General features: G+C 43.9%; 1 protein-coding gene across 1 annotated transcript; it reads right to left on the bottom strand.

Annotated features, from left to right (window-relative positions):
• Positions 1 to 26735: 26735 nt before the first annotated feature.
• LOC126212754 (low choriolytic enzyme-like) lies at positions 26736 to 106803 on the bottom strand. Its single transcript, XM_049940162.1, has 6 exons — positions 106661 to 106803; positions 86470 to 86609; positions 77177 to 77353; positions 47083 to 47388; positions 32309 to 32442; positions 26736 to 26902 (listed from the first exon to the last, which is right to left on the bottom strand). Exons 1-6 carry the CDS (start codon positions 106801 to 106803, stop codon positions 26819 to 26821), a joined length of 984 nt encoding a protein of 327 aa, XP_049796119.1. The 3' UTR covers positions 26736 to 26818.
• Between the last annotated feature and the right edge of the window lie 37376 nt (positions 106804 to 144179).

Raw genomic sequence — 144179 nt, 5'->3', positions numbered from 1 at the left:
ATTAGTTTAACAAAAATTAGTTAGCTAGAAGTAAATGGTTTGTATAAGTTTACTGAATGTGAATATTTCAGTACTAGATATCGAGAAAAAATTGGTATGGAGGTTAATAATGATATTAAGTATCTTGTACCAGACAGATATTTGAATTTAATAATCATTTGGGAGTTGCAATTTTTTGAATATGGACACATTAAATTGAGATACTATGGATTGAAGGAGATGAAAAATAACAGTAATGAATGTCATGATTTGGAATTTTTAGTTTACTTGAAATTTTACCTTCAGTTTTTAAGATCATTGCTGTTACTCACCATTACACTGGTACCTTTTTGTTTTCTCCTCCCACAGGCGTTCAGTGTACACAATTACTATTAATAAAATATAAAAAACTATAATTAAGGCAAAATAATATATATTATATCTAAAATGTGTCATTTTTCTGCTCGTTTACTTACTTGTTTCTCTTAAGAATGATGTGAATGAGTTGAAACAGAGTAGGATAGTAGATAATTTCTGCAGGTTCTGGGTTATTTCCCTACAGAAATACGATGTAAATCATAAAATTTTGAGGGATTTTGTGATTTATTCGGATTTTGTTCTTAGAAACAAGTTATCTACTACCAAGAGATCTGTGGGCTACATGTACAATATTGCAGACTAACAGTGTCTCTTTGTGCTTGACATCTTCCTCGATGGTGATGACATCTGTCACAAGTCAAGAATCGTGCTGCAGTAGGTTGTGGGTGAATTCATGCTGATGCCGATGTCTTTGTCGCCAAATTCGCCTGATATGGATCCAGTGTGACACATCTCTGATACTATTGGTTCCCAGTATGTAAACCAATGACCAGTAATTTACAGGAATATTGTGACATGAGCATAGATATCTGACGCCATGTACCTTCATAAATTACAAATGATTTGTTGAATGCACACCATGCAAAATCGCCATTGTGTTAGCTTCCAAAGGTGCACCAACTTGCTATTGAGCATGTTGTTGTAATGGTTTGGCTAATACTGGATATTCCTCAGCTGATGCAATGTATAAAGCAATATAGTATGTATGAAATAACTATGTTAACAATTCCCAAACTAGTATTCTGAATTAGAGAGGAAACTAATATAACTGTGAAGATCTAAATCCACATAATAAATGACATATCACAAAACAAAATCTCAGAAGCTAACTCATGATATTTCATCTGATCATGTATGCTGTAGTATAAAAGAATTTTAATTTATACCTTTTAGCTTATCTAAAGAAAAAAGAGTTTCCTACACAGGTACAAAGACTTCGCAAATGCTGTACAATCAGATCTCACAACGCTAATGCTTCAACTTCATCCATGATGCTAGCAGTAGTGCAATGGGGGTGTCAGCATGTTTTATTAGTGCAGGTTGCTTACATCAGGCATAAGCATACATCCAGTGGCAAACTTGATTAATTTATGACCTCCTCCCCTCCCCTTAACCTATGTTCTGTTAACTGATTTATGACTCTCTGGGGATAATCTGAGAAAACTCCCAGCCCTCCCCCTTTCTCACCATTCCCTAAACCCTCTGGAGACCACCTTTCCAATGCCAATAAACTGTTTATATCAAAGTAACTGATTAATTAATTAATTCGATAAGTTAATTATCTCATCCTCTCTGGGAAATCACACAACTCCCATCCCCTACCCCACCTGAAAATTGGTTGGAAAAAGACTCATGCTGTGCTGAAGAGGAGGGATCTCATGATAGGAAAATTGAAGTCAATACCAATCACATAGCAGAGGATACAATGTTTATTTCTAAAATTCAGTTTTCAGGCGTTGGATCCCTTTATTTAGCACGAGAAGATCACATCCAGCAGCTACATGTCCCAATTATGTAATTACACTGCTACAGACTGGAGGTCATGTCTTGTTGGAAAACGTTCATATCTACGTGCTCACCTCGACATGCAGGGATCGACTGAGCTAGTGGACAATGCCACTGCCAGAAGATGTCCTACGTACCAGCCCTTGGCCCTTCGCTCCCCACCCCTCCCAGAAAAAAATGCCTGGAAGAAGACCCAGTCTGCGCTGGAGAGGATGGATCTCACGACACGAACTTCAAGTCAATGTCAATAATATATTGTGCGCATTCTTTATTTAATCAGTTTGTGGGAGGCAGGGCTCCCCCACTTGGGTAGAACTCACAGCTGTAAGCAGTGAGGAATGGAATGAAGTGCAGACGTTTGGGGTGTGTGTCTGTTGTCCAGGAATTGCCACGGAGGTCAAAAACCACCCAATGTCCTAATCAAAGATCACAGTACTAAATACCACCGACCATGGACCAGATGTCGGCCTACTTTGATCTCACCACCCCAAACGGAACAACAAGTGAAGACATTCTGTTGAGAGGGAAATTCGGGATTCGCTTCCTGTTGCTGTCTCTCTCAATTGGCTACTTCCTGTTTGTTTGTGCAAGTTTTCATCTCTCCTCAGAATACTGAGTTCCTATTGGGTAATGCTGGGGACAAAGGGAGAACTGCCGCAATTATGATATGAAAAATAGAGAGATATACTCCATTTTCACTGTTGTTGTTGTTGTGGCCTTCAGTCCAGAGGCTGGCCTGATGCATCTCTCCATGCCACTCTGTCCTGTGCAAGCTTCTTCATCTCCAAGTAACTACTGCAACCTACACCGTTCTCAATCTGCTTAGTGTATTCATGAATCGGTCTCCCTCAACGATTTTTACCTTCCGCTCTTCCCTGCAATACTAAATTAATGACCCCATGATGTCTCACAATGTGTCCTACCAACAGATCCCTTCTTCAAGTCAAGTTGTGCCACAAATTCCTCTTCTCCCCATTTCTCTTCGGTACCTCCTCATTAGTTGCGTGATCTACCCATTTAATATTCAGCATTCTTCTGCAGCATCACATTTCGAAAGCTTCTATTCTCTTCCTGGCTAAACTATTTATCATCCATGTTTCACTTCCATACATGGCTACACTCCATACAAATACTTTCAGAAAAGACACTTAAATCTATACTCGATTTTAACAAATTTGTCTTCTTCAGAAGCACTTTCCTTGTAATTGTCAGTCTACATTTTAAATCCTCTCTAATTTGACTATCATCGGTTGTTTTTCTCCCAAATACTAAAACTCACCAGTACTTTAAGTGCCTCTTTTCCTAATCTATTTTGCTCAGCATCATTTGACTTAATTCGACTACATTCCCAACCTTAGAGTTGATGACAGCTTCCACTCCCGCAGGCATATGGTCAATCAGGTGCTGGAAGGTTTCTTGGGAACTGGCAGCCCGTTCTTCACAGAGTGCTGCGCAGAGGAGAGGTATAGATATCGGTCGGTGAGACGTGGCAAGAAGTCGGCATTCCAAAGGATTCAGGTCAGGACTATGCGCAGTACAGTCCATTACAGAGATGTTATTGTCGTGTAACCAATTCGCCACAGTCCGTGCTTTATGAACAGGTGCTCGATCGCGTTGAAAGATGCAATAGCCGTCCTTGAATTTCTCTTCGAACGTGGGAAGTAAGAAGGTGCTTAAAACATCAATGTTGGCCTGTGCTGTGATAGTGCCCCGCAAAACAGCAAGGGGTGCCAGCCTACTCCATGAAAAATACGACTACACCATAACACCACCGCCTCCGAATTTTACTGTTGGCACTACACACGCTTTCAGATTACGTTCACCGGGTATTCACCATACCCACACCCTGCCATCGGATCGCCACATTGTGTACCGTGATTCGTCACTCCACACAACGTTTTTCCACTGTTCACGCGCCGAGTGTTTACGCTGCTTACACCAAGCGAGGCGTCGTTTGGCATTTACTGGCGTGATGTGTGGCTTATGAGCAGCCGCTCGACCCAGAAATCCAAGTTTTCCCAGCTCCCACTTAACTGTCGTAGTACTTGCAGTGGATCCTGATGCGCTGGCTGGTGTGGCCGAACTGTTCTAGGCGCTTCAGTCTGAAACCGTGCGACCCCTGCGGTCGCAGGTGCGAATCCTGCCTCGGGCATGGATGTGTGTGATGTCCTTAGGTTAGTTAGGTTTAAGTAGTTCTAAGTTCTAGGGGACTGATGACCACAGATGTTAAGTCCCATAGAGCTCAAAGCCATTTGAACTGTTTGATCCTGATGCAGTTTGGAATTCCTGTGTGATGGTCTGGATAGATGTCTGCCTGTTACACATTGCGAGCCTCTTCAACTGTCGGCGGTCTCTGTGAGTCAACACATGAGGTCGGTCTGTACGGTTTTCTGCTGTAAGTGTCCCTTCACGTTTCCACTTCACTATCACATCGGGAACAGTGGACCTAGGGATGTTTAGGAGTGTGGAAAACTCGCGTACAGACGTATGACTCAAGTGACACTCAATCACCTGACCACGTTCGGAGTCTTTGAGTTGCTAGGAGCGCTCCGTTCTGCTCTCTCTCGATGTCTAATGACTACTGAGGTCGCTGATATGGAGTACCTGGCAGTAGGTGGCAGCACAGTGCAGCTAATGTGAAAAACGTTTGTTTTTGGGGGCGTCCGGATACTTTTCAACACGGTTTTTATTACGACGGTCATCCCTCACTGTGTAGGGGGAGATTTAAACTTCACCAAAAGATCTCGCGACAACGACAAATACGTCTGATTGCTGCTCCAGCTCCCGAATCATATCTGTGGTACCCTAGCCGCCACTTTCACCTAACAGGCAGCACGTCATTGATATCAAATTAACAGGATAATTAATTAAACTTACCATGGCGAGTAATTTTATTTTCCAGCTGTCGGATTACACTCGGCAGATAGCTCAAACGGGAATCACTGGAGGAAAGACGACATTCTTTTCGATGAACACTATTAAGAACCGAAATTTGAAGTTGACGACAGAAGGATTCTACCGCCACCAGCATACTTTCCGCCGAAGGACGGCGAAGACAAGATTACCGAAATTAGCACTCATAGGGAGGCATGTAGGCAGTCTCTTTCCCTCGATCTACCTGCGACTGGAGTAGAAAAGGAAATGAGCAGTAGTAGTTCAGGGTACCTCTACCACACACCGTACAATGCTTTGCCAAGTAAGCATACAGATGTAAAAGTAAATTTAGTCCACCTACTGAGATGTCACTCCATCCATTTACAGGCACACAAAACTCACGGAAGAATTTTGTCTCTTATTTATCCAGAAAACAAAAGTCGAAACTTCTGCTGTTGATTCTCTCTCAGTAATAATCTTCGTAATAGCTCGTAACTTTCTCACTGCAGTCACTTTGTGAGACTAATGTGAGAGGTTGTAATAAGTTTGCCCACAACACTTAGGAAAAGCGGCATCCAGCTCACCTCTCAACACCCCTCTCGTCCTACCCGTATTCTCACGAATTTTTCATTCTTCGATATGTAGCATTTGAATCCACGTGATTTCCACAAGGAAGAGATGTCCCCCGCCAAGTTACACATTCCTGCTAATTCTCTCGAAATCCCATCACGTTCCGACAGCACAGTTCCATTAGGTAGAAGGCTGTCTTCTTCTTCACCCATCACTGACTGGGTAGATGACTATCACAACGAGAAAAACAGCAGGCAAATGACAGGAGAAAATTCACAATCATGCAGAGTATAAGCGGACTGCACAGAGAAATTCAAAAGCGTAACACCCATAATTCAACGATATCGAATGATGGTCTGTAACTGTCACCCTCTACATGTTCTCGTCTCCTTTGCCTTATTCCTATGCAACTGTGGTCTAGGGGTGGCGTCTTTGATTAGTAATCAAAATTTTTATTAATAATCAGCATAAGAAGTCACTCTCATTCTGCTAACGGCTATGCCAAAGATGGCGAAGTAGTGGACAGAGGTTCAGGGCACTCTCCTGTCCCTGGGGTGGAAACTGCACTTAAAGGCGGAAGAATCAGCAATGATCAACGGCATGAGGATGCAGACGGTAATGGAAATGACTGCATTAAAGACACATAACGTGTACCTACAGGACATGTGGCCTGTAATTGAAAAAATTTCACGACGAAAATCTAATAGTCATGGGGGACTGGAATATAGTGGTGGGGGAAAGGGTAGAAGAAAAAGTTACGAGAGAATATGGGCTTTGGATAAGGAATGAGAAAGATTAATTGAGTTCTGTTACAAGTTTCAGCTAGTAATAGCGAATACTCTGTTTAAGAATCACAAGAAGACGAGGTATACTTGGAAAAGACTAGCTGATATGGAAAGATTTGAGTTAGATTACATTGTGGTCAAGTAGAGACTGCGAAATCAGATACTGGATTATAAGGCGTACCCAGGAGCAGATATAGACTCAGATCGCAATGTAGTAGATATGAAGAGTAGGCTGAAGTTTAAGACATTTCTCAGGAAGAATCAATAGACAAAGAAGTGGGATACAGAAGTACTACGAAATGATGAGATACGGTTAAAGTTCGTTAAGGCTATAGATACAGCAATAATGAATAGCTCAGTAAGCTGTACAGCTGAAAAGAAATGGACATCTCTAAAAAGGGCCATCACAGAAATTTGAAAGAAAAACATACGTACAAAGAAGTTTACTGCGAAGAAACCATGGGTAACAGAAGAAATAGTTCAGTTGATCGATGAAAGCAGGAAGTACAAAAATGTTCAGGGACATTCAGGAATACAGAAATACAAGTCGCTGAGGAATGAAATAAATAGTAAGCATGAAAAATGTGAAGAAATCGAAAAAGAAATGATTGTCAGAAGGACTGACTCAGCATACAGGAAAGTCAAAACAACGTTTGGTGACACAAAAAGCAATTGCAGAGAGTTGCACAAAACGTGTACCCACAGGACATGCAACGAGAGTGAAACCAGAATTCCACTGTTAAACACAGAGGAGAAAGCAGATAGGTGAAAAGAGTACATTGAAGGCCTCTATGAGGAGGAAGATTTGTCAAATGTGATACAAGAAGAAACAGGAGTCAACTTAGGAGAGACATGGGAACCCAGTATTGGAATCAGAATTTAAGAGAACTTTGGAAGTCTTAAGATCAAATATGGCAGAAGGAATAGATAACATTCCATCAGAATTTCTAGAATTATTGGGAGACATGAGAGAATTATCGCACAAGCAGCTTAACAGCTCATGCATCCAAGTTGCTGACAAGAATAATATACAGAAGGATGGAAAAGAAAATTCAGGATGTGCTAGATGACGATCAGTTCGGTTTCAGAAAAGGTAAAGGCACCAGAGAGGCAATACCAGTTGGTAATGGAAACAAGACAAAAGAAAAATCAAGACAATGGTGCAAGATGTTCGAAATTCTGAGAAAAATAGGGGTAAGCTATAGGGAGAGACGTGTAATATACAAGATGTACAAGGGCCAAGAGGGAGTAATAAGAGTGGACGACCAGGAATGAAGTGTTTGGATTAAAAAGGGTGTAAGACAGGGATGTAGTCTTTCGCCCCTAGTGTTCAATCTGTACATCGAAGAAGCAATGATGGAAATAAAAGAAAGCCTCAGGTGTGGAATTTAAATTCAAGGTGAAAGGATATCAAACGATTCACTGATGTCATTGCTATCCTGAGTGAAAGTGAAGAATTACATGATATTCTGAATGGAATGAACAGTCTTATAAGTACAGAACATGGATTGAGAGTAAATCGAAGGAAGACGAAAGTAATGAGAAGTAGTAGATATGAGAACAGTGAGAATCTTAGCATCACGATTGATGGTCATGAAGTAGACAAAGGAATTCTGCTAGCTGGGCAGCAAAATAACCAATGACAGATGGGGCAAGGAGAACATCAAAAGCAGACTAGCACTGACAAAAAGGGGATTTGTGGCCAAGAGAAGTCTACTACTATCAAACATAGGCACTAATTTGAGGAAGAAATTTCTGGGAATGTACATCTGGAGCAGAGCATTGTATGGTAGTTAAATATGAACTGTGGGGAAACCGGAACAGAAGAGAATCGTAGCATTTGAGATGGGGTGCTACAGGCAAATGTTGAAAATTAGATTGACTGATAAGGTAAGGAAGGAGGTGGTTCTGTGCAGAATCAGAGAGGAGAGGAATATATGGAAAACACTGACAAGGACAATGGACAAGATGATAGGACATCTGTTAAGACATCAGGTAATGACTTCCATGGTACTAGAAGGAGCTGTAGATGGCAAAAACTGTAGAGGAAGACAGAGATTGAAGTACAACGAGCAAATAATTGAGGATGTTGGTTGCAAGTGCTACTCTGAGATGAAGAGGTTGACACAAGAGATGAATTCGTGGTGGGGCGCATCAAACCAGTCAGAAGACTGATGAGCCACAAAAAAAAAAAAAAAAAAAAAAAAAAAATACTACATTAGAAATACAACAGTGTAATGCTGCCACAGACTTTGCTGACAATGTGCTCTCTCTCTCTCTCCACCCTCGTTATTTTGACAACATCCAGCGGAGTAAAACTATGAACTATAATAACTTTACTAACGTCACCTGGTAGAGAACTTGACAAGATATTACCGTGTCTCTCTCATCCAATATATCAAAATATATACCATTTATGCTTTGACATTGAGCAAATTAAATATACATGTATTGGTCCACTGGAGCAGGTGGCCAGTGATCGAATTCACTTGCACACACCTGTGTAAAGTTTTGTCAGATGTACTGTTGGAGAACCATACCCAACAGATTGATGATGAGGTCCCATAGTCCAAGGAGCGTAGGGGACGATTCGGATCACCCACACCACCGACTACGCAAGGTCCTAGGTGGTTTGCCATTGGCTTCCTCCGATCATATTGGGGATGAATGATGACGATGAAGACGACACAACATCCACTAATGTCGAGGCAGGAAAAAATCCCTGACCCCTCCGGGAATCGAACCCGGGACCTCATGCTCGGGAAGCGAGAATACTACCGCAAGACTATGAGCTGTGGACACCCAACAGATTATCAATCACAATCTACAAGAGAGGATTCCTGTGTTGTTCTTTCATAATCAGTTTGATACAGTGTTTTTCTGCTGTAACACATCCAAGCAGTATATGACTACACCACGATACATTTTGTTTTTCTACCATGACTCTGAGGTCTGTGTCAAGTGCTCAACTGGCTTAACACGTTTCGAGCCATCAGCTCTCACAGAAACCAGACATCGCATGGTGTAAGTTGAGCTGCTGCCACAATGCACAGGATGGTTGAAATAAAAGACTTCAAGTGGAAAAAATGTGGAAGACAGCTTGATGTATGGAAACTGGAAGAGTTATTTAATCTCATCTTCCACAGTGATGGGATAGCAGATGTCTCGGTGTTCTGTTTTCGATGAGACCCAGAGCACTGATTCCCCATATTGGTCATGCATATTACATCCAGGCATGCAGTCGCTGTTATTCATCCTGACCCCCAAATCTATGCACACTGCATCTTTCATTTTTATGACTTACAATGCATAACAGCGAGGGTGTTCTTCAGGAGTTAAACCCATAGAGCATGGATCGTAGGCACCATCACTTGTCAATCCCACCGGTGGAGGAATGGAGTGCTTTCATATATCCAGGGAAGTATTTAAGTACCCTCATCTCTCCACATTTTTTGTCATATTTTCATCAGTTTTACTTATTTTCCATCAATCTTCGTAATTTTGCCAGGTTTGCCATAATTTCAACTCATTTTACTCGATCACTCGAGGTCCAAAGCACCACTATCGACAAGCTGTCACACAAACAAAATGTCTCATCAATGTCGATCTCATGACGCTGTCAGCCAGTGACATTGCAGCACAGTTCTCAACTTGTGTATTGTTGTTAAACCGTCCTTTCCATTACTTTGCAAAGGTCATATACATGTGGACATGTTGTGAACCCTGTTACACTGCCTACATCACATGACACAAATACTGTTTCTTACAAGGGAACCTCCCCATCGCAACCCCCTCAGATTTAGTTATAAGTTGGCACAGTGGATAGGCCTTGAAAAACTGAACACAGATCAGTCGAGAAAACAGGAACAAGTTGTGTGGAACTATGTAAAAAATAAGCAAAATATACAAACTGAGTAGTCCATGTGCAAGATAGGCAATATCAAGGACAAGATGAGCTAATAAGCGCCGTGGTCCCGTGGTTAGGTTGAGCAGCTGCGGAATGAGAGGTCCTTGGTTCAAGTCTTCCCTCAGGCGAAAAGCTTTCTCTCTTTATTTTTGCAAAGTTATGATTTGTCCGTTCGTTCATTGACGTTTACTGTAATAAGTTTAATGTCTGCGTTTTGCGACCGCACCGCAAAACCGTGCGATTAGTAGACGAAAGGACGTGCCTCTCCAATAGGAACCGAAAACATTTGATCGCAAGGTCATAGGTCAACCGATTCCTCCACAGGAAAACACGTCTGATATATTCCATACGACACTGGTGACGGCATGTGCTCCACATGACAGGAATATGTTGTCGACCCACCTAACTTGTACACTTGGCGAATGGATAAAAAGATTCATCTACCCTGTCCGATTTAGGTTTTCTTGTGGATGTGATAATCACTCCCAAAAAGTGATGAAAATGTAAGAGTTTGTCACATAAACTGCAACAAATGAATGCAACAGTTTCACAGCCGCACAGTTTTCCCTGTGCTCTGTCAAAACATATGTTTTGTTTCGATGTTTGTTTAGGTGTAGCGTCCCCATGGTACGGCGCAGTTACCTCGCATCGGACGGACGGACGGACAGATAATAACTGTCTGAAAATAAAAAATTAAACTTTTCACTCGAGGGAAGACTTGAATCGAGCATCTCTCGTTCCGCAGCTGGTCGCGCTAACCACGAGACCACGGCGCTCCTGAGCTAGTGTTAACCTTGATGTTACCTATCTTGCTTATGGACTACACAGTTTGTATATTTCGCTTATTTTTTTCATAGTTACACACAACTTCTTCCTGTTTTCTCGATTGATCTGTGTTCAGTTTTTCAAGGCCTATCGACTATGTCCACTTCTAACTAAATCTGAGGGGGTGCGATGGGGAGGTTGCCTTGTTAGTATAGGAAATAGCCATCAGCAGAGAGGAGGTGCAGAACGATGTTCCTTAGCCGAAACACTTTCTTAAAGTCTGTATGATTTTATTACGATTTCCCTCTCCGCTAGTGTGGATAGGAGGCATAAAGTATTATCACATTCACAGGATGGGATCTATCACTCTGCCCTCCGTTTTGAAGCAAGCTTCCGCTTCGTTGAACCTATTGGATAAGGATCGTGAGGAAAACTCTGGATGGCCTCTCTCTAGGCCCTTCGTACCCCTTCCTCTGTCTTTAACCAACCCGCCCTGCAGTATTGTCTCTGATTTAATTTGGAACTGACCAGAAGTAGGAGGCCACTACTTCCACTACATTAGATCTGCCTCGAAGGAATTGAACGAGCCGAGTTGCACGTAATCAATACATGTCGATTGTTGCTTTTGCAAAGCGTGTAACAGGTGTGCCGAATTTGTACTGACCAACGCTAGTGATATACGAGTAGATCGGTATTCTCATTCCAATACTGGAACTGCCATTTTGCCAAGACTGTTCGTACCACGCCTTACTCACGTCACCCATCAAACTACACACGATCTCTACATGCTTGCATGCTGAGGAATTTAGCACTCCTTTTTGCTGTACAATAAATACGAGCCTTGTGCATTTCAGAGTTTTGAGGTGATATAAGAGACGATTAAGAAGAAGAAGAAACTAAATGATTTTTGTATGGAGCTCTCGACGGAAGGAGTTTGGGACATTTTACATAAATAAATTGTGCTATCAATTCTGTAAATTGTTGTAGTGTTTGCATTCCATACCATGAAGGTACTTGGAAGAGAGAAATGATTGTAGAACATATGCACACACTCCTATGGTTACACAGCTCTGCACTTAAGCATGCTATACTGTAAAGCAGTGTGGTTTCTCATATATATTAGTTGCTTGGAATGAAACGTTGTTAGTATTCCAATGCAGGAAATGTATTTCCAAAGCATGACGTACATTCACTCTGCAAGTTTTCTGTCCCACTCATTTTGGTTAGCCCGCATCTCCTGGTCGTGCGGTAGCGTTCTCGATTCCCACGCCCGGGTTCCCGGGTTCGATTCCCGGCGGGGTCAGGGATTTTCTCTGCCTCGTGATGGCTGGGTGTTGTGTGCTGTCCTTAGGTTAGTTAGGTTTAAGTAGTTCTAAGTTCTAGGGGACTGATGACCATAGATGTTAAGTCCCATAGTGCTCAGAGCCATTTTTTCATCCTGGTTAGAAACTTTAAGATGGTAAAACTACTACCTTCTACACCAAAGAAAAAAAAGAAACAGATCTTTTGTGATCCATGCAGTATGTAGCTTTCCAGAAGTATATAGCACCCACTGTTCACATCCAGTTATGGTTCAGAAATTATGGTATGCACGAATCAGTCCTATAAAACGAGTGTCAGCAACGTAAAATGCATGAAACAAAAAACATCTTATGAGGAAATACACAAACGCATAGCAGCATGTGAAATAAAACGCCATGCTGCCCTAACTTCGTGAACAGAACACAGTCTCTTCCACACACACTATATGTCGACCACATGTAGAAACAGGTATTGCAATAGCCCACAAACCCCTGTCACTAACTTTGAAACACTGCAGCTATGAAGCTGAAAACTCGATTTATGTACAAGATGAGGAGGGGGAATGAAGTGCTTCCCATGTATCTTCATTCATCTAGGGGAGGGGAACGAAATAGTTTTTCCATTGGTTTGATGGAGATCACACGCGTTGTAAGTCCTCTGCTAATTCATTACAACCCCTCCCAACCGATTACTCCGCCTACTTTATATCATCGTTTACCTCAGATCCATGTCAGTTTAGAGGCTGATGGCTCTCTTTTCCAGGAAAGCACCAAAGACAACAGTCGACTTGCATACAACCCTATTACCTCAAAAGAACTACATCATAAATTCGTTAAAAACCATGCAGCAAATGTTCTGTAGGGTATTTGACAGCTGAAACCATATGGTTGTTATTGGTAGAGAGTATGGAGAAGCACACTGTAAAAACAATCTTGCACTGAGTCAAACCTGTAATCCATTCTGTAGTTGTACAATGCTGCCCCAATATGGTAATACAATGATCTTTGCCTATTGTTGTTGTTGTTGTCTTCAGTCCTGAGACTGGTTTGATGCAGCTCTCAATGCTACTCTATCCTGTGCAAGTTTCTTCATCTCCCAGTTCTTATTGCAACCTACATCCTTCTCAATCTGCTTAGTGTATTCATCTCTTGGTCTCCCTCTTCGATTTTTACCCTCCAAGCTGCCCTCCAATGCTAAATTTGTGACTCCTTGATGCCTCAGAACATGTCCTACCAACCGGTCCCTTCTTCTTGTCAAGTTGTGCCACAAACTCCACTTCTCCCCAATTCTATTCAATACTTCCGCATTAGTTATGTGATCTACCCATCTAATCTTCGGCATTCATCTGTAGCACCACATTTCGAAAGCTTCTATTCTCTTCTTGTCCAAACTATTTATCGTCCATGTTTCACTTCCATACATGGCTACACTCCATACAAATACTTTCAGAAACGACTTCCTGACACTTAAATCTATACTCGATGTTAACAAATTTCTCTTCTTCAGAAACGCTTTCCTTACCATTGCCAGTCTACATTTTATATCCTATCTACTTCGACCATCATCAGTTATTTTGCTCCCTAAATAGCAAAACTCCTTTACTACTTTAACTGTCTCATTTCGTAATCTAACTCCCTCAGCATCACCCGAGTTAATTCAACTACATTCCATTATCCTCGTTTTGCTTTTGTTGACACTTAACAAAAATCTATAAGATTGTTGCCGATAAAGTTGAGGTCACATTTGGACTTATGATAAGACAAAAATGAATTTATTACTCTACGTTTGGTGGATATCCATGTTAAATAATCTGTTCCAGCCCTCTCATCGCTATCCACGAGAAATGAGTGTTTCCCTTGTTCCTGTTGCTTCCATGTCAACTTTTTCTCATATTTCTCTTGCTGCCACATACTTGTTCCCATGTACAAGAATTTTCCTGCGCCCAACAGACTCCCTCATTCTCCTTCAGTTTCCCACATTTTGGAGTATTTTCCCTCAGTTTATATGTACGCTACTGGCCATTAAAATTGCTACACCACGAAGATGACGTGCTACAGACGCGAAATTTAACCGACAGGAAGAAGATGCTTAGCTTTTCACAGCATTCACACAAGGTTTACGCTGGTGGCGACACCTACAACGTGCTGCCATGAGGAAAGTTTCCATCCGATTTCTCATACACAAACAGCAGTTGACCAGCCTTGCCTGGTGAAACATTGTTGTGATGCCTCGTGTAAGGAGGAGAAATGCGTACCATCACGTTTCCGACTTTGATAAAGGTCGGATTGTAGCCCACCGCGATTGCGCTTTATCGCATCGCCAGGTTGCTGCTCGCGTTGGCCGAGATCCAATGACTGTTAGTAGAATATGGAATCGGTGTGTTCAGGAGGGTAATACGCAACGCCGTGCTGGATCCCAACGGCCTCATGTCACTAGCAGTCGAGATGACAGGCATCTTATCCGCACGGCTGTAACGGATCGTGCAGTCACGTCTCGATCCCTGAGTCAACAGATGGGGACGTTTGAACGAACAGTTCGACGACGTTCGCAGCAGCATGGACTATCAGCTCGGAGACCGTGGCTGCGGTTACCCTTGACGCTGCATCACAGTCAGGAGCGCCTGCGATGGTGTACTCGACGACGAACCTGGGTGCACGAATGGCAAAACGTCATTTTTTCGGATGAATCCAGGTTGTGTTTACAGCATCATGATGGTCGCATCCGTGTTTGGCGACATCGCAGTGAACGCACATTGGAACCGTGTATTCGTCATCGCCATATTGGCGTATCACCCGGCGTGATGGTATGGGGTGCCATTGGTTACACGTCTCGGTCACCTCTTGTTCGCATTGACGGCACTTTGAACGGTGGACGTTACATTTCAGATGTGTTACGACCCGTGGCTCTACCCTTCATTCGATCCCCGCGAAACCCTACATTTCAGCAGGATAATGCCCGACGGCATGTTGAAGGTCCTGCACGGGCCTCTTTCTGGATACAGAAAATGTTCGATTGTTGCCCCGGCCAGCACATTCTCCAGATCTCTCACCAATTGAAAACGTCTGGTCAATGGTGGTCGAGCAACTGGCTCGTCACAATACGTCAGTCACTACTCTTGATGAACTGTGGTATCGTGTTGAAGCTGCATGGGCAGCTGTACCTGTACACGCCATCCAAGCTCTGACTCAATGACCACGCGTATCAAGTCCGTTATTACGGCCAGAGGTGGTTGTTCTGGGTACTGATTTCTCAGGATCTATGCACCTAAATTGCATGAAAATGTAAAGACATGTCAGTTCTAGTATAATATATTTGTCCAATGAATACCTGTTTATCATCTGCATTTCTTCTTGGTGTAGCAATTTTAATGGCCAGTAGTGTAATATTGCTTGTAAATGTAGTACAGTTGTCACCATCTAGTGCAACTGCGCTATTTTTCTGTAGATTTGTGTGGATGTATGTGTGTGTGTGCGCGCGCGCTTGTGTGTGTGTGTGTGGGTGTGTGTGTGTGTGTGTCTGTGTGTGTGTATCGGTTTCACATGGGGGTTTCACGGACCACGCATCTGCTTGTCTCACAGTCCACTGCAGCCTGCAGCTTGAGTGGGCATGAGGCTTCAGTCAACCAGAAGTCACGTATTAGTTACAAAGAATGTGCCGACCTGCCAGCCGGTGTGGCCGAGCGGTTCTAGGTGCTTCAGTCTGGAACCGCGCGACCTCTATGCTCGCAGGTTCGAATCCTGCCTCAGGCATGAATGTGTGTGATGACCTTAGGTTAGTTAGGTTTAAGTAGTTCTAAGTTATAGGGCAGTGATGACCTCAGATGTTAAGTCCCATAGTGCTCAGAGCCATTTGTGGCGACCTGTCGGTCTTGCTCGCGGCTGCAGGGACAAGTCCGAGTGGTGGCTCTCACAACATCCTCTTCATGACTGACTAGCGAAGTGACCAGTATGCTGGGAGAGTAGCGTCAGGTGCAGATGTGTGTGCTGTGTGAGAAGTTACAATATGATGGGTGTTTCTGGTGGATGATCATTCCCCCCATGTAAATTGATCAGTTGACTTGCATCTTGGCAGTCCCTCCCACCTCTTAGCGTTCGACAGGGCCGGTGTGCGGATGTTGGGTGACTGCGTGCAGCTGCTGACATGACCAATGCATGTGCGGGTCCACCCAAACTGGCCCCCGTATGACGAAATGAAGTGTTTGTGATCAGTAGGATTTTTCAACCAGATACGAGGTGCGGCTAGAAAAAAACCGGACTGATGCTGGAAAAAACATTTATTTACAATTATTTACAATTTCATGTTATCTCTTTCAATGTACTCTCCTCCTCGGTCTCTACACCGCTCCATACGAATGTTCCACTGTTCATAGCAATGCTGCAGATCATTTTCGGTAAGTCCGTACATTACTTCCGTCGCTTTTTCTTTTACTGCTTCAACAGTCTCAAATCTAGTTCCTTTCAAAGCTGACTTGACTTTAGGGAAAAGAAAAAAGTCACAGGGGGCCAAATCAGGTGAGTAGGGTGGATGATCTAAGATGGGAATGTTGTGTTTTGCCAAAAACGTCTTCACTGACAACGCACTGTGAGCTGGGGCATTGTCTCGGTGAAGGATCCGTGACTTTTTTCTCCACAAATCGTTCCGTTTTCTCCGTACTCGCTCACGTAGGGTAGCCAGGACGCTAATGTAGTAATGCTGATTCACTGTTTGTCCCTCTGGTACCCAATCAATGTGCACAATCCCTTTGATGTCAAAAAAAAAACAATCATCATTGCCTCGAATTTCGATTTTGACATTCGTGCTTTTTTTTTTTTTGTCGTGGAGAACCAGGAGTTTTCCAATGCATCGATTGGCGTTTAGTTTCGGGATCGTAAGTAAAAAACCACGATTCATCGCAAGTAATAACATTTTGTAAGAAGGTGGGATCACTTTGAATGTTTTCCAGGATGTCAGAACAAATCATTCTTCGGCGTCCCTTCTGTTCAATTGTGAGACACTTTGGAACCATTTTTGAACACACTTTGTTCATGTTGAAACTTTCATGAAGAATCTGCCTAACACTTTCCTTGTCAACTCCTGTTAACTCAGACACTGCTCTGATTGTTAAACGGCGATCTCGTCGAACAAGTTTACCGATTTTTTCAATGTTTGCATCAGTTTTTGCTAACAATGGTCTGCCAGTGCGAGTGTCATCACTGGTGTCTTCGCGGCCATCTTTAAATCGTTTAAACCACTCAAACACTTGTGTTCGCGATAAACAATCATCGCCGTACACTTGTTGTAACATTACAAACGTTTCACTTGCAGATTTTCCTAGTTTGAAACAAAATTTGACGTTAACACGCTGTTCTTTCTGTACACTCAACATTTTCCGACGCACAGACAAAACGTCAACTACTTAAAACAGACGCCACGGGCAGACTGAGTGCAGGAGGCAGATGAAACTCGAGCAGTAGGCGGAGCGAGAGTCACGTGACAGGCCACGCGACTTTCAGCCTTATTGCATTCGTTTTATTGTTTCACCAGTACTAGTCCGGTTTTTTTCTAGCCACACCTCGTATGTTTAGTGGAAAAGTGGGATGGAGCAGGTGTCTTGTGTTCTCAAACACTGGTGCACACAAGACCTCAAACATATTTAGTGAAACGATCTATTTGTGGCGGAAATTTAACTACTACAAATTGCATAATATTTGCTTGTGGTACTAATAAGCTGAAAATATGTTATTGATATGAAGAAGGATCATTGTAAGGAGGTGGTGGTGTTCATAAGCGATCTGTTTGACTCCTGTAAATTGTTAAACAATTAATTTGATAGGTCAGTGCAAATGGGCTATTTCCCTCTATTTTTATCGAAATTGCGTCAGTTTTCCATTTGTCCTCAGTATTACCCAATAGGAACTCAATATTCTGAGGAGAGACGAAAACCTCCATCTGCGTGCTTGGGCCGGCCGGAGTGGCCGAGCGGTTGTAAGCACTACAGGCTGGAGCCGCGCGACCGCGACAGTCGCAGGTTCGAATCCTTCCTCGGGCATGGATGTGTGTGATGTCCTTAGGTTAGTTAGGTTTAAGTAGTTCTAAGTTCTAGGGGACTTAAGTCCCATAGTGCTCAGAGCCAAATTTTTTGCGTGCTTGGAGATGTTGGTTCCCAGAAACAAACAGGAAGTAGCCAATCGAGAGAGACAGCAGCAGGAAGAGAGTCTGGAATTTCCAAATGAACAGAATGTTGTCACTTGGTGTTTTGTTTGGGATCACGAGATCAAAGTAGGCCGACGTCCGGTCCATGGTCGGTGGTATTTAGTACAGTGATCTGTAATTAGGACATCGGGTGGTTTTTCACCTCTGTGGTCGTACCTGGATGACAACCATACACTCCAAATGTTGGCACTTCATTCCATTCCTCTCTCTTTACAGTTGTTACATCAGGGAAGTGGGCGTGGAGGGGGGTGCAGATGTGAGTTCTACCCAAGTGGGGGAGCCCTGTCTCCCACAAACTGATTAAATAAAGAATATGCATCAATACATTATTGACATTGATTTGAATTTTGTGTCATGAGATCTATCCTCTCCAACACAGACTGAGTCTTCTTTCCTGCCAATTTTTTCTGGCAGGGGTGGGAGGGAGGGGACGAGGGTTGGTAGATGGGATGTCCTCTGGTGGTGGCATTGTGCATTGCTCAGTCACTGTGAGCGCATGTAGAAAAATTTTTCAACAAGATATCAACTTCAGTATCCAGCAGTGTAATTGTGTAATTAGGTGTGTAGTTGCTAGACGTGAACTTTTCCCGCCAAACAAAGAAATCCAACCCCTGAAAATTGAATTTTATAAATAAACAGTATATCCTCTTCTATGCATTTGACATTGGCTTCAATTTCGTATTATGATATCCCTAATCTCCAGCATGACTGAGTCTTTTTCCCACCAATTTCCAGATGGTGGAGGGGTGAGAAGCTGGGTGATTTCCCAGTGGGGAGGGTATAGTTAATTTATCAATGTAATTAATTAGTCAACTAATTTGATGTCAAAGATGTTCTTATATCGGCGAGGGTGTATCTCAGAGGGCTGGGGGAAATGGACAGGAAGAGTTAGGGGTGAGGGGTTTCTCAGAAGGACAGATTATCGCCAGGGAGTCATAAATCAGTAAACAGAACAATATGTTAAGGGGAGAGGAGGGGGTCATAAATCAATAAAGTTTGCCCCTGAATGTATGTTTGCCCCTGATGTAGGAACCCCGCACTAACAAAGTGTACTGACGTCACCATTTCCCTACTACTGACGCTTAGTAGTCAGATAACAAGTACATTAATCTGATCGATAACCATGAGCAAATTGTTGGCATTTCTGACGCCATACTGCAAAAAATGTTCAGATTTACGGACAGTTCGATTCAGCAATTCGAACAAACTCAACATGGTTATGGCCAAGGTTAAGCAGTCAGTTAACGACATTCAGAATCTCCAGACTGAATGAAGGAGTTACTTCAAGGGTTTCACTCACCATTGACAACGATTTTCTGTTAAATTTGAGGTAGATACAACTGTAAGAGAGTCTAAATCAAGGCACTTCACGTGGATGAGAGATGGATGCCTCATCAATGTGATCATTTACTTGACTTTAACATATTCTGCATCTACATCTACATCCATACTCCGCAAGCCACCTGACGGTTTGTGGCGGAGGGTACCTTGAGTACCTCTATCGGTTCTCCCTTCTATTCCAGTCTCGTATTGTTCGTGGAAAGAAAGGTTGTCGGTATGCGTCTGTGTGGGCTCTAATCTCTCTGATTTTATCCTCACGGTCTCTTCGTAAGATATACGTAGGAGGGAGCAATATACTGCTTGATTCCTCGGTGAAGGTATGTTCTCGAAACTTCAACAAAAGCCCGTACCGAACTACTGAGCGTCTCTCTTGCAGAGTATTCCACTGGAATTTACCTATCATCAGATTATCACTGCTAGCATTCAACCGCGATTCTTATACATATTTTAACAACGCGTTTCAAGAGACAGTGCTCTCATCATCAGGTTGTAAAATCTATGTCATGAATTAAACGGACTAAAAAGACCAAATATCATCACCAATAGTGGGGAAGTCCATAGAGTAAAACAGAATTAAAAGTATATTGGACTGTGAGTCCTCGCCTTACATTGAAGTTGTTGACACAAGTCAATGGCCGTCCCATAGCTACCAAATATGCTGTCGACTGCGCCGTCAAGCATACGGCTGTAAACCACGCCACAACACCTAGGCACGTCAGTCCACAACAGCTCCCGAGCCGGCGCAGTCGACAGCATATTTGGTAGCTATGGGACGGCCATTGACTTGTGTCAACAACTTCAATGTAAGACGACGACTCACAGTCCAATATACTTTTAATTCTGTTTTACTCTATGGACTTCCCCACTATTGGTGATGATATTTGGTCTTTTTAGTCCGTTTAATTCATGACATAGATTTTACAACCTGATGATGAGAGCATTGTCTCTTGAAACGCGTTGTTAAAATATGTATAAGAATCGCGGTTGAATGCTAACAGTGATAATCAGTATAACGGCAACTGCTACCTCGACTCCATAATGGATTATATTACCTATCATCTCCGTAACGCTTTCGCGATTACTAAATGATCCTTTAACGAAGCGCACTGCTCTCCGTTGGATCTTCTCTATCTCTTCTATCAACCCTATCTGGTATGGATCCCACACCAGTGAGCAGTATTCGAGCAGCTGGCAAACAAGTGTACTGTAACCTACTTCCTTTGTTTTCGGCCTGAATTTCCTTAGGAGTCTTCCAATGAATCTCAGTCTGGCTTCTGCTTTACCGACGATTAATTTTATATGGTCATTCCATTTTAAATCACTCCTAATGAATAGTCCCAGATAATTTATGAAATTAACTTCTTCCAGTTGCTGACTGGCTATATTGTAGCTAAATGATAAAAGATCTTACTTTCTATGTATTCGCAGCACATTGTACTTGTCTGCAGTGTGATTGAATTGTCATTCCTGTGGTGTCACCGCCAGACACCACACTTGCTAGGTGGTAGCCTTTAAATCGGCCGCGGTCCGGTAGTATACGGCGGACCCGCGTGTCGCCACTGTCAGTGATAGCAGACCGAGCGCCACCACACGGCAGATCTAGAGAGACGTACTAGCACTCGCCCAGTTGTACAGCCGACTTTGCTAGCGACGCCACACTGACAAATACGCTCTCATTTGCCGAGACGATAGTTAGCATAGCCTTCAGCTTAGTCAATTGCTACGACCTGGCAAGGCGCCATCACCAAGTTATATTGAGATGATAATACTGTATCAACAAGACCAATGTTCACCAATTGTGGATTAAAGTTAAGTATTCCAGCAGCTACGTAATTTTCTTTATAGTATTCATTACGTATCCTGTTTCAGACCTCACGCCAGCCTGCGTGAGTTTAAGCGCGTGCCTTTCGGCTTCCTCTCATTGTGTCTAGGCTGTCTTGCCTAGACACAACAATTCCCTGCGCCATGCGTCAATTCATTGCAGATCCTCCTACATTTCAGTACAATTTTTCATTGTTACAACTTGTCGATATACTACAGCATCATCCGCAAAAAGCCTCAGTGAACTTCCGATGTTATCCACAAGGTCATTTATGTATATTGTGAATAGCAACGGTCCTACGACGCTCCCCTGCGGCACACCTGAAATCACTCTTACTTCGGAAGACTTCTCTCCATTGAGACTGACATGCTGCGTTCTGTTATCTAGGAACTCTTCAATCCAATCACACAATTCGTCTGATAGTCCATATGCTCTTACTTTGTTCATTGAACGACTGTGAGGAACTGTATCAAACGCCTTGCGGAAGTCAAGAAACACGGCATCTACCTGGGGACCCGTGTCTATGGCCCTCTGAGTCTTGTGGACGAAAAGCACGAGCTGAGTTTCACACGATCGTGTTTTTCGAAACCTGTGCTGATTCCTACAGGCTCTGTAAAAGTCATTATACTCGAACATAATACGTGTTCCAAAATTCTACAACTGATCTACGTTAGAGATATAGGTCTATAGTTGTGCACATCTGTTCGACGTCCCTTCTTGGAAACGGGGATGACCTGTGCCTTTTTCCAATCCTTTGGAACGCTACGCTCTTCTAGAGGCCTACGGTACACCGCTGCAAGAAGGGGGGAGGGGCAAGTTCCTTCGCGTACTCTGTGTAAAATCGAACTGGCATCCTATCAGGTCCAGCGGCCTTTCCTCTTTTGAGAGATTTTAATTGTTTCTCTTTCCCTCTGTCGTCTATTTCGATATCTACCGTTTTGTCATCTGTGCGACAATCTAGAGAAGGAACTACAGTGCAGTCTTCCTCTGTGAAACAGCTTTGGAAAAAGACATTTAGTATTTCGGCCTTTAGTCTGTCTTCCTCTGTTTCAGTACCATTTTGGTCACAGAGTGTCTGGACATTTTGTTTTGATACACCTACCGCTTTGACATAACACCAAAATTTCTTAGGATTTTCTGCCAAGTCAGTACACAGAAGTTTACTTTCGAATTCATTGAACGCCTCTCGCATAGCCCTCCTTACACTACATTTCGCTTCGCGTAATTTTTGTTTGTCTGCAAGGCTTTGGCTATGTTTATGTTCGCTGTGAAGTTCCCTTTGCTTCCGCAGCAGTTTTATAACTCGGTTGTTGTACCACGGTGGCTCTTTTCCATCTCTTACGATCTTGCTTGGCACATACTCATCTAACACATATTGTACGATGGTTTTGAACTTTGCCCACTGAGCCTCAACACTATCTGTACTTGAGACAAAACTTTGGTGTTGAGCCGTCAGGTACTCTGAAATCTGCTAAGCAGAAAAATCTTCCTACCTCTTTTAATATTTCTATTTAATTCCAATCCCAAAGAAAGCAGGTGTTGACAGATGTGAAAATTACCGAACTATCAGTTTAATAAGTCACAGCTGCAAAATACTAACGCGAATTCTTTACAGACGAATGGAAAAACTGGTAGAAGCGGACCTCGGGGAAGATCAGTTTGGATTCCGTAGAAATGTTGGAACACGTGAGGCAATACTAACCTTACGACTTATCTTAGAAGAAAGATTAAGAAAAGGCAAACCTACGTTTCTAGCATTTGTAGACTTAGAGAAAGCTTTTGACAACGTTAACTGGAATACTCTCTTTCAAATTCTGAAGGTGGCAGGGGTAAAATACAAGGAGCGAAAGCCTATTTACAATTTTTACAGAAACCAGATGGCAGTTATAAGAGTCGAGGGGCATGAAAGGGAAGCAGTGGTTGGGAAAGGAGTGAGACAGGGTTGTAGCCTCTCCCCGATGTTATTCAATCTGTATATTGAGCAAGTAGTAAAGGAAATAAAAGAAAAATTCGGAGTAGGTATTAAAATTCATGGAGAAGAAGTAAAAACTTTGAGGTTCGCCGATGACATTGTAATTCTGTCAGAGACAGCAAAGGACTTGGAAGAGCAGTTGAACGCAATGGACAGTGTCTTGAAAGGAGGATATAAGATGAACATCAACAAAAGCAAAACGAGGATAATGGAATGTAGTCAAATTAAGTCGGGTGATGCTGAGGGGATTAGATTAGGAAATGAGACACTTAAAGTAGTAAAGGAGTTTTGCTATTTAGGGAGTAAAATAACTGATGATGGTCGAAGTAGAGAGGATATAAAATGTAGACTGGCAATGGCAAGGAAAGCGTTTCTGAAGAAGAGAAATTTGTTAACATCGAGTATAGATTTAAGTGTCAGGAAGTCGTTTCTGAAAGTATTTGTATGGAGTGTACCCATGTATGGAAGTGAAACATGGACGATAAATAGTTTGGACAAGAAGAGAATAGAAGCTTTCGAAATGTGGTGCTACAGAAGAATGCTGAAGATTAGATGGGTAGATCACGTAACTAATGAGGGGGTATTGAATAGGATTGGGGAGAAGAGAAGTTCGTGGCACAACTTGACTAGAAGAAGGGATCGGTTGGTAGGACATGTTTTGAGGCATCAAGGGATCACAAATTTAGCATTGGAGGGCAGCGTGGAGGGTAAAAATCGAAGAGGGAGACGAAGAGATGGATACACTAAGCAGATTCAGAATGATGTAGGTTGCAGTAGGTACTGGGAGATGAAGAGGCTTGCACAGGATAGAGTAGCATGGAGAGCTGCATCAAACCAGTCTCAGGACTGAAGACCACAACAACAACAACATTTACAGCTGAAATCAGCGATGCTGTAACCGCTTTCTGCAGACAATTCCTTGTTAGCAGAGGTGAGGAACAGCAGAGACGGTGTACACAACATCGCGCAGCCACCTGTGGCTATGGCGATTGCGTTCTGTTGCTACTATCGTGCAGGGGCCACTCGCGGTTCAGTGTACCGACGTTGTGCATACAGAATACCTGCAGACCATCAACAGGGGACGGCCCCATCTCTGGGAGCAAATCTTTCAAGTGACTACTGTCTGTGGGCCACACCAAGTCTCCCGTGTGTGGACACAAAGATGGCAGTGTTATTAGCACCTGGCTACAGAGTTCACATCCGAGAGAACATGATGAGCCTATAAAGTACAGTTTGGGTCGTCTATATAGGTAGTTTTACAACGCAGCTTACTTCTGTTGTCGAAGCAAATCTATCTTACAGTAATATACAGGGTGTTTCAAAAATGACCGGTATATTTGAAACGGCAATAAAAACTAAACGAGCAGCGATAGAAATACACCGTTTGTTGCAATATGCTTGGGACAACAGTACATTTTCAGGCAGACAAACTTTCGAAATTACAGTAGTTACAATTGTCAACAACAGATGGCGCTGCGGTCTGGGAAACTCTATAGTACGATATTTTCCACATATCCACCATGCGTAGCAATAATATGGCGTAGTCTCTGAATGAAATTACCCGAAACCTTTGACAACGTGTCTGGCGGAATGGCTTCACATGCAGATGAGATGTACTGCTTCAGCTGTTCAATTGTTTCTGGATTCTGGCGGTACACCTGGTCTTTCAAGTGTCCCCACAGAAAGAAGTCACAGGGGTTCATGTCTGGCGAATAGGGAGGCCAATCCACGCCGCCTCATGTATGTTTCGGATAGCCCAAAGCAATCACACGATCATCGAAATATTCATTCAGGAAATTAAAGACGTCGGGCGTGCGATGTGGCCGGGCACCATCTTGCATAAACCACGAGGTGTTCGCAGTGTCGTCTAAGGCAGTTTGTACTGCCACAAATTCACGAAGAATGTCCAGATAGCGTGATGCAGTAATCGTTTCGGATCTGAAAAATGGGCCAATGATTCCTTTGGAAGAAATGGCGGCCCAGACCAGTACTTTTTGAGGATGCAGGGACGATGGGACTGCAACATGGGGCTTTTCGGTTCCCCATATGCGCCAGTTCTGTTTATTGACGAAGCCGTCCAGGTAAAAATAAGCTTCGTCGGTAAACCAAATGCTGCCCACATGCATATCGCCGTCATCAATCCTGTGCACTATATCGTTAGCGAATGTCTCTCGTGCAGCAATGGTAGCGGCGCTGAGGGGTTGCCGCGTTTGAATTTTGTATGGATAGAGGTGTAAACTCTGGCGCATGAGACGATACGTGGACGTTGGCGTCACTTGGACCGCAGCTGCAACACGGCGAACGGAAACCCGAGGCCGCTGTCGGATCACCTGCTGCACTAGCTGCGCGTTGCCCTCTGTGGTTGCCGTACGCGGTCGCCCTACCTTTCCAGCACGTTCATCCGTCACGTTCCCAGTCTGTTGAAATTTTTCAAACAGATCCTTTATTGTATCGCTTTTCGGTCCTTTGGTTACATTAAACCTCCGTTCATCTTGTTGCAACAACACTGTGTTCTAGGCGGTGGAATTCCAACACCAGAAAAATCCTCTGTTCTAAGGAATAAACCATGTTGTCCACAGCACACTTGCGCGTTCTGAACAGCACACGCTTACAGCAGAAAGACGACGTACAGAATGGCGCACCCACAGACTGCGTTGTCTTCTATATCTTTCACATCACTTGCAGCGCCATCTGTTGTTGAAACTTGTAACTACTGTAATTTCGAAAGTTTGTCCGCCTGAAAATGTACTGTTGTCCCAAGCATATTGCAACAAACGGTGTATTTCTATGGCTGCTCGTTTAGTTTTTATTGCCGTTTCAAATATACCGGTCATTTCTGAAACACCCTGTAAAACCCTATTTAAAAAACGTTCATCTGTAAACAGCTTGGAAATCTACTCATTCCACATCATTACAAAGCAGATCAAAGTCAGTAATGTTTTTTTGGCATGAAACGACAGAATAAACAATCGGTTTGCCCACCCTACACCGTACCATTCTTTGCAATCTCTTTTTGTTAATTTTAAGAAATGCATTCATTTTTGCAGGGATAGTCTTTTTACTCTGAATTGACTTTCCAACGAGAAAATTTTCTGCTCATTTTTGTTTTTGCTGTGCAGTATCATCATGTGTTCATTATTTTTATTTGAACAAACGCAGGTATTACATTGGTGACAAACACTGTTAAACAACTTGTAAGTTCCAAACCTTACTGTGCTTGCAATACATTATAGAGTAATTAGAAACGTTGCACAAAAGTAAACTAGTTTAATTACAAAAAAAAGTTGATGAACAAACAATATCTTCATCACACTGAGGTATAACGTGATATCAGGTGTTTTTCTTCAAATTCAAGATGTGACTGGTTCAGAAGATGAGAATTTTGGTTAACCTTCAAAAAGCATTGCTCTGAAAGTTCAGCTGTATCATGCACATTTGTAGTGTCTATTAACTTTAAGTATGTCTGCTTTGCTTAATTTTTGTCGTTGACCGATGACAGCAAATTCATCCTGTAACATGGAAGATTTCACACTGTAATATTGAAAGATACAAAGTTTAAGAAATTTCATACGTAACTTTACACTTCTTTTAAATTAAGTTTTGCATCATTATTTAGAGAATCGATTCAAATATTGGAAGTGCTAAAAACTACCTAACTTGTACGAAACAACAAATGTTAGAACGATACATCAACTCTTCCCTTGTATGTCAAGGAATCAGTAGACATCGGCGATAGTATTCACAGTTCTAATTAACAGGTCTTACATCAGTTGGTATTTGAGAAATGAAAATACCCCATAAGAAATAAAAGTTATGGTGCGATGGAGTAAATTGAAGAACAGTAGAGACATCATAGGAACCGCACACTATCCAGTGTTTTGAGAGGTGGGCTGAAATTGTCATGTATATGAATAGAAAAGTGAAAAGAACATTATTATGTTGAAAATTGGTGTTATCATTGTCTTACAATAATTCTTGCATAAACAGTTGTTGCCAAGTGGATAGAAACACAATAAGTGGGACAGTTCTAATAGGGAGAATCACAAATCCGTTTCACGATCATATAAGTATTTTCTAATCGTCAAACACTTTTGCTATGATTTTTCACCTTTCCTTACATACAGCACGAAAAGTGACCTCTTCACTAACAATTTTTTTTTTTGCAAAGTAGTTTTCTTTAGCTTCACTCATTCCTCGGTTGTAGTGATTTAGAAGCACAATGGTACTCGTTACTCAGCGATAGAGAAAGTTACCGTTCGAAAATGAGCACTGCAATGTTGACACATACGCATGGTACTGTCGTTTATAATTGCATGTTCTTAGTTCGAAGATAATGAGAATTTCCATGGTGATCTTCACTGAAATGAGACATTCTTGCTCGTGATAACGATGCTCATAGTACTGCTTGCAGAATGGGAGCGATCTTTCGAGCATACGCAACGAACTTTGTGTTTGTTGGTTGGAAGGCCCGCAGTCACATGAGGAAGATGACGATGGGCAAAGATAGCAATGACTTTTTCATTTTTTTTTCTTTACTGGAATATGAATTTGATAATGAGGCACTGTGGAGGAATGTTCCTTGCTTTTGGAGGGTATACGGTGCGGCTAATGGAAGTAGGATTATACAAAGTACCTAGATGTACGGAAAGAAACTGTTATTTTAGTTTTTTTTTTCTTTATTGAATTTCAATTCCCCCCGAAGGGGGCGGGCTGGCAGCAGCTGACTACGCCGCTCTGCAGCCTACAGAATTTGTGTTAAAAAGAGGAAGATAATAAAAAATAACAGTTGGCGATAAAATCGGTGACTTAAAGGTAAAATGGCAGAAAATTCTAGAACTTAAAACATAAAACACATGGGTGATGATGCTAAGATAATACACAAGAAGCAGAAAAATAACAGACAGACAGTTAAAAAAACACGGCGACAGTCTGGTTTCTGTTCACAAGATATAAAATGTACACCCAGCGACAGCATGATTTCTGTTCGCAACACTGTGGAAAGACGCACAACACTGAACACTCACTTAAACACGGCACTAAAAAGTTGGCACAAATATGACATACCACAGCCGAGAGCAGGTGGGGGGGAAACTGGACAGATGATGGAGAAAAAAAAAGAGGGGGGGAAGGAGAGGAAAAGTGAAGGGTGGGAGGGGGGAAAGAAGCCAATGGAGAAGACCCATAAGAGGGGTGGGGGGTGCTGAGCAGACGTGCCAGGGAGTGGGGAAGGCAGAGGAGGGGAATGCAAAAGGACTCGGGGGGTGGGGGAGGAGAAGGGACACAGGGGGAGGTTGGGCGGGGAGAAAACACAGGATGGAAGGGGGGAGGAAGAGGGAGCCCAGGGAAAGGTCGGAGGAAAGGAGGGGGGTGAGGATCAGAGTTGATAGGAAGGATAAATGGAGGGAGAGAGGGCATCATCCGGGAGGGGGAGTTGACGGAAGCCACCTTGGGAAAGGAGATGGAGGGTGTAGAGATGGAGGGTAGGAGGGACACAACAGTGAAGACGTGGCAGGGGGCAGGGATGGGAGAGGAGAGGAGCAACCAGGCGGTGAGGGGGTTCAAGACGGCGGAAGGTGTAGAGGATGCGGATATGTTCGAGGAATAGGAGCAGATGGGGGAAAGGAATGAGATCATAGAGCATCCGCATGGGGGACGGGAGGCGGATACGGAAGGCGAGGCGGAGTGCATGACGCTCAAGGATCTGGAGGGACTGATAGAATTTGGGGGGGCAGATATCCAGGCAGGACTGGCATAACAGAGGATGGGACGGATTAAGGATTTGTAGGTGTGGAGGATGGTAGAGGGGTGCAACCCCCATGTCCGGCCAGAGAGGAGTTTGAGGAGTCGGAGGCGGTTGTGGGCTTTGGATTGGATGGAGCGGAGATGAGGTATCCAGGTGAGGTGACGGTCAATGGTGAGGCCAAGGTAGGTGAGGGTGGGGGTGAGGCGGACAGGACGTGCGCAGACAGTAAGGGAGAAATCCAGGAGCCGGAAGGAGCGAGTGGTACGACCTACGATGATTGCCTGGGTCTTGGAAGGATTGAGTTTCAGGAGCCATTGGTTACACCATGCAGCAAAAAGGTCAAGGTGATTCTGGAGAAGGCGTTGGAACCGTTGGAGGGTAGGAGCGAGGGCGAGGAATGCGGTGTCATCAGCATATTGCAAGAGGTGTACTGGAGGGGGGGGGGGGGTTGGGGCATATCGGCCGTGTACAGGAGGTAGAGGAGAGGAGAGAGGACAGAGCCCTGGGGCACACCGGCAGAGGGATAGAAGGTGTGGGAATCGGCATTATGGATGGTAACATAGGAGGGGCGGTGGGAGAGGAAGGAGGCCACCAGACGGATGTAGTTGATAGGAAGGGCGTAGGTTTGGAGTTTAAACAGGAGACCGGGATGCCAGACACGGTCGTAGGCCTTTTCGAGGTCGAGGGAGACAAAAATGGCGGAGCGACGGGAGTTAAGCTGGAGGGAGAGGAGATGAGTGAGGCGGAGGAGTTGGTCATCAGCAGAGAAGGAAGGTCGAAAGCCACATTGGGTGGTTATTTTAGGTACACGTTCGAGGAAATTTAGGTAGAACCAGTCTTATCGATTGAAGTGTCGTTTACAAGAATGGAGGCACTTTTATGTCTCAGAGTCTTGTGATCTTTTTTTATTTAAAAAATTGTTATGATTGCATACAGGGTGGTCCATTTATAGTGACCAGGCCAAATATCTCACGAAATAAGCATCAAACGAAAAAACTACAAAGGACGAAACTCATCTAGCTTGAAGGGGGAAACCAGATGGCGCTATGGTTGGCCCGCTAGATGGCGCTGCCATAGGTCAAACGGATACCAACTGCGTTTTTTTTTTAAATAGGAACCCCCATTTTTTATTACATATTCGTGTAGTACGTAAAGAAATATGAACGTTTCAGTTGGACCACTTTTTTCGCTTTGTGATAGATGGCGCTGTGATAGTCACAAACGTATAAGTACGTGGTATCACGTAACATTCCGCCAGTGCGGACGGTATTTGCTTCGTGATACGTTACCCGTATCAAAATGGACAGTTAACCAACCGCGGAAAAGGTCGATATCGTGTTGATGTATGGCTATTGTGATCAAAATGCCCGACGGGCGTGTGCTATGTATGCTGCTCGGTATCCTGGACGACATCATCCAAGTGTCCGGACCGTTCGCCGGATAGTTACGTTATTTAAGGAAACAGAAAGTGTTCAGCCACGTGTGAAACGTCAACCACGACCTGCAACAAACGATGATGCCCAAGTAGGCGTTTTAGCTGCTGTCGCGGCTAATCCGCACATCAGTAGCAGACAAATTGTGCGAGAATCGGGAATCTCAAAAACGTCGGTGTTGAGAATACTACATCAACATCGATTGCACCCGTACCATATTTCTGTGCACCAGGAATTGCATGGCGACGAATTTGAACGTCGTGTACAGTTCTGCCACTGGGCACAAGAGAAATTACGGGACGATGACAGATTTCTTGGACACGTTCTATTTAGCGACGAAGCGTCATTCACCAACAGCGGTAACGTAAACCGGTATAATATGCACTATTGGGCAACGGAAAATCCACGATGGTTGCGACAAGTGGAACATCCTTAGCAGGTTATGTATTGTGCGGCATTATGGGAGGAAGGATAATTGGCCCCCATTTTATCGATGGCAATCTAAATGGTGCAATGTATGCTGATTTCCTACGTAATGTTCTGCCGACTCAGTACAAGACGTTTCACTGCGTGACAGAATGGGGATGTACTTCCAACATGATAGATGTCCGGCGCATAGCTCGCGTGCGGTTGAAGCGGTACTGAATAGCATATTTCATGACAGGTGGATTGCTCGTCGAAGCACCATACCGTGGCCCGCACGTTCACCGGATCTGACGTCCCCGGATTTACTTCTGTGGGGAAAGTTGAAGGATATTTGCTATCGTGATCCACAGACAACGCCTGATAACATGCGTCAGCGCATTGTCCATGCATGTGCGAACATTACGGAAGGCGAACTACTCGCTGTTGAGAGGAATGTCGTTACACGTATTGCCAAATTCATTGAGGTTGACGGACATCATTTTGAGCATTTATTGAATTAATGTGGTAGTTACAGGTAATTAAAAATGGTTCAAATGGCTCTGAGCACTATGGGACTTAACATCTGTGGTCATCAGTCCCCTAGAACTTAGAAGTACTTAAACCTAACTAACCTAAGGACATCATACACATCCATGCCCGAGGCAGGATTCGAACCTGCGACCGTAGCAGTCTCGCGGTTCCGGACTGAGCGCCTAGAACCGCTAGACCACCGCGGCCGGCTTTACAGGTAATCACGCTGTAACAGCATGCGTTCTCAGAAATGGTAAGTTCACATGGGTACATGTATCACATTGGAACAACCGAAATAAAATGTTCAACGGTAGCTACGTTCTGTATTTTAATTTAAAAAACCTACCTGTTACCAACTGTTCGTCTAAAATTGTGAGCCATACGTTTGTGACTATTACAGCGCCATCTATCACAAAGCGGAAAAAGTGGTCCAACTAAAGCATTCATATTTCTTTACGTACTACACGAATATGTAATAAAAAATGGGGGTTCCTAATTAAAAAGACGCAGTTGATATCCGTTTGACCTATGGCAGCGCCATCTAGCGGGCCAACCATAGCGCCATCTGGTTTCCCCCTTAAAGCTAGACAAGTTTCGTTCCTTGTAGTTTTTTCATTTGACTCTTATTTCGTGAGATATTTGGCCCGGTCACTATCAATGGACCACCTTGTATAATCAAACGAGTGAGTTGACCAATACATTTCTTGGCTAACTTGTTAAAATAAAATCAATACAATAAATCTATTATATAGTAGCGAAATACACTTCGTTGTTTTGTCAGAATATATGTCTAAAATACTCACTATTGTCTCAATTGTACTTCTGTTGTTTTTAGAAAATGCTTTCCTGCTGGCGTGCATAATGCTGTAGTAGTCGTACTCAACTCCATAATCTGTTACGTCTTCCGGTTTTAGCTTTGTAAAATACTGTTTTTGATCTGAAAAAAAACGTATGCGTAGTTCATAACAAATTTCACATTTGATTGGTGTCTTGCTTACGTTATCACCTCCTATATTGCCTGCTTACCCTCACTCTATACTGCCACAGAGGCTTTTAGACCAAAAGGAGGATCCTGCCAGTAGCGTGTCGCCCACCGTCATAGGGGTAAAGATCTTTGCGGTTAGGTCCCGTTAATGGTACACTACTTGCCATTAAAATTGCTACACCAAGAAGAAATGCAGATGATAAACGGGTATTCATTGGACCAATATATTATACTAGAACTGACGTGTGATTACATTTTCACGCAATTTGGGTGCATAATTCCTGAGAAATCAGCACCCAGAACAACCACCTCTGGCCGCAATAACAGCCTTGATACGCCTGGGCATTGAGTCAAACAGAGCTCGGATGACGTGTACTGGTACAGCTGCCCATGCAGCTTCAACACGATACCACAGTTCATCAAGAGTAGTGACTGACGTATTGTGACGAGCCAGTTGCTCGGCCACCATTGATCAGACGTTCTCAATTCGTGAGAGATCTGGAGAATGTGCTGGTCAGGGCAGCAGTCGAACATTTTCTGTATCCAGAAAGGCCCGTACAGGACCTGCAACATGCGGTCGTGCATTCTCCTGCTGAAATGTAGGGTTTCGCAGGGATCGGATAAAGGGTAAAACCGACGGGTCGTAACACGTCTGAAATGTAACGTCCACTGTTCAAAGTGCCGTCAATGCGAGCAAGAGGTGACCGAGACGTGTAACCAACGGCAGCCCGTACCATCTCGCCGGGTGATACGCCAGTATGGCGACGACGAATACACGGTTCAAATGTGCGTTCACCGCGATGTCGCCAAACACGGATGCGACCATCATGATGCTGTATACAGAAACTGGATTCGTCCGAAAAAATGACGTTTTGCCATTCGTGCACCCAGGTTCGTCGTCGAGTACACCATCGCAGACGCTCCTGTCTGTGATGCAGCGTCAAGCGTAACCGCAGCCACGGTCTCCGAGCTGATAGTCCGTGCTGCTGCAAACGTCGTCGAACTGTTCGTACAGATGGTTGTTGTCTTGCAAACGTCCCCATCTGTTGACTCGGGAATCGAGACGTGGCTGCACGATCCGTTACAGCCGTGCGGATAAGATGCCTGTCATCTCGACTGCTAGTGATACGAGGCCGTTGGGATCAAGCACGGTGTTCCGTATTACCCTCCTGAACCCACCGATTCCATACTGCTAACAGTTATTGGATCTCGACCAACGCGAGCGCTGTGAACGAGAAGGTGATGGCTTCCTTGCAAGAATTGTTACTGGGGACGAAACCTGGGTTCACTTCCACCAACCGGAAACGAAGAGAGCGAGCAACGAATGGCGCCACTCCTCATCACCAAAACCAAAGAAGTTTCGAACTTAACCATCAGCAGGGAAGGTTATGCTGACTCTCTTTTGGGACGAAAAAGGCGTCATTTTGGAGCATTACATGCCTAGAGGGACCACTGTCACCAGTGAATCGTACACAGATCTCCTAAAAAATCATCTGCAGCCTACAGTCAAATCAAAGCGATTGATTGCTGTCAGCAGGTGTCCTTTTGCAACATGACAATGCAAGGCCCCACACTGCCCGTACAACAGTTGCAACAATCACAGACTTGCATTTTGAGTGTCTTCCTCGTCCACCATACTGACCAGACCTTGCCCCAAGCGATTTCCGTATGTTTGGACCACTCACACACGTAATGGGAGGAAAGAACTTCCGTTCTGATGAAGAGGTACGCCACGCGGTGCACGGGTGGTTGCGCGGACTATCAAAACAATTTTTTTCTAAGGGAATTTATGCACTTTGTAAGGCGTGGAGGACATGCATTGCGCGTGGGGGAGATTGTGTTGAAAAGTAATACAGCTTTGTACCACCTCTGCACAATAAACAATATTTTAAAAAATATTTAAGGTTTTCATTTGACTCACCCTCGTACATTTTTAGATTATGAGACTAGAGATAAAACTGCCGTAAGAGAGAAATTGGCTGCAAGCATTTTTAAAATTGATACATCATTGGGGAGTTGTGCGAATTTTACTGATCTATAGAACCTAGACTACAAACAGTGATGTTCAAAGTAAATAGCTTGGTAGTATGTAGTGCAGAAAATCTCTGTACACAAAGGGTACACTGTGCACCACCATGATGCACACAACCACACACTCCTGGTGATCTGATGGCTAACAGCTAACACCTATAAGACCATCAACGTTATGCATGCTCCACCAGTTATCGTAAGGGGAAACATAGGCCATTATTATGGAGTGGGAACAGTAAGTTCAGCAACTGCATCGCCCATCCAATGCAAAACTCATTATAAATGTGAATAATCACTCCCAAGATAGATTCTAACATATCAAATAGGACACACGCACTACATGTCATAAATAGAAACTATTGGAAAAGTATCATGGGACACTTCACAGATTTTTAATAATCCTTCATCAAAACATAGTGGAATTAAGTCGGGTGATGCTGAGGGAATTAGATTAGGAAATGAGACACTTAAAGTAGTAAAGGAGTTTCGCTATTTGGGGTGCAAAATAACTGATGATGGTCGAAGTAGAGAGGATATAAAATGTAGACTGGCAATGGCAAGGAAAGCGTTTCTGAAGAAGAGAAATTTGTTAACATCGAGTATAAATTTAAGCGTCAGGAAGTCGTTTCTGAAAGTATTTGTATGGAGTGTAGCCATGTATGGAAGTGAAACATGGACGATAAATAGTTTGGACAAGAAGAGAATAGAAGTTTTCGAAATGTGATGCTACAGAAGAATGCTGAAGATTAGATGGGTAGGTCACGTAACTAATGAGGAGGTATTGAATAGGATTCAGGAGAAGAGGTGTTTGAGGCACAACTTGACAAGAAGAAGGGATCGTTTGGTAGGACATGTTCTGAGGCATCAAGGGATCACCAATTTAGTATTGGAGGGCAGCGTGGAGGGTAAAAATCGTAGAGGGAGGCCAAAAGATGAATACACTAAGCAGATTCAGAAGGATGTAGGTTGCAGCAGGTACTGGGAGATGGAGAAGCTTGCACAGGATAGAGTAGCATGGAGAGCTGCATCAAACCAGTCTCAGGACTGAAGACCACAACAACAACAACAACAAAACATACAAGCAATAAAACAATAAAACACATCAATTTGAAGTTGAGCACCAATCTTTGAAGTGCACAGTAGCTCGTGTCACTGACCACTGGTGTAGAGGTACAGAAACCCAACATATCGTATTATCATTGTGCCAAATGACAGTCTCTTACAGTAGAACTGCTTCAGTGGATGGAGGGTAATGCATTTATGCCAGAGAAGGAACACAGTTTAATTCAAGACGTGACATATGTGCAGTAAGTGAACACAGACACTTTGAAATATCAACTATTGAATTAACAGGGCATAACATTACAGAAAAAGTAACCATTTTGTGTGTGTGTATGTGTGTGTGTGTGTGTGTGTGTGTGTGTGTGTGTGTGTGTGTGTGTGTGTCAATCACCCCGTGACGGTGTGAAGACTTTTTCCAATAAATTAACAGAAGTTCTGGATGAACTCTGAAGAACAAAAGTCAACATAATTTTGTATTGAGGCATAAACATAATCACGAATATGATGAATGAAACTAGAAGCATCCTCAGCAGCATCCTTCATATTTTTGTCATGTCCCTGTAGGCCAATACAGCAACAGGAGTCACTACAATGACAGCATCAGTAATCGACCGCATGGCCCCAAATATGGACAGGCAAAAGTGTGATGTAACTGTAAAAGATCTTGGACTCTTACAAGGGGACACTCCATACTGTAAATCACGGATTTTGATGCGCTTCAAATATGTTGTAGATGCACTTTCCCTGAGCACCTGGCTATCTGGCTATCCGGTTTTTTAGCGACGGGCCTTGGTTTTTGACAAAATCAATTTTGAAGTTCACTGCGCGCTTTGTATACCCGTAACATTACATATATTCCGAGCAAGTCAACGTAGTGCAGCGTTAAAGGTTCACGCCTACCGCGCTGGAAGTACCGTGTTCGAATCCTGCTCCGATATGTTTTTTTATGTATGTTAGAACCGTCCGGAAAATTTGGTCTTAACGTTCAAAAACGAGTAGATGATTTAACTGGGAAATACAGACATGTGGCCGTGTCCTATACGAAGTCCGGGAAGTTCACGAAACTGCTGTACGAAGAATTTTTGCGTTCTGTAATTCTTCCGTGCGTGCAATAGTAAATTTTTTTGTACATTATCGATTCGTGGGGAGGGGAAACCGATTCAACTTTATACGATCATCTATTCACTGATGAAAGGAAAGCGAGCACCTGCAACCTAAAAGTGGTCCCACCAAAGTGCAATCCTTACTGCCAGCCCCGCGATGTTTATTTTTACACACAGGTGAAAATCTTCACGAAAATTATTCAGAATGCTCTCGACTTGATGAAAGACAGTAGGGAGATCGCTTCTAGGGAAGATTCGATAAATTACTTTCGCTAATCCTACATGATTGCAGCGCACCTAATTTTGAAAGCACGGTTAGATAAGCATGGTTCGCATCGAAATTAGTGGATGAAAGAGAAATCTTTATTGAATGCAAAAGAATTGTGTTTCCCGGTATCGTTCATGAGGAAACCGTGCGCCTGCAAGACGGTTGCTTTCATAAAATGCGCGTGGTGCTGCGAAAATTTGTGCTTCGGCTGTTTGTGTGATAAGTATCACTCAGAATATTGTTCTGGCACATCAAGCAATGTGGACGATGAAAAATAAGATTTTGTAATATTGTATGACAGAAAAAATTAATAACTGAATATGTCTTTATAATTCCGCACACCTTACACTGTGTTGATATTCTTTGAAATAAAATCGAAAAATTCTGTCGAATTTGGAAAAAAAAGTACAAGAGCAGGATTCGAACACGTACCTGCAGCGCGGTAACTGTGAACCTTCACCACTGCGGTACGCTAATATACTCGAAATATTTCTGAATTTACGGATATACAAAGCGCTCAATGACCTTCAAAATCGATTTTCTCAGAAACCAAGGCCCATCGCTAAAAAACCGGATAGCCATGTACTCAGGGTAAGTGACTCTACAACATACACTCCTGGAAATTGAAATAAGAACACCGTGAATTCATTGTCCCAGTAAGGGGAAACTTTATTGACACATTCCTGGGGTCAGATACATCACATGATCACACTGACAGAACCACAGGCACATAGACACAGGCAACAGAGCATGCACAATGTCGGCACTAGTACAGTGTATATCCACCTTTCGCAGCAATGCAGGCTGCTATTCTCCCATGGAGACGATCGTAGAGATGCTGGATGTAGTCCTGTGGAACGGCTTGCCATGCCATTTCCACCTGGCGCCTCAGTTGGACCAGCGTTCGTGCTGGACGTGCAGACCGCGTGAAACGACGCTTCATCCAGTCCCAAACATGCTCAATGGAGGACAGATCCGGAGATCTTGCTGGCCAGGGTAGTTCACTTACACCTTCTAGAGCACGTTGGGTGGCACGGGATACATGCGGACGTGCATTGTCCTGTTGGAACAGCAAGTTCCCTTGCCGGTCTAGGAATGGTAGAACGATGGGTTCGATGACGGTTTGAATGTACCGTGCACTATTCAGTGTCCCCTCGACGATCACCAGTGGTGTATGGCCAGTGTAGGAGATCGCTCCCCACACCATGATGCCGGTTGTTGGCCCTGTGTGCCTCGGTCGTATGCAGTCCTGATTGTGGCGCTCACCTGCACGGCGCCAAACACGCATACGACCATCATTGGCACCAAGGCAGAAGCGACTCTCATCGCTGAAGACGACACGTCTCCATTCGTCCCTCCACTCACGCCTGTCGCGACACCACTGGAGGCGGGCTGCACGATGTTGGGGCGTGAGCGGAAGACGGCTTAACGGTGTGCGGGACCGTAGCCCAGCTTCATGGAGACGGTTGCGAATGGTCCTCGCCGATACCCCAGGATCAACAGTGTCCCTAATTTGCTGGGAAGTAGCGGTGCGGTCCCCTACGGCACTGCGTAGGATCCTACGGTCTTGGCGTGCATCCGTGCGTTGCTGCGGTCCGGTCCCAGGTCGACGGGCACGTGCACCTTCCGCCGACCACTGGCGACAACATCGATGTACTGTGGAGACCTCACGCCCCACGTGTTGAGCAATTCGGCGGTACGTCCACCCGGCCTCCCGCATGCCCACTATATGCCCCCACTCAAAGTCCGTCAACTGCACATACGGTTCACGTCCACGCTGTCGCGGCATGCTACCAGTGTTAAAGACTGCGATCGAGCTCCGTATGCCACGGCAAACTGGCTGACACTGACGGCGGCGGTGCACAAATGCTGCGCAGCTAGCGCCATTCGACGGCCAACACCGCGGTTCCTGGTGTGTCCGCTGTGCCGTGCGTGTGATCATTGCTTGTACAGCCCTCTCGCAGTGTCCGGAGCAAGTATGGTGGGTCTGACACACCGGTGTCAATGTGTTCTTTTTTCCATTTCCAGGAGTGTATTTGAAGCGCATCAAAATCCGTGATTTACAGTATGGAGGGTCCCCTTGTTAGGACATTCCTGCCACACAATAGGGAGAAAAATCGGGTATGAAGAAAATCAATAAACTGTAGGCCTGCAAGAGAGTTTTTCAGAAATCGCAATGAAAGATCTTTCAAGAGAGCTAGCCGTCCAAAGATGGAATGAAAAGTATAGAGAAATCGATGGCAACGCGAAATTCTCTAACTTGTCAACACTATTTATACTGATCAGCTAGAACATTATGACCGCCGGCCCACTATCGATATAAACCCGTCCAGGAGATAGCAGCGTCACCCGGCGAGGAAAGACTGCCAGTCAGACACACGCACAGTGCGTAGTATCAGTGAGCGTGCTGTCCGTATGTAGAATGGAGAAGGCACGCGACCTATTGAGAGTGGTAGTGACGTTCAGTCCCAATGGGGCACTGTTAAGTGGGGCGTTCCCCAAGGGTCGGTGCTGGGGCCACTGCTCTTTCTTATTTATGTAAATGATATGCCTTCCAGTATTACAGGTGATTCAAAAATATTTCTGTTTGCTGATGACACCAGCTCGGTAGTGAAGGATCTTGTGCGTAATACTGAAATAGTACCAAATAATGTAGTTCGTGAAACAAGTTCGTGGCTTCTGGAAAATAATTGGATGCTAAATCACAGTAAGACTCAGTTTTTACAGTTTCTAACTCACAGTTCAACAAGAACCGATATTTTGATCAGACAGAATGGGCATATTATAAGCGAGGCGGGACAGTTCAAGTTCCTAGGCGTTCGGATAGATAGTAAGCTGTTGTGGAAAGCCCATGTTCAGGATCTTGTTCAGAAACTAACTGCTGCTTTATTTACCATTGGAACAGTATCTTAAATAAGTGACAGTTCAACACGAAAAGTAGTCTACTTCGCATATTTTCATACGCTTATGTTATATGGTACTATTTTTTGGGGTAATTCTTCTGATTCAAAAAGGGTATTTTTGGCTCAAAAACGGGATGTCCGAGCTATATGTGGTGTAAGTTCGAGAACCTCTTGTCGACCCCTATTCAATAGTCTGCGAATCTGACATTGTCCTCACAGTATATATTTTCTTTAATGGCGTTTCTTGTTAGCAATATTAGCTTATTCCCAAGAGTTAGCAGCTTTCACTCGGTTAATACTAGACAGAAATCAAATCTGCATGTGGAATGCACTTCCTTGTCTCTTGTGCAGAAAAGAGTGCAGTATTCTGCTGCATCCATTTTCAATAAGTTACCACAAAAACTCAAAAATCTTAGCAGTAGCCCAATCACTTTTAAGTCTAAACTGAAGAGTTTCCTCATGGCTCACTCCTATTTTGTCGAGGAGCTCCTGGAAGAGCTGAAAAATTAAGCAAATTTCAGTGTTACATTGTTGATTTTCCTTATTTAAACGTATGACTTGTCGCCTGAATATGTTTCTTACATTTCATTTTCTCTGTTTCTACTATCATGTTATAATTTCATGTATTGACTCCTTCCACGACCATGGAGGCTTCTCCTTAATTTGATCGCACGGAACAATAAATAAATAAATAAAATAAATATCTGAGTTTGATGGAGAGCAGATTGTGGTGGTCCGAAGGCTTGCCATTAGCATTTTGTAAACTGCACGTCTTGTCGGGTGTTCGAGGAGTGCTGTGGTGAGTGTCTTCAACATGTGGCGAAACCAAGGTGGCCGCACATCCAGACGCCGTGGGATTGCGTGGCCACCCCTCATGTCAGTGTGTCGGAACTAACATCAGGCTTCAATGCTGGGCAGGGTACAAGTGTGTCTGAACACAAACTGCACCAAACATTCCTAGTGATGGGTCGCCACATCCGACGACCCGTGCCAATGTTAACACCGTGACATCACCAACTGTAACTGAAATGGGCACGTGACCATTGGCACTGGAAGTTGTCGCAGTGCCAGAGAGTTGCACAGTCTGATGAATCCTGAAATCTTCCTCGTCATGCTCTTGGCAGAGCGCGAATCTGTCATCTTACAGCTGGCCGGGGTGGCCGAGCGGTTCTAGGCGCTACAGTCTGGAACCGCGGGACCGCTACGGTCGCAGGTTCGAATACTGGCTCGGGCATGGATGTGTGTGATGTCCTTAGTTAGGTTTAAGCAGTTCTAAGTTCTAGGGTAAGTTCTAGGGGACTGATGGCGGTTAAGTCCCAAAGTGCTCAGAGCCATTTGAACCATTTTGTCACCTTACAGGGGAACAGGTCCTTGAGACCTGCACTGCATGACAGAGGCAAGCTAGCGGCGGCTCCATTATGCTCTGGGGAACATTCACTTGAGCATCCGTGGATCCAGTGGAGCTCGTGCCAGGTACCACGATGGGCGAGAAGTATCACACACTGGTTGCAGACCACATACATCCATTGATGATGATCATGTTTCCCAATGGCAGTAACATTTTTCAACAAGCTAATTCGCCATGCTACGAGGTGCATTCAAGTTCTAAGTCCTCCGATTTTTTTTCTCCAGACTGGAAAGAGATAGAAACATGTGCATTGTTTTAAAATGAGGCCGCGTTCATTGTCAATGCGTCCCAGAGATGGCAGCACCGGACGGCAGATGGAATTTTACCGCCAGCGGCGAGAATGAGAACTGTTTTAAATACTTAAAATGGCGACGTTTTCCTTACTTGAACAGCGTACAATCATTCGTTTTCTGAATTTGCGTGGTGTGAAACCAATTGAAATTCATCGACAGTTCAAGGAGACATGTGGTGACGGAGTTACGGATGTGTCGAAAGTGCTTTCGTGGGTGCGACAGTTTAATGAAGGCAGAACATCGTGTGACAGCAAACAGAAACAACCTCGGGCTCGCACGAGCCGGTCTGACGACACGATCGAGAAAGTGGAGAGAATTGTTTTGGGGGATCGCCGAATGACTGTTGAACAGATCACCTCCAGAGTTGGCATTTCTGTGGGTTCTGTGCACACAATCCTGCATGACGACCTGAAAATGCGAAAAGTGTCATCCAGGTGGGTGCCACGAATGCTGACGGACGACCACACGGCTGCCCGTGTGGCACGTTGCCGAGCAATGTTGACGCGCAACGACAGCACGAATGGGACTTTCTTTTCGTCGGTTGTGACAATGGATGAGACGTGGATGCCATTTTGCAATCCAGAAACAAAGCGCCAGTCAGCTCAATGGAAGCACACAGATTCACCGCCACGAAAAAAATTTAAGGAAACCGCTAGTGCTGAAAAAATTATGGTGTCCATGTTCTGGGACAGCGAGGGCGTAATCCTTGCCCATTGCGTTCCAAAGGGCACTACGGTAACAGGTGCATCCTACGAAAATGTTTTGAAGAACAAATTCCTTCCTACACTGCAAAAAAAAACGTCCGGGAAGGGCTGCGCGTGTGCTGTTTCACCGAGACAACGCACCCGCACACCGAGCTAACGTTGCGCAACAGTTTCTTCGTGATGACAACTTTGAAGTGATTCCTCGTGCTCCCTACTCACCTGACCTGGCTACTAGTGACTTTTGGCTTTTTGCAACAATGAAAGACACTCTCCGTGGCCGCACATTCACCTGCTGTGCTGCTATTGCCTCAGCGATTTTTCAGTGGTCAAAACAGACTCCTAAAGACGCCTTCGCCGCTGCCGTGGAATCATGGCGTCAGCGTTGTGAAAAATGTGTACGTCTTCAGGGCGATTTGTCGAGAAGTAACGCCAGTTTCATCGATTTCGGGTGAGTAGTTAATTAGAAAAAGAATCGGAGGCCTTAGAACTTGAATGCACCTCGTACACGGTCAGGATTGTGATGGAGTGGTTCGTGACACACAGTGGCGAGTTCCAGTTACGTGCTGACCCCCCAACCCACCAGATCTGAACCCGATCGGACACATCTGCGATGTGATTGAGCGCTGTGTCAGAGTTCATTGCCCCCCTGCTCAGAATTTACGGGAATTTGGTGACCTGTGTGTGCAGATGTGGTACCAACTCAATCCAGCGACCTATCAAGGCCTCATTGCTTCCATGCCACGACGTGTTGCCGCTGTTATCCATGCCATAGGTGGACATACTGGCTATATGTAGGTTGTCAGAATGTTGTGGCTGATCAGAGTATATCGATTTGTAGCAGTTGGCCGCTGAAACTGCTGCCAAAAGGTAACACACTGAAATATAGAAGAGTAACGAACTGCTTTTCATGGAAACGACGTCGTTCTGCTCTACTCACATGAGCCAAAAGGTCTGAAAGGTCAAGGTTGAGAATGGAGGGCGCTCCCCTGGTACGCATACCTTCTCTGCCTAACAAGAAATGTTACCGCAGCACAAAAAATATTCACGCCACACTATTGTGTGTCTTTACACTGCATAGAGGAATCATTAATGACTGTCTGACGTCCTGATCACACGATTCTTCAAGACCAGACTGAACTGAGAGAGCGATGTCGTTTTTGGATACTTGTCAGAGGAGCACATGCCACATTGAGTCTTATACACTTGGGTCTTTTGTTTGAGGGTCCCAGACTTGGCTGTAGTATATCAAAGAACGTCTGGGCCAGGTTGCCAAACCGTTTTAACATTCTGCTTAATGCAGAGATTTAATATTTCATACCAGAACAGTGCTCCGACATGTAGACGGAAAGTTTGTACCTGCTACCTGCTCTTAAATATTTCCTGCTCTTAAATATTTCACTAACGAAATAGAAACAAAAAGAGAGGGGAGGGGGGGGGGAGGAGGGAAAGAGACAGTCTAGGAAAAAAAGCTTCAGATAATTTAACAGTTTCAGCTCTCTGGCTACAATTGTGTACATTAACTTTTACTGTGTATTAGCTGTAAAAGAAATATTTTTTTCCCATTGGAAACCTGAGATACACATTTGTGATAGTGCAACCTTCTCATCATGTGCACATACTGCCAACTGTTGGGCATTAGTGTGAAAATACCAACAAGTTAGTGTAGCGGTGTGCAGCAGTTCGTGACCCCCAGAATACACGGGCGTGAGTGCTTCACCACATCCCACTGTATGATTGAATTTGTTGTTGTTATTCCGCATGGTAATTCTTGAATGATCATTTTACTATTTATTACAATACAGAATATTTCTTAATTAGTTATTTTAGTCCATAAATTGAAGCCAATTGTACCAAATATGTTTTCAAAATAAATACCCACCTCTGTAAAAATATTGCATCTAAAATCATTGAAAAATCACGTAAGAGCATTACCACGTACACAAAAATTTTCTTTCCTCCAGAAATAATTCAGGTCTGGAAGGGTTAAGAGCAGTTCTGAACCAAAAACGGAAACGCCGCCCATAATAACGTTAGGCGAATGATGTTAGCGTCTGACAGTCTGGAATGGAGCTGTTACAGACTTGCAGCAAGGTAACATCGCATTTCCTGGCGCGGTAGGGCGAAATTCCGACTTCCCACCAAAGCACATCACGTATGGTTCCCAAGCGAATAAATATCACCGCCATCAGCCTGGCAGCGGCAAAACGGGAACGTTATTATGGTCCTAGGCCTTTGAGGCTTGAGTATCAGATGCCACCCACAAATCTTCGATGGTTGAATTTGAGTTTGCAAGAGCTGCAGGACTCGAAACCTGTCTGGTCTGTGCTTGTGTGACGGAGGCTGGCGTACTATAGTTGAATTCTTTTATCTTGGCGGTTCGCGCATGCCCGCCCAGACGCGGGAGATTGCTGCGTTGCCAGTTGCACACGACGCACGCGCCAAGAGAAGCAGCGCCATAGTATAGCATAGTTCGCAAGCTTACGTTTAGGGGGGAGCGCGCAGTTTATGAAGTAAAGCCACCACGGCCGCATTAACCCTTTCGCTGCTACAGAGACGTGCTCCCCGCGTTCCGCGCTGTGCGCGATATTGTCACTCCACTGCTCGCCTGTGCTGACACATGGTGTTTCCGACTGCTTTGACACACTTATCATTCGATTCCACAAAAACTATTTGGCCCAAAAATTAGATTTTTACACATCTTCTTGACTGATACCTGCCCCCCACTTCCATTGACTGATTGAAGTGCTTTAAAATAAAGCCAAACGCGCCCGGTGTAAATAAAACTTTTATTACAGTCTCGAAAGACGGAATATTTCTCAATATTACATATGACACTTAAATTAAACGAGATATTTTTATACAGTAAATTTTATATGAAATTTAGGTACCTTGTCCACATTTCATTCTCAACATTGTGGCAACTAAAATCGACCATACGGAAAGTATACGCTATGGACTTTTACCTCTGCAAACTCTTCAAAATTTCGTGCAATGGTTTACTACATTTAATGCTGCACAATAACTGGGTTGAACATCGAAACAAAATTAAGTCATTTATGGGGGGAAGGTATCAGTCCCAAGATGTGTGAAAATCTAATTTTTGGGCCAAATAGTTTTTGTGAAATCGAATGATAAAGTGTGTCAAAGCAGTGGGAACACCGTGTGTCTGCACAGGCGAGCAGTGCAGTGATGACAAAATCGCGCACAGCGCGGAATGCGGGGAGCACATGACTGCAGCAGCGAAAGGGTTAATGAAGAGACAAAGCACTAGAAATTTCAAAAAATTGCAATCAAACGAATAAAATTTGTGAAGTAAGACACTTCGATATTGTTTTTAAAAAAAGAAAATATTTTGCATCGCACAAGGGTTGTACTCTTCACCTTCCGCTCACTAACCCAACACCTTAACCGTTACGCTAGCGCAGCTCGTCCTGCAAAGTCTCTCCATAAGCACTGTAACACCGCACGCAAACTTCTGACAAACACTGTTGGTATGCCTATGAATTACTCGCACTTCGTCGAAGTACAATAGGAAATAAACAATTACCGCTGTTCTTTATTGCGAAAAAGCGGTTCGTGAAATTGATACAAACACCTTTCCTTGCTATCGCCTGAATTAAGAGTCTTATTGCTTGTTTGGTTTAATTAGTTAATAGAAAATGAAGCAATTGGTATAAAGAATGGTTTTTCCAAACTTTCAAAAAACAAAGTCTGCTATCAAGACATTGCTTTTGTTCTATTACTTTATTTATGACTGAACGTTTCTAAAAGACACTTGTCCGTGTTCTGCTCTGCAGTCGAGATCTGGCAACGTCGTTCTCTGTTCATTGGCTGACTGTATTTTTTGACGTCAGATGCGCAGAACGAACCTAAACTCGGCCGCCTTCATAAATGACGCGCACTTTAGTTTCGCGAGAAAATGTCGGCTACTAAGAACTGTGAGAGGAGGAAAGTTGAAAATATTGCTAGATACAACCAGGGATTGCGGATGAATGATATATTTGATAATATCACTGTCTGAAAAGGGAAAAAATCTTAATATTTGTCTTTGGGACACAGATCAACAAAAACAGTAGCACAGAAGCTAGATAAACAAAGGTGATATTGTAGGACTTTTTACAAGCTTTTTGAATGTAGAAAGGGGCCTCTAAGGTTCAGTCAAACCAAAACTTGTAGTATCAGGCAGGTCTGACGGAGCTACTTTTATACCTTTTCTGGTTGCGCGTTGGGTTCACACCCTGACTGTACCAAGGAAAGCAGTGGACTCACTTCTTTCTACTGCAAACAGTGGTGGTGATTGACTCATAAGTTGGATAACTGTAGAACAGTTTTGGACAGTTCTAATGACGCACTTAAGGACGCAGCGACTGGTAATATGAGACACTATTTGAACAGATTACCCAATGAAGCAGACATTTTGTCCAACAGCTGTCTTAAAATAGGGCTCCTACTCATATTTCTGGAAGTATGTTATGCTGGATTGCACAAACAGTAATACATGTTGCCTGTAAACCATTATTCACAGATTTCAAATTTATCAAATCATTGTGGTTCATATTGGAAAAATAAATTACTTGCCTGTTATTCTACTCCAGCATTTCTCCTTGCTACAAAACTGCATTGATCATCATTCAGAACTTACACGCACTGTTCGCTAGGAGGACTACTGTTTCTCGTTACTATGACTACATCATTCTGTTGTACAATGTGTTATTTTGTCCAGGCCTTCATACAGGAAATACGTTAGTGAATATTTATGTGACAAAATGCAAAATTAAAATAATAAGTGCTATAAATTGGAAGCATTCCATTCTTCTTACCGTCTTTGACATTGCTCCAATTAATTCGAATATATTTGTCACGTGTAGGTGCATTATGCTCATGGCCGAAACCTATGGCGTGCATGATTTCGTGGTGTATACAGCCTTTCTTGAAAACACAGACCGGAGGCTCCAAATACAGCAGCTGTTTTCCGCCCACTCTTCCAATCTTTGTGCAGCAACCTTCACTGTGGCCAGTTATCAGAATGTAATCCTTGTCTTTATCCGTGGCAGGACGAAGACGCACACAGGTGAAAGTATTGAACTCTTTGATTGTATCTTTTATTCTCTTCAGTTCATTCTCATCTGAACAGAGAAAGTGCTTCAATCAATTACATATTTGACTAATATACAGGGTGTTATAAAAAGGTATGGCCAAACTTTCAGGAAACATTCCTCACACACAAAGAAAGAAAATATGTTATGTGGACATGTGTCCAGAAACACTTACTTTCCATGTTAGAGCTCATTTTATTACTTCTCTTCAAATCACATTAATCCTGGAATGGAAACACACAGCAACAGAACGTACCAGCGTGACTTCAAACACTTTGTTACAGGAAATGTTCAAAATGTCCTCCGTTAGCGAGGATACGTGCATCCACCCTCCGTCGCATGGAATCCCTGATGGGCTCATGCAACCCTGGAGAATGGCGTATTGTATCACAGCCGTCCACAATACGAGCACGAAGAGTCTCTACATTTGGTACCGGGGTTGCGTAGACGAGAGCTTTCAAATGCCCCCATAAATGAAAATCGAGAGGGTTGAGGTCAGGAGAGCGTGGAGGCCACGGAATTGGTCCGCCTCTACCAATCCGTCGGTCACCGAATCTGTTGTTGAGAAGTGTACGAACACTTCGACTGAAATGTGCAGGAGCTCCATCGTGCATGAACCACATGTTGTGTCGTACTTGTAAAGGCACATGTTCTAGCAGCACAGGTAGAGTATCCCGTATGAAATCGTGATAACGTGCTCCATTGAGCGTAGGTGGAAGAACATGGGGCCCAATCGAGACATCACCAACAATGCCTGCCCAAACGTTCACAGAAAATCTGTGTTGATGACGTGATTGCACAGTTGCGTGCGGATTCTCGTCAGCCCACACATGTTGATTGTGAAAATTTACAATTTGATCACGTTGGAATGAAGCCTCATCCGTAAAGAGAACATTTGCACTGAAATGAGGATTGACACATTGTTCGATGAACCATTCGCAGAACTGTACCCGTGGAGGCCAATCAGCTGCTTATAGTGCCTGCACACACTGTACACGGTACGGAAACAACTGGTTCTCCCGTAGCACTCTCCATACAGTGACGTGGTCAACGTTACCTTGTACAGCAGCAACTTCTCTGACGCTAACATTAGGGTTATCGTCAACTTCACGAAGAATTGCCTCGTCCATTGCAGGTGTGCTGGTCTTTTTAGGTCTTACCCAGTCGCGAGTCATAGGCTGGAATGTTCCATGCTCCCTAAGACGCCGATCAATTGCTTCGAAGGTCTTCCTGTCGGGATACCTCCGTTCTGGAAATCTGTCTCGATACAAACGTACCGCGCCACGGCTATTGCCCCGTGCTAATCCGTACATCAAATGGGCATCTGCCAACTCCGCATTTGCAAACATTGCACTGACTGCAAAACCACGTTCGTGATGAACACTAACCTGTTGACGCTACGTACTGATGTGCTCGATGCTAGTACTGCAGAGCAATGAGTCGCATGTCAACACAAGCACCAAAGTCAACATTACCTTCCTTCAGTTGGGCCAACTGGCGGTGAATCGAGGAAGTACAGTACATACTGACGAAACTAAAATGAGCTCTAACATGGAAATTAAGCGTTTCTGGACACTTGTCCACATAACATCTTTTCTTTATTTGTGTGTGAGGAATCTTTCCTGAAAGTTCGGCCGTACCTTTTTGTAACACCCTGTATTTACTTAACTAAATATACAAATTAAAAACTATTGAAAAATTTAATATTCTAATGTACATAACCTATGTTAACGAGCAAATATTTATGAATTGCAATGCTGGATATTATCTGATTAATAGGGATTGGTTTGTAAACTTTTGTAACAAACACATTGGAATCTCTACCAAAGGAATCTTCATGAGGTAATACCACCATTAACTGCTAATTTCCTTTTCTGTAGTAATTGCTTCTGCACAATTTTCAAGCGACGCTCATCTTCTTGCCATTTCGGAGAGTCCTTCATTTCTCTGAGACCTGTTCCAGTCGCTCAGGTACTAACATATTCCACCAAAAAAATCGAGAGTCAATAAGGATGTGTTTTGTGATGCACTGATGGGGAAAATTATTATGACCGCTGCCCACGCGTTGGTGCCTGCCGACTGGTGACCCTGTGGTCACGTGACGTGGTAAGGAAAGTGTGTGAGCAGAGTGACTGAGGGATCATTCTAGCGGCGACACAGGGCACAAGTGGAGAAACCCATTGACATTAGCGACTTTGACGAAGGGGAGATCGTTATGGCCGAGTGACGGAACGAGCAACTTGAAAACGGCGAAGCTGCACGGCTGTTTGTGTGCTGTTGTGGCAGTGGACGTCCACAGTACGTGGAGGCAGGAGGCTGCCGCGCTGTGTAGATCAGGCTAGGCGACAGCTGTGGCAGATCTGGCCAAAGAGTGCAGTGTTGGTCCCGGCAAGTACTTTTCGGAAGGAGCGCCTCCTTCAGTGCACGCTGTTGAGCGTGAGGCTTCGCAGCAGGCGACTCTAACCTGTTTCCTTACTGACAAGGGGAGGCCGCCAATTGTGAAATTCAGATTAGATTCATACTGCGCATAATAAAAGCTCATGGCCAGAGCTGTAATGTGGCAAAGCACCAAGATGCACTTCTCAGCCGTTGTCGAGAAAATCGACAGTTAAAAGAAACCGTTGCGGTGAAATACTCTCTACGATTAACAATTTTCTACAGTGTCGTGGCGCAGTGGTAAGCGCTGGGGTTTGTAATCCGAAAGTCGCCGGATCGAATCTCGCGCCATGCAATTTTTTTTTTAGTATTTGTTTTTTGTCGTTCAAATGTGTGTATACACACACACACACACACACACACACATATATATATATATATATATATATATATATATATATATATATATATATATATATATATAATTCCCGGCAATCAGTTGCAACAATTATCCATATAATAAGTTGTTGAAAGTCGTTTGTCGTGGAAAAACTTCATTATGTTTTCCGCAAACAAAGTTGTATTTCACAAATGTTATTAATTGTCTTCATAATGTTAACCACGTATAGTTAACGGAAGACGTAGAAACGATATTCCGAAACGAATACGTATAGCGTAAGTCAAACGTTCGAATTAGAATAGAAACCCCACGAACACAAATTTGCTGTGGCAGGTATGAACTATAAACTCCGTTACTCGCTCGTTACACTTGAAGGACAGATGTTGAATGGGCCGAAACGAGCCGCCGCATAACAGCGTAGTTGCCTGCTAACTTCCAATGAAGGTAGATGCGGTCCCTAGCGCAACTTATAACATCGTCGAAAATCAGTGCGGACGTGAGAGCTTTGGTACACCCTGTTAAAAAAACGGAAAAATGGAGGCGGTACAATTGGAGAGTGATCCGCCTTCACCAACATGCATAAGCAATTCATTAATAGTTTATATATATATATATATATATATATATATATATATATATATGAATTACAAAAAACTAATAATAAAAAAATGTTGCATGGCGCGAGATTCGATGCGGCGACCTTCGGATTACGAACCCGAGCGCTTACCGCTGCACCACGACGCTGTAGAAAATCATTAATCGTAGAGAATATTTCACCGCAACGCTTTCTTTTAACTGTCGATTTTCTCGACAACGGCTGAGAAGTGCATCTTGGTGCTTTGCCACATTACACCTCTGGCCATGTCCGCCCAAGTAGCTGAGTGGTCAGCGTGTCGGATTGCCGACCTCTGGGCCCGGGTTCGATTCCCGGCTGGGTCGGAGATTTTCTCCGCTCAGGGACTGGGTGTTGTGTTGTCTTCATCTTCATTTCATCCCCATCCGGCGTGCAGGTCGCCCAATGTGGCGCCGAATGTAATAAGACCTGCGATATGGCGGCCGGACCTGCCCCGCGAGGGGCCTCCCGGCCAATGACGCCAAACGCTCATCATCATCATCACCTCTGGCCATGAGCTTTTATTATGCGAAGTATCAATCTAATCTGAATTTCACAATTGGCGGCCTCCCCTTGTGAGAGAAGGACGTCGCCAGTTGCGATATCAGTAGATACGGCATCGTCGAGACTGAGCGGTGAATCTATAGAAACGTCGTCTGCTCAGATGAACCGTGGTTTTTGTTAAGACAGATTGGTGGTCGTAGTCGAATGTCCAACCACATTCAGAGGCCTGAATAACCACCTTCTGCAGCTTGGACCACTGCAAGACTGTGGAATGGTACTTGAATTACGTAACCATTACGACACCTCAACTCAACCTCTCGATACCAGCAATATTCTACTGCAGGGGCGGGCAGGAATCCCGCACGTGTGCGGTGCACTTGCACGTGTGCAGTTAACAGGTGTTCTGCGTGCACACAGGGGCAAGCTGGCCACCGGCTTACCTCCCCGCCCACCCCCCCCCCCCCCTTACCTTCTGTCCACTCCTTCCTTTGTAATGCGTTTTGTTTTTCTAGCTTGCTTTATTGAATGATGGAATAAGGTTAGTAGGAGTGCTTGAAATAAATCATGGTTTGAAAGAGTACGTATTAACTACGATACGTTTTATTTAATTATCACAGGTGGAGTTTACAATACGTTTAATATCTGGAACAAAATTTCTGCATACACACAAACGCAAACAGTTACGTAAATTTTCATCACTTATGTTTGCTCTTAACCGAGGCTTATTAATTCAGCAAATGGTTTTCCAGCTCTCACTATATTAAGCGCAATTTTACATCTTGCACGTAACGCTGGGCTATTATTGTTGTCGTACTGAAAACTTGAAAACAGTGCTCCATAAAATGTTAAATCAGTTAGATGAGAGACATGACGAGAGAAAGTCGCAGATCTCTAGTGACAACAGCAACTAGGACAGATTCATCTAATATCGTCAGATCGCTTTTCTTAACCTGTCAGTTTCCCCATCCGCTCAGAATCCGACAATAAATTGTACTCGTCCTTGTGAAATTTATTATAATGGCCTTCAATACTAAACTTCCGCTGGCCAGCGAGAATTCTGCCACATATTAAACATTTCGAATTTTCACGTTTTTGCACAGAGAAAAAATGATTCTCCCATTACTTTTTAAAAGATAGCAAATCTCCACTTGTCCGTTTCTTGAAATACAACGTTCACTACATAGTGCTCGCTTCGCATCAACGTCCGCAGCTTAGCCTGGCGCTACACTGCCGCAACCTGCCGGCTGTCGGCTGTCGCCACTGCCATATTCGACGACTGCACGCGAGCAGCACACGTGCAGCGCTGTGCGCTCACGAGCCGCGTGCAGCGTTTGCCCGCCCCTGTTCTACTGCGTTTCTGTAAAGTAGTTGACATATTTCTGAGACAACATTCAGATTTGATTTCATTAATGTAGAGGTATCTTGATACATCGATATGTTTATATTGTAATGATATTATTCTAATATGTATTCTTTCTTTTGTCACTATGACCTTTGACGTGCTTGTAACTCTGATTATTGGGCGCGTAAGCGATTATTAGTTAGTTAGAGTGTCGGACCTTGAAAAATTCAAGTCTTGGACGTCATGTTGGAAAGACGCTAATTGTAGTCAGCTTATAAAATGTGAACTTTAACAGTGACCGTGAGGAAGATGTTTTCAAGTATGTTCTGTATTGTGAAGTGATGTTTTGTGTGTTACGCGATATTGCAACGAAAGTAATAAAAAGAAGTGTAACTTAAATTCGGAGTGCTGATTACTTTTTTTACATCACCATTGTCCCGCAAAAGTCTAATCTTCAAGAATGGTTTGTGAAGCGCATCTATAAAACTTTTGAGTATAGCAGAATAAAACCTAGGCCTTTTTGCATCCGAGCTTGGAATCATCACCACCAACATTTTCGACGATTGAGCCATGATTTTACAACGAGGCCAGCGTGGGAAACACGAAAAGATGAGTGCCTAGTTTATTCATTATTACATGAAATGATTTTATTAACTGTGCTCTAATGACGCCTGCCACATAATAATTTTGTTGTTGCCCGAATACAGTATTTAGCAGCGTGAGCAACACCACAATCGTTATTAAATTTTGACCTTTGTTGTGGTAGGGTTGTTAGAACGGGCAGTGAGGTTCCAAAGGTATTGACAGAGATGTGGAGCCATGCCGACTACAGTACCATGCTCAGCCGCTCTGGGTTTCTCGGTCGAGCATGCACGGTATGCACAGCCCGATCGAGCTCGACCCACAGATTCTCGAGCGGGGAGTTTAGTGGGAGGGGAGTACGGTAAGCCGGTTCTAGGCGCTTCAGTCTGGAACCGAGCGACCGCTACAGTCGCAGGTTCGAATCCTGCCTCGGGCATGGATGTGTGTGATATCCTTAGGTTTAAGTAGTTCTAAGTTCTAGGGAACTGATGACCTCAGATGTTAAGTCCCATAGTGCTCACAGCCATTTGAACCAGTACGGTAAACCCATCATGATGCTCAGATGCACGGACGCACACTTTGAGCTGTGTTACATATTGCACTGTCCTACTGGGAGATGCTATCATGCCAAGGAAAAGTAATCTGCATGTAGGGGTGGACATGGTCCCCAAACACACACAGACATACCTGTGTTGACGCAGTGTGCCTTCCAGATTGACGAGGTCACCCAGGGAATGCCACGATAACATTCTCCAGGTCACAACGCCCTTCGTCTGCCTGTACCTTTCTGACGATTGTTCAAATGGCTCTGAGCACTATGCGACTTAACTTCTGAGGTCATCAGTCGCCTAGAACGTAGAACTAATTAAACCTAACTAACCTAAGGACGTCACACACATCCATGCCCGAGGCAGGATTCGAACCTGCGACCGTAGCGGTCGTTCAGCTCCAGACTGTAGCGCCTAGAACCGCACGGCCACTAGGGCCGGCTCTGACGATTGTTGCAGGCCTGTAGGCGCCAATGACCATCTCTCCAATGTACCATAAAACGTGATTCATCTGAAAACGCCACCTATTGCCAGTCAGTGAACGTCCCATTCGTCGCCGGTTAACAGCAGTCAGCACGGGTGCATGTACCAGACACTTGCTGCAGAGGCCGTACCATAGTTGTGGAGATACAGTCGGTAGCCCCTTTGGTCATTGGGCTGTCAATTGCTCAAAGTTGCATGTACGAGGGTTGTACCAAAAGTAAGGTTCCCTATGAGCTGCCAGCCGGTGTGTGGGTGTGTGTGAAATGGTTCAAATGGCTCTGACCACTATGCGAAGAACTTAGAACTACTTAAACCTAAGGACATCACACACATCCATGCCTGAGGCAGGATTCGAACTTGCAACAGTAGCAGTCGCCCGGTTCCAGACTGTAGCGCCTAGAACCACACGGCTACTCCGGCCGGCTGTGTGTGAAATCTTATGGCAGTCTTATGGACTGCTAAGGTCATCAGTCCCTAAGCTTACACACTAATTAACCTAAATTATACAAAGGACAAACACACACACCCATGCCCGAGGGAGGGCTCGAACCTCCGCCGAGACCAGCCGCACAGTCCGTGACTGCAGCGCCTTAGACCATTCGGCCAGGCAGCTGTGGCCGAGCGGTTCTAGGCGCTTCAGTCTGGAACCACACGACCGCTATGGTAGCATATTCGAATCCTGCCTCTGACATGGATGTGTGTGATGTCCTTAGGCTAGTTAGGTTTAAGTAGTTCTAAGTTCTAGGGGACTGATGACTTCAGATGTTCCATAGTGCTCAGAGCCATTGGAACCCAGCGAGCTACAGTCTCAAGGGAAGGTTCTAGGCTACATCTGACAGCAGTGCCGTGTGCAGTGATTCCCCCACTCTCGAGCCCGCCTGTCCGCGTTTCGCTACGTCGCTCAGTATTGGCTTGGCAGCCGTCAGAGATGGAAGTGTTGATCGCCGCTCCAGGCAAGTGCGAGGTTCGAGCAGTGATCGGGTTTCTCCACGCAAAGAAGTTATCGAACGTGGAGATGCATTTGCAACTGAGGTTTATGGTGAAGAGTGCATGTCCATTCAGCAGGTCCACAAAGGGTGCAGGGCTTTTGCTGAGGGTCGCACGGAAGTTCACGATGCGCCACGGCACAATTGAAAGAGCTTTAACAGAAACGTTGGGTTATCGCAAGGTGTGTGCTCGCTGGGTCCCCAAGATGCTGACTGATGGACACGAGGAGCAGTGCCTTGACGGTGCTCGCAAGTTTCTTCAACAATGTGAGGGGGGAGGCAACAAGGACGCTGGACTCTATCGTCACGGGAGGTGAACTGTGGGTGTTTCATTACACCCCCGAAACAAAACAACGATCTCGTCAGTGGCGCCGCTCTGGTTCACCGGCACCAAAGAAATTCAAACAAATGCAGTCAGCAGGAAAGGTTATGACGACTGTGTTTTGGGATCGGGAGGGAGTACTCCTCGTCGGTTGCAACGACAACAAACTCAGACAGATATTGACCAAACTCCAGCGAGCAATCCAGAATCGCTGGAGAGGACGACTGAAGGAGGGAGTAGTGCTGGATTGAAGAGTTTTTAGCAAACAGAACACAGCATGTTGTTCTCAATGGAGAGACGTCTACAGACGTTAAAGTAACCTCTGGCGTGCCACAGGAGAATGTTATGGGACCATAGCATTTCACAATGCATATAAATGACCTAGTAGATAGTGTCGGAAGTTCCATGCGGCATTTCTCGGATGATGCTGTAGTATACAGAGAAGTTGTAGCATTAGAAAATTGCAGCAAAATCCAGGAAGATCTGCAGCGGATAGGCACTTGGTGCAGGGACTGGCAACTGACCCTTAACATAGACAAATGTAATGTATTGCGAATACATAGAAAGAAGGATCCTTTATTGTACGATTATATGATAGCGGAACGAACACTGGTAGCAGTTACTTCTGTAAAATATCTGGGAGTATGCGTGCGAAACGATTTGAAGTGGAATGATCATATAAAATTAATTGTTGGTAAGGCGGGTGCCAGGTTGAGATTCATTGGAAGAGTCCTTAGAGAATGTAGTCCATCAACAAAGGAGGTGGCTTACAAAACACTCGCACGACCTATACTTGAGTATTGCTCATCAGTGTGTGATCCATACCAGGTCGGGTTGACGGAGGACATAGAGAAGATCCGAAGAAGAGCGGCGCGTTTCGTCACAGGGTTATTTGGTAAGCGTGATAGCGTTACGGAGATGTTTAGCAAACTCAAGTGGCAGACTCTGCAAGAGAGACGCTCTGCATCGCGGTGTAGCTTGCTCGCCAGGTTTCGAGAGGGTGCGTTTCTGGATGAGGTATCGAATACATTGCTTCCCCCTACTTATACCTCCCGAGGAGATCACGAATGTAAAATTAGAGAGATTCGAGCGCGCACGGAGGCTTTCCGGCAGTCGTTCTTCGCGCGTACCGTACATGACTGGAACAGGAAAGGTAGGTAATGACAGTGGCACGTAAAGTGCCCTCCGCCACATACTGTTGGGTGGCTTGCGGAGTATAAATGTAGATGTAGATGTACTGCTTCTTCACGACAACACTCGACGCCACTTCACTCGTCAAACGCAGGAGCTTTTCAATAAATTTAGGTGGAGTATCGCTCGGACTTAGCCCCAAGCGATTATCACCTCTTACCTAAAGAACAGGAACACTTAGGTGGAAAACGCTTCAAGAGCGACAATGAAGTCCGAACAGAGGTCACATGCTTCCTCAGCAGGTTGATGGGAGACTTCTTCGACTTAGGAATACAAAAGCTTGAGCAACGTCTTGAAAAGTGTGTCGGAAAAAATTGAGACTATGTTGAAAATAGACAAAAGTGTAAGCTTTTCTACGAAGTATAAATTAATAACAGTAAACAATGTTTTCTATTTGTAAAAAGTATGGGAACCTTACTTTTGGTACAACCCTCGTATATTCGCCTATACACATGTCCACAACCGTCATTCACTCCTGTTGCCTATGGGCCGGCCGCGGTGGCCGAGCCGTTCTAGGCGCTTCAGTCTGGAACCGCGCGACTGCTACGGTCGCAGGTTCGAATCCTGCCTCGGGCATGGATGTGTGTGATGTCCTTAGGTTAGTTAGGTTTAAGTAGCTCTAAGTTGCAGGGGACTGATGACCTCAGCAGTTAAGTCCCACAGTGCTCAGAGCCACTTTTTTGTTTTCCATAGCCCATGGCACACCACAGTTGCCTCAGCACCATTTTTGCATGTGTGGCATACATTAACAACAGCACCATGCAAACAGTATACAAACTTTTCCATTTCAGAAACGCTTCCACCCTTTGCCCAAAAGCCAATGATCATGCCGTTTTCGACGTCAGATAAATCGCTCCGTTTCAGCATTACGACATTCACAAACCGCCCCCTCTCCAAAAAATTTTACACACTCTCCACTGTTAGTGCTGACATCTGTGACTGGTTACTGCACATTGACACCGAACATTGGCTGTGGTCACATTAATGTGACTGGACTATGTGTATGCTCTGTGGGCAACTATTACTGTTCCTGCCAACGGCATCATACGTGCAACTGATGTTTGCGTCATGTAGAAAGGCGGACCTGTTTTCAGCCGTTCTGCGCATCCCCCACCCGTAACTGCTAGCAGCCAATAAGGTCCATCCTCTCCACGAGCGGCTAGCCGCGAGTTACAAACTAGACTGCGAGAATCTCTCTCAGTCATGCAGCGCAGTTGCCGTATTTCGCAAGAGTGCAGTTCCGTTCACAGAGCGACTGAATTATTCATTCAGATGTCGATGTTACTTTCTTGTAACAGTATAGCTGCGACCCTGTATCTGTGAACGTTTTAGTGTTCCCAAATGAATAAGGCAATAAACGTGAAGTCCCTCACAAGGAACTTTAATTAAATTGAGCGCCTATAGAGTATCGCCTAAGTTGTGCGGCTGGGTGGTTTCCTGTCAGTAAGATCACAGTACGCAGTAATCGATGGAAAATCGTCGAGTAAAACAGAAGTGACAAGTGGAGTTTCCAAGGAAGCGTTGTAAGCCTTCTGCTGTTCCTGATCTCACAAGTGATGTAGGATCCAAGACGCTAGTCCAGCAGTTGACCGGCGTTGCCTGGTGAAACGTTGTTGTGATGCCTCGTGTAAGGAGGAGAAATGCGTACCATCACGTTTCCGACTTTGATAAAGGTCGCACTGTAGCCTATCACGATTACGGTTTATCGCATCGGTTTATCGCATCGCGACATTGCTGCTCGCGTCGGTCGAGATCCAATGACTGTTAGCAGAATATGGAATCGGTGGGTTCAAGAGGGTAATACGGAAGGCCGTGGTCGATCCCAACGGCCTCGTATCACTAGCGGTCGAGATGACAGGCATATCCGCACGGCTGTAACGTATCGTGCAGCCACATCTCGATCCCTGAGTCGGCAGATGGGGACGTTTGCAACACAACAACCATCTGGACGAACAGTTGACGACGTTTGCAGCACCATGGACTATCAGCTCGGAGACCGTGGCTGCGGTTACCCTTGACGCTGCATCACAGACAGGAGCGCCTGCGATGGTGTACTCGACAACGAACCTGGGTGCACGAATGGCAAAACGTCACTTTTTTCGGATGAATCCAGGTTCTGTTTACAGCATCATGACGGTCGCCTCCGTGTTTGGTGACATCGCGGTGAACGCACATTGGAACCGTGTATTCGTCACCGCCATACTGGCGTATCACCCGGCGTGATGGTTCCACGTCTCGGTCTCCTCTTGCTCGCATTGATGGCACTCTGAACAGTGGACGTTACATTTCAGATGTGTTACGACCCGTAGCTCTACCCTTTATTCGATCCCTCCAAAACCCTACATTTCAGCAGGATAATGCACGACCGCATGTTGCAGGTCCTGTACGGGCCTTTCTGGATACAGAAAATGTTCGACTGGCCTGGCCTGCACATTCTCCAGATGTCTCACCAATTGAAAACGTCTGGTCAATGGTAGCCGAGCAACTTGCTCGTGACAGTACGCCAGTCACTACTCTTGATGAACTGTGGTATCGTGTTGAAGCTGCATGGGCAGCTGTACCTGTACACGCCATCCGAACTCTGTTTCACTCAGTGCCCAGGCGTATCAAGTGCGTTATTACGGCCAGAGGTGGTTGTTGTGGGTACTGATTACTCAGGATCTATGCACCCAAATTGCGTGAAAATGTAATCACATGTCAGTTCTAGTATAATATATTTGTTCAATGAATACCCGTTTATCATCTGCATTTCTTCTTGGTGTAGCAATTTTAATGGCCAATAGTGTAATAAGCGCTAAAATGAAGATCTAGCCTTGTCTGACTACCCCCTGAAGCAGATCTTAAGATCTCCTAATTCTATAAATTACAGTCTAAACATAAATGAATTATGAAGGCACTAATCCTACTAAATGATAAACGATGTTCCTGTTTATATATTTATAGTAGATTTAAAAAAAATTATATTACAAAATTTACATTTCCTAAGTAAATTACTGATCAACTGCCCAACTCTGCTCATTATGATTGCGCGGTCTAATATCAATAACGCGAAATGAGTGATATCATCTACGTACGAAACACTAGAAGACACTGTGATTGCAGCTGTGTAGCTTTTATAGCCTTAATAAGCCGAAGCAATTTGCGATATCACCGTATGTACTGCGTCCGGTGCGTCGAAGTGATGGTTCTCGTACTCGTCTGCGACGATGGAAGAGAACTCCAGGCACAAATAAACTGTTTCTAACACTAGGACGGCTGAAAGTGGTCCTCTGAATAATCTAATACTGTCTTGTCCTCTCTGTGTTCTGCAGATGAGGAACGCCAACTCCCAGTCACAGAGTTCGGATAACGTCTCAACGAAATTTTTGGAAGAGGAAGCTCTCAATTACTGAACTCTGTGTACTCAACGACGACTTCCAACCCGGAGGTGAAGTCCAGAATCGTATAGGTTCGCAACAGTACAGTGCCTAACTCTCCTGAGAACAAAGACAGCTTCCCGCGCCCGGGTTCCCGGGTTCGATTCGCGGCGGGGTCAGGGATTTTCTCTGCCTCGTGATGACTGGGTGTTGTGTGATGTCCTTAGGTTAGTTAGGTTTAAGTAGTTCTAAGTTCTAGGGGACTGATGACCATAGATGTTAAGTCCCATAGTGCTCAGAGCCATTTGAACCATTTAGCCAACAAAGACAGCAAGTCCGTCTGTACCAACAAAAGCTGATATCGGGCGACCGCCACACACGGGCGCTCACAACGGAAGGCCTCGTCCCTCCACAGCTGGCCTCCCAGCAAGGCTCGGCTCCCCACCACCGTAATCCCGAAAACGAATCATATTCCCGTAGCCTCGAAATATTGGCCCTCTCTACGGATTCTTCCGAACGCCGACCAACCATATTTTAGTCTTTTGTCGTCCAGCGCGGAAAGTTTGCGAGGAAAAACCTATACTCGTACAATGGTACGCTTCTGAGTAAAAATCCTTGGAAATAACCAAGTCTGCGAGGTTTCTCTGGTGACGCTTCCTCGTTCCCCTCAGCTGCGTCCAAGATTTTCAGGGTTCAGAAGTATTATCCGGTTACCCTTCCAGCCCCTACTACAATAGCGGCCGGCCGTCACCCTATTGTGCTCCAGAGCTCAGGTGCCACGACGTCCTTCTGGCTACTTCCTGTGTTTGAGCAGGACCAACACACCTGTGTGGGCCTTCCACCCAGGGCTTGAGTTCTGCCTGTCGTTTCATCTCCACTGGCGTTCCAACCTCTACTAGTAATCATTCATTTCGCTGTTCTGATAATAAAGACACTCCGTCACCTTTCATGCAATAGGCGTTAACAATTATTTACAACACGTACGTGACAATTTCAGTCTCCTTTATATAATGATATATACAATGTACAACCTGTCAGATGATACCTAACTGTGCTTGTAGATCATGGTAAAGTATGTGGATGAGTTCTTGTAAGGTGCGAAATTATAGCCACCTTACAAGGAGACAATCTGAACTTTCCTCTTAGACTGTTTGCAGATGATGCTGTCATTTATTGTCTCATAAAGTCATCAAATGATTAAAACAACTCACAAAACGATTTAGACAAAATATCTGTGTGGTGAGAAAAGTGGCAATTGACTAAATAATGAAAATTCTAAGTCATCCACATGAGTACTAAAAGGAATACGCTAAATTTCGGTTTACAGGATTTTTTTTTTTTTTTTTTTTGTCACTACAGCTCCCTCTAGTACCATGGAAGTCATTCCCTCATGTCTTAGCGGATGTCCTATCATCCTGTCACTTCTCCTTATCAGTGTTTTCCACATATTCCTTTCCTCTCCGATTCTGCATAGAACCTCCTCATTCCTTACCTTATCAGTCCACCCAATTTTCAACATTCATCTATAGCACCACATCTCAAATGCTTCGATTCTCTTCTGTTCCGGTTTTCCCACAGTCCATGTTTCACTACCATACAATGCTGTACTCCAGACGTACATCCTCAGAAATTTCTTCCTCAAATTAGGGATAAAACACACAAATCTAAAGGCTGTAAATTCAACTGAATACTTAGGGTGTACAATTACAATTGCAACAATCAGGTGGATAACATTGTGTGGAAAGCAAACCAAAGACTGCAGTTCATTGCCAGAACACTTAGAAAATGCAGCGGGTCTACTATATGCTTACACCACGCTTTTCCGCCCTCTTCTGGCGTGTTGCTGCCCAGTGTGGGATCCACAGCAGACAGGACTGATCGAAAAAGTTCAAAGACAGGCAGTTCGTTTTGTGCTGTCGCGGAATAGAGGAGAGACTACCACACCTTATCAGACGCGAGTTGGGGTGGCAGTCATCTAAACAAAGGCGTTTTTCGTTGTGCCAGGATCTTCTCATGGAATTTCAGTCGCCATCTTTTTCTACCGAGTGTGAAAATACTTTGTTTTCGTCCACCTACATAAGGAGGAATGATCATCATAATAAAATAAGAGAAATTAGAGCTCTCACGGGAAGATTAAAGTATTTGTCTTTTCCTCGTGCTGTCCGAGAGTAGAACGGTAAAGAATAGCTTGAAGGTGGTTCGATGAACACTCTGCCAGGCACTTAATTGAGAATTGCAGAGTAGTCATGTAGATGTAGAGCAGTTGCTTCACAAGCAGTCGAGGAGGTTTATGTCCCGCATTTATAACTTTTTTAATATGTGAATCTGAAAGCGAGACTTCTGTTGTTGACAATTTGAAGACTCAAGAACGAACTGCAGAAGCTTGGGTCGGTAAGAGAGCTGTACAGGGAGCTCTAAACAAAAGTGTTGGAGCTGTAGAAACCTCTGGAATTTTTTTTTTTTCGTGTCGCCTGCAATGCACCGAAATTGCAAGAAACCTGTAACACAAATGAATGGATGGTTTTGACTACGATATTTTAAAGCGTTCCATGTTGGAAATGTAAATAAATAGGGAATACCCGACATCAGAAAATTTATTACAACTACGGCTGACCAAACTGATTTCAATGGGTATCGCTTCGTCAATGTAATGAATTTTAAAAGGCATTGATTTCAAATATGTTAGGAAGAGAGCTTTTAAGTGAAAGAAGTTACATAGAAGCAGCACGAAGAACGTCCCTTATGAGAGTCCACGATACAACGAGGGGCGGTAGTTCTACAGTGTATTACACTGTTGAAACGTGGATGAATCATTATCATTCCATGGATGGATCAAAAAATTGTCAAAATGTGTATCAAAAACTTCGCAGTCTATAATAGCTTTTTAAGTTTCTATATGTGCAACACCCTTGCACTTCCCGTGGCTAAGTTCTTTGACCATAACCTACATGTTTCTGTATGAGCAACATCTTTACACCTGCTACGTCTCAGTTCTTTGACCGTAGCCCACATGTTTGTATGTAAACACAGTGTATTTCACGAGTGCAGCTAAACTTTATAAAACTGAAATATGGACGTGAAAATGATAATAAGTGTGCAAATAGGTGGAAAAACTGTCACCACAGCATAACTATAATAATGATGCTTCATCTTTATGTAAGTGCATATATATTTTCGACAAATGCTGTCTTGTCACTTACAATTGTTCCACTTGTATCTGTTTAGTCACCAGCAAATATTTTTTTTTTTGTATTTATAGTGATCTCCAGCAATATAAACATGTACATGAATGTATAAACACCTGAAGATGGGCACAAGCCCGAAACCGGTCGGGTGACAAATAAATAACCTTTTAATAAGTTTCCTTTAATTTACGTCTATTGTCACAAACTTTTTGTTAACAGATTACCGGTTTCGGTCTTTAATGACCACCATCAGATCTGCAGCAAAACTGGGAAAAACATAAATACACTCGCAAACTGTCTACAGCTTAAGAACAATACATAGACCATAATGAAAAGTAGTAGTGACAAAATTTACATATGTGCGCTTTAAATATGAAGAGGCATACCTGTTTCATAAAAACAAAGTCCTAATGCACTGCAGCCATAGTGGCATCGTCAAATGTTAAATGCGGAATCAGTACCAGCATCGTCAAATACATATAAATAACATCACACGCACAAGTCATGTTGTCAGGAGTACTACTGTTCAAAACAAGCTGCCGTACCATAGCCACCAAGATGTTTGTGTTGTAAGTTCACCAGATGTCGTTAATGTGGGCATACACTAGTTTTCAATAATTAATTGAAACAGCGAAAATAAAGGGAGATACAATAGTTGAAATCTGTAATAAGCTAATAACGTATAAAAGGCATTACAGTAATAAAAAGCAATAAAAAGAACACGACAAAAATAATATTGTTTTTTTTTTTCTTCATTCGGTGGGAATTTAAGGAGATGGGACCTGGATAAACTGAAAGAACCAGAGGTTGTACAGAGTTTCAGGGAGAGCATAAGGGAACAATTGACAGGAATGCGGGAAAGAAATACAGTAGAAGAAGAATGGGTAGCTTTGAGGGATGAAGTAGTGAAGGCAGCAGAGGATCAAGTAGGTAAAAAGACGGGGGCTAGTAGAAATCCTTGGGTAACAGAAGAAATATTGAATTTAATTGATGAAAGGAGAAAATATAAAAATGCAGTAAATGAAGCAGGCAAAAAGCAATACAAACGTCTCAAAAATGAGATCGACAGGAAGTGCAAAATGGCTAAGCAGGGATGGCTAGAGGACAAATGTAAGGATGTAGAGGCTTATCTCACTAGGGGTTAGATAGATACTACCTACATGAAAATTAGAGACCTTTGGAGATAAGAGAACCACTTGTATGAACATCAAGAGCTCAGATGGAAACCCAGTTCTAAGCAAAGAAGGGAAAGCAGAAAGGTGGAAGGAGTATATAGAGGGTCTATACAAGGGCGATGTACTTGAGGACAATATTATGGAAATGGAAGAGGATGTAGATGAAGATGAAATGGGAGATACGATACTGCGTTAAGAGTTTGACAGAGCACTGAAAGACCTGAGTCGAAACAAGGCCCCCGGAGTAGACAACATTCCATTGGAACTACTGACGGCCTTGGGAGAGCCAGTCCTGACAAAACTCTACCATCTGGTGAGCAAGATGTATGAAACAGGCGAAATACCCTCAGACTTCAAGAAGAATATAATAATTCCAATCCCAAAGAAAGCAGGTGTTGACAGATGTGAGAATTACCGAACAATCAGTTTAATAAGCCACAGCTGCAAAATACTAACACGAATTCTTTACAGACGAATGGAAAAACTAGTAGAAGCCGACCTCGGGCAAGATCAGTTTGGATTCCGTAGAAATACTGGAACACGTGAGGCAATACTGACCTTACGACTTATCTTAGAAGAAAGATTAAGGAAAGGCAAACCTACGTTTCTAGCATTTGTAGACTTAGAGAAAGCTTTTGACGCTGTTGACTGGAATACTCTCTTTAAAATTGTAAAGGTGGCAGGGGTAAAACGCAGGGAGCGAAAGGCTATTTACAATTTGTACAGAAACCAGATGGCAGTTATAAGAGTCGAGGGACATGAAAGGGAAGCAGTGGTTGGGAAGGGAGTAAGACAGGGTTGTAGCCTCTCCCCGATGTTATTCAATCTGTATATTGAGCAAGCAGTAAAGGAAACAAAAGAAAAATTCGGAGTAGGTATTAAAATCCATGGAGAAGAAATAAAAACTTTGAGGTTCGCCGATGACATTGGAATTCTGTCAGAGACAGCAAAGGACTTGGAAGAGCAGTTGAACGGAATGGATGGTGTCTTGAAGGGAGGATATAAGATGAACATCAACAAAAGCAAAACGAGGATAATGGAATGTAGTCGAATTAAGTCGGGTGATGCTGAGGGTATTAGATTAGGAAATGAGGCACATAAAGTAGTAAAGGAGTTTTGCTATTTGGGGAGCAAAATAACCGATGATGGTCGAAGTAGAGAGGATATAAAATGTAGAGTGGCAATGGCAAGGAAAGCATTTCTGAAGAAGAGAAATTTGTTAACATCGAGTATAGATTTAAGTGTCAGGAAGTCTTTTCTGAAAGTATTTGTATGGGGATTAGCCATGTATGGAAGTGAAACATGGACGGTAAATAGTTTGGACAAGAAGAGAATAGAAGCTTTCGAAATGTGGTGCTACAGAAGAATGCTGAAGATTAGATGGGTAGATCACATAACTAATGAGGAGGTACTGAATAGGATTGGGGAGAAGAGGAGTTTGTGGCACAACTTGACCAGAAGAAGGGATCGGTTGGTAGGACATGTTCTGAGGCATCAAGGGATCACCAATTTAGTATTGGAGGGCAGCGTGGAGGGTAAAAACCGTAGGGGGAGACCAAGAGATGAATACACTAAGCAGATTCAGAAGGATGTAGGTTGCAGTAGGTACTGGGAGATGAAGAAGCTTGCACAGGATAGAGTAGCATGGAGAGCTGCATCAAACCAGTCTCAGGACTGAAGACCACACCAACCAACCATTCTGATTTCATTCCCCTGCCCCATATGGGCAGGGGAGGGCTGTCAGTGGCACAATCCGCCGCTCTTCAGCCGAGTGACATGACAACTTAAAATAAGAATAAAATGTTACATACATAAGGCGATGAAAAAGGGGAACATAAATCAGAGTAAGGGGAGAAAATGGAGGTAAAAATACACTGACATGGAGACGTTCATGAGGAACAATTAAAAAAGTCACCAGAAAGTTAAAAAACACAGTTGCCGATTCTTAAAACACAAAGAAGACACTGAACGCACATGCACAGGTTAAAAGTCGGCCACAGTATTAGAAACACTCCAGAGCAACACACTTAAAACCCACTTGGAGCACAGATGATGAAGAACAAAACTGCTAGGTTGGACCTACCGAGGGAAAGGTCAGAGAGGATGGAAAAGGAGGGGAGAGAAAGGGGCAGCAGGGGAAGTGGTGGGATGAAGAGAGTAGGGGCGTCAGCAGGCAGGAGACTGGTGGGGCAGGAGATGAAGAGGGAAGACAAGGCAGGAGGAAGTGCAGAGACACTGAAAGGGGGCACAAGGAGGGGGAGTAGGAGGGGGAAGCCACTCAGGAGGAGGAGGGAGGGGGAGGAGAGGGAGCCCTGAGGAGGAGGCAGGAGGAAGATGGGGTTAGAGTTGGTAGGAAGGGTAGATGTCAGGGCGAAGCTCATCATCTGGGAGGGGTAGACGGTGTAAGTTGCTTCGGGAAAGGAGGCGGAGGGCGTGGAGGTGGAGAGAGGGTGGGACACAACGGTAAAGGTGCAGCAACTGGTTGGGGGTGGAGAGGAAGGGCGACACCAGGCAGTGAGGGGGATCGAGGCGGCGGACAATATACAGGGTGAGTCACCTAACGTTACCGCTGGATATATTTCGTAAACCACACCAAATACTGACGAACCGATTCCACAGACCGAACGTGAGGAGAGGGGCTAGTGTAATTGCTTAATACAAACCATACAAAAATGCACGGAAGTATGTTTTTTAACACAAACCTACGTTTTTTTAAATGGAACCACGTTAGTTTTGTTAGCACATCTGAACATATAAACAAATACGTAATCAGTCCCGTTTGTTGCATTGTAAAATGTTAATTACATCCGGAGATATTGTAACCTAAAGTTGACGCTTGAAACCTCCGACGTTCAGTTGCGTGTTGTAACAAACACGGGTCACGGTCGGCGAGCAGCATCTGCGGGGACATGTTTACGATGACGACCGTGTTTACGAGTGTGGCTGTAGTGCACTGTTGTGGTTTGGTCTAGCTGTCGCAGTGTCCGCATGTAGCGCTTGCTGCTATTGTTATTCTGCATTCGTCTCCGCACGCAGACCAACTGTAGTACACCGTGTTACCAGACGTCTGTGATAGTGTAGTGTTGAAGCAACTGTGACCATGGTGTGTTCGAACTCTGAAAAGGCGGAGATGATACTCATCTATGGCGAGTGTCGACGAAATGCAGCTGAAGCCTGCAGGGTGTATGCAGAACGGTAACCGGACAGAGAGCATCCAACGTGCCGCACATTGCAAAACATCTACCGCCAACTGTATGCAACAGGTATGGTCGTAGCACGCAAACGGGTCCGTAACAGGCCCGTCACAGGAGAAGCGGGTGCAGTTGGTGTGTTAGCTGCTGTTGCCATGAACCCACACATAAGTACACGGGACATTGCGAGAGCCGGTGGACTGAGTCAAAGTAGTGTCATGCGCATACTGCATCGTCACCGCTTTCACCCGTTTCATGTGTCGCTTTTTGTTTGGTCATCAGTCTACTGACTGGTTTGATGCGGCCCGCCACGAATTCCTTTCCTGTGCCAACGTCTTCATCTCAGAGTAGCACTTGCAACCTACGTCCTCAATTATTTGCTTGACGTATTCCAATCTCTGTCTTCCTCTACAGTTTTTGCCCTCTACAGCTCCCTCTAGTACCATGGAAGTCATTCCCTCATGTCTTAGCAGATGTCCTATCATCCTGTCCCTTCTCCTTATCAGTGTTTTCCACATATTCCTTTCCTCTCCGATTCTGCGTAGAACTTCCTCATTCCTTACCTTATCAGTCCACCTAATTTTCAACATTCGTCTATAGCACCACATCTCAAATGCTTCGATTCTCTTCTTTTCCGGTTTTCCCACAGTCCATGTTTCACTACCATACAATGCTGTACTCCAGACGTACATCCTCAGAAATTTCTTCCTCAAATTAAGGCCGGTATTTGATATTAGTAGACTTCTCTTGGCCAGAAATACCTTTTTTGCCATAGCGAGTCTGCCTTTGATGTCCTCCTTGCTCCGTGCGTCATTGGTTATTTTACTGCCTAGGTAGCAGAATTCCTTAACTTCATTGACTTCGTGACCATCAATCCTGATGTTAAGTTTCTCGCTGTTCTCATTTCTGCTACTTCTCATTACCTTCGTCTTTCTCCGGTTTACTCTCAAACCATACTGTGTACTCATTAGACTGTTCATTCCGTGCAGCAGATAATTTAATTCTTCTTCACTTTCACTCAGGATAGCAATGTCATCAGCGAATCGTATCATTGATATCCTTTCACCTTGTATTTTAATTCCACTCCTGAACCTTTCTTTTATTTCCATCATTGCTTCCTCGATGTACAGATTGAAGAGTAGGGGCGAAAGGCTACAGCCTTGTCTTACACCCTTCTTAATACGAGCACTTCGTTCCTGATCGTCCACTCTTATTATTCCCTCTTGGTTGTTGTACATATTGTATATGACCCGTCTCTCCCTATAACTTACCCCTACTTTTTTCAGAATCTCGAACAGCTTGCACCATTTTATATTGTCGAACGCTTTTTCCAGGTCGACAAATCCTATGAAAGTGTCTTGATTTTTCTTTAGCCTTGCTTCCGTTATTAGCCGTAACGTCAAAATTGCCTCTCTCGTCCCATTACTTTTCCTAAAGCCAAACTGATCGTCACCTAGCGCATTCTCAATTTTCTTTTCCATTCTTCTGTATATTATTCTTGTAAGCAGCTTTGATGCATGAGCTGTTAAGCTGATTGTGCGATAATTCTCGCACTTGTCAGCTCTTGCCGTCTTCGGAATTGTGTGGATGATGCTTTTCCGAAAGTCAGATGGTATGTCGCCAGACTCATATATTCTACACACCAACGTGAATAGTCGTTTTGTTGCCACTTCCCCCAATGATTTTAGAAATTCTGATGGAATGTTATGTAACCCTTCTGCCTTATTTGACCGTAAGTCCTCCAAAGCTCTTTTAATACTGGGTCCCCTATCTCTTCTAAATCGACCCCTGTTTCTTCTTCTATCACATCAGACAAATCTTCACCCTCATAGAGGCTTTCAATTTATTCTTTCCACCTATCTGCACTCTCCTCTGCATTTAACAGTGGAATTCCCGTTGCACTCTTAATGTTACCACCGTTGCTTTTAATGTCACCAAAGGTTGTTGTGACTTTCCTTTATGCTGAGTCTGTCCTTCCGACAATCATATCTTTTTCGATGTCTTCACATTTTTCCTGCAGCCATTTCTTCTTAGCTTCCCTGCACTTCCTATTTATTTCATTCCTCAGCGACTTGTACTTCTGTATTCCTGATTTTCCCGGTTGTACTTCCTCCTTTCATCAATCAACTGAAGTATTTCTTCTGTTACCCATGGTTTCTCCGCAGCTACCTTCTTTGTACCTATGTTTTCCTTCCCAACTTCTGTGATGGCCCTTTTTAGAGATGTCCATTCCTCTTCAACTGTACTGCCTACTGCGCTATTCCTTATTGCTGTATCTATAGCGTTAGAGAACTTCAAACGTATCTCGTCATTCCTTAGTACTTCCGTATCCCACTTCTTTGCGTATTGATTTTTCCCGACTAATGTCTTGAACTTCAGCCTACTCTTCATCACTACTATATTGTGATCTGAGTCTATATCTGCTCCTGGGTACGCGTTACAGTCCAGTATCTGATTTCGGGATCTCTGTCTGACCATGATGTAATCTAATTGAAATCTTCCCGTATCTCCCGGCCTTTTCCAAGTATACCTCCTCCTCTTGTGATTCTTGAACAGGGTATTCGCTATTACTAGCTGAAACTTGTTACAGAACTCAATTAGTCTTTCTCCTCTTTCATTCCTTGTCCCAAGCCCATATTCTCCTGTAACCTTTTCTTCTACTCCTTCCCCTACAACTGCATTCCAGTCACCCACGACTATTAGATTTTCGTCCCCCTTTACATACTGCATTACCCTTTCAATATCCTCATACACTTTCTCTATCTGTTCATCTTCAGCTTGCGACGTCGGCATGTATACCTGTGGTCTGCTGTCGATTCTGATTAGAACAACCTGGTCACTGAACTGTTCACAGTAACACACCCTCTGCCCTACCTTCCTATTCATAACGAATCCTACACCTGTTATACCATTTTCTGCTGCTGTTGATATTACCCGATACTCATCTGACCAGAAATCCTTGTGTTCCTTCCACTTCACTTCACTGACCCCTACTATATCTAGATTGAGCCTTTGCATTTCCCTTTTCAGATTTTCTAGTTTCCCTACCACGTTCAAACTTCTGACATTCCACGCCCCGACTCGTAGAACGTTATCCTTTTGTTGATTATTCAATCTTTTTCTCATGGTAACCTCCCCCTTGGCAGTCCCCTCCCGGAGATCCGAATGGTGGACTATTCCGGAATCTTTTGCCAATGGAGAGATCGTCATGACACTTCTTCAATTACAGGCCACATGTCCTGTGGATACACGTTACGTGTCTTTAATGCAGTGGTTTCCATTGCCTTCCACATCCTCATGTCGTTGATCATTGCTGATTCTTCCGGGGCAATTTCCCACCCCTAGTACCCTGAACCTCTATCCGCTCCTCCGCCCTCTTTGACAAGGCCGTTGGCAGAATGAGGCTGACTTCTTATGCCGGAAGTCTTCGGCAGCCAATGCTGATTATTTATCAAAATTTAGGCATTGGCGGGGACCGAATCCGGGACCGAACACGTTTTGATTATGGAGCAAAGACGCTACCCCTAGACCACGAGTACATGTGTCACTACATCAGCAATTACATGGTGATGACTTTAATCATCGAGTGCAATTCTGTCAATGGGCATTAACAGAGAATGCATTGCAGTTCTACCTGTTTACCGATGAAGCGGGTTTCACAAACCACGGGGCAGTGAATTTATGGAACATGCATTACTGGTCCGTGGACAATCCTCACTGGCTCAGACAGGTAGAGCGACAGCGACCGTGGACTGTAAATGTATGGTGCGGAATCATTGGCGACCACCTCATTGGTCCTCACTTCATTGCAGGGGCCCAAACAGCTGCAACATACATCGCGTTTCTACAGAATAATCTGCCAACGTTGCTCGAAAATGTCCCACTGGAAACGCGTCGACGTATGTGGTATCAGCATGATGGTGCAGCTGCACATTCCGCAATTAACACTAGGCTGACCCTTGACAGGATGTTCGACGGGCGTTTCATAGGACGTGGAGGGCGCATAAATTGGCCAGCCCGTTCTCCTGATCTTACATCTCTGGACTTCTTTCTGTGGGGTACGTTAAAGGAGAATGTGTACCGTGATGTGCCTACAACCCCAGAGGATATGAAACAACGTATTGTGGCAGCCTGCGGCTACATTACACCAGATGTACTGCGGCGTGTACGACATTCATTACGCCAGAGATTGCAATTGTGTGCAGCAAATGATGGCCACCACATTGAACATCTATTGGCCTGACATGTCGGGACACACTCTATTCCACTCCGTAATTGAAAACGGAAACCACGTGTGTACGTGTACCTCACCCCTCATGGTAATGTACATGTGCGTCAGTGAAAAAGACCAATAAAAAGGTGTTAGTATGTGGACGTAATGTGCTTTTCCAGTCTCTTCTGTACCTAAGGTCCATCACCGTTCCCTTTGGATCGCTACGTAATTCGGTGCTCTCCAATACACACGATCGAACAGCGGAGGAGTGGTACTCGAGCGTCAACTTAAGGTTACAATATCTCCGGGTGTAATTAACATTTTACAATGCAACAAACGGCACTGATTATGTATTTGTTTATATGTTCAGATGTGCTAACAAAACTAACGGGGTTCCATTTAAAAAAACCTAGGTTTGTGTTAAAAAACATACTTCCGTGCATTTTTTAATGGTTTGTATTAAGCAATAACACTAGCCCCTCTTCTCACGTTCGGTCTGTGGAATCGGTTCGTCAGTATTTGATGTGGTTTACGAAATATATCCAACGGTAATGTTAGGTGACTCGTCCTGTATAGTGTGCGGATGTGTTCGAGGAAAAGGGGAAGTGGGGGAAGGGGATGAGGTCGTAGAGGATGCGCGTGGGGGACGGAAGGCGGATGCGGAAGGCGAGGCGGAGTACGTGGCGTTCGAGGATTTGGACGGCTTTATAGAACCGGGAAGGGGCGGAAATCCAAGCGACGCTGGCATAACGATGGGGTGGATCAAGGATTTGTGGGTGTGAAGGATGGTGGAAGGATGCAGACCCCACGTCCGGCCGGACAGGAGTTTCAGGAGGCGGAGGCGGTTGTGAGCTTTGTGTTGGATGGTAAGGAGATGGGGAGTCCAGGTGAGGTGGCGGTCGAGTGTGAGGCCAAGTTATGTGAGGGTAGGAGTGAGGTGGACAGGACGTCCATAAATGGTGAGGTAGAAATCATGGAGGCGGAAGGAGCGGGTGGTGCGGCCTATGATGATCGCCTGGGTCTTGGAGGGGTAGGATAAAGGGCTAGGAAGGCGGTGTCATCAGCGAACTGGAGAAGATGAACAGGAGGGGGAGGTTTGGGCATATCAGCAGTGTACGGGAGATAGAGGAGAGGGGAAAGGACAGAACCTTGGGGCACGCCGGCAGAAGGGTAGAAAGTACGGGAGTTGGAATTGTGGATAGTCACATAGGAGGGACGATGGGAGAGGAAGGAAGCAACGAGACGGACGAAGTTGATGGGGAGAGCATAGGTCTGGAGTTTGAAGAGGAGCCCAGGATGCCAGTCACGGTCATAGGTGTTCTGGAGATCAAGGGAAACAAAGTTAGCGGAGCGACGGGAGTTAAGTTGGTGGGAAAGAAGATTGGTAAGGTTAAGGAGCTGGTCGTCGGCGGAGAAGGAAGGCCGGAAGTCACATTGGGTAAGAGGAAGGAGGCAGTGCTGGTTAAGGTGGCGGTGAATACGGCGAGATAGGATGGCCTCGAAGACCTTACTGAACACGGAGGTGAGGCAGATTGGACGATATGAAGAGGTATGAGAGGGGGGTTTGTTAGGTTTGCGGAAGAAGCCGGTGGTACGGCCTATGAAGATCGCCTGAGTAATATTGTTAAAAAGAGGAAGAGTTAAGAAACAGCGGTTGACATGTGCACATAGTGCACCGGGTAATATTAAACAACCATAAAACAAATCGCTAAAGGAGCCACAAATGAAAGAGAACGTAGTGCTGCACATAATCAGCGCCCTCTGTTAGCGCTAAACACCAGAATTCCGCACAGGCGGAAAGTGGCTGGAGGGACGTGACCGGCAGAGGGCCCCTCGTACCATGCGGTACTCCGCTGCAAGAAGAGAATGATAAAATTCCGTAACAGTGGATGATCCACATTATCTGATTAATGCAGTCTACGACATGAATAGAGGAGGAACGAGAACGTACTAGAGTCATGCGTAAAACGTATGAAAATGAAGTAAATACACTCCTGGAAATTGAAATAAGAACACCGTGAATTCATTGTCCCAGGAAGGGGAAACTTTATTGACACATTCCTGGGGTCAGATACATCACATGATCACACTGACAGAACCACAGGCACATAGACACAGGCAACAGAGCATGCACAATGTCGGCACTAGTACAGCGTATATCCACCTTTCGCAGCCATGCAGGCTGCTATTCTCCCATGGAGACGATTGTAGAGATGCTGGATGTAGTCCTGTGGAATGGCTTGCCATGCCATTTCCACCTGGCACCTCAGTTGGACCAGCGTTCGTGCTGGACGTGCAGACCGCGTGAGACGACGCTTCATCCAGTCCCAAACATGCTGAATGGGGGACAGATCCGGAGATCTTGCTGGCCAGGGTAGTTGACTTACACCTTCTAGAGCACGTTGGGTGGCACGGGATACATGCGGACGTGCATTGTCCTGTTGGAACAGCAAGTTCCCTTGCCGGTCTAGGAATGGTAGAACGATGGGTTCGATGACGGTTTGGATGTACCGTGCACTATTCAGTGTCCCCTCGACGATCACCAGTGGTGTACGGCCAGTGTAGGAGATCGCTCCCCACACCATGATGCCGGGTGTTGGCCCTGTGTGCCTCGGTCGTATGCTGTCCTGATTGTGGCGCTCACCTGCACGGCGCCAAACACGCATACGACCATCATTGGCAGCAAGGCAGAAGCGACTCTCATCGCTGAAGACGCCTGTCGCGACACCACTGGAGGCGGGCTGCACGATGTTGGGGCGTGAGCGGAAGACGGCCTAACGGTGTGCGGGACCGTAGCCCAGCTTCATGGAGACGGTTGCGAATGGTCCTCGCCGATACCCCAGGAGCAACAGTGTCCCTAATTTGCTGGGAAGTGGCGGTGCGGTCCCCTACGGCACTGCGTGGGATCCTACGGTCTTGGCGTGCATCCGTGCGTCGCTGCGGTCCGGTCCCAGGTCGACGGGCACGTGCACCTTCCGCCGACCACTGGCGACAACATCGATGTACTGTGGAGACCTCACGCCCCACGTGTTGAGTAATTCGGCGGTACATCCACCCGGCCTCCCGCATGCCCACTATACGCCCTCGCTCAAAGTCCGTCAACTGCACATACGGTTCACGTCCACGCTGTCGCGGCATGCTACCAGTGTTAAAGACTGCGATGGAGCTCCGTATGCCACGGCAAACTGGCTGACACTGACGGCGGCGGTGCACAAATGCTGCGCAGCTAACGCCATTCGACGGCCAACACTGCGGTTCCTGGTGTGTCCGCTGTGCCGTGCGTGTGATCATTGCTTGTACAGCCCTCTCGCAGTGTCCGGAGCAAGTATGGTGGGTCTGACACACCGGTGTCAATGTGTTCTTTTTTCCATTTCCAGGAGTGTATGTGAAGCACTCAATACTAGTGGAACTTATCAACAAATGATATACAACAGAGGAGTGCAGTGATTAGAGTAAATCATTGTCTAATAAAGCAAAGAGGGCATTGGGCACAATGTCGCTCTGCCAGTTAAGCAGTTTAGTTGCTTCGCTATTTTTTGCTTTATAACTTTCAAGCTCCTCCAACAAATTAAGAGCACGACCTGCTTCCACTGCTGTATACAGTTTGCGAGTGTATTTATGTTTTTCCCATTCTTGCTGAAGATCTGATGATGGTCATTAAAGGACGAAATCGGTAATCTGTTAACAAAAAGTTTGTGACCATAGACGTAAATTAAAGGAAACTTATTACATATACGGGTCACTGTTTTTTCGCGACGATGTCGCAGCTTGTGAAAATAACCTTTTATTGTGACTGGTAGCGGAAATTTTTCTAGACCCTGTAAAGGAACAGTCACGGAGTTCAACAGAAATCACTATGCGTAAAATTCATTCCATGAATACCTGCTGGGAAACGAGTGATGGTACTGAAGCTTTGAAAGTTCCCATAGGAAAAGGTTCTCGGATACTTATTGTGCATGCTTGGTCTTCTGATTTGGTTCCTGAGAGTAAGCTTGTATTTAGGTGTAAGACAACCAGTAGCGGCTAGCATTCGTAAATGAACACTGCCATTTTCAACAAGCGGCTCACTGAACAATTCTTGCCATATCTTGTCGGTCCTTGTATTACCATGGCAATTATCATTCAGCTGTTACAGGAAAAAGACCAGGTGTGAGTACCCAGAAATGGGATATTCGCCTCTGGTTCAAAAATAAAAATATTCCGGGCAATATGGGCCAGCTCCTGCAGCTCGTTAATTTATAAAAGTCACGTGAAAGAATGTCCAAATTTTACTTTCTTGCATTTGAACGTGGTCACACAGTTTTGCGTTTACCCACATACCACTGTCAGTATAATCCGTTAGAATTAATTTGTGCACGGGTTACAAGCTATTTGGGGAAAAAAGTAGAACATTCAAAATAACAGACACTGAAACGCTTGTACATGAAGCAATAGACAACGTCACCCTTCAGCTCGAAGTACGATGTGCGCGGCACGCTGAAAAGTGTCAGAAATAGGACCGACAGGTGGTGAAGAAGGATGAAAGCCTTGAACCTATCATCCTAAATTTACAATCAAATAGTTTGGACATGGACTCGGCTAGCATATGGTATTACGATGTAGACTTTGAAACAAGTGAAGCAATAATCTTTCTTGGTTTTAAAGACTCATGGGTTAAAAATCTTTTTGTCAACATCCCAACTTGATACATAGTACATGAGAACTTTCTAGGTTTTATTGATTAGGAATATGTAGCCTACCAAGTATTCACACTATAGGCCTAATATTAACACATTGCCCTAGGAGAAGTTAAGCTTTTCACAGTGTGTTGTACGCTCTAGTTACTCACGAGAATACGGCCTAATAAATTCGTCAAAAACTGCAATATTTCGACAAGTAAACAGCTGTCATTTTCAAGGCACAAATTGGAAAATGCCTTAAAATGAAAGCTAAGGTTACTGTTTGTATATGAGAAATCGGTTGGAAACTTTCCTCGTGTCATCACGTTGTAGGTGTCACCACCGGCGCCAACCTCGTGTGAATGCTCTGAAAAGCTAATCATTTGCATATCACAGCATCTTCTTCCTGTCGGTTAAATTTCGCGTCTGTAGCACGTCATCTTCGTGGTGCAGCAATTTTAATGGCCAGTAGTGTAGTTTACAGCCCACTTTGTGCGCGCACTCGTGAAATAATTTTAAAATGTATTTGTGGCTATATATTAAGCAATTTACGTGTACATGCCTATTCAATGCCCTTATGGTCACCATTCATTGTATTCTGTTCATATAATCCGTGAGACATGTGGTACAGTATGACCTCTCCAAATTTATACACATGGTAGAAATTGGTTAGCCATAATTTAATTCTCTTACAGAAGTACAGGTGCTCAAACCGATACGGAACCGTCTTGTTTGGCCACAGCCTTTCTGGATCCCTGAGAGCCTGTTTCAGTTCGGTGTGATTTTTTACAATTATATCGCCTTCAAATTTGCTACTGTGTTCCCAGGGATTAACATGACACGACGTCCACTCTGGGAACTTCAGCTCAGCTGAAATAAAAGAAAATTATTCAGTTAACTCAGATATCAACATCACCAGTTTGAAATAGTTATACAATAGCACATAATTATGAAGATAAAACTCTGTACAAAAATAGAGTGATGATGCAACATGAAGAAAGCTCATCTCTAAAAGAGTGTAAACGAACAATACAACAGCTGGTGGAGGAAATCAGCAGTATAACAAATGGTGGCCTTAAAACACCCTAAGGTTAAACAGATGATTGTTTGATACCAATGGTGTATTGGTATAGATCCTTATACAGGGTGAGTCACAGTTGCCATACTCCTCCGAAACGGCTCGATCGATTCTGATGAAATTTTACATGTATATTCGGTACGTCTCACAATCGGTTGTAAACTATTTTTCATACCCCTAAGTGATAAGGGTGGTCAACCCCAAAAACTTTTTCTTATTTTTTGGACAGAGCTTTTTATTTTTATTTTTTATGATGAGGCATTAAAAAATACACACAACTCTAAATTTTCATCCTTAAACCACCAACCCCTATTTTTTAATAGCGATTTTAGTAATTTAATAGTTTTCAACCCCAGGTGATAACTGATCAATTATCACTCGATCAGTTATATCCGCCAGGTGTCTACCAGTTATAGTCTTTCTCTATTCTATAGATAGGCAATTGAAGAAAACGTACCAAAAGCAACGATTCGAATATCCCTCTCTGAATCGACTAACTAGACCGAGAAGTTTAACTAGGTATCACTCGTCATTCGCCAAACCGACATTTAGGCCTAGCGCACACGCATAGATTTTTATCGTACGGAAATATATTGTATGATCAAATTCCTTTAGTGGAACAAAGAAGTTCCTATGCTCACCTTTGTTCCTCTAAAAGAATTTAATCGTACACTATTTTTACGTATGATAAAAATCGATGTGTGTGCGCTTGGCCTTATTCATAATGCTGGCGAACACGTTTCGGCACGAAATTGCCGCCATGTTTGTGTGCTCATGGGCGAGCCGTGTATCGGCTGCAGTTGTTAAATCCGCGCGATCTACCGTAGAAACGCCAGAACTAACAGTGGCCGATACTGCCGGACTTCCCCCTAAGCCTTTTCTCACTCCCTACACAGTTTTCGGCCATTATTATTGTTTGTGTGACGAGCTCTCCCCAACAACGGTTATTGTGTTACATGTATACATTGTGTTACACGTATACATTATTCTTATATGGCAAAACAACATTTGTGGGTCACCTATAACATATAAAGATTTTCAGACGCGGAACGAAGTTCGACGGGATTAGTTAGTAGTTCAATAAAAATATATCCTCACACTTCAAGGCTAAGGAAGGTACACGGATGATTTTGTGAAATAAAACTTATTTATCGACTTGCAGAGCAATGTCTGACAAATGATTCAGCTTTCTTCTTTCATTACATCAGAAGACAATAACTGTGTGACAGCAAATGCTATGAGGCGTCTCATGCTGCAACACTGGTCCGAAACTTGTCATTGTCAGAGTAAAACCAGTCATTGTCAGCAAATGTAATAAAATGAGAGATAAAACAATAAAGAAAACCCGCTCACTCTCTGGAAAACTTAATTTCCGATTATTGGTGTGGATATTTGGTGATTCAGTTTAAAATCATACACTGCAGGTTCTATTGCAATGGGGAACCGTCAGTGAACTGTCAGAAGCGTCTGATTCCTATGGAGTTTGTAAGCTTCATTACAAAGTAACCGAATACTGTGGAAAACTGCGCAAACAGAACTGTTGTATACGATATAAAAAGACTGGAGAGTGATGGGACTACGAAATACCCACGAGTCTCCGACTACCTCTCACAGAGAATAGATTATACTAATTTTATTACTGACGTTTATTTTATTATGATGCTTCATCAACAGGAGATAAAACGAGTTCCATCTTATCAAAGAAAAATTGTATACATGTGTAACAATTACATTCATATGTAACTTCAATATGAGTGGACTTCATGCAGAATCCTGTCTTGTATATGTGTACATAGTTTGGGGCTGTTTTAAGATCTGTTCTGCACGATAGCAGGAGCGACGAATTTTAACCAACTATTTTTGCTGACCTTAGTACCACTTAAAACTTCTACGGAACTCACTGTTATGGAATTAAATTTAATGAAGCTGCATAAAATTTACATTTAGGTGATATGTAGAAGGTCATCTATTCTCCTGCTCACCTACATACTAATTATTTTTTGATTAGATTGCATGTGACTCCAGATAAAATTGCTTGTTTCTACAAGGTATTTCAACTATTTGTACGTATCACATTTCTTCAGTATATTGATATATTTATTATATTCACATTCATAAATCCGCACCCCGCTCTCAGTTGAACCAAGAACCTTGCCACATCTCAACATTACGGATAGCCATGTTGTACTACAATGAAGGTGTATCTGTTAAGATACCCGACAAAACTGGGGTTACTGAAGTGGAGCAGCAGCCTTTTCAATAGCTGTAGGAACAACAGTCCGGACGATTGACTAATCTGGCAACATAAGCCAATATGGCCTTGACAGTCCCCCCTTCAGATCTCCTGCCATCACCAGGAAATATAAAACTGGCGTTCAATGAGTCAGAGTTAAAAGGATTAACAGAGTAGTGAGGTTTTTAGAAAACTTCAAAAAAGGAATTTATTGGCATTAAGTTAGATTCAGTAGGAATTAGTGAAATATGTGACAGGAAGAATGGGCCAGAGCTATAAAATCAAATAGGGGTAATGAAGAAGTGGGTCTAATAATAAATAAGAAGCTACTATGAACAGTATAGTCAACACATCATCATGGGCAAGATAGAGATGCAGTCCACAGCCACCACAATAGTACAAGGTTATATTCCTGATAGCTCCATAGGTGATAAAGAGATTGAAACAGTGTATAGTGAGGTAAAAAAAATTTGATAAAGTTAAAGAAGAAGAAGTTATTGTGATGGAGGACTGGAATTCGATATCAGGGAAAGGAAGAGAAGGAGAAATACTAGAACATGGACTGGAGAAGAGAAATAAAAGGGGAAGTTACATGGTAGAGTTTTCAACAGAGGATAAATTAATTATTTCAGAAACTCAGTTTAACTATTATGAAAGCAGGTTCATATGTGGGACAAACTTGGGAACACCAGAAGATTACAGGATGGTTACATAGTTGTGTAACACAGAATTCCAAACCAGACTTCAAAACGTAAAACTTTTCCAGGAGTCGATGTGGACTCATACCACAATTATTGCCCATTGCGCAAGCTGTGAAGGAAACTAAGGAGAAATTGCGAAAAGGTATTCAGGGTCAGTGAGAAGAAATAAAAACTTTGAAGTTTTCTAATGGGTTTGCAAGTCTGTCAGACACCGCAAAGTACAGGGTGATTCAAAAAGAATACCACAACTTTAAAAATGTGTATTTAATGAAAGAAACATAATATAACCTTCTGTTATACATCATTACAAAGAGTATTTAAAAAGGTTTTTTTTTCACTCAAAAACAAGTTCAGAGATGTTCAATATGGCCCCCTCCAGACACACGAGCAATATCAACCCGATACTCCAACTCGTTCCACACTCTCTGTAGCATATCAGGCGTAACAGTTTGGATAGCTGCTGTTATTTCTCGTTTCAAATCACCAATGGTGGCTGGGAGAGGTGGCCGAAACACCATATCCTTAACATATCCCCATAAGAAAAAATCGCATGGGGTAAGATCAGGGCTTCTTGGAGGCCAGTGATGAAGTGCTCTGTCACGGGCTGCCTGGCGGCCGATCCATCGCCTCGGGTAGTTGACGTTCAGGTAGTTACGGACAGATAAGTGCCAATGTGGTGGCGCTCCATCCTGCTGAAATATGAATTGTTGTGCTTCTTGTTCGAGCTGAGGGAACAGCCAATTCTCTAACATCTCCAGATACTGTAGTCCAGTTACAGTAGCACCTTCGAAGAAAAAGGGACCAAAAACTTTATTGACTGAAATGGCACAGAAAACGTTCACCTTAGGCGAGTCACGTTCGTACTGAGTTGTTTCCCGCGGATTCTCAGTGCCCCATATACAGACATTGTGACGGTTGACTTTCCCGTTAGTGTGGAAAGTTGCTTCATCACTAAACACAATCTTTGAAACGAAAGATTCATCTGTTTCCATTTGAGCAAGGATAAAATCACAGAAATCGATTCTTTTAATCTTATCAGCTGCAGACAGCGCTTGAACCAATTTCAGACGATAAGGTTTCATAACTAACCTTTTTCGTAGGACTCTCCATACAGTTGATTGTGGAATTTGCAGCTCTCTGCTAGCTCTGCGAGTCGATTTTCCTGGGCTGCGAACAAATGCGTGCTGGATGCGTGCTACATTTTCGTCACTCGTTCTCGGCCGTCCGGAACTTTTCCCTTTGCACAAACACCCATTCTCTGTAAACTGTTTATACCAACGTTTAATACACCACCTATCAGGAGGTTTAACACCATACTTCGTTCGAAATGCACGCTGAACAACTGTCGTCGATTCACTTCTGCCGTACTCAATAACACAAAAAGCTTTCTGTTGAGCGGTCGCCATCTTAGCATCAACTGACGCTGACGCCTAGTCAACAGCGCCTCAAGCGAACAAATGTACAACTAAATGAAACTTTGTAGCTCCCTTAATTCGCCGACAGATAGTGCTTAGCTCTGCCTTTTGTCGTTGCAGAGTTTTAAATTCCTAAAGTTGTAGTATTCTTTTTGAATCACCCTGTATTTGGAAGACCAGTTGAGTGGAATGAATGGTTTCTGAAAAGAGGTTATACACAAGAAAAGAAAGATTGCGATTTGTAGTCGAATTGAATCAGGCGATGGTGAAGATAGTCCACTTCCGCAGCTGAGTGGTCAGCACAGATGGCTGACATGCGGAGGACCCGGGTTCGATTCCCGGTACTACCAAGAACTTGGCCTCAGTAAGAGGACCGGTACAGGGTGCGCTCAGCTTCGTGATGCCAACTGAGGAGCTACTCGACCGAGTAGTAGCGGCTTCACTCTCTGGGAAGTGTGCAAAATGGTCGGGAAGGCGGTGTGCTGACCACGTGCACCTCCACATCGCATCTGCATGGCGTGGCAAGGCAGCGAATGACACGGCGGCCGATAGACATCCCTTGGGCCTTCAAAGCCTGGATAACGAGCACTGGATAAGAAAAAGAGATACCAAACGTAATGTATGACTTTTGCTATTTGTCAGCAGAAAAACTGATGATGAAAGAAGCAGAGGCAATATAAAATGCAGAAATGCAATAGAAAGAAAATAATTTCTGAAGAATTAAAGTTTCTTAATATCAAATGCAAATTTGTATTTTGGGATTTCTTTTCTGAAGGCATTTGTCCAAAGTTTAACAGTGTAGTAGTTGAGCAATAAACAATTAAGACAAGAAGAAAATAGAAGTTTTTGAAATATGGTGCCACTGAAGAATAATAAAGATTAAATGGGCAGAACACATAACAAATGAACTGAATTGTGAGGAAAAGAAATGTATGTCACACAAGTTGATGAAAGAAGGGAACAGTTGATAGAACATATTATGAGGAATCGAGGAATCATGAATTTGCTAGTAGAGAACAGCAGGGGGATGATAGGGAGGGGCGATAAAGTTTTAGAGGGAGACCGAGGTTTGAACACAACACAGAAAGCAGTTCAAATAGGTGTCAACTGCAGTAGTTATGCAGATGAAGAGAAACGCAGAGGATAGACTAACGTGGAGAGCTGCATCAAAGTGAAAACAACAACAACGACACATCTAAGCTTAGTTTCAGTGCTTGATAGCCCGTGTTTTACACATCTTATCCTGTACCTTCAGTTAATATTGTAGCCTTGCAAAATATGACCAAAGATGCAGTTGCTGTCTAGTAAACGCTTGAATGGTAATTTCAGATACCACACCAACTAAAGTGAAAAAAGCAAAAAAAGAGTTGAACGCTGTTGGATAGAAATAACATATTTATTTACCATACAAAAAAATATTTAAATAAAGTCAGTATGTTTGAGACTGACAAATTGAAGAACCATTTGGAACAGAAGGGAGAAACTGAAAGAGTATCTCACAGGGAGTCGAAATAAGTTTTAACGAAGAAATAAATGTATTATGCCACATATTCGCTGTGCTCCATATCTCTATAGATCCAGATGAGGAACTGGAGAAAATACATACATCAAAAAAAGTTTTCCGACACCTGGTTCCCAGAACTCCTGAAGAGAGACGTTGACTGTGGATATTGTATCACAGACAGAGTTCCTTTGACTGTTCAGAGATGTTACTAAACCCATCCAAAGATGTAAACAACCATGCACGAGCACTGTCTATTTAGACGGAGGGGGTCCGACAGCCGATCAGTTCCAATCATTCCACCAGGAAGGAGGTGACGGCTCGTGTTGTCTGTAGTTCAACCGTGCCTAGACGGTCAATACCGCTGTTCAATCGCGTCCGCATTGTTACTTTGGGCCAGGAAAGGCTCTCAACAAGAGAAGTGTCTAAGAGTCTCGGAGTGAACCAAAGCGATGTACTACGGAAGTGGAGGAGATACAGAGAGACAGGAACTGTCGATGACATGCCTCGCTCAGGCCGCCCAAGGGCTACTACTGCAGTGGATGGCCGTTACCTACGGATTATGGCTCGGAGGAACCCTGACAGCAACGCCACCATGTTGAATAATGCTTTTCGTGCAGCCACAGGACGTCGTGTTACGACTCAAACTGTGCACGATAGGCAACATGATGAGCAACTTCACTCCCGACGTCCATGGCGAGGTCCACCTTTGCAACCACGACATCATGCAGCGCGGTACAGATGGACCCAACAACATGCAGAATGGACCGCTCAGGATTGGTATCACGTTCTCTTCACTGATGAGTGTCGCATATGCCTTCAACCAGACAATCGTCGGAGACGTGTTTGGAGGCAACCCAGTCAGGCTGAACGCCTTAGACACACTGTCCAGCGAGTGCAGCAAGGTGGAGGTTCCCTGCTGTTTTGGGGTGGAATTATCTGGGGCCGACGTACGCCGCTGGTGGACACGGAAGGCGCCGTAACGGCTGTACGATACGTGAATGCCATCCTCCGACAACCATGTCGGCAGCATATTGGCGAGGCATTCGTCTTCATGGACGACAACTCGTGCCCCTATCGTGCACATCTTGTGAATGCATTCCTTCAGGACAACGACGTCGCTCGACTAGAGTGGCCAGCATGTCCTCCAGACATGAACCCTATCGAACATGCCTGGGATAGACTGAAAAAGGCTGTTTATGGACCACGTGACCCACCAACCACTCTGAGGGGTAGGACAATCTGGACCAACAGTGCCCTGATGAACTTGTGAACAGTATGCCACGACGAATACAGGGGTGCATCAATGCAAGGGGAAGTGCTACTGGGTATTAGAGGTACCGGTGTGTACAGCAGTATGGACCACCACCTCTGAAGGTCTCACTGTATGGTGGTACAACATGCAATGTGTGGTTTTCATGAGCAATAAAAAGGGCGAAAATGATGTTTACGTTGATCTCTGTTCCAATTTTCTGTACAGGTTCCGGAGCTCTCGGAACCGAGGTGATGCAAAACTGTTTTTTGATGTGTGTATATAGTACAGCTGCATGATCGGACAGATAATAAGGTCACTTGAAAGGCTAGAGGAGTCTGAAAACATTTCGCATTCCATAGCTGTTACACATGTTTCCACATTTGCATACTTACATATCACAGGTTACTTGGCTTTAGGCAGAAGGTTTCCATTCTGGTGTCGTATTCATATGGAAATACTGCCTATAATTTTGTTAGGGTGGCTGTTATGGTAATACCGTGTTGTGGTACCAGTGGTACTGAAGACTATGGCGGTGAAGTCGCAATTCCGACTTCACGTTTTCGTTATTTTCACAAACTGCTGGATTAACTAAGAGGAGAACAGTTCAGAAGGAAGATTAGAAGTTTCATTAAAGACAGTGCCTACGATGGTATACTCAATGATAAAACAAAGCAGTAGGCTTTACCAGAAATATTGACTCTTAGACAATGTGTCTAATAGTGTGTTTTAAATAAGACAGTATGCCATCTTAGGCACCGTATAGCACTTAAAACACTTGATAATGGCACTTTGAAGCCGAAATCATGATCGTGTAAATGTAACACTGCAAATAAACAACAGTCCAATAGCGGTACTGACTTTAAAGAAATATGACTGTCGCCCCGCATTATGTTGTTGTTGTTGTGGTCTTCAGTCCTGAGACTGGTTTGATGCAGCTCTCCATGCTACTCTATCCTGTGCAAGCTTCTTCATCTCCCAGTACCTACTGCAACCTACATCCTTCTGAATCTGCTTAGTGTATTGATCTCTTGGTCTCCCTCTACGATTTTTACCCTCCACGCTGCCCTCCAATGCTAAATTTGTGATCCCTTGATGCCTCAAAACATGTCCTACCAACCGATCCCTTCTTCTAGTCAAGTTGTGCCACAAACTTCTCTTCTCCCCAATCCTATTCAATACCTCCTCATTAGTTACGTGATCTACCCACCTTATCTTCAGCATTCTTCTGTAGCACCACATTTCGAAAGCTTCTATTCTCTTCTTGTCCAAACTGGTTATCGTCCATGTTTCACTTCCATACATGGCTACACTCCATACAAATACTTTCAGAAACGACTTCCTGACACTTAAATCTATACTCGATGTTAACAAATTTCTCTTCTTCAGAAACGATTTCCTTGCCATTGCCAGTCTACATTTTATATCCTCTCTACTTCGACCATCATCAGTTATTTTACTCCCTAAATAGCAAAACTCCTTTACTACTTTAAGTGTCTCATTTCCTAATCTAATCCCCTCAGCATCACCCGATTTAATTTGACTACATTCCATTATCCTCGTTTTGCTTATGGAAAAATTATTAAGATTAAGTGTTTATACGTTCAAAAACTGCTTCATTGTGATTTTCGTATAAAATGGTTAAAAATAATGCAGCGTCGTGTTTATAACTTGGGTACTCTGTGGTGATCTTTACTTTTTATTGGAAGTCTCTCTATGGATACTGATCAAAGGAAATCGCTGCATGTATATCCGTATTTGCAGAGTTTTGTAACGTAGTAAATAATGACATTGTTTAAATCGCACCTCTTTTCTCTTCTTCTTCGCGGTTGCGCTCGATGCCTCTGCTCGTCTTTCTGTTTGAACATCGCAGTTGTTTTCCCTCAGCAGCCAATAGCGAGGACATCAGCAGAGCCAGCAGCAAAACTGCCACACAGCCCATCAGCCTACAAAATACCACAAACAGTACAATTCAACTACATAGGCGCCACTTTCAGAAAAGACCTAATTTTATAGTCTCGTAGTACATGTATATTTTCGAACAACATTTGACTCAGTACCACGCCAAGTACAATCGTATGACATATCAAGCGAAATTTGGGACTGGCTTGAGCATATCTTGGTAGACACGTTAGAGCATGTTGATTTGGATGGAGAATCATCGTTAGATACAGAAGTAACTTCAGGAGTGCCGCAGGGAAGTGTCTTGGGAGCCTTGCTGTTCATGTTGTATATTAATGACCTTGCGGATAAAATTAATAGCAATCTGAGGCGTTTCGCAGTTGATGCAGTTATTTAAAACGAAGTAATGTCTCAAAAACGCTGCACAGTCAGTCAGTCTGGTGCTCAGGAGATTTCAAAGTTACTTTAAATATTCAGAACTGTAATTCTGTGCACTTCACAGAACGATAAAACGTAGTATTCCATGACTGTAATATCGTCAATGGTTGTAACAATGGAGAATTGTACTGAAATGCAGGAGGATCCGCAACGAATTGACACATGGTGCAGGGAATGACAACTGAATCTCAATTTATACAAGTGTAATGTGCTGCGAATACATAGAAAGAAAGATCCTTTATCATTTAGCTACAATATAGCAGGTCAACAACTGGAAGCAGTTAATTCCATAAATTATCTGGGAGTAGGCATTAGGAGTGATTTAAAATGGAATGATCATATAAAATTAATCGTCGGTAAAGCAGATGCCAGACTGATTCATTGGAAGAACCCTAAGGAAATGCAGTCCGAAAACAAAGGAAGTAGGTTACAGCACACTTGTTCGCCCACTGCTCGAATACTGCTCACCGGTGTGGGATCCGTACCAGATAAGGTTGATAGAAGAGATAGAGAAGATCCAACGGAGAGCAGGATCATTTAGTAATCGCGGAAGCGTTACGGAGATGGTAGATAAACTCCAGTGGAAGATTCTGCAAGAGAGACGGGCTTTTGTTGAAGTTTCGAGAACATACCTTCACCGAGGAGTCAAGCAGTACATTGCCCCCTCCTAAGTATATCTCGCGAAGAGACCATGAGGATAAAATGAGAGAGATTAGAGCCCACACAGAGGCATACCGACAATCTTTCTTCCCGCGAACAAAACGAGGCTGGAATAGAAGGGAGAACCGATAGAGGTACTCAAAGTACCCTCCGCCACACACCGGCAGATGGCTTGCGGAGTACGGATGAAGATGTAGATCAAGTCACAACTGGAAAAGGCCAGATAGGTAGGTGGGTGTAGGGATGTGTAATGGAACTATCATAGGTAAGGCAGGTGGCAGACTACCAGGAAAAACATTCTCGAAAGGAGATTACTCACAGAACATTGGTGCGACTCATCCTAGACTGTTGCGCATGTCTGTGGACCGGTCCGAAATAGAACTAGCAGAGGATATTGAATGTATACCGAGAAGCCCAACACGAAAGGTAATAGCTTTGTTGGACCCACTGATGCTGAAGAAACTGAACTAGCAGACACTTGAAGATAGCGAAAACCACCCTGAGAAAGGCTGCTTACGAAGGTTCCAGAACTAAATTCTAATGCAGAATCAAAACAAAACAAAAGTAGTATAAACTCCTACGTTCGCTCCCACAGGGATAATGAAGACAAGACTGGATTACTTACAGCATGCACGAAGCAAAGGCGTTTGGACATTCATGTCCCATTCCATACGTGAATCAAATGGGAAGAACCCCTAGCGCAGTGTGAAGTAGCCTGTGCCTAGCATTTCACGGTGATCCGCCCCCCCCCCCCTTGTCATGCTCTCTCTCTCTCTGTTTCTCTCTCTCTCTCTCTCTCTCTCTCTCTGTCTCTCTCACACACACACACACACACACACACACACACACACATACAGACACAACAAACAATCACACATGCATCCTTTTCGGTTGACTTGCTCCAGACACGACCAGTATAGAAGAGACACACACATACACACACACAAAACAAACAGTCATGCATGCACCTTTTTTTCAGAGGAGTTACGCCATGCTGGGCCAGTTTCGAAGAGACATTCGCGGACGCACGCACACACACACACACACACACACACACACACACACACACACACACACAAAACAAAGTCACTCACCACCTTTTTTCAGTTGGCTTACTCCAGACAGGGCCAGTTTAGAAGACACACATGCACACACACACACACACACACACACACACACACACACACATACACACACAAAACAAAGAGTCACACATGCACCTTTTTTTCAGTTGACTTACTCCAGACAGGGCCAATTTAGAAGACACACATGCGTGCGCGCGCGCACACACACACACACACACACACACACACACACACACACACACACTCAAAACAAAGAGTCACACATGCACCTTTTTTTCAGTTGACTTAGTCCAGACAGGGCCAGTTTAGAAGACACACACGCCCACGCGCACACAACACACACACACACACACACACACTCACACAAAACAAAGAGTCACACACAGGCCTCTTTGTTCGGTTCACTGACTCGAGACCGAGCCAGCTTTGAAGGCTGCTAGGCGAGGAAGAGAGCTACCGCTATATCGCAGCTTGGGTAGTGAATGTTCGCTATAAAATGGGATGGCGAGACGCCATGTCATAGCACAGAAGAAGTACACACGGAATGACGTGCCGTACTTTAGGTGTAACTGTATACACTTAATGGCGCACTGCTAAAAGTGCAGGGAAGCTCCTTTTAAATCGATGAAAAGTAGCATTATGGCCGAATTACAAACTTCAAAGAGAAGGACAGCCACAAAATTTACAAAAGTCAGTCCAGGATGCCTGGCTACAGTTACAACTTATAGCCCTGCAGTGTCACAGACAGCTGCTTCATAAATTTCGTAACAAAATAAATCTTATAGATACGTATAAAATTTTTCCTCAAAATTTCCACGACTTCATAAGTTTGCAGCTACGATTATATTCTGTTGTGAGCAACTTTTTCCGTCAATGAAGACGACAGAGTCTACCCACACACGATCACTCACAGACTGGAGATTTAAAACTTATCTTCGATAATTTAGCAGTGCTCAGAAAGTTCTAACGGACATTGATGTTTTAGTGAAAATAAAATCAGTAGAATTTATTGACATCGAGTGTTATTATGTTTGACATGTGAATAAAATACGAGATGTGTTCAAGAAGTAAGGTGACTTTATATTTTTATGAAAAAATATTTATTTATTCATTAATATTCATGTTGGCCCCTATAAAGTAATCCCCCTCAGATACAATATACACTCCTGGAAATGGAAAAAAGAACACATTGACACCGGTGTGTCAGACCCACCATACTTGCTCCGGACACTGCGAGAGGGCTGTACAAGCAATGATCACACGCACGGCACAGCGGACACACCAGGAACCGCGGTGTTGGCCGTCGAATGGCGCTAGCTGCGCAGCATTTGTGCACCGCCGCCGTCAGTGTCAGCCAGTTTGCCGTGGCATACGGAGCTCCATCGCAGTCTTTAACACTGGTAGCATGCCGCGACAGCGTGGACGTGAACCGTATGTGCAGTTGACGGACTTTGAGCGAGGGCGTATAGTGGGCATGTGGGAGGCCGGGTGGACGTACCGACGAACTGCTCAACACGTGGGGCGTGAGGTCTCCACAGTACATCGATGTTGTCGCCAGTGGTCGGCGGAAGGTGCACGTGCCCGTCGACCTGGGACCGGACCGCAGCGACGCACGGATGCACGCCAAGACCGTAGGATCCTACGCAGTGCCGTAGGGGACCGCACCGCCACTTCCCAGCAAATTAGGGACACTGTTGCTCCTGGGGTATCGGCGAGGACCATTCGCAACCGTCTCCATGAAGCTGGGCTACGGTCCCGCACACCGTTAGGCCGTCTTCCGCTCACGCCCCAACATCGTGCAGCCCGCCTCCAGTGGTGTCGCGACAGGCGTGAATGGAGGGACGAATGGAGACGTGTCGTCTTCAGCGATGAGAGTCGCTTCTGCCTTGGTGCCAATGATGGTCGTATGCGTGTTTGGCGCCGTGCAGGTGAGCGCCACAATCAGGACAGCATACGACCGAGGCACACAGGGCCAACACCCGGCATCATGGTGTGGGGAGCGATCTCCTACACTGGCCGTACACCACTGGTGACCGTCGAGGGGACACTGAATACTGCACGGTACATCCAAACCGTCATCGAACCCATCGTTCTACCATTCCTAGACCGGCAAGGGAACTTGCTGTTCCAACAGGACAATGCACGTCCGCATGTATCCCGTGCCACCCAACGTTCTCTAGAAGGTGTAAGTCAACTACCCTGGCCAGCAAGATCTCCGGATCTGTCCCCCATTGAGCATGTTTGGGACTGGATGAAGCGTCGTCTCACGCGGTCTGCACGTCCAGCACGAACGCTGGTCCAACTGAGGCGCCAGGTGGAAATGGCATGGCAAGCCATTCCACAGGACTACATCCAGCATCTCTACGATCGTCTCCATGGGAGAATAGCAGCCTGCATTGCTGCGAAAGGTGGGTATACACTGTACTAGTGCCGACATTGTGCATGCTCTGTTGCCTGTGTCTATGTGCCTGTGGTTCTGTCAGTGTGATCATGTGATGTATCTGACCCCAGGAATGTGTCAATAAAGTTTCCCCTTCCTGGGACAATGAATTCACGGTGTTCTTATTTCAATTTCCAGGAGTGTACTTGTGCCAATGCTTTTTCTAATCCTCGACGCACTTTTCACAAGCACCATTTCGTACAGCCTTGACTACTTTCAGCGATGCAGTTTTTATTTCCTCAATCGTTGAAAATCTTCATCCTTTCATAGGTTTCTTCAGTTTCGGGAAAAGGAAAAAGTCGCAGGGGGCCAAATCGGGTGAATATAGTGCCTGAAGCATGATTGTCGTGTTGTTTTTGGCCAAAAAATCTCTCACAAGCAACGATGAATGAGCAGGTACATTGTCGTGATGCAAAAGCCACGAATTGTTTTTCGACAATTCCTGCTGTTGTTTGCGTACTGCTTCTCGTAAACGGCGCATAACGTCGAGGTAATACTCCTTATTGACCGTACGACCTTGACGGGAGAATTAATGATGCACTACGCCCCGGTAATTGAAAAAAAAAATAGTGAGCATAACTTCGACATTTGATCGAACTTGGCGTGCTTTTTCTGGGTTTGGCTCTCTGGGATGCTTCCATTGGGACGATTGGGCTTTGCTTTCGACGTCATAACCACAAACCCATGTTTCGTCGCCAGTTAGGACTCTTTTGAGCAAATCAGGATCATCGTTGACGTCATTCAAGAGCTCCTGAGCCATACTCATGCGACCGATCTTCTGATCAAAATTGAGAAGTTTTGGAACAAACTTCGCTGACACGCGTCTCATGCGCAAAACACCCGAAAAAGTTGCATGACACGAGCCGACCGACATGCCAACATCCTCAGCAATTCTCTTACGCTAATTCGACGATTTTCCAAAACAAATTTCTTCACAGCTTCGACTTTATCATCTGTTGTTGTGCTGGGTGTTAAAATTACGAACAACTTCAGTTGGAAAGACCACATAGATAATATTGTGGGGAAGGCGAGCCAAAGGTTGCGTTTCATTGGCAGGACACTTAGAAGATGCAACAAGTCCACTAAAGAGACAGCTTACACTACACTCGTTCGTCCTCTGTTAGAATATTGCTGCGCGGTGTGGGATCCTTACCAGGTGGGATTGACGGAGGACATCGAAAGGGTGCAAAAAAGGGCATCTCGTTTTGTATTATCACGTAATAGGGGAGGGAGTGTGGCAGATATGATACACGAATTGGGATGGAAGTCATTAAAGCAAAGACGTTTTTCGTCGCGGCGAGATCTATTTACGAAATTTCAGTCACCAACTTTATCTTCCGAATGCGAAAATATTTTGTTGAGCCCAACCTACATAGGTAGGAATGATCATCAAAATAAAATAAGAGAAATCAGGGCTCGAACAGAAAGGTTTAGGTGTTCGTTTTTCCCGCGCGCTCTTCGGGAGTGGAATGGTAGAGAGATAGTACAGGGTGTTTAAAAAATGACCGGTATATTTGAAACGGCAATAAAAACTAAACGAGCAGCGATAGAAATACACCGTTTGCTGCAATATGCTTGGGACAATAGTACATTTTCAGGCAGACAAACTTTCGAAATTACAGTAGTTACAATTTTCAACAACAGATGGCGCTGCGGTCTGGGAAACTCTATAGTACGATATTTTCCACATATCCACCATGCGTAGCAATAATATGGCGTAGTCTCTGAATGAAATTACCCGAAACCTTTGACAACGTGTCTGCCGGAATGGCTTCACATGCAGATGAGATGTACTGCTTCAGCTGTTCAATTGTTTCTGGATTCTGGCGGTACACCTGGTCTTTCAAGTGTCCCCACAGAAAGAAGTCACAGGGGTTCATGTCTGGCGAATAGGGAGGCCAATCCACGCCGCCTCCTGTATGTTTCGGATAGCCCAAAGCAATCACACGATCATCGAAATATTCATTCAGGAAATTGACGTCGGCCGTGCGATGTGGCCGGGCACCATCTTGCATAAACCACGAGGTGTTCGCAGTGTCGTCTAAGGCAGTTTGTACCGCCACAAATTCACGAAGAATGTCCAGATAGCGTGATGCAGTAATCGTTTCGGATCTGAAAAATGGGCCAATGATTCCTTTGGAAGAAATGGCGGCCCAGACCAGTACTTTTTGAGGATGCAGGGACGATGGGACTGCAACATGGGGCTTTTCGGTTCCCCATATGCGCCAGTTCTGTTTATTGACGAAGCCGTCCAGGTAAAAATAAGCTTCGTCAGTAAACCAAATGCTGCCCACATGCATATCGCCGTCATCAATCCTGTGCACTATATCGTTAGCGAATGTCTCTCGTGCAGCAATGGTAGCGGCGCTGAGGGGTTGCCGCGTTTGAATTTTGTATGGATAGAGGTGTAAACTCTGGCGCATGAGACGATACGTGGACGTTGGCGTCATTTGGACCGCAGCTGCAACACGGCGAACGGAATGGCGCACCCACAGAATGCGTTGTCTTCTATATCTTTCACATCACTTGCAGCGCCATCTGTTGTTGAAAATTGTAACTACTGTAATTTCGAAAGTTTGTCCGCCTGAAAATGTAATGTTGTCCCAAGCATATTGCAACAAACGGTGTATTTCTGTCGCTGCTCGTTTAGTTTTTATTGCCGTTTCAAATATACCGGTCATTTTTGAAACACCCTGTATGATTGTGGTTCGATGAACCTTCTGCCAAGCACTTAAATGTGAATTGCAGAGTAGTCATGTAGATGTAGATGTAGATGTAGATGTAAATGGGGCGTCCAGAGCGAGGTTCGTCATTGGCATCTTCTCGGCCACCTTGGAAGAGAGCTTTTACCACTTGCAAAGAATTTTTTTTTACTTAGAGCAGACTCACTGTATGTCACTGTCAACATTTGAAGTGTTTTGGAGCACTTCATTCCATTTTTCACACAAAATTTGATGCAAATTCTTTGCTCCACTTTTTATAATAATCGAAAATCGCCGAGCACACTAAAACACATCTAATCTTTTTAACTCTCAAAAACAAACCAAGTATGCTGTACACTTGAAACTGTGATCATATGTGCGGGACATGTGTACCAACATAACAAATAACATCGATAATCGAATGTACGTTGCCCGCGTAATTTGAAAAGTCACCCATCTTCTTGAACAGCCATCGCAGTAACGTTATACAAGTCGACGACAATTAAAACTTCATCCGAAAACGACATACGTCACACGATAATTCGTAAGAATTATCAGGTCTTTACATCACACAATGAATCAAGTTAGACAGAACAAGAGAAATCGGGCTTTGTGGATGCATACTTTTTTAAGTAAGCAGAATTCTTCTAAAACTTTAACTCGGCACTTGCGCTGGATACTTATCTGTTTCCAGAATTTTATGAGAATGCATAAATACGATTTCTAATATGTCATTCAAGCAATTGGTCCTAGAATTGCTGCAGCCATTACAAATATGAGAGAGTGTTTACGAGCTGCAACCAGACTGGTGATCATCATGAGGTTTTTAGCTGCTGGTGATTCATACAGAATTTAAGGTACCTCTATAAAGTTCATTATTCGTAAACAAACCTTATTGTGTCAGATGTATGCAACGCTTTGTTAGACGGACTGAGAGTTTTCATTGTTGAGCTGACTGTGTAAATCATGGAATACTTCTAGATAAGCTCAAGTATTGTGGTGTGAATGGGACAGGGCTCAAATGGGTTAAATCATACCTAACTGGAAGAGTGCAGAAAGTTGAAATAAGCAGTTCACATAATATGCAAAAAAACTGGTGATTTCTCAAACTGGGGAACAAGTTTCTTAATATATATTAATGACTTGCCATTCTATATTCACAAAGATGCAAAGCTGGTACTTCTTGCCGATGGTACAAGTATAGCTATCACATCCAACAGACAAGAATTAACTGGTGAAATTGTAAACGATGTTTTTCAGAAAATCATTAAGTGGTTCTCTGCAAATGGGCTCTCATTAAACTTTGACAAAACACAGTACATACAGTCCCACACAGTAAATGGAATGACACCATTAATAAATATAGACTTCGATCAGAAATCGGTAGGTAAGGTAGAATATTCAAAATTTCTAGGTGTATGCATTGGTGAGGGGTTGAACTGGAAAAAACACACTGAGGATCTGCTGAAACGTTTGAGTTCAGCTACTTATGCTATTAGGGTCATTGCAAATTTCGGCGATATACATCCGAGTAAATTAGCTTACCACGCCTATTTTCATTCTCAGCTTTCGTATGGCATCATATTCTGGGGTAACTCATCATTGAGTAAAAGAGTGTTCATTGCCCAAAAGCGTGTAATCAGAATAATTGCTGGAGCTCATCCAAGATCATGCTGCAGACACTTATTTAAAGAGCTAGAGATCTTCACTGTAGCCTCACAATATATATATTCATTTATGAAATTTGTTATTAACAATCCGAACGAATTCAAAAGTAATAGCAGTGTACATGGCTACAACACTAGGAGAAAGGATGATCTTCACTACTCAAGGTTAAATCTAACTTTGGCTCAGAAGGGGGTAAATTATGCTGCCACAAAAGTCTTTGGTCACTTCCCTTAGCATCAAAACTCTGACAGATAGCCATATAACATTTAAAAGGAAATTAAAAGAATTTCTTAATGGCAACTCCTTCTACCCATTAGATGAATTTTTGGATATAGTAAGTGGGTAATTTCCCCAAACCCCACAAAAAAATATTAAGTGTAATGTAATATCTTGTATAGACACCTTCTATTAACCTGACACATTCCACATCATTACGAAGTGTTCATCAGCACACAGCACTGCTTACACTATCGATTTCCGCTCCAGATACGTCTCAAAATAATACGAGGGGCGTTTGAAAAGTTCGTGCAAAGTCCGAGAGATGGCACCACCGGCGCGTATCGAAGTCTTGTTTAATTAGCAGCGTCTTTGGAAAGAACGCACACCAAGTTCCAGCCATATTGGTCTATTTCTTTGTGTTTGCCACTCGTGTGAATCAAGGAAATCGAGTGATTGTCAAAAAATGGACGAAAAAGAATTTCGTGTAGTGATAAAATATTACTCTATGACAGACAAAATGCCTCAGGAGACTAAAGAGAAGCTTGATAAACATTATGGTGACTCTGCGCCTACGATTAGAACAGTTAATAAATGGTTTCCAAATTTTCGGAATGACCCTATGGGCACAAGTGATGCTGAACGTTCTGGACGCCCTGTGGAGGTTACGACTGCAGAAATCATTCATAAAATCCGTGATAGGGTGATGGATGGCAGAAGAGTTAAGGTGCGTGAGATTGCTAGTACTGTGGGCATCTCGAATGAACGGGTACATAATATTTTGCATAAACATTTTGACATGAGAAAGCTATGCGCAGAATGAGTTCTGCGATTGCTCACGCTTGGCCAAAAACGGAATCGTATCAAGTGTTGCAAGGATGGTTTCCAGCTGTTCAAGGTCTGCAGGTTGTGGTCGTGCGGTAGCGTTCTCGCTTCCCACGCCCGGGTTCCCGGGTTCGATTCCCGGCGGGGTCAGGGATTTTCCCTGCCTCGTGATGACTGGGTGTTGTGTGCTGTCCTTAGGTTAGTTAGGTTTAAGTAGTTCTAAGTTCTAGGGGACTGTTGACCATAGATGTTAAGTCCCATAGTGCTCAGAGCCATTTGAACCATTTTTTTGCAGCTGTTCAGGAAGAATCTGCAGGACTTTAAGCATCGTTTCGTCGCTGTGGATGAAACATGAAAAGGCGAAGACCATTCCTTCAGCCGGAAAGGTTGTGGCGACTGTCGTTTGGAATTCGTGAGGGATAATCCTCATCGACTATCTGGAAAAGGGTAAAACTATTTATTACAAGTGCATATTATTCATCGTTATTGGACCGCCTGAAAACCGAGCTGCAAGAAAAACGGCGGTGATTTGACCGCAAAAAAGTCCTTTTCCATCACGACAATGCACCAGCGCACACCTCAGCAGTTGTGGAGGCAAAATTAATGGAAATAGGATTCCATCTCGTTTCAGATCCCCCCTATTCTCCAGACTTGGCTCCATCAGACTACTTTCCCAATTTGAAGAAATGGCTGGTAGGCCAAAGATTTTATTCAGACTAATAGCAGCAACTAATAGCTACTTTCAGAATGAGATTTTCACTCTGCAGCGGAGTGTGCGCTGATATGAAACTTCCTGGCAGATTAAAACTGTGTGCTGGACCGAGACTCGAACTGGGGACCTTTGCCTTTCGCGGGCAAGTGCTCTACCAACTGAGCTACCCAAGCACGACTCACGCCCCGTCCTCACAGCTTTGCTTCTGCCAGTACCTCGTCTCCTACCTTCCAAACTTTACAGAAGCTCTCCTACGAACCTTGCAGAACTAGCACTCCTGAAAGAAAGGATATTGCGGAGACATGGCTTAGCCACAGCCTGGGGGATGTTTCCAGAATGAGATTTTCACTCTGCAGCGGAGTGTGCGCTGATATGAAACTTCCTGGCAGATTAAAACTGTGTGCCAGACTTGGACAATTCCTATTTTACAGAAGGGATGAACAAATTAGAACAGCATAGGACGAAGTGTATAAGTCTAAAAGGAGACTATGTCGAAAAATAAAAAAGGTTTACCCCGAACACGTAAGTAGTTTTTATTTTTGCACGGACTTTTCAAACACTTCCCGTATGAGACCAACGTCATCAAATGCAAACCATGTGAATGAAGAGCTAATTGCGCTTCAGCTCCTCCTACATAACTTTTCTCCTCGCACGCAAAATGTATTCGCACTCTCCAATAAGGACAACCATCAGTTATATAATGGAATGACGACAATGAAAATTTGTACAGTTCTGGGATCCTAGTCCGGATTTCCCGCTTATCGTGGGCGGTCGCCTTACCATTAGTCTATCCGAGCACGACCCACGGCCAGACCCAAACTTCCATATGTCGCCAGCTATTTGTCTACAACCTGTACTCGTACACGCATGATGTCCATATCGCAACTGCGAGTACATTTCATGTATTTCATAACAGATGTCGTTGCCGCAGTGCACACATGTCCGAAGGAATATTGCGTTGTGCATCTTCACAACCCAGGCATTGCAATATCGTCCTGATCAGCCGACACTGGGCAAGTGACATTCAGTTAAAATGTCTCCCTGTACAGGTATATACGAGGGTCACTCCAAAAGAAATGCACACTATTTTTGTAAAAACACAGTTTTCGTTCTGCATGTGTGAAAGTTTTACAGTGTGTAGATACATCCCTCCCGCTTGTTTTCAAACTTAGTTCAACCAGTTCCCGTGAGTGGCGCCATCACAGCATGTCTTCAAGATGGCTGCTACACTTGACGTTCGTCAGAAGCAACGTGTGCATTGTGGGAGGAAGGTTAATTGGCCCCCATTTTATCGATGGCAATCTAAATGGTGCATTCTATGCTGATTTCCTACGTCATGTAATACCGATGTTACTACAAGATGTTTCACTGCTTGACAGAATGGCGATGTACTTCCAACCTGATGGATGTCTGGCACATAGCTTGCGTGCGGTTGAAGCGGTATTGAATAGCATATTTCAAGACAGGTGGATTGGTCGTCGAAGCACCATACCGTTGACACAATGCCAGAAACGTTGGAAATTCTAAAATATTAAACTGTTTAATGTTTATCTTTAATATAGCTATACCGTACTATAAATAATCAACTAATGACGTCTAATAAAGTTGAGCTACAATCATTCATGTAACCACACACATCAAAAAAAGTTTTGCATCACCCCGGTACCCAGAACTCCTGAACATAGACGTTGACTGTGGATATTGTATCACAGAACAAGTCTCTTTGACTGTTCAGAGATGTCACTAAACCCTCCTAAAGATGTAAACAACCATGCATGACCAGCACCTATTAGACGGAGGGGGTCCGACAAGCGATCAGTCCACGAAGGAGATACACGACTCGTGTTGTATGTTGGTAAAATGTCATGTGACTAGGGCCTCCAGTCAGGTAGACCGTTCGCCAGGTGCCAGTCTTTCGATTCGACGCCACTTCGGCAACTTGCGCGTTGATTTTCTGTAGGTTAACCATGCCTAGACAGTCAATACCGCGGTTCGATCGCGTCCTCATTGTTACATTGTGCCAGGAAGGGCTCTCAACAAGGGAGGTGTCCAGGAGTCTGGGAGTGAACAAAAGCGATGTTGTTCGGATATGGAGGAGCTACAGAGAGACAGGAACTGTCGATGCCTCGCTCAGGCCGCCCAAGGGCTACTACTGCAGTGGATGACCGCTACCTACGGATTATGGCTCGGTGGAACCCTGACAGCAACGCCACCATGTTGAATAATGCTTTTCGTGCAGCCACAGGACGTCGTGTTACGACTCAAACTGTGCCCAATAGGCTGCATGATGCGCAACTTCAGTCCCGACGTCCATGGTGAGGTCCATCTTTGCAACCACGACACTGTGCAGCGTGGTACAGATTGGCGTGACGTTCTCTTCACCGATGAGTCTCGCATATGCTTTCAACCAGACAATTGTTCAAGACGTGTTTGGAGACAACTCGGTCAGGCTGAGCGCCTTAGACACACTGTCCAGCGGGTGCAGCAAGGTGGAGGTTCCCTGCTGTTTTGGGATGGTACTATGCGGGGTCGACGTTTGCTGCTGGTGGCCATGGAAGGCGCCGTAACGGCTGTATGATACGCGAATGCCTTCCTCCGACCGATAGTGCAGTCATAATGCAACATATTGGCGAGGCATTCGTCTTCATGGACGGCAATTCCCGCCCCCATAGTGCACATCTTGTTACCCTCGTTCGACTGGAGTGGCCAGCGTGTTCTTTCGAACATGGCTGGGATAATTCCAGAATGAGATTTTCACTCTGCAGCGGAGTGTGCGCTGATATGAAACTTCCTGGCAGATTAAAACTGTGTGCCCGACCGAGACTCGAACTCGGGACCTTTGCCTTTCGCGGGCAAGTGCTCTACCACCTGAGCTACCGAAGCACGACTCACGCCCGGTACTCACAGCTTTACTTCTGCCAGTACCTCGTCTCCTACCTTCCAAACTTTACAGAAGCTCTTCTGCGAACCATGCAGAACTAGCACTCCTGAAAGAAAGGATATAGCGGAGACATGGCTTAGCCACAGCCGGGGGGATGTTTCCAGAATGAGATTTTCACTCTGCAGCGGAGTGTGCGCTGATATGAATTTTCCTGGCAGAAGAGCTACTGTAAAGTTTGGAAGGTAGGAGACGAGATACTGGCAGAAGTAAAGCTGTGAGTACCGGGCGTGAGTCGTGCTTCGGTAGCTCAGTTGGTAGAGCACTTGCCGGCGAAAGGCAAAGGTTCCGAGTTCGAGTCTCGGTCGGGCACACAGTTTTAATCTGCCAGGAAGTTTCATGGCTGGGATAGATTGAAAAGGGCTGCTTATGGACGACGTGACCCACCAAGCACTTTGAGGGATCTACACCTATCGTCGTTGAGGAGTGGTACAATCTGGACCAACAGTGCCTTGATGAACTTGTGGATAGTATGCCACGACAAATACAGGCATATATCAAAGCAAAAGGACGTGCTACTGGGTATTAGAGGTACCGGTGTTTACAGCAATCTGGACCAAGACCTCTGAAGCTCTCGCTGTGTGGTGGTTCAACATACAATGTTCACGAGCAATGGAAAGGGCGGAAATGATGTTTAATTTGATCTCTATTCCAACAGGTTCCGGAACCGAGGTGACGCAAAACTCTTTTTAATGTGTGTATTTAACAAATGAAATATCTTATAATAACCTACTACACATGGTGACAACTGGTACTGAGGTCACATCCTGCAGGTATCAAATACAGGCATTCGATTCCGTAACTATGGAGAAGGGTTCGGTTTGAAGAAGACTAGGAACAGCACACGTAAAGGAAATGAGTGGAATCTGGTACTGCGGAGAAAATTCAAATGCAACGGAGAGCTGCTATTAGATTTCATAAGGAATGTCGATGAATATACCCTAGCACTTACAAGGGAACCTCCCCATCGCACCCCCCTCAGATTTAGTTATAAGCTGGCACAGTGGATAGGACGTGAAAAACTGAACGCAGATGAATCGAGAAAACAGGAAGAAGTTGTGTGGAACTGTGAAAAAAATGAGCAAAATATACAAACTGAGTAGTCCATGCGCAAGATATGCAACATCGAGGATACTGTAAGCTCAGGAGCGCCGTGGTTAGCATGGGCAGCTCAGGAACAAGAGGTTCTTGGTTCAAGTCTTCCCTCGAGTGAAAGTTTTACTTTCTTTATTTTCGCAAAGTTATGATCTGTCCGTTCGTTCATTGACGTCTCTGTTCACTGTAATAAATTTAGTGTCTGTGTTTTGCGACCGCACCGCAAAACCGTGCGATTAGTACACGAAAGGACGTGCCTCTCCAATGGGAACCGAAAACATTTGATGGCAAGGTCATTCGTCAACCGATTCCTCCAGAGGAAAACACGTCTGATATGTTCTATACGACACTGGTGACGGCATGTGCGTCACATGACAGGAATATGTCGTCGACCCACATAACTTGTACACTTGACGAATGGGAAAAAGGATTCTTCTACCTTGCCCGATTTAGGTTTTCTTGTGGATGTGATAATCACTCCCAAAATGTGATGAAAACATAAGAGTTTGTCACATAAACTGCAACAAATGAATGCAACAGCTTCACAGTCGCACAGTTTTCCCTGTGCTCTGTCAAAACATATGTTTTTAACGTTTTCAAATTTTTCCGGGTGTAGACCGTGAAACCCCGCGTATTCCCAAGCAAATCTGAACATGTCCTGGAATTTTGGAGAGAGAAATGATTATGTGTGAGTGCCTGAAATTTGATAGTTGTCTGAAAATAAAAAAATATATTTTTCACTTGAGATAAGACTTGAACCAAGGACCACCCTAACCACGAGACCACGGCGCTCCTGAGTTCAAATTGCCTCGATATTGCCTGTGTTACGCATGGACTACTCAGTTTGTATATTTTGCTTATTTTTTTCTTAGTTCCACACAACTTCTTCCTCTTTTCTCGATTGATCTGTGTTCAGTTTTTCAAGGCCTATCCACTGTGTCAACCTATAACTAAATCTGAGGGGGGTGCGATGGGGAGGTTCCCTTGTTAGAAGGAGAAGTGCCGTTACTTCTGTTTTCGTGGTATCCTTGGTAAGGTAGTTGCTGCGCCCACCGACAGATCGCGCAACGGTCGCTTGTGGCTGGGTGAAGTACATTCTGACAGTGCACTCGTTAAGACATATTTAGAATTGTTCTTGTATTTAGTTGTTTCGTGATGTTAAAGAATTTGTTAATTAAAAGTGACAGTAGAGTAATATTTCCATGTGTGTTTGTAGGGTTTTTCCGCAAAACTAATCCCGAGAATTTTAGCGGCAGAAAAAACACGGTAATATTCACGAGAGATATGAATACCGCAATGTATCAGATGAGTTCAACTCTAGAATACCAAATAACTCACTTCACAAACATTCCCCTTCATACAAAATATTAACTAACTTTTACGAAATCATCTGCTCAGAAAACAACACATTTTCTCAAACAGAAGAATGGAATCGCTGTCACACTGAAGGATACACTAGGAGTTTTTCCGTATTTATGGTCCAAAGATTTTAAGTACATAATGACAGGAAAAATCAGCCAAGACCCTCTGGAACGTCATTCTGGAATAAGTTGTGACACCATCCATCAACTGTAGATTTTCTGCAAGTACATAAGTTAGAGTGCGTGTATGCCCTGTTAGGATGGCTGTATCTGCAGCCGCAAACTGTGACCCGAGTTTAATGCGTCTGTGTGCTAAAGAAACGGAGGACAAAATTAAGGACAAAACGGTGATAGGGGACTGTAGGGTACATTGTCAAAAAGCTTAATAAACAGAGCAGCTGTGTGAATTGTGCTCAAGCCTTGTGAATAAAAATCCATCTGACACAAAAGTTTCAACTTTCATCGGCATGAAGGACCACGGCTCAATAAATACGCCTTCTTATTTGACTTATTCGTCCGAAAGCGTTTTCTACACACTTTTACAAGTTGAAGTAGTTCGTGGAAAGAAACTGTCTTCCATCTCAATCTATGTGTGGTATATTTTATGAGTGTTTAATCAGCGCTAGCGAAATTGTTTTTGGAACATGCGATTTAGGATGTTGTTGGAACATAAACTTGAGCCGGCCGAAGTGGCCGTGCGGTTAAAGGCGCTGCAGTCTGGAACTGCAAGACCGCTACGGTCGCAGGTTCGAATCCTGCCTCGGGCATGGATGTTTGTGATGTCCTTAGGTTAGTTAGGTTTAACTAGTTCTAAGTTCTAGGGGACTAATAACCTCAGCAGTTGAGTCCCATAGTGCTCAGAACCATTTGAACCATCATAAACTTGACCTTGGCGGTAAATTAATTTTCCATTTCTTTCGCACGAAAGAAATCAGCAAAGATCTCTTGTCAGCGAAGACTGCTAAGTCATTACGCAAGCTTTCCAGTTTCTGGCAACTAACAGCTACAAATTATACGGGTGAGTTTATATTATCTTTTATCTCCTATACAGGGTGATTCAAAAAGAATACCACAACTTTAGGAATTTAAAACTCTGCAACGACAAAAGGCAGAGCTAAGCACTATCTGTCGGCGAATTAAGGGAGCTATAAAGTTTCATTTAGTTGTACATTTGTTCGCTTGAGGCGCTGTTGACTAGGCGTCAGCGTCAGTTGATGCTAAGATGGCGACCGCTCAACAGAAAGCTTTTTGTGTTATTGAGTACGACAGAAGTGAATCGACGACAGTTGTTCAGCGTGCATTTCGAACGAAGTGTGGTGTTAAACCTCCTGATAGGTGGTGTATTAAACGTTGGTATAAACAGTTTACAGAGAATGGGTGTTTGTGCAAAGGGAAAAGTTCTGGACGGCCGAGAACGAGTGACAGAGCACTTCATCACTGGCCTCCAAGAGGCCCTGATCTTACCCCCTGTGATTTTTTCTTATGGGGGTATGTTAAGGATATGGTGTTTCGGCCACCTCTCCCAGCCACCATTGATGATTTGAAACGAGAAATAACAGCATCTATCCAAACTGTTACGCCTGATATGCTACAGAGAGTGTGGAACGAGTTGGAGTATCGGGTTGATATTGCTCGTTTGTCTGGAGGGGGCCATATTGAACATCTCTGAACTTGTTTTTGAGTGAAAAAAAAACCTTTTTAAATACTCTTTGTAATGATGTATAACAGAAGGTTATATTATGTTTCTTTCATTAAATACACATTTTTAAAGTTGTGGTATTCTTTTTGAATCACCCTGTATTTTAGTCTTTATTATTGATTGGTATCGGCCTCTATATATGATTTTTTGCATGTTAAGCTGTTTTTCGACATATTTGCGTAGGCTTCCGCGGCCAGAGTCAGTAGGCATAAAAGTTTTCTGGGTTTGGTACCGCGTCGTAATGTAAAAACTACTGCTGCTGGAGAAAAGCCAACGTTTCGGCCACGATTGCAGCGGCTCACAAAGCTTTGCCGTCCTGCCGGCACATTAGATCGTTTCCTACAAGCGACAATGTCCTATGGTGTGTAACAGCACACGCTTTTACAGCACAACTGCGATAACTTTGATTCTACCCGGCGTGTCAAGATGAAAGCTGAATCACATTTTAAGTTTTTGCCTGCAATAATACAACTGAAATTCGCATCAAATTCCGTGCATTAGTTTTTGCGTGGTGAGCGTACAGATACACTCCTGGAAATGGAAAAAAGAACACATTGACACCGGTGTGTCAGACCCACCATACTTGCTCCGGACACTGCGAGAGGGCTGTACAAGCAATGATCACACGCACGGCACAGCGGACACACCAGGAACCGCGGTGTTGGCCGTCGAATGGCGCTAGCTACGCAGCATTTGTGCACCGCCTCCGTCAGTGTCAGCCAGTTTGCCGTGGCATACGGAGCTCCATCGCAGTCTTTAACACTGGTAGCATGCCGCGACAGCGTGGACGTGAACCGTATGTGCAGTTGACGGACTTTGAGCGAGGGCGTATAGTGGGCATGCGGGAGGCCGGATGGACGTACCGCCGAATTGCTCAACACGTGGGGCGTGAGGTCTCCACAGTACATCGATGTTGTCGCCAGTGGTCGGCGGAAGGTGCACGTGCCCGTCGACCTGGGACCGGACCGCAGCGACGCACGGATGCACGCCAAGACCGTAGGATCCTACGCAGTGCCGTAGGGGACCGCACCGCCACTTCCCAGCAAATTAGGGACACTGTTGCTCCTGGGGTATCGGCGAGGACCCTTCGCAACCGTCTCCATGAAGCTGGGCTACGGTCCCGCACACCGTTAGGCCGTCTTCCGCTCACGCCCCAACATCGTGCAGCCCGCCTCCAGTGGTGTCGCGACAGGCGTGAATGGAGGGAGGAATGGAGACGTGTCGTCTTCAGCGATGAGAGTCGCTTCTGCCTTGGTGCCAATGATGGTCGTATGCGTGTTTGGCGCCGTGCAGGTGAGCGCCACAATCAGGACTGCATACGACCGAGGCACACAGGGCCAACACCCGGCATCATGGTGTGGGGAGCGATCTCCTACACTGGCCGTACACCACTGGTGATCGTCGAGGGGACACTGAATAGTGCACGGTACATCCAAACCGTCATCGAACCCATCGTTCTACCATTCCTAGACCGGCAAGGGAACTTGCTGTCCCAACAGGACAATGCACGTCCGCATGTATCCGGTGCCACCCAACGTGCTCTAGAAGGTGTAAGTCAACTACCCTGGCCAGCAAGATCTCCGGATCTGTCCCCCATTGAGCATGTTTGGGACTGGATGAAGCGTCGTCTCACGCGGTCTGCACGTCCAGCACGAACGCTGGTCCAACTGAGGCGCCAGGTGGAAATGGCATGGCAAGCCGTTCCACAGGACTACATCCAGCATCTCTACGATCGTCTCCATGGGAGAATAGCAGCCTGCATTGCTGCGAAAGGTGGATATACACTGTACTAGTGCCGACATTGTGCATGCTCTGTTGCCTGTGTCTATGTGCCTGTGGTTCTGTCAGTGTGATCATGTGATGTATCTTGACCCCAGGAATGTGTCAATAAAGTTTCCCCTTCCTGGGACAATGAATTCACGGTGTTCTTATTTCAATTTCCAGGAGTGTATATACACAAAAGTTCTAAAAATAATTTTTTCTCTTCGATAGGTGATATAAAAAACACCGTCATATTCAAACTTGCTGGCAGATAAAAACTGTGTGCCCGAGTTCGAGTCTCGGTCCGGCACACAGTTTTTATCTGCCGATAAAAACTGTGTGCCCGAGTTCGAGTCTCGGTCCGGCACACAGTTTTTATCTGCCAGCAAGTTTCATATCAGCGCACACTCCGCTGTAGAGTGAAAATCTCATACCGTCATATTCAGTTTTCTTAAATATTCCCTTCGTTCAGACATCTACAAGTTACAATTTTACCATATGTGTAAATCCACAGTGCTGTAGAAACCACTGAATGTATCATTCAAAGAGTACCGGCTTATATGCAGCAGAGCCATGTCCAATATTGAATTACTTTCGCTGCCAATGTCTTGAGTAGCTGGGTGGACGCCAATCACCATCCTTCGAAAAATTGTTAGAGGGAACACTTCCTTTGAACTGTAAAGCTGACAATATTAATGTGAAGTACAGACTCAAGAGCTATACCATTCTTCAGCGCTACGGATTTGTAAATTGAAAATTATTAACCCGTTATTAAAATAACTGTTTAACCAATTACCTGTGTTCGTGCTTCACGCTTTACCATTAAGAGGATACAGTGGAGTGGGGTATTGCAACGTCCTAATGCTTTACCATAAATGTTCATCACAGATGGTCAAACCTGCGCACTTTCAAAATTATCGCTCAAATTTTGACGCAAAATCGATTGCAAGGTTATTATTTCACCAGTATTATGTTTTCCTCTTTAAAATATGACTTCAAGTCGATAACGCTGGATTGTAGTATTAAAAACTCTAAAGTATATACCAATACTAAGGGTGAACGAGTAGTAAGCGCTAATAATTGTCTCCTGTATTCGAAATCATCCAAATAAAGACTACAGTGTTTTATGATGATCTGAAACACAAAGAGCTGATTCCTACATGGTTACATACCGGGAACCAATATCCTTTTTTTAAATTTAAACTTCGGGCTATACAGGGTGGTCCACTGATCGTGACCGGGCCAAATACTTCACGAAATAAGCGTCAAACGAAAAAACTACAAAGAAAGAAGCTTGTCTAGCTTGAAGGGGAAAACCAGATGGCGCTATAGTTGGCCCGCTAGATAGGTCAGATATCAACTGCGATTTTTTAAATAGGAACCCCCATTTTTTATTACATATTCGTGTAGTACGTAAAAAATTTGGATGTTTTAGTTGGACCACTTTTTTCGCTTTGTGATAGATGGCGCTGTAATAGTCACAAACATATGGCTCACCATTTTAGACGAACAGTTGGTATCAGGTAGGTTTCTTAAATTAAAAGACAGAACGTAGGTAAGTTTGAACATTTTATTCCGGTTGCTCCAATCTGATACATGTACCTTTGTGAACTTATCATTTCTGAGAACGCATGCTGTTACAGCGTGATTACCTGTAAATACCACATTAATGCAATAAATGCTCAAAATTATGTCCGTCAACCTCAATACATTTGGCAATACGTGTAACGGACATTCCTCTCAACAGCGAGTAGTTCGCCTACCGTAATGTTCGCACATGCATTGACAATGCGCTGGCGCATGTTGTCAGGCGTTGTCGGTGGATCACGATAGCAAATATCCTTCAACTTTCCCCACAGAAAGAAATCCGGGGACGTCAGATCCGGTCAACGTGCGGGCCACGGTATGGTGCTTCGACGACCAATCCACCTGTCATGAAATATGCTGTTCAGTACCGCCTCAACCGCACGCGAGCTATGTACCGGACATCCATCATGTTGAAAGTACATCACCATTCAGTCATTCAGTGAAACATCTTGTAGTAACATCGGTAGAACATTACGTAGGAAATCAGCATACATTGCACATTTAGATTGCCATCGATAAAATGGGGGCCAATTATCCTTCCTCCCATAATGCCGCATCATACATTAACTCGCCAAGGTCGCTGATGTTGCACTTGTCGCAGCCATCGTAGATTTTCCGTTGCCCAATAGTGCATATTATGCCGGTTTACTTTACCGCTGTTGGTGAATGACGTTTCGTCGCTAAATAGAACGCGTGCAATAAATCTGTCATCGTCCTGTAATTTCTCTTGTACCCAGTGGCGGAACTGTACACGGCGTTCAAAGTCGCCGCCATGCAATTCCTGGTGCATAAAAATATAGTACGGGTCCAATCGATGTTGATGTAGCATTCTCAACACCGACGTTTTTGAGATTACCGATTCTCGCGCAATTCGTCTGCTACTGGTGTGCGGATTATCCGCGACAGCTACTTGGGCATCATCACTTGTTGCAGGTCGTGGCTGACGTTTCACATGTGGCTGAACACGTCCTCTTTCCTTAAATAACGTAACTATCCAGCGAACGGTCCGGACACTTGGATGATGTCGTCCAGGATACCGAGCAGCATACATAGCACACGCCCGTTGGGCATTTTGATCACAATAGCCATACATCACCACGATATCGACCTTTTCCGCAATTGGTAAACGTCCATTTTAACAGTATTGTATCACGAAGCAAATACCGTTCGCACTGGCGGAATGTTACCACGTACTTATACGTTTGTGGCTATTACAGCGCCATCTATCACAAAGCGAAAAAAGTGGTCGAACTAAAACATTCGTATTTTTTTACGTACTACACGAATATGTAATAAAAAATGGGGGTTCCTATTTAAAAAAATAACGGATTTGATATCCGTTTGACCTATGGCAGCGCCATCTAGCGGGCCAACCATAGCGCCATCTGGTTTCCCCTTTCAAGCTGGATGAGTTTCGTTCTTTGTAGTTTTTTCGTTTGATGCTTATTTCGTGATATATTTGGCCCGGTCACTATCAGTGGACCACACTGTATATGAACAAACAAGGATCTTACCTTATGCTTCAGTGGTTCTCTCTTTCCAGTCAGCAATTTTGGAATCACTGTATAAAATCGATGTCACCCACTTAATGATCTGCTTTGTAAAATAAGCTGACGATTGGTCTCCAAGCACCGATTGTTAGATGTGTGTGCCTAGCGTGACCATACGTCCCGATTAATCGGAATTGTCCCGTTTTTTTTGAGGCTCAAAAATTTGTCCCGACTTTTTTTTAAAAAACAAGCAATTTGTCCCGATTTTCAAGGATTATTTTCAGACATCTACAAAGTGGTTAAAATATTTTCTGAGTGTCACTTTTATAAACTATCAATTGAAACTGACGTTCCGTACGTTGGTACCCCCTGATAATGTACAGCTGGAGCACTATAATTGTTGCGTAGTCTTATTTTCTTTGCTTTTGCTTGCCATTGTTGTCAGCACTCAGTGTCAGTTTGGTGAAGTGCTAGCACGGCGTGGCGATGCCGAAACGAAAATCAGAGTTTTCGGAAGAGATTCAGAGGAAATTTCCTTGCTTCACTGCTACAATGACTGTTCAGCAAAATGTAACGTATGTAACTGTGCTGTATCCGTGTCTCGTGGTGGTGCTGCAGATCTCAAGCATCATATGGAATCAGAGAAACACAGGAAGAATCTTCGATCGGCAGGTTCCTCGCAAAAAATAACGAGATATTTTGTAACTTCAAATACACAGGAACAGAAAAACGTAGCTGCAGCAGAAGGAACCCTGTCATTCCATGTCGTTAAACACCACCAAAGCTATCGTTCTAATGACTGCAGTGTTCAACTTAACAAAAAAAATTTCCTGATTCTAAGGTTGCAGAAAATGTTTCGTGTGGAAGAACAAAGTGTGAAGCAATTATCAACTATGTTATAACTCCGCATTCCCAGAAACAGGTAATAGCTGCTGTAAACAGTGCAAAATACTTTTCAATATCTACTGATGCTAGCAACCATGGGCATCAGAAAATTTTTCCTGTGATAGTTCAGTATTTTTCTGTAAGTGAGGGTGGACTGCAGACGAAATTGCTTGATCTTGGTGAATTGCAGAACGGAAAGTCCGAAACAATTTCCAATTATCTTTCTCATGTTATACAGTCATTCAGTATCATCTCAAAGTGTGTTACATTTGGTGCAGACAATACTAACTGTAATTTTGGGGGGTTAATGAAGAAAGAGGGAAATAATGTTTTCACACATCTGAAAGAAAAATTATAAAACTCTAACATTGTTGGCATAGGTTGTCCAGCACATGTTGTTCATAACACACTTCAAAGTGCTTGTGATGTTTTACCTGTTGACATTGACTGCATTGTCATGAAGTTGTACAACCATTTTCATATTTTTTTCTATTCGTGTTGCAGAACTCACTGAATTCTGTCAATTTGTTGGTGTCACTTACAAAAATTTACTTTCCTTTTCCAAAACAAGGTGGCTTTCATTGTTGCTAGCCATAGAAAAGATCTTGAAAATGTATGAAACTTTGAAATCTTACTTTTTGTCACAGTCTAACTCAAAGTGCCCTGCAATCTTAACGAGTTTTTTCAGTGATCCTATAAATGAATGTTATTTACTTTTTGTACATTCACAAATGAGTGTTTTCCAACGATCCATTCTGAGCATTGAGAAACAGAATAATTCCATATGTGAAGTATTAGCAGTCTTAAATAAAGCTTTTACAAGTCTAAATTCAAGGAAACATGGACATTTTGTACCACTAAGTGTAAAAAAACTGCTGAATGATTGTGATGACCAGTCTGTTAAGAAATTTGACATAGCAGTATCAACGTTTTATGATGCTTCAGTAGACTATTTATCCTCATGGTTACAGGGAATAGCCGAATTTTCTGTATTCTCATGGATGATGCTCACAGAACCATCAGAATGGTCAGTAGTTGAAAATACTTTAATGTGGCTAAATGAAAAGGGCATTCTAGTAAATGACAGCCTCTTATTTGATGAAATAGTTCATATACAGTCATTTGTAAAACAACAAGTGGAAACAGACAGTGAACAATGGAATCAGTTGATGGCACATGAAAAATGGTGTAGGTTTATTAGATCTTGCCAGTGTAATGAACAGTTCAGAGAATCGCTTAATATAGCGCAGTACTTCTTTCCACTCCCTGCCCACAGTGCAAATGTTGAAAAAGTTTTCGGCTTACTATCGTCACAGTGGACAGATGAGAGGAATAGATTTACGGTGAGGAGCGTTAAGTGCATTTTACTGACCTGTTTAAACTTCAGTAAATACAGTTGCACTGACTTCTGTTCATACCTATTAGGCAAACCTGAGTTGTTGAATGAAATTTCATCTTCGAAGAAATATGATTGCAGTGTGGAATCCACAAAACCATAAATTCCTTGTGTTCACTAAGAACTTTTTTTGTAGTGATTGTTACTGTATGTCTTTCTACATTCTGTGTTATAAATGCTACATTTCTTAATAAGTAAAGTTCTGAAAACTTGAAATGTACTTCTTTCCAGTCTTTCCATTCGTTGTTTGGTTTTGTACACACACACAAACACAAATATCAGTGAAGGCTATATTTGCAGAGGAAGAAGAAACGTCAACATTAAAAGTGATATTTAACGAGAAATAAAAATTGTCCCACTTTTTGGCCAATAAAATGTGTTAAAGTCCCACTTTTGTCCGAAGAAAATATGGTCACCCTAGTTACAACTGCACCACGGAGCTTTAAATGGAAAAATGTCCGTGAGTTGTATTTACTTCACGCGGCCCGAAGAGAACACTTCCTGTGAGTTATACCGTATTTAACTCACGTGACAGTCAATGTGTTACAATATCTGCTTGAAAATATCGAGCAACAATGATCAGAGATACGAGGAAACCGATTGTTACCGGCTACCTCAATATCTTTTTTTAACGTAATAGCGGTGTGGTTTAAGATTTCAGTGAAATTGTTTTCATGTAATCTGGATTGTTATCGTTTTGTTTGTTCAGACAATGGCTTTGAAGGGAGCGGGAGCTTATACTGTAGGCTGAAGGTGTGTTGCAGCGTTAATAGCTACTTCAAAGAAGAGGGTCTACCGACAGGATGCGTGGAGCAAAAGCTCTTCGTCGAACAAAAGTTTCCGCAATTTTCAAACGTTGCGTGATTACTGGACGCGTGTGGAAAGCTGAAACACAACATTGCGTATTGCTTCTACGAATACTTTCGAGTTCGAACAGTTTCCTTGTTGCTATGGATAAATTGGTCGTAAGTTTGTCGTCATCATCACTAACACCGACAATGGTGAAAAGCAAGTTCAGCAAAAAAATAAGGAATGGGAGAACGTGTCTTCTGCCAATTCCTGTAGTATATCAGCGAGAAGTGTCGAGAAACCGTCAGGCAGGTCATATGGCTCTGAGCACTATGGGACTCAACTGCTGAGGTCATTAGTCCCCTAGAACTTAGAACTAGTTAAACCTAACTAACCTAAGGACATCACAAACATCCATGCCCGAGGCAGGATTCGAACCTGCGACCGTAGCGGTCTTGCGGTTCCAGACTGCAGCGCCTTTAACCGCACGGCCACTTCGGCCGGCAGGCAGGTCATACTACGAAGGATGGAAAAACACATTTCCTTCGATTTATTACGACAAAGTGTTCTGTAGGGTTCAAGATAAAAGTACAAAATTATACCTGCTTAGTATTTGAAGCTCATACTTATAAAGAACTATCTGTGAAATTATGTGATCCAAACAGAGTTAGTGAACTCAACACCCACAGTACCCAAAGTGATCTGTTGATGCCAGTTAAATAATCAATACCTTCCATTACAGAAAGTGCTCCGCATTGTGCAATTTCACTAGAGATCAAGGTGAGTACAGAGAGGTTTTATAAGTACAAATCAATTAAACAAAAGATAGACCTGTGGGCCTATGCTTATTGATACTGACTGTCAATCACTATGATGTGTTTAATTTTTAATAACATTTATTGGTATTGCTAATTTTTAATACTTCAAATATAGTAAACGAATGATGTCTTTGTTTATATTGCATGGGATTTTACAACGCACTCCATTACATTCCTACCTGTTGCAATGAGAGCTGTTGTTGTTGTGGTCTTCAGTCCTGAGACTGGTTTGATGCAGCTCTCCATGCTACTCTATCCTGTGCAAGCTTCTTCATCTCCCAGTACTTACCCTCCACGCTGTCCTCCATTGCTAAATTGGTGATCCCTTGATGCCTCAGAACATGTCCTACCAATCGATCCCTTCTTCTAGTCAAGTTGGGCCACAAACTTCTTTTCTGTCCAATTCTATTGAATACCTCCTCTACCCATCTAATATTCAGCATTCTTCTGTAGCACCACATTTCGAAAGCTTCTATTCTCTTCTTGTCCAAACTATTTATCGTCCATGTTTTCCGTCTCTAATGACCTCGTTGTCGACGGGACGTTAAACACTAATCTCCTCCTCCGTCCATGTTTCACTTCCATACATGACTACACTCCATACAAATACTTTCAGAAATGACTTCCTGACACTTAAATCTATACTCGATGTTAACAAATCTCTTTTCTTCAGAAACGCTTTCCTTGCCATTGCCAGTCTACATTTTATATCCTCTCTACTTCGACCATCATCAGTTATTTTGCTCCCCAAATAGCAAATCTCCTTTACTAGTTTAAGTGTCTCATTTCCTAATCTAATACCCTCAGCATCTCCCGACTTAACTCGACTACATTCCATTATCCTCGTTTTGCTTTTGTTGATGTTCATCTTATATTCTCCTTTCAAGACGCTATCCATTCCGTTTAACTGCTCTTCCAAGTCCTTTGCTGTCTCTGACAGAATTACAATGTCATCGGCGAACCTCAAAGTTTTTATTTCTTCTCCATAGATTTTAATACCTACTCCGAATTTTTCTTTTGTTTCCTTCACTGCTTGCTCAATATAGAGATTGAATAACATCGGGGAGAGGCTACAACCCTGTCTCACTCCCTTCCCAACCAATGCTTCCCTTTCATGCCCCTCAAATCATAACTGCCATTTGGACCTGAGTTGGATCTCAATTCTGTTGCTTTTATGTCAGCTGTTTTACCGACTAAGCTAGCGCAGTCTCAATGTACGCTTATAGTACAGGTATATTTTACCTTATCACAGCACAGATCTTTATGACCACAGGCAGTGTTCATAAAAGATTATAAATGAAGGGTAACCATCGAAAAAAAAAGACCATCAAAACTCACCAGAAAACATATACTACATTCTGTCATTGATATGCACCCACAGAAATTTTGGGAAGTCGGCGCCCGTGTTAATGCACAGTTATAAACTTAAAAATATTTACAAAAATTAAAGCAATAGTGAAGAGGAGATAATCTTTAACAATTCTTACATTACAGACCAGTCCTGTACAGAAAAACTGGGTGCATATGTGAGACCAAGAACTGCATGGTAACATCTGAGGTTTGTCTGAGCCTACAAAGGCACACGACATTCCAGCAAAAATCTGAAGATGCCAGAAACCGTAGGGTTTGTCAATTCCATTGGATATGTGTTTAACCATGCAGGATGGAAGGGTTCTTTGCTAAGTCTTACCTAGGTGTTAGGTGTTGTTGGTACGACGACATGTGTTCCTGCCTTGTAGACACGGCAGCAGCATCAGCAACGATGTGAGTATTTCAAGAGCTCTCGTGTCTGCGATACTGTGTGAGGAACTTAAGAACATGGGTTTTATCATACGCCATTAAAACGTTGAATATGCTCGAGATGAGTGTTCTAAGAAATGTACATCTTGCAACGACGTGAGAATTTAAAGAGCTCTGACGTCAGCCATACTGTGTAAGGAAATTACAAACGTGTCGTATTGTACGCCATTAAAGCGTTTAATATTCTCGAGATGAAAGTTGTGATTGTTCCAAGAAAGGTGATAGCGTAAGTAAGGGGAAGCAGCTTTCAGAGACCATAACGGGCGAATGACAGAACTGTTAGGCCACCGAAAATGCGTTTATACCAGTCCGTAAGGCAACAGAAGACAACAGTGAAGGTCACGCAGCTGGCGGTTGTTCAAATGGTTCAAATGGCTCTGAGCACTATGGGACTTAACATCTATGGTCATCAGGCCCCTAGAACTTAAAACTACTTAAACCTAACTAACCTAAGGACCTCACACAACACCCAGTCATCACGAGGTAGAGAAAATCCCTGACCCCGCCGGGAATCGAACCCGGGAACCCGGGCGCGGGAAGCGAGAACGCTACCGCACGACCACGAGCTGCGGACTAGCTGGCGGTTGTAAAGGTTCGTTTACGCTGGGGCAACACCTTAAGGGGGGACGTTGATGAAAATCACACACTACTTCAAAAATGCACCAAATCCACAGTTTTGGAGATATGGCAATGAAATTTTGTACCACACTGTACGTGAAAGTAACACATTTACATATAAATATCCTTAGATTATATATATTCAACTTTTCTTCAATTAAACTTGAAGTTTTATTTTCAAAAAATAATGTATGTTCCTTTTTCTCGGAAAGTATTTAAAAGATACAAAAATTACTCTGTTTTATCTCTTTGTATGTTGTATGCTTCTCTCATGAGGTCTTTGGAATAAGTCAAATACGAGAATTTTCAAACAATTTCAAATTCATGCAGAGTTCCAAGCACTTTGCCCCATATCTCAGGTTGCAATCAGAATTTCAAAATTTGCTCTTGAGACAACGTTTATTAGATTTACAGAAATATGTGTACAAAATTTCATAATTCTAGCAGTCATAGAATCTGAGGAAAAGGTACATAAACTTTAAAAAACAAACTTTTCAGGAAACGCAATTTAAAGTTCAGCCTAACATTTTTCCTTGTATCACTTCTTCAGAAGGCACCACATTTGCACTCTGGGTGGTCTTTCCTTTCTGGTTTTTTGTTGTCTGTCTTCTTTCCTTTACCAGGTCGTCAACTGACTTTTCAGCTGCAGAGGCGCGCTGCAAATCTATTTTTCTCAGGTTGTCCTGAGTAAAATTTCCTATCTTGAAGCGCATTCTTTCTATTACCTTCATCCTCCCGACATTCCCATCATTAAATACAATAACTGCATCATAAGTTGCAATTCTGACAACTGTAGCAGATGCAAAAGTGTTTTTAGGGCATCGTTTCCATATGAGTGACTCATTTGGATTTTGGGTTTTGCCATGAACACACTTTTTGAGAAGTCCAGAATCGACCAGAAACCTGTAGGCAGGTTTGACAAGATCTAGGATACAATTTGGAAGACTTTCCTTGTGAATGTAGCGGTTGTTATCCCTCTGAGCTTGGCGTGGTAGGGAGGCCGCGTCACACTTTTAATTAGTTTTAAGGCACTTCATATGCGATTTAAACATTGAAACTTTGGGAACTTATTGTGCATGAGCTGTACTAACAAAAGAAAAATAAATCGAAAATTGACATTTTTGGTCCATTTCGTCACCCCTCTTAAACGTTGTGGCATGCTACGGAAATGTGGCGTCTTGTAGTGTGCTACGAAAGGCAACACCTTGCGGCCTGTGTTGCACGCGGCAGGTTAATTTATATCAAAGCAACAGAATTTGTGCCACACTGAGTGGGTCTTGCAGGAAAATGGGTAATAAAGTGATTGCGGTGGCTACTTGCTTGGTCATCGCACATGCAGCTAACAATGGAAATGAAAATAAACGGAAAAGGAAACGATGTTAAAACAGAAGAATATTTAAATAAGGCCCACGAACGAGTACACTAGGAGATCTAGCAATAGATGATGGTGCATTGTTTAGTAATTTTACGAGAAAGTGCAGTGAAGACTTCAGTTATTTATTACAGTTAACTACACCTCTTATTCTAAAGAAAGAACCAATTGCCAAGACAGTATTTCACCAAGAATTCGACTGGTCATCGCATTACGATTTTTAGCCACTGGGGATTCGTACAAGTCACTAATGTACTTATTCAAAGGATCATATTCTGCTATTTCCCTCACGTTGAAGTATGTGAAGCTATTTCATCAGTGTCGGAGAATTACCCAAAGGTAACATTCAATACCCACTTTATTTAAAAACTTTTTATTTTCAATTTTAAGTAAGTTATGATCGAAATTAAATAATTGGTACGAAGTATTCCACTTATTTCTTAAATTGTTAAAATTGATGAAGCTTTTCTAATGTGCCTGGTGCTTCAATGAATTCTTCACTCTCACCAGTACCATTGTCATCGTATATAATTTCGCAGTTAGCTTCTGAACAGCTTATTTCTGCACTGTTTTCCAATATGACAACCGCTAATGATGTGATTCTGGGAGATCTACATCTACATTTACATCTACATCTACATTTATACTCCGCAAGCCACCCAACGGTGTGCGGCGGAGGGCAGTTTACGTGCCACTGTCATTATCTCCCTTTCCTGTTCCAGCCGCGTATGGTTCGCGGGAAGAACGACTGCCGGAAAGCCTCCGTGCGCGCTCGAATCTCTCTAATTTTACATTCGTGATCTCTCGAAACCTGGACAGCAAGCTACACCGCGATGCAGAGCGCCTCTCTTGCAGAGTCTGCCACTCGAGTTTGCTAAACATCTCCGTAAAGCTATCACGCTTATCAAATAACCCTGTGACGAAACGCGCCGCTCTTATTCGGATCTTCTCTATCTCCTCCGTCAACCCGATCTGGTACGGATCCCACACTGATGAGCAATACTCGAGTATATGTCGAACGAGTGTTTTGTAAGCAACCTCCTTTGTTGATGGACTGCATTTTCTAAGGACTCTCCCAATGAATCTCAACCTGGTACCCGCCTTACCAACAATTAATTTTATATGATCATTCCACTTCAAATCGTTTCGCACGCATACTCCCAGATATTTTACAGAAGTAACTGCTACCAGTGTCTGTTCCGCTATCATATAATCATGCGATAAAGGATCCTTCTTTCTATGTATTCGCAATACATTACATTTGTCTATGTTAAGGGTCAGTTGCCACTCCCTGCACCAAGTGCCTATCCGTTGCAGATCTTCCTGCATTTTGCTACAATTTTCTAACGCTGCAACGTCTCTGTATACTACAGCATCATCCGAGAAAAGCCGCATGGAACTTCCGACACTATCTACTATGTCATTTATATATATTGTGAAAAGCAATGGTCCCATAACACTCCCCTGTGGCACGCCAGAGGTTACTTTAACGTCTGTAGACGTCTCTCCATTGAGAACAACATGCTGTGTTCTGTTTGCTAAAAACTCTTCAATCCAGCCACACAGCTGGTCTGATATTCCGTAGGCTCTTACTTTGTTTATCAGGCGACAGTACAGAACTGTATCGAACGCTTCCGGAAGTCAAGGAAAATAGCATCTACCTGGGAGCCTGTATCTAATATTTTCTGGGTCTCGTGAACAAATAAAGCGAGTTGGGTCTCTCACGATCGCTGTTTCCGGAATCCATTTTGATTCCTACAGATTAGATTCTGGGATTCCAGAAACGACATGATACGTGAGCAAAAGACATGTTCTAAAATTCTACAACAGATCGACGTCAGAGATATAGGTCTATAGTTTCGCGCATCTGCTCGACGACCCTTCTTGAAGACTGGGACTACCTGTGCTCTTTTCCAATCATTTGGAACCCTCCGTTCCTCTAGAGACTTGCGGTACACGGCTGTTAGAAGGGGGGCAAGTTCTTTCGCGTACTCTGTGTAGAATCGAATTGGTATCCCGTCACGTCCAGTGGACTTTACTCTGTTGAGTGATTCCAGTTGCTTTTCCATTCCTTGGACACTTATTTCGATGTCAGCCATTTTTTCGTTTGTGCGAGGATTTAGAGAAGGAACTGCAGTGCGGCCTTCCTCTGTGAAACAGCTTTGGAAAAAGGTGTTTAGTATTTCAGCTTTACGCGTGTCATCCTCTGTTAGAATGCCATCATCATCCCGGAGTGTCTCTATATGCTGTTTCGAGCCACTTACTGATTTAACGTAAGACCAGAACTTCCTAGGATTTTCTGTCAAGTCGGTACATAGAATTTCAGTGTCGAATTCACTGAACGCTTCACGCATAGCCCTCCTTACGCTAACTTTGACATCGTTTAGCTTCTGTTTGTCTGAGAGGTTTTAGCTGCGTTTAAACTTGCAGTGAAGTTCTCTTTGCTTTCGCAGTAGTTTCCTAACTTTGTTGTTGAACCAGGGTGGGTTTTTCCCGTCCATCACAGTTTTACTCGGCACGTACCTGTCTAAAACGCATTTTACGATTGCCTTGAACTTTTTCCATAAACACTCAACATTGTCAGTGTCGGAACAGAAATTTTCGTTTTGATCTGTTAGGTAGTCTGAAATCTGCCTTCTATTACTCTTAATAAACAGATAAACCTTCCTCCCTTTTTTTATATTCCTATTTACTTCCATATTCAGGGATGCTGCAACGGCCTTATGATCACTGATTCCCTGTTCTGCGCTTACAGAGTCGAAAAGTTCGGGTCTGTTTGTTATCAGTAGGTCCAAGATGTTATCTCCACGAGTCGGTTCTCTGTTTAATTGCTCGAGGTAATTTTCGGATAGTGCACTCAGTATAATGTCACTCGATGCTCTGTCCCTACCACCCGTCCTAAACGTCTGAGTGTCCCAGCCTATATCTGGTAAATTGAAATCTCCACCTAAGACTGTAACATGCTGAGAAAATTTATGTGAAATGTATTCCAAATTTTCTCTCAGTTGTTCTGCCACTAATGCTGCTGAGTCGGGAGGTCGGTAAAAGGAGCCAATTATTAACCTAGCTCGGTTGCTTAGTGTAACCTCCACCCATAATAATTCACAGGTACTTTCCACTTCTACTTCACTACAGGATAAACTACTACTAACAGCGACGAACACTCCACCACCGGTTGCATGCAATCTATCCTTTCTACACACCGTCTGTGCCTTTGTAAAAATTTCGGCAGAATTTATCTCTGGGTTCAGCCAGCTTTCCGTACCTATAACGATTTCAGCTTCGGTGCTTTCTATCAGCGCTTGACGTTCCGGTACTTACCAGTTCGCTTCTCATACTCCCCCAACGGTGCTCTGAACAGCACATTTCCAATGATGTGATTCACATACGTTTGTGTTGTGGAGGAAAATTTTCTCATTCATTGGCGATGAACTTTCCATACACACTCCATTCGTCTGCGTTGTCAACAGTTTTTAGAATCTGATAAGCTTCCTCAATTCGAGCATCTCTCTCCATTTCCTGAGCTGTTTTTGGTTGAACAACTCTCTTTCTGTGTGTTTCCTCAGGAGACTTCGTTGGCATTTGAAATTGAAATGGCTCCAAGCACTATGGGACCGAACATCTGAGGTCATCAGTCCCCTAGATGTAGAACTACTTAGACGTAACTAACCTAAGGACATCACACACGTCCATGCCCGAGGCAGGATTCGAACCTGCGACCGTAGCAGCAACGCGGTTCCGGACTGAAGCGCCTAGAACCGCTCGGCCACATCGGCCGGCTAGTTGGTGTTTGAGGCACATTGTCTTCAGAAGGCTGACTTGCATATTTTGTTTCTGTGTCCTCTGTGTCGTCATACTGAAAAAAATGGGGAAACTAATGATAATGTTTTACTTTTCAGATTCTAAAGGATACTGAAGAATCGAAGAATGTCGCCAGAAATTTCGAAGTGAAGTGGAACTACCCTCACTGTGCAGGACCCATAGAAGGCAAACATGTGCAAATTATATGTCCTGCCAATACTGGAAGTGAATATATTAACTACAGAAAAACATTTAGCATCGTCCTTATGGAGATTTCAGATGCAAATTACTGCTTTCAATATGTACAGCGGCTGATCCCGGCGGAGGTTCGAGTCCTCCCTCGGGCATGGGTGTGTGTTTGTCCTTAGGATAATTTAGGTTAAGTAGTGTGTAAGCTTAGGGACTAATGGCCTTAGCAGTTAATTCCCATAAGATTTTTTAAAAAATATGTACATGTTGCCTCTCAGGACCGCATATCAGATGGCGGAGTTTTTAAGAACACTTCGTTTCATAAAGCGTTAACGGAAAATAAATTAAACATTCCTTCCCCAGAATCTCTTCCAGGAAGAAAATTCGGCACCATATGTTTTAGTAGCGGACGAGGCATTTCCATTGACCACAAATGTAATGAAACCGCATGCTGGACAGTTACCAAGATCGGAGGAAAGAACATTTTAATTACCGACTTTCTCGCGCACGACGTATTGTCGAAAACACTTTCGGAACAATGTCGTCTGATTTACAGTGTTAACGAAGCCATTGTTACTTAAAGTTGAGAAAGCTGAAACAGTTTCAAAAGCTTGTACGTATCTCCGTAGATTTTTAAGGCAAAGTGCAACGTCCAGAACTATTTATTCACCTCCAGATAGTTTGGACACAGAAGAGGTAGATAATGGTGTAATTACTGTTGGAGAGTGGAGAGAAACTACTCGCCACTATACAGGCTTAATGAATTTATCAAAGGCAACTCGAAGACGTTCCTGTGATGCACAGGCAGTACGAGAGGAATTCGAAGAATATTTAAAGACACCACTTGGAAAGGTTGAGAGGCAAGAGAGATAGCAATAGTATCGTCCTGCACCAATGTATAGTAATCATACAGGGTGTTACAAAAAGGTACGCCCAAAATTTCAGGAAATATTCCTCACACACAAATAAAGAAAAGATGTTATGTGGACATGTGCCCGGAAACACTTAATTTCCATGTTAGAGCTCATTTTAGTTTCGTCAGTATGTACTGTACTTCCTCGATTCACCGCCAGTTGGCCCAATTGAAGGAAGGTAATGTTGACTTCGGTGCTTGGGTTGACATGCGACTCATTGCTCTACAGTACTAGCATCAAGCACATCAGTACTTAGCATCAACAGGTTAGTGTTCATTACGAACGTAGTTTTGCAGTCAGTGCAATGTTTACAAATGCGGAGTTGGCAGATGCCCATTTGATGTACGGATTAGCACGGGGCAATAGCCGTGGCTCGGTACGTTTGTATGAGACAGATTTCCATAACGAAGAAGTCCCGACAGGAAGACGTTCGAAGCAATTGATCGGCGTCTTAGGGAGCACGGAACATTCCAGCCTATGACTCGCGACTGTGGAAGACCTAGAACGACGAGGACACCTGCAATGGACAATTCCTCGTGCAGTTGACGATAACCCTAATGTCAGCGTCAGAGAAGTTGCTGCTGCACAAGGTAACGTTGACCACGTCACTGTATGGAGAGTGCTACGGGAGAACCAGTTGTTTCCGTACCCCACGTACAGGGTCTGCAGGCACTATCAGCAGCTGATTGGCCTCCACGGGTACACTTCTGCGAATGGTTCATCCGACAATGTGTCAATCCACATTTCAGTGCAAATGTTCTCTTTACGAATGAGGCTTCATTCCAACGTGATCAAATTGTAAATTTTCACAATCAACATGTGTGGGCTGACGAGAATCCGCACGCAACTGTGCAATGACGTCATCGACACAGATTTTTCTGTGAACGTTTGGGCAGGCATTGTTGGTGATGTCTCGATTGGGCCCCATGTTCTTCCACCTACGCTCAATAGAGCACGTTATCATGATTTCATACGGGATACTCTACCTGTGCTGCTAGAACATGTGCCTTTATGGCTTTACAAGTACGACACAACATGTGGTTCGTGCACGATGGAGCTCCTGCACATTTCAGTCGAAGTGTTCGTACGCTTCTGAACAACAGATTCGGTGACCGATGGATTGGTAGAGGCGGACCAATTCCATGGCCTCCACGCTCTCCTGACCTCAACTCTCTTGACTTTCATTTAAGGGGGCATTTGAAAGCTCTTGTCTACACAACCCCGGTACCAAATGTAGAGACTCTACGTGCTCGTATTGTGGACGGCTGTGATACAATACGCCATTCTCCAGGGCTGCATCAGCGCATCAGGGATTCCATGCGATGGAGGGTGGATGCATGTATCCTCGCTAACGGAGGACATTTTGAACATTTCCTGTAACAAAGTGTTTGAAGTCACGCTGGTACGTTCTGTTGCTGTGTGTTTCCATTCCATGATTAATGTGATTTGAAGAGAAGTAATAAAATGAGCTCTAACATGGAAAGTAAGCGTTTCCGGACACATGTCCACATAACATATTTTCTTTCTTTGTGTGTGAGGAATGTTTCCTAAAAGTTTGGCCGTACCTTTTTGTAACACCCTGTATATGAAGATAGTAATTGTTCTCGAAAGAACAGATACCATTGATGATTGTGCAGCTTCTCTAGAATAATTATCAAATAATTATCAAATAATTATCATTTATATTAATTATGTTCTTACTACAATATATATTCATTTACGTAAATAAACAGAATTATCTAGATGAACTCAAACTGTTTAGTTTCTTTCTTCCACTGTAGCAAAATGTATATTGAAATTTCTGTTTACATCTATCGATTACATTCTTAATCGAAAGCCTTTCGTAGAAGGTACTACATGTAGCCCATTCATTGCACCAATTTTACGAATATACTTATTGATAATTTCGTTGCCGTGGATTGATATACCATAGCACTGAGTTAAGAAATATGAGTAGTTATTGAAATCGAGATACTTACAACTGAGCTGTCCAATCCTGCACGTGGTTCTGTCACATCTAAGACGAATTTTAACGATTCATATGCGAAACATTTTATTTCCGTATTACCCTCTGAGCCGCTTTTTTATTCGCCACATGCGTGTGTTCGCGACGAAACACACTTCCCAGGTTTTTAATCTTCTTCCTCACATCATTCTCATCGATTTCATATCTTGAAGCGAGATTTCGTATAACGTCCATTTTCACTGCATTATTTCTTTAATTACTTTCATGTACGTTCCAGGGAGCCTCAGTTTGTCTGCAGTTCTCTACGAATGCTAAATGCTTATCGTTCGACCACTCCGTATTTTCAAATGGTTCAAATGGCTCTGTGCACTATGGGACTAAACATCTGAGGTCATTTAGAACTACTTAAACCTACCAGGTGTACCGGTATGAAATGAGCGTTAAGATACAAATGTGTCGATAGGGAACATTTGTTGTGAACGAGCCTTAATTTTTTTTGTTTGGTTGGTATGACATCTGTCAAAGATATTTAGTATACACCAAGTCATGGAACAAACATCATATGTTTTCATCATGTTAACAATGTCGAATTTTGCACCAGGAAGTGAAGATTTCCGGAAAGCATTAATTTTTTGTTTTCATTTGAAAAAAAAGTGCTGCAGAGTCGCATCGAATGCTTGTCGAGGCATATGGCGATCGTGCTCTATCAGAAGCAACATGCAAAAGATGGTTTCAACGGTTCAGAAATAATGATTTTGATGTAAGAAATGAAGAACGTGGAAGACCACCAAAAAGGTTCGAAGACGCCGAATTGCAAGCAATATATTGGATGAAGATCATACTTTTAGTCAGAAGCAAATGGCAGCAATGCTAAATAATGTTGCACAACAAACAATTTCTGACTGTTTGAAAGCAATGGGAAAGATCCAAAAGCGTGGAAAATGTGTGCCACATGAATTGAATGAAAGAGAGATGGAAAACCGAAAAACCATTCAAATTTTGCTTCAAAGACATGAAAGAAAATCAATTTTGCATCGAATTGTTACTGGCCATGAAAAATGGATTTATTTTAAGGATCCTAAACGGGAAAAATCATGGGTTAATCCGGGACAACCATCAACATCGACTGCAAAACCAGATCGATTCGGCAAGAAGACAATGCTCTGTGTTTGGTGGGATCAGAAAGGTGTTGTGTATCATGAGCTTCTAAAACCCGGTGAAACTGTGAATACTAATCGCTACAGACAACAAACGATCAATTTGAACTATGCATTGATCGAAAAAAGACCAGAATGGTCCAGAAGACATGGCAAAGTAATTTTTCTACATGACAATGAACCTGCACACAAAGCAAAACTGGTTCAGGATACAATCAAAACACTTGGCTGGGAGCTGCTACCCCACCCGCCGTATTCACCAGACTTGGACCATTCCGACTACCATTTGTTTTCATAAATGGGACATGCATTGGTTGAGGAACACTTTGATTCCTACAAAGAAGTCGAAAATTGGCTGTCTGATTGGTTTGCTTCAAAAGATGAACATTTCTATTGGCGTGGTGTCCACAAATTGCCAGAAAGGTGGTGAAAATGATAGGAAAGCAATGGTTAGTACTTTGAATAAAATGTTTTTACTTTTCAGTTCAAAATTAGTGTTTCATTTTCACAAAAAAACGCTGATTTCATACCTGATAACTCACCTAAGGACAGCACGCACATCCATGCCCGAGGCAGGATTCGAACCTGCGACCGTAGCAGCAGCGCGGTTCCGGACTGATGTGCCTAGAACCGCTCGGCCACAACAGCCGGCTACTCCAGTTTGAGAAAAGGAGTGCTTCTGAGAATAATTAAGGTCCTCAAGACTGGGACATATGTGCTCACTTTGCGAACTCTGGAAAATCTCCGGTACCTGCAGTACTGGTGCTGCGCCAGACCAGCTGCCGAAAGAAACCCAGTGTCAACTATACTGCATGCCGACGCCGCAATCAGCTCCTCTAGACGCACCGGCAGAGGTCGTAGTGGCGGCCGCGCTTCCCTTCCCAGTATTAGAAACCAACCAAACGAGACACTGAAGAAATAAAGTTCTACCTCTGTAGCAGAGCATCATAGCACAACAAACTCATGTACAGTAAAAGACAAAGAGCGAAAAATGCTATTTAAAGAAGAGATGGAAAGAATACATTGAGGAATTGGAATGCCTTTATCAGAGGATGTAATAGGAAAAGAAGAGGAAGTAGATGAACATCACAACGGAAACTACATTTTGCAAGCAGAATTTCAGAAAGCTCTTAAAGATCTACGGAAGAAAAGTCAATGGATATTGATGACATTCCTGCAAAACTAATTAAAAATGTTGGTGACAGAATGAAGATGATGCTACTGAAACTGATTAGGTCCATATATAACATCAGAGATATCAACAGCTTCCAGAGATGCATAATGGTTCCTATACTGAAGAAGGCAGCAGCTATGAAATGCAAACTGTACGGGACCCTAAATCTAGTATTGCAAGCATAAAAAATTCTTATAACGATAATTCTGAGGAGAATTGAAGAGAAGATGGAGGATATACTGAGTGACGAACAGTTTGGATTCAGGAGGGGATTAGGGACAAGAGAAGCGATTCTGGCACTGAGTCTTCTAATTTAAAAGCAAATACAGAAAAATAAAGCAACTTATATTGCTGTTGTAGAGCTGGAAAAAGCATTTGATAATGTTATCTGGCAAGAGATGTTCAGAGCGTTGAAGAAAGCAGATCTAAAATAGAAAGACATGCAGGTGATATAAATATTCTATAAGAATGAAGAACAAACAAGACCTAAAGTGGTAAGAAACATGTGGTGGAGGAAGGTAGACATTTACATTGACTCAGGAGTGAGGTATCTCTGGTATCCCAGGATTTCTTAGAGACAATTAAAAATAAGAATCCTTGCCCCATATTACCACTGACTGGAGGCATTTTGCTGGAATAATGGGAAGCAAAGGAAAGTTAATTAAATAAGAAACAAGGTTACCCCTAGATGTAAATAACTTTAAGATCATGCAAACTTTGTTCAGTGGCACCAAATGTAAATTTTCGCAAATACTGCTAGATATTGATGGTTACTAACATGTAAGGAGAAATTAGGCTTTGAGGCTAAAGTATTGTACTGGAAGAATGAAGATTATAATTACATACTACTGTTTAATGTAAATCATCCAGAAAGTAAGCAAAAGGTATTATTTGATTAAGTAGTGAGCAAAGAGGAAAAAGTTATGGACTTTGATTAATTGGAAGAACATATACGGGTTAAAGCTTACACATCCAACCTTTTAACTGAAGAATAAAGGCGTGATTATCATGTTAAAGAACAATACTGTATTCTCCGACACATGAGAAGCAATTGGCGAATATGTCTGCCAATACCTAACAAAAAGTAAATTGTATCCCGTTCCTTTTAGTTTAAGACATGCAGTACAGGAAGAGGGAAATAGTATGGTGGAAAATAGAGTAACAGAAAGACGATTAAGTCTGTATAATAAACACTCAGTAGTAGTAAGAAAAACCATAGCAGAGGTGTGTTTCATATTAAATGCACGAACGCTTAATAATCATTTAGAAACAGAGAAAGGCAGACCCATCTGTATTAACAAGTAAAATTTGAACAGGGGCGATAATTAGTTCTATGGATTTACAGGGTGACAGTTATTGAACTATACGAAATAAAACCTTCATAACTTCTGAACAGTTTGAGTTAGGATGTTCAAACTGCACGGTTTGCTGTGGGGCATGGGGGGAATTAGTATGCAGTATGTGGTTTGGTTTAGCGATGAAGCCCACTTTCATTTGCGTGGGTTCATCAATAAGTAAAACTGACACATTTGCGGGACTGAGAGTCCGCATTTCGTGATCAAGAAGTCTCTTCACCTTCAACAGGTCCAGTGTCCAGTCATGGAATAATTGGTGTGATATTCCTTGATGACATGGTCACTGCCAAATGGTATATGAAAGTCTTGGAAGATTATTTCATCCCCATTACCAAAATTGACCCTGATTTCAACGAGATGTGGTTCATGCAAGACAGAGCCCAACATCATTGAAAGAGGAGAGTATTTGATGTCCTGGAGGAGCATTTTGGGGACAGCATTCTGGCTCTGGTGTACCCATAGGCCACTGGCATGGGCCTCGATTGGAGACCATATTCTCCAGATATGAACAAATGAATCCTTTTTGTAGGCTATAAGGCGTACAGCAATAAACCCAAAACCATTTCTGAGCTGAAAACAGTCATTCAGGAAGTCATCAACAGCATCTATGTTCCAACACTTCAGCGGGTCATGCAGAATTTCGCTATTCATCTGTACCACATTATCGCCAATGGTGGCAGGCATATCGAAAATGTCATATCCTAAATCCGACAACATGTAGTGACATTTACATGTTGAATAATGTGTGTGCATGATGTAGTTTGTAACTAATTTACAGTTTTTTTTCATTTAGTTCAATAATTGTCACCCTGAGTCTGCCAAGTCCTGATAGGTAAGCCTGAAGGAGAACTCTAGGAAGTATACTGTATTTTTATTTGACAGTCAATTTCGAGGGCTGCCTTTTGGGATAAACATCTCAGTCTCAGTGTTCATATGAGCACTGGGTGAAGTGTTAGGTGAGGATTTATTACTGTAGTTAATCATTTATATAGATTAAAATTGAAACAAATGAGCCCTCAATCACAATTTTTTAGTCTTATTAACCAGGTTTCAACACTTCTAAGAGTGCCTTCATCAGAATTTACACATTTAAAGTGGTCTGTAACATAATTACAAATTAATGGAAAGAAAAAAAAATTATATAAAAAAGTGTAAGTACTGACTAACAAGCAAAACTCCTTGTGTATAAGAATTATTACATCCCTATTGTCACCTATGGTGGAGAAACATGGACAATGACAGAAAGGGATTGGAGCAGACTGCAAGCAGGGGAAATGAAATTTCTCAGAGCAGTTAAGGGAAAAACAAGAATGGACAGAGTAAGGAATGTAGAGATTAGAAAGGACCTCAAACAAGAAAGTATGAGGAGAAGAAATTGAAAGAAAGAGATTAAGATGGTATGGCCATGTTAAGAGGATGCATGGGCAGAGACTCCCCAAAATTATGGAAGAACTAAAGATGGATGGGAAAAGACCTAGAGGGCGCCCAAGAACACGGTGGAAAATGGGAGTGAGAATATCTGTAGAAAGAAGAGGTGTGACCTGGCAGCAAGTGGAGGAAGAAAAGTGGTGGGAGGAGCGAGCCAAATGGAGAGGACTCGTCAGCACCCAGACCCGGCAGTAGCTGGAGCGGGATTCGGATATAGATAGACAGACTGACTAACAATACAAGACAAAGACAGTACTTACATATCTCGTAGAAAATAAATAACAGGCCAGAAGGGCTTTAGTCACAAAATATTTAAAAGGAATGTGTGAAGGCGAGCCTCTAAGGGCCGCTCATACCTGTACAGCCACAGGTTGCAACGGACTGAGATGCCCGCGTTAACAAGTGCGGCAGGTGAACGGAACATTGCAGCGAGAGCGCCATCTAGTAGCCGCATGTACAACTTTGCTACCGTACGTAACATTCGAATGTAGACAGGTGAAAATTATAATGAATATAGTTCAGTGCATAATGTAAAAGTCAATATTTTATTTAATAGTGACAGATAAAGTAACATGTTGTCCACATCGGATCTTAGAAGTACAGTTTGAAGCATGAAAACTTCATTATAGAAAATACAGAAAGGGCTGAATGATACAGCCTGTAGAAAACGATATAACATGAAATAAAACCAATAAACCTTTTAATAAATGAAAAATTATGAGATGACTTAGATGGAAAAAAAAAACCATTTCGGTGAACTGCACGAGGCGGCCCGAAATTAAATGTCAGGTACCAGCTTTATACCGTTGAAGAAATTTTTATTACACAACTGCAGCTGCTCATTGGGAATGAGGCTATCATTTCGAGAAATATGTTTAAAAATCTCTAAGTCTTCAAGAATGTAGATGATATTTTACTAGTGTCAAAGACGTGGGAAGAGTATTGTTAAACAAAACTTTAAAAAATTTATACTTAAAGGGCATTACCATTGAGTTGCTGGAATCACATTTTAGGGAAGTATCCCAGGCACTGGCACTGGGATGGAGTTGATATCCAAGCTAGTCCTACAAATGTTCCATTGGGATCAGATCTGGGGCTCCTACTGGCCATGAAATTATGTTAACACCACACAGATGATTCCAGGAGACTTGTGCCACATTTGAATAGGCATTGTCCTGTTGCAAACAATACGGGAGATGTAACAAGTGAGGATGCAGGATGTCCGCGACATACCACTGCACCGTCAGATTTCCCTCAGTAACTACCAGCCACACCTCACGGCTCTCCACACCATGATACCACCAGTAACTCTGAACTCTGCTGTGCCTTTCCAAAACGTTGGAAGAACGGAAACTCTCTCCCGGTTGCCATCATACTCACTGACAGTGGTCATTACACCTACATCGATACTCTGCAATCCACCTTACAGTGTGTGGCATCGGGTACCCTATACCACTACTAATCATTTCCTTTCCTGTTCCACTTGCAAACAGAATGACAGAAAAACGACTATCTATATACCTCTGTATGAGCCCATTTTCTCATATCTTATTCCTGTGGTTCTTATGCACAATGTATGAGGGTGGTTTGAAAAGTTCTTGGAATGGAACAGAAAAAAGTACTTACACCACTGAGACGTTTTTATTTCATCAGGTTACCTTCCATTCAGAAGGCTGTTGCACGCAGCGACTGTTATATTGACTTGTAAGTAATAGATTTCAGCTATCAGTCGTCCTTTTTAAATTTTATTGGCAGATCTGGATTTCAGCTAGAAACTAGCCATTCTCAGTGCACTATCATTGAATACTCAATGAACTGCGGATGAAGCCCAACCAACAGGCATTACATGCATTGATCAAAAATGATAGTTCATTGAGAATGGCCAGTTTCTAGCTGTAATCTAAATATGCCAATAAAATTTAAAAAGTACGACTGATATGTGAAATCTATTATTTACTTGTTTTATTTTTCAGTGTAGTCTCCTTGTAGATTAATGCACTTGGTCCACCGATGTTCCAGTTCCTTGGTCCCATCTCCAAAACCGGTTTCCTCCAGGTCTGCAAAATAGCTGTGAACTCCAGCTGTCAATTCTTCGTTTGAAGTGTATCTTTGTCCACCAAGAAAAATTTTCAGTTTTGGGAAGAGATGGAAGTCTAACGGAGCCATATCACAAGAATAAAGTGGGTGTGGCAACAATTCATATCTTAGTTCGCGTAATTTTGCCATGGCGACAGCACATGTGTGCGGGCACACATTATCTTGATGGAAGAGTACTTTCTTCCTCACTAAACCTGGCGTTTCTTTGCGTATCTTTTGTTGCAATTTGTCCAGGAGATTAGCATAGTATTCTCCAGTAATTATTTGCACAGTGGGGAGATAATCTACATCCCAGAACACTGATGCCATGACCTTTCCCACCAAAAGAATTGTGTGTGTGCTTTCTTTGGTGGCAGAGAACCAGCATGTTTCCATTACTTTGATTGTGGTTTTGTCTCTGTGGTACAGTAGTGCAACGTTTCATCTGTCGTCACAACGGGGCACAAAAATCTTGTTCTTTTCTCCTAAAAAGGGCCAAACATTGTTCCGTTATGTCCATTCTCATGCGTTTTTGATTCAGCATCAAGAGTCGTGGCACCCACCTTGCAGATAATTTGTTTCCATTTCTAATTCTTCAGTTAAAATGTGATGTACGCTTTCGTATGACATCTGGCAAGCATGAGCAATTACACGCACTTTCAGTCGGTGATCCTCCACGACCATTTTTTGCACTTTGGCGATGATTTCTGGAGTAGTGACACATCTTGGCTGACCACTGCGCGGATCATCATCTAAGCTCTTCCAACCAAATTGAAACTCATTTGTCCACTCGACAACAGTTGAATATAAAGGAACAGAGTCCCCCAGTGTATTCTGAAAATCAGCATGAATGTCATTTTCTTTCATACCTTTCTTTACGAAGAAGTTAATCACTGCTCGAATCTGAATTTTTTTCCATCTTTGCAAATCACTACATGGGAACGACGACAGAGTCACGTCACCGTCACAACCCTCTTCCAAGACCAATGATGTGGCACATGTTTACAGGCAACAGTCCAATGAATATCACGTGAACAACTCGTTGCGCTAGTGCTGGCCTCTCGCGGTGATTCTGAGAACTTTTCAAACCACCCTCCTATGTTGTTGACAATAGATTCGTTCTGCAGTCAGCATCAAATCCTGGTTCCCCATTTTTTCGACAGTGTTCCTCGAAAAGAAGTTTGCCTTCCCTCCAGGCGTTCCCATTTGAACCAACCGGTAGCAAATCTAGCAGCCCACCTCTGAATTGCTTCGAAGTCTTCCACGAATCTGACCTGGTACAGATCCCAAACACTTAAGCAACACTCAAGAATAGGCCACACTAGCATCCTACATGCGGTCTCCTTAACAGATGAACCTCACTTCTCTAAAATTCTCACAATAAACTGAAGTCCATCATTTGTCTTTCCCACAACAATCCTCACATGCTTGTTGCATTTCATATTGCTTTGCAACGTTACACCCAGATATTTAAACAATGTGACTGCACCAAGCAGGACACTACTAATGCTGTATCTGAACATTACAGTTTGTTTTTCCCACTAATCCACATTAACTTATATTTTCCTGTATTTAGAGCTCACTGGCATTCATCACCCTATCTAGAAATTTTGTCTAAATCATCTTGTATCCTCCTACACACACTCAACTTTGACACCTCACCGTACACCACAGCATCATCAGCAAACGATACATTTCTGCCAAACCTCTCCACCAAATCATTTATGTATACAGAGAACAGTAGTCCTACCACACTTCCCTGTGGCACTCCTGATGATACCTTTGTTGAAACTTCCTGGCAGATTAAAACTGTGTGCCCGACCGAGGCTCGAACTCGGGACCTTTGCCTTTCGCGGGCAAGTGCTCTACCATCTGAGCTACCGAAGCACGACTCACGCCCGGTCTCACAGCTTTACTTCTGCCAGTATCTCGTGTCCTACCTTCCAAACTTTACAGAAGCTCTCCTGCGAACCTTGCAGAACTAGCACTCATGAAAGAAAGGATATTGCGGAGACATGGCTTAGCCACAGCCTGGGGGATGTTTCCAGAATGAGATTTTCACTCTGCAGCGGAGTGTGCGCAGATATGAAATTTCCTGGCAGATTAAAACTGTGCGCCCGACTGAGACTCGAACTCGGGACCTTTGTTTATGACAGACACTCGCAATGGACGACAACATACTGGGTTCTGTAATATAAGAAGTCTTCAAGCCAGTCACATACCTGGCAACCTACTCCATATGCTTGTACCTTATTTAACAGCATGTGATGGGGTACCATGTCATATGCTTTCTGGAAATATAGAATTATGTAATCTGCCTGTTGCCTTCATCCATAGTTCGCAGTATACCTTGCGTGAAAAGGTCAAGCTGAGTTTAGCACGAGTAATGCTTTCCAAACCCGTGCTGATTTGTGGACATAAGCTTCTTGTGCTCACGAAAATTCATTATATTCAAACTGAGAATATGTTCGAGGATTCTGCAGCAAACCTGGGTTAGTGGAGAACTGCAATTCATCACTAAACACAACATGACTCCAATCATCAACAGTCTCCACTTCCCACTTGTAGCACCACTCCATAATCAGCTGTTTGTGTTGTGGTTTTAATGGAAGTAATTCCCTAGTACGGCTACTGCTAGTCTCTGACCAGTGGTGTGGAATGACACAGGAAGATGAAAGGAGTCCATTGTTTTCAGGTGAGATGCGCAGGTGTAAAGGAGTTATGATGTGCTTGCTGCACAATACAGCAGCCCTCCCTTGCGGTTGACAGGTGTGGTCATCTGGAACCTTGACAATAAGAAGGTTGCCCTCACATTCCAAGTAAAACTGTGTGTGTGTGTGTGTGTTTGTGTTTGTTCCCCTGCCACTGCTTGAGAGTAGATTTTTCATCTATCCATTTACATTATACCTTCACAATTGTTAGTTTACATTACATTAGCTTAGATTCTGCTTCCAAAGAATTAATGCCTATAATTTACACTATGTATCTGGACAGCCCCAAAAATACAAGTTTTTCATATTAGGTGCATTGTGCTGCCACCTACTGCCAGTCACTCCATATCAGCGACCTCAGTAGTCATTAGACATCGTCAGAGGGCACAATGGGGCGCTCCGCAGAACTCACAGACTTCGAACGTGGTCAGGTGATTGGATGTCACACGTCTGTACGTGAGATTTCCACACTCCTGAACATCCCTAGGTCCACTATTTCCGATGTGATAATGAAGTGGAGACGTGAAGGGACACGTACAGCACAAAAGCGTACAGGACGATGTCGTCTGCTGACTGACAGAGACTGCCGACTTTTGATGGGTTGTACTGTGTAATGGGCAGACATCTATCCAGACCATCACTCAGGAATTCCAAACTGCATCAGAGTCCAGTGTGAGTACTATGGCAGTTGGACAGGCAATGAGAAAACTTGGATTTCATAGTCAAATGCTGCTCGTAAGACACACATCACGCCGGTAAATGCCAAACAACGCTTTCCTTGGTGTAAGGTGCATAAACATTGGTCGATTGAACAGTGGAAAAACATTGTGTGGAGGGACTAATCATGGTGGTGTTATGGTGTGGTCGTGTATTTCAAGGAGGGGGGGCTTGCACCCCTTGTTTTGCAAGACACTATCACAGCACAGACCTACATTGATGTTTTAAGCACCTTCTTGCTTCCCACTTCGGGGATGGCGATTGCACCTTTCAACACGATTTCATAATGCGCAGTCCTTGGCAGAGCGGTTACACGACAGTAACATCCCTGTAACAGACTGGCCTGCACAGAGTCCTGGCCCGAATCCTATAGAACATTTTTGAGATGTTTTGAAATGCCGACTTCTTGCCAGGCCTCACTGACCTACATCGATACCTCTCCTCAGCGTAGCACTCCGTGAAGAATGGGCTGCAATTCTCCATGAAACCTTCCAGCACCTGATTGGACATATGCCTGCGAGAGTGGAAGCTGTCATCAAGGCTAAGGATGGGCCAACATCATACTGAATTCCAGCTTTACCTATGGAGGGCGCCAAGAACTTTCATTTTCAGCCAGGTGTCCGGATAGTTTTGATCACATAGTGTAGCTAAGTTGCGATTCCATTCCTTCTGTAAAGTCAGCAGCCTGTAAAGTTAGTGCCTTTACAGAGCTAGTATGTGAAATACTGTGACTCAGAAAATGATTTTTGATGTATTTTGTGCATTTCTGACTGCAGGCTTCTGTGAAGTTTGGAAGGTAGGAGACGAGATACTGGCAGAATTGAAGCTGTGAGGATGGGTCGTGAGTCTTGCTTGGGTAGCTCAGCTGGTAGAGCACTTGGCCGCGAAATGCCAAGAACTTTCATTTTCAGCCAGGTGTCCGGATAGTTTTGATCACATAGTGTAGCTAAGTTGCGATTCCATTCCTTCTGTAAAGTCAGCAGCCTGTAAAGTTAGTGCCTTTACAGAGCTAGTATGTGAAATACTGTGACTCAGAAAATGATTTTTGATGTATTTTGTGCATTTCTGACTGCAGGCTTCTGTGAAGTTTGGAAGGTAGGAGACGAGATACTGGCAGAATTGAAGCTGTGAGGATGGGTCGTGAGTCTTGCTTGGGTAGCTCAGCTGGTAGAGCACTTGGCCGCGAAATGCAATAGTACCAACTTCGAGTCTCGGTCTGGCACACAGTTTTAATCTGCCAGGAAGTTTCATATCGGCACACACACCGCTGCAGAGTGAAAATCTCATTCTGGAAACAAAACTGTTGCATCCTTGAGCCCCTGGTTCCCGATGTACACTTCCTATACACTATGATACACAGTCATATAAACAACAAAATCAAACTTTGTATCAATTCCATGACCATGAACAAATACATGCACTGTGTCATCTTCACACAATTTACACATACATCTAATATGAGCACATACAGATTTATATTTATAAAATTTAGCAGACGTGGTCCGTCCTCATTGCAGCCCATGTATGATTGATCATAAATGTCCTGTAGGTGATAATATCTCGAGGTGAGAAATTCTGCACCCTCGTTGCCAGCAGCCGCTGCCATAAGCCAGTGGTTGTCAAACTGCGGCCCAAAGGCCACATGCGGCCCATTTCGAGAATCTGTGTGGCCCACGGTTGCACCTAGCAATTAGCACAGTGGAATTTGAAAATGTTAACTAGTGGTAAGAGCTGCTCAGTTACAGACAAGAACTTAAAATGGACAATATTTTAAGATGTGCTTATCTTTAACCGACACTGTTTAATTTGGCAGTGATCCAAGTAAAGTTGGCCACTTACCTCACAGGCAGAGGGGGTAATGTGACCACTGCGAGGTTATAGGATGTGATAAGGGTAGATATTTTATTGTTTGTCTTCCAGTACGAACAACTGAAAAGCGTGTGCAACTCATACTGATCAGCTGGTACGGTATAAACATTAACACGAAAGTAATGTGGGTTTGTGAATGCGCATTATAGAGACTTCACCTTCAAATTTGGTACCTATTTGTAGCAAGAAATTCGAATTATTGCTGTTGTAATAGAATGCAATGAGTAGAAGAAAAATGACATAAGCACAATTACTGTTGTTAATGAATTAATCACCCCTTATACAGTCAGCACAACACTTTCTGAGGCAATTACAGTGTCACTACTTGGGAGTCACTGAGGGTGCAAGCAATCTGAAACATAGAACAGTGACAACATTTGGATGACTTCACAGGAGAAGTGAGATTGAGAAACTTAAGAGAACGAAGAGGGATGAGTGTAACCCAGGAGTTTGGTACTGTTCACAGTACTGTTTCATGCACACAGAGAGAATTCCAAAACACAGGCACTGCTGTGCAAAGGACAGGAAGTGCTCGACCACGGTCAGTGACATCAAATTATGCGACACACAAGGAGGGATCCACAGCAAACAATGGGTGTAATTGCAACCACATTTTATAGGACTGTAAGGGACATCCTCTCACGCTTCACAGTGGCACGGCAAACCCGGGGGGTTGGTCTCTGCCCAACAGACAGTACTTTGTCTTCTGTTGACACCCACACATTGATGGCACCGTTTGCAGTGTTTTTTTTGTTTTTTTTTGTTTTGGTTTTAGGGCGCAAAACTGCTATGGTCATTAGCGCCCGGTCCGTGACTTAGGAAACAGTAAAAAACCGAAATTGAAAACCAGCAGCAATGGGAACGAAAGTCAAAAATTGGAGAAACTAAAAGCAGAAGGAAGGCTTAAAAATCCACTACAGAAAGGGGTGGTTGTCCCCAAAAAAGCTTCAAACGACTGACGTCACTTCACTGGCACTAATAAACTTGAGAACGTGGTCGGCTGAGCGCGCGTCATCTGCTAAAATCGACGATATATCAGGCGATAGCTGTATACGGGAGCGTAACGGATTAAAATAGGGGCACTCAATTAAAAGGTGTCTTACCGTCCACAGCTGAGAGCAGTGGGGACTGAGAGGGGGAGGATCGCCGCTTAAAAGGTATCGATGGCTAAAAAGACAGTGCCCTATCCGGAGTCTAGTTAAAATTGCCTCCTCCCGACGACGCGTTCGGGAGGAAGAGGTCCAAGCACAAGGAAGAGCTTTCACGTCCCGCAATTTATTATGGGGAAGTGTCGACCAATGTGCGTACCATAAAAGAACAATTCGACGACATAAAACGCTCCGTACATCGGTGAAGGGAATCAACTGAATAGCTGGCCGAAGAAGAGAGACTGCAGCCTTGGCCGCAGTATCGGCCGCCTGATTCCCACAGATACCAGCGTGTCCCGGGAGCCAGAGGAACGCCACCGAGACGCCCCCCCAGGTGGAGCAAGCGCAGACAGTCCTGAATCCAGTGGACCAGAGGGGGCACAGGGTAAAGAGCTTGGAGACTGAGGAGAGAGCTGAGAGAATCTGAACAGATTACGTACTGTATCCGCTGATGGCGGCGGATGTAGTGGACAGCCTGGAGGACAGCGTAAAGCTCCGCAGTATAAACCGGTCGGGAAGCCGAAAGTGATTTGGGGTGTCGCCAACTATATAGGCACTCCCTACACCTAACGATGTTTTCGAGCCGTCGGTGTAAATAAATGTGGCGTCCGCCATTTGTGCACATAGAGCAGCAAATGCCCGACGATAAACAAGTGAAGGGGTAGCATCCTTGGGAAATCGACAAAGGTCACGGAGCAGGCAGATCTGGGGACGGAGCCAAGGCGGTGCTGTACCCCAAGTTGTCAAGAAGGTTTTAGGAAAGCGGAAGGAAAGAGAATGGAGCAGTTGACGGAAGCGGACTCCCGGTGGTAGTAGGGAGGAGGCGTCGAAAAAAAGGACATGGGCTGGATTAGCAGGCATGGAAGACAGATGGCTAGCATAACGACTCAGAAGGACTGCTCGCCGATTGGACAGCGGAGGTTCAGCAGTCTCAGCATAAAGGCTTTTCACAGGGCTGGTGTAAAAAGCTCCAGACACTAAACGTAATCCACGGTGGTGGATAGAGTCGAGACGCCGAAGAATAGACGGCCGAGCAGAGGAGTAGACTATGCTTCCATAGTCCAATTTCGAGCGCACTAAGGCGCGATAGAGGCGGAGAAGGACCACTCGGTCCGCTCCCCATGAGGTACCATTAAGGACACGGAGGGTGTTAAGGGATCGCAGACAGCGAGCCGAAAGATAGGAAACGTGGGAGGACCAGCACAGTTTTCTGTCAAACATAAGACCCAAGAATTTAGCGACGTTGGAAAACGGTAGGTTGACAGGACCTAGATGTAAGGAGGGCGGAAGAAACTCCTTACGTCGCCAAAAATTAACACAAACAGTCTTACTGGAAGAAAAATGGAAGCCGGTTTCGATGCTCCAAAAGTGGAGGCGATCGAGACATCCTTGAAGACGTCGTTCAAGAAGGCTGGTCCGTTGAGAGCTGTAGAAGATCGCAAAATCGTCCACAAAGAGGGAGCCCGAGACATCAGGAAGGAGACAATCCATAATTGGATTGATGGCAATGGCAAACAGTACAACACTCAGCACAGAGCCCTGGGGTACCCCGTTTTCTTGGGAGAAAGTACGGGAGAGAGAAGTGTTCACCCGCACCCTAAATGTGCGCTCTGCCATAAATTCGCGAAGAAAAAGGGGCAGCCGACCTCGAAAGCCCCAAGAGAACAGCGTGCGGAGGATGCCTGTCCTCCAACAGGTATCGTATGCTCTCTCCAGATCAAAAAATATTGCTACCGTTTGGCGTTTCCGGAGAAAATTGTTCATGATATAAGTGGAGAGAGCAACAAGATGGTCAACTGCAGAACAATGCATTCGGAATCCGCATTGGGCAGGTGTTAAAAGACTGCGGAATTCCAGCCACCACGCTAAATGGTAATTCACCATACGCTCCAAAACCTTACAGACATTACTCGTGAGAGAAATGGGGCGATAGCTAGAGGGGAGATGTTTGTCCTTTCCAGGTTTCGGAACAGGAACGACGATAGCTTCCCGCCATCGTCTGGGAAAAGTACTGTCGGTCCAAATTCGATTATAAAGGCGAAGGAGGTAACGCAGACTATGGGTTGATAAATGCAGCAACATTTGGACGTGGATACCATCCGGTCCTGGGGCGGAGGAGCGAGAAGAAGAGAGTGCATGTTGTAGTTCCCGCAAGGAGATAACAGTATTGTAGCTTTCGCGATTTTGAGAGGAGAAAGCAAGAGGTCGCACTTCCGCTGCACGTTTCTTCGGGAGAAATGCTGGCGGGTAATTTGAAGAGCTCGAAATCTCAGCAAAGTGCTGACCCAATGAGTTAGAAATTGCGATGGGGTCCACTAATGTGTCATGCGTGACAGTGAGCCCAGAGACCGGGGAGAAACGGGTGCGCCTGAGCACCGTCGAAGCCGACTCCAAACTTCCGAGGAGGGAATGAAGGTGTTAAATGAGCTAATAAAGAATTTCCAGCTTGCCTTCTTGCTATCGCGGATGACACGACGGCATCGCGCTCGGAACTGCTTATAGCGGATACAGTTGGCCAAAGTAGGATGGTGGCGGAAAACGCGGAGAGCACGTCGCCGCTCACGTATTGCATCACGGCATGCCTCGTTCCACCAAGGAACTGGGGGGCGCCAGGGCAATTCGGAGGTGCGTGGTATTGAATATTCCGCAGCTGCAAGAATAACGTCTGTAATATGTGTGACCTCATCGTCGACGCTAGGAAAGTGACGGTCATCGAATGTCGCTAGAGACGAAAAAAGTGTCCAATCGGCTTGGGCAAACTTCCAGCGTCGCGGGCGCATATATGGCTGTTGAGGCTGCAGTCTAAGGACACATGGAAAGTGGTCACTCGAGTGTGTATCATCAAGGGCGAACCATTCAAAGCGCTGAGCTAGCGGAACAGTACCGACCGCAAGGTCCAAATGAGATAAATTTGTCGTGGAGGCAGACAAATATGTAGGGACCCCAGTGTTGAGGCAAACTAGATCCGCTTGGTGAAAGACGTCTAGCAATAGTGAGCCACGTGGACAAGGATGTGGAGATCCCCAAAGCGGGTGGTGGGCATTGAAGTCCCCAACCAGCAAATAGGGGGTGGAAGCTGACCAAGAAGATGAAGATCAGCTCGTGCCATTGGTGTGGACGATGGAATGTATACGGTACAAAGAGAGAATGTGTATCCAGAAAGGGAAAGAAGGACGGCGACAGCTTGGAAGGAAGTGTTTAAATGGATTGGGTGATAATGGAGAGTTTCATGGAGAAGAATCATGAGTCCTCCATGTGCTGGAGTGCCTTCAACAGAGGGGAGATCATATCGGACGGACTGAAAATGAGGGAGAACAAAGCGGTCACGGGGACGCAGCTTTGTTTCCTGAAGACAGAAGATGACCGGCGAGTAGGATCATAAGAGGATCGACAATTCATCCCGATTGGCTCTAATACCGCGGATAAGGGACATAGGGGGAACAGAAAATGGAGGAATGTGACCAAGGTCGCTGTCAACTCAACGACTGCTCAGAGCTTGCGACCGACAGCATGGAATGGCATTCAGTCGAAGGCAGAAGATCCTGATCCATAGGTTGGTCAGGAGCAGCTCCTGCCACCAGCGATCGGCCGGTTGATCGGCCGCCAGCAGTGCGCCTCGACGACACAGAAGACGGCCGAGGGCGATTTCCGCCAGGTGGTGCTGTAGATGAGACACGCCTTGGCGGAGAAGGAGATGAATTGGGTTTCTTTGTAGCCTTCTTGGAAGTATGATGTCTAGATGAAGGAGGAACCGATGGTTGGGAAGTGGCGGTACGTAAAAACTCTTCACGAGTATGCTCTTTTTTCGAAGTCTTGGTGTCTGACTTTTGGGCTCGAGATTTAGCAGAACCCGACGAAGGGTGAGCCAGAGAGTGGGCAGGCGAAAGTGGTGAGGTTGAGCGGACGATCTTTGCGCTGGCCAATCTGACGACCGTGGCACTAAAGGTGAGGTCGCAAGTCTGCGTGGCCGCCTCCTTTGTTGGCTGAGGAGAAGCAAGGACAGTGCTGTATTTTCCTGTCTGAGGCACGGTGGGCTGTCGACTGGCGAATAATTTTCGAGCAGCAAAGGTCGACACCTTTTCCTTCACCCTAATTTCCTGGATGAGCTTTTCGTCCTTAAAAACGGGGCAATCTCGAGAGGAAGCAGCGTGGTCACCAATACAGTTGGTGCAGCGAGGGGATGGAGGTGGACAAGCACCCTCATGGGCATCCTTGCCACACGTAACACATTTGGCCGGATTGGAACAGGACTGGCTGGTGTGATTGAACCGCTGACACCGATAGCAACGCGTAGGGTTTGGGACATAAGGGCGAATGGAAATTATCTCATAGCCTGCTTTGATTTTCAATGGGAGTTGAACTTTGTCAAATGTCAAGAAGACAGTGCGGGTTGGAATGATGTTCGTGTCAACCCTTTTCATAACCCTATGAACAGCCGTTACGCCCTGGTCAGACAGGTAGTGCTGAATTTCTTCGTCAGACAATCCATCGAGGGAGCATGTATAAACGACTCCACGCGAGGAATTTAAAGTACGGTGCGGTTCCACCCGGACATGCAGGGTGTGTAGTAGTGAGGTACGCAGCAATTTTTGTGCCTGGAGGGCACTGACTGTTTCTAACAACAGGGTGCCATTCCGTAATCTGGAACAAGACTTTACAGGACCTGCAATTGCGTCAACACCTTTCTGAATAATGAAAGGGTTGACTGTGGGGAAGTTGTGACCTTCGTCAGACCGAGAAACAAGGAACTGTGGCAACGATGGAAGAACTGTCTGTGGCTGAGACTCAGTGAACTTACGCTTGTGAGCAGACATAGTGGAAGGTGAGGAAACCATTGCGGAGGAATCCCCCATGATTACCGGCGTCTCCGATGGCGCGCTCCTCCTTTGTGGGGGCCCTCTCTGAGAGCACTCCCACCTTAGGTGATTGTTCACGCCTCAGGTCACACCTCCCGACAAATGGACGGAGGGACCAATCGGCACTTTTGGAAGGTATCAGCTCAGGTAATCACCCCTCCCTGGGCCTGGCCGTTACCAGGGGGTACGTACGTGTCCTACCTGTCTACCCGGGGCGGGGAATTACGCGTTACCTTGTCACCGGCTACGCAGAAAAAGGCGTGGGTCGGCCTTCAGACACGCACAGGGTGGAAGAAAGAGAAAGGGAAAGGAAACAAGAGAGGTCTCAAACGCCGCAGCGGAGAAAAGGGTAAAGAGAAGAGGTAAGGAAAAGAGAAGGACAAAGGAAGGATGAAGACATATAAGCAAGGAAGGCGAAGAATGCGGTACATTTACGAGCGTCCATCTCCGGACATAGGCACAAACGTGTGTGGACACGTAAGTTTCATCGCAGGTGTACCAGCCTCCAAATCTTTGATCACGGTAGTCATCAGCCAATGTACCTGCGACACTGTACTCCTTCCCCAGGTGCATCTTTTGATGGCTCTGAGCACTATGGGACTCAACTGCTGAGGTCATTAGTCCCCTAGAACTTAGAACTAGTTAAACCTAACTAACCTAAGGACATCACAAACATCCATGCCCGAGGCAGGATTCGAACCTGCGACCGTAGTGGTCTTGCGGTTCTAGACTGCAGCGCCTTTAACCGCACGGCCACTTCGGCCGGCGCATCTTTTGAGGGGCGTACTCGGCACCGGCTTCATTTTCATGAATGACAATGCGCAACCACGTCGAACAGTGCAGGTGGTAGAGTTTGTGGAATGAGAGTGTTGTGTGAATGGATCGGCCTACCCATACTCTACAGTGAGACATACTGCAGCATGCCCAAGTGCACCAATGACCATCCAGTAGCTGTCATCCGTGCTTTTTGAGGAATGAAAAGGCCTACCACCAGAACGCCAAGCCAATACTGTGGCCAGCATGGGAGCAACTACCAGAGCACGCATTGCCATCCTTTGTGATCAAACACCCCATTAACAACCATGTCCCCCATTTTGTAACGTGCAGTGTACTGTCAAGAATCGCGGCGATTTCAGCGAAATTTATGTATTTGAATAACAGTGTCGTTTCCGTTCGTTCCATTGCGTATTTCTGTGCGTTATCTTCTGTATTACGCCGTGGCTGTTCTTTCTATGTACGATCCAAGTTCCATCGAGCTACGTTACTTGGTTGCGACACATTATGCAAAAGTTACTTTTGTCCTTAAGTTACGTACACAAGTGGAAGAGTGGTACACATGCAGCCCAATGTGTCACACTGTGTCGACAGTTGATCAAAAAAGTTTAACGATATACCATATTTTCTCGAATCTAAGCCGCACTTTTTTCCGGTTTTTGCAATCCAAAAAACCGCCTGCGGCTTAGAATCGAGTGCAAAGCAACCGGAAGTTCTTAAAAATGTCGGTGGGTGCCGCCACAACTTAGTTCTGCCGTCGAATATATGTAGCGCTACACAGGCACGCTTTGTAGGCACAAAGATAAATACTGGCGCCAAAACCTCTGCGTCAGTAAATAAAAAAATGATGGAAGACGAGCTTTTTTTTCTCCGCGCCGAGTTTCGACCACTGCATTTTCATACATTATCCAACGAAGTAAATACAAATTCCGTATTGTTCATCTTCGAATGTAGCAGCATTTCAATGTACTACGAAAACCCGACTGGCAAGAATGTTTAGGATGTTTGTCAATATGGCCAACTCTACGTTCTGAATTTTTTCCTATCTGTGAGAGGAGATGGTTGCTAATAGGAACTTTTATGAGTTGTGAATCACATGCAGTATTCTCTTCACCATAAGAATA

This window comes from Schistocerca nitens, chromosome 11 (assembly GCF_023898315.1).
Source record: "Schistocerca nitens isolate TAMUIC-IGC-003100 chromosome 11, iqSchNite1.1, whole genome shotgun sequence".
NCBI lineage: Eukaryota > Metazoa > Arthropoda > Insecta > Orthoptera > Acrididae > Schistocerca > Schistocerca nitens.
Note: the sequence above shows the minus strand (reverse complement) of the source record. Positions and strands in the feature narration are given on the sequence as shown.

What these genes read in the sequence shown, in the direction of transcription:
- LOC126212754 (XM_049940162.1), bottom strand. Translation starts at nt 106,803, where the DNA reads ATGGTGATTGGCGTCCACCCAGCTACTCAAGACATTGGCAGCGAAAGT. An exon ending in ACTGTGGATTTACACATATG is followed by an intron (nt 86,610 to 106,660) that starts GTAAAATTGTAA and finishes GGTATTTTGTAG; the next exon opens with GCTGATGGGCTGTGTGGCAG. An exon ending in TTGGAGCAATGTCAAAGACG is followed by an intron (nt 32,443 to 47,082) that starts GTAAGAAGAATG and finishes GTTTTTTTTCAG; the next exon opens with ATCAAAAACAGTATTTTACA.